Source organism: Apodemus sylvaticus, chromosome 8 (assembly GCF_947179515.1).
Source record: "Apodemus sylvaticus chromosome 8, mApoSyl1.1, whole genome shotgun sequence".
Taxonomy (NCBI): domain Eukaryota; kingdom Metazoa; phylum Chordata; class Mammalia; order Rodentia; family Muridae; genus Apodemus; species Apodemus sylvaticus.
The window spans coordinates 75,132,482-75,272,662 of record NC_067479.1 but is presented as its reverse complement, the minus strand read 5'-3'; the positions used below and the strand labels follow the sequence as shown (position 1 = coordinate 75,272,662).

General features: G+C 47.2%; 8 protein-coding genes and 1 pseudogene across 24 annotated transcripts in view; 6 read left to right on the top strand and 3 right to left on the bottom strand.

The window, feature by feature from the left end:
- Slc39a2 (solute carrier family 39 member 2) overlaps positions 1-1,757 on the top strand; it is a 2,134-nt gene extending 377 nt beyond the window's left edge. The window contains exons 2-4 of one of the 2 annotated variants that reach the window (XM_052190526.1): positions 65-195; positions 440-490; positions 871-1,757. In XM_052190526.1, coding sequence (XP_052046486.1) covers positions 65-195; positions 440-490; positions 871-1,503 — 815 coding nt within the window. In that variant the 3' untranslated portion in view covers positions 1,504-1,757. The remainder of the gene's footprint in view (positions 1-64; positions 196-439; positions 491-870) is intronic. The other variant, XM_052190527.1, reaches the window with a different exon arrangement.
- An 8,186-nt stretch (positions 1,758-9,943) lies between these two features.
- Ndrg2 (NDRG family member 2) lies at positions 9,944-18,610 on the bottom strand. Of its 6 annotated transcripts, none has more exons than XM_052191575.1 (16): positions 18,470-18,610; positions 16,030-16,110; positions 15,672-15,713; positions 15,267-15,372; positions 14,920-15,040; positions 14,637-14,699; positions 13,460-13,520; positions 13,150-13,236; positions 12,912-12,968; positions 12,651-12,754; positions 12,186-12,230; positions 11,876-11,927; positions 11,579-11,626; positions 11,312-11,347; positions 11,120-11,171; positions 9,944-10,913 (listed from the first exon to the last, which is right to left on the bottom strand). In XM_052191575.1, exons 2-16 carry the CDS (start codon positions 16,102-16,104, stop codon positions 10,747-10,749), a joined length of 1,116 nt encoding a protein of 371 aa, XP_052047535.1. In that variant the 5' UTR covers positions 16,105-16,110; positions 18,470-18,610; the 3' UTR covers positions 9,944-10,746. The 6 variants fall into 6 exon arrangements, with proteins under 6 accessions (XP_052047535.1, XP_052047537.1, XP_052047538.1 ...); XM_052191577.1 differs by having other exon boundaries at positions 18,474-18,567; XM_052191578.1 differs by lacking the exon at positions 18,470-18,610 and adding an exon at positions 17,878-17,965.
- Positions 18,611-23,351: 4,741 nt separating this feature from the next.
- Tppp2 (tubulin polymerization promoting protein family member 2) lies at positions 23,352-25,392 on the top strand. The gene is made up of 3 exons (XM_052190825.1): positions 23,352-23,524; positions 23,944-24,097; positions 25,207-25,392. Exons 1-3 carry the CDS (start codon positions 23,352-23,354, stop codon positions 25,390-25,392), a joined length of 513 nt encoding a protein of 170 aa, XP_052046785.1.
- A 1,265-nt stretch (positions 25,393-26,657) lies between these two features.
- Positions 26,658-27,474, bottom strand: Rnase13 (ribonuclease A family member 13 (inactive)). The gene has a single exon (XM_052190675.1). It carries the CDS (start codon positions 27,471-27,473, stop codon positions 27,012-27,014), a length of 462 nt encoding a protein of 153 aa, XP_052046635.1. The 5' UTR covers position 27,474; the 3' UTR covers positions 26,658-27,011.
- A 49,422-nt stretch (positions 27,475-76,896) lies between these two features.
- Positions 76,897-81,863, top strand: LOC127690741 (60S ribosomal protein L23-like; annotated as a pseudogene).
- A 123-nt stretch (positions 81,864-81,986) lies between these two features.
- Arhgef40 (Rho guanine nucleotide exchange factor 40) lies at positions 81,987-102,338 on the top strand. 4 transcript variants are annotated; one of them, XM_052191562.1, is made up of 24 exons: positions 81,987-82,229; positions 84,599-84,796; positions 85,808-87,044; positions 87,143-87,310; positions 87,962-88,088; positions 88,662-88,758; positions 88,872-88,952; positions 89,077-89,193; positions 91,184-91,279; positions 91,373-91,488; positions 91,812-91,938; positions 93,114-93,236; positions 93,313-93,456; positions 93,959-94,569; positions 94,687-94,921; positions 95,216-95,302; positions 96,867-97,085; positions 97,899-98,069; positions 98,966-99,143; positions 100,369-100,473; positions 100,676-100,819; positions 101,316-101,446; positions 101,714-101,760; positions 101,884-102,338. In XM_052191562.1, exons 1-23 carry the CDS (start codon positions 82,227-82,229, stop codon positions 101,753-101,755), a joined length of 4,557 nt encoding a protein of 1,518 aa, XP_052047522.1. In that variant the 5' UTR covers positions 81,987-82,226; the 3' UTR covers positions 101,756-101,760; positions 101,884-102,338. The 4 variants fall into 4 exon arrangements, with proteins under 4 accessions (XP_052047522.1, XP_052047524.1, XP_052047521.1 ...); XM_052191564.1 differs by lacking the exon at positions 100,676-100,819; XM_052191561.1 differs by lacking the exons at positions 101,714-101,760; positions 101,884-102,338 and adding an exon at positions 101,604-101,702.
- Positions 102,339-102,785: 447 nt separating this feature from the next.
- On the bottom strand, positions 102,786-116,863 carry Znf219 (zinc finger protein 219). Of its 8 annotated transcripts, none has more exons than XM_052191565.1 (5): positions 116,667-116,863; positions 106,260-106,336; positions 104,500-105,934; positions 104,082-104,213; positions 102,786-103,851 (listed from the first exon to the last, which is right to left on the bottom strand). In XM_052191565.1, exons 2-5 carry the CDS (start codon positions 106,263-106,265, stop codon positions 103,244-103,246), a joined length of 2,181 nt encoding a protein of 726 aa, XP_052047525.1. In that variant the 5' UTR covers positions 106,266-106,336; positions 116,667-116,863; the 3' UTR covers positions 102,786-103,243. The 8 variants fall into 8 exon arrangements, with proteins under 8 accessions (XP_052047525.1, XP_052047531.1, XP_052047528.1 ...); XM_052191571.1 differs by lacking the exon at positions 116,667-116,863 and adding an exon at positions 115,908-116,164; XM_052191568.1 differs by lacking the exon at positions 116,667-116,863 and adding an exon at positions 111,258-111,405.
- Positions 109,869-112,194, top strand: LOC127690740 (proline-rich protein 2-like). The gene is made up of 3 exons (XM_052190282.1): positions 109,869-109,876; positions 110,416-111,096; positions 112,191-112,194. The coding sequence occupies exons 1-3, from the start codon at positions 109,869-109,871 to the stop codon at positions 112,192-112,194; spliced, it is 693 nt and encodes a 230-aa protein (XP_052046242.1).
- Positions 113,356-115,929, top strand: Tmem253 (transmembrane protein 253). The gene is made up of 6 exons (XM_052191574.1): positions 113,356-113,488; positions 113,867-113,977; positions 114,071-114,127; positions 114,739-114,849; positions 114,929-115,075; positions 115,377-115,929. Exons 1-6 carry the CDS (start codon positions 113,381-113,383, stop codon positions 115,455-115,457), a joined length of 615 nt encoding a protein of 204 aa, XP_052047534.1. The 5' UTR covers positions 113,356-113,380; the 3' UTR covers positions 115,458-115,929.
- Positions 116,864-140,181: the final 23,318 nt, after the last annotated feature.

Below are 140,181 nucleotides of genomic sequence, written 5' to 3'. Positions count from 1 at the left end.
TGCTCTTCATGCATTCCCATTTACCTCATTGCTAACTGGAGAATAACCTCTGCTTTTTTATTAGGTTATCACCACAGGGTTCTCAGCCTCCTGGGCTGCACCACTGCTGGCATCTTCTTGGGAGCAGGGTTGATGCATATGACTGCCGAAGCCCTGGAGGGAATCGAGTCAGAAATTCAGAAATTCGTGGTGCAGGTGGGTAGCAGAGAAATCAAGCGGCAGGGTTATGGGGCCGGGATGACAGACGGAAGCTGGGAGACGTCAGAGCACAGCAGCGCACCGGTGGGACGGGACAGCAGCTGTTGAGTAGAAGCGGGGGTGGGGGAGGCGGGAGGGGGGGAGGGGGTCGAACATCCAAGGAAAGTTTATTGGCTGAAAGGGCAGGGCAAGAACTAGCGCTGCCTCGGACTCAGTCTAATTTCTGTTTCTGCCTTCCTAGAATAGTACAGGAAGCAAGGGAAATTCTTCTCGTGATGCTGCTTCCAGTTATGTAAGTATCTACTATTAGCCCCTGTCCGGAGAATGAGGAGAACCTTGCACTTGTGATATGTGAGGAATAGCAGGACTCTCTTTTCTCAGCTCAAATAATGTAGAGAAAGACAGTACCAAGCTAATCTTTTGTTTGTGGGCCCTCAGGAAAAGCTCTTGCTTCACTCCATCCTTCCTACCAGGACCCTCGGGCAGAGTTCACATTATTTCCCTTTATTTCTCATCTAAGCCATGTCCCTCATGCCCTCGGGGTCTCTCTGCGCGTCCATTGTCGGGGCCTTTTACCACATTTCCAGCTTCTGGCCTCTCTCCTGGTCCCGCGTCCACTAAATGTATTGTCTCCTTCCCGCCCCGGCTTATGGTCCCTGTCTGTGTCCCTAGGTGGAGTATCCCTACGGAGAGCTCGTCATCTCCCTGGGCTTTTTCTTTGTCTTCCTTTTGGAGTCGCTGGCACTGCAGTGCTGTCACGGGGCTGCTGGAGGATCAACAGTGCAGTTGGAGGAATGGGGAGGGACTCATGACCTCGGATTCCACAAGCATCCGCCGCTACCCTCACCCTCCCGGGGTCCCCTCCGCGCCCTGGTCCTTCTGCTCTCCTTGTCCTTTCATTCCGTGTTCGAAGGCCTAGCTGTGGGCCTGCAGGCCACAGTCGCGGCTGCTGTACAGCTCTGTGTTGCTGTGCTGGCTCATAAGGGGCTGGTGGCGTTCAGTGTGGGCCTGAGACTCGTGAAGATCGACATTGGACCACGATGGGCCACGTTCTGCATACTGTCACTAGCTCTCATGTCTCCCGTGGGCCTAGCCCTAGGGCTGACTGTGGCTGGAGGCGCCTCAGGACAAGCACAAGGATTAGCCCAGGCTGTATTAGAGGGCATAGCAGCTGGCACATTTTTATATGTCACCTTCCTAGAAATTTTGCCCCGGGAGCTGGCTTGTCCTGAGGCCCCTCTGGCCAAGTATGGCTGTGTGGCTGCTGGCTTTGCCTTCATGGCCCTGATTGCTTTGTGGGCTTGAGACATTCCTCACTGTTCTGACAGACCTAACTAGGATAACTTCTCCTGAGGACACTCCCTCAATAACTTCGGTCCTCAGACATTTTCAGTGAGACTAAACATTTACTAAACACGGACTGACTCAGATTTTATATACATGAGATCCCGTCCTTGCTCAGGACTTAGAAAGAATGTTTTGTTTGCATGCCTATTTAACTGGAAAATTGGTATCAAGACCATCACTCCAGATTTGTTATTGTGTGTAATAAAGGTCCCATTTTACCTGTTTTCTTCAACGTCATTGTAATTCTGTCTCCAATAAAGGAAAAGTGGATAGGGTGGAGTTGGGACCAGTAATCATTTTAGTGGCTATAGGCCATTTCCCCCCCCCCAAGACATAGACTGCTAAAAAAAAAAAAACAAAAAAACAAACAAAAAACCTTATTCCCTTATCCTTGACAGCTGAGAAACAGACCAGACCAGCATTTAGAGGAAGATAGACGTTTAGAAACAGAAACACCAGGGCATAGATATTTGTCCTTCACTACCTCACCCCACTCTCATTGCCTGCTGTCAGCCCCACCAAGTTCCTATTTTCACACTGAGTCTTGTGTAGCCCCCAGGACACTACTGCTATCCTCTGAGCTTCTCTCTTTCTGGCTACCACAGGCTAAAGGATTAAAAAACCAGTGTTTGCAGAAGGGGACCGGCGCCAGATAAATACCTAGTGTGATTATCTGAGGTGTAACCACCTGGAGACTTTTCTTCTGTCTCCCTGACCAACGCTACTAAAGATAGTGCAGAAGGCAGCTACCCCTGAATCAAGGACTGACAGGGTGACTCCTCCTCTGCCCCCCCCCCTACCCCGCCTGGTTGGAGTAGCTCACACTTAGTGAAGAACTGGGGAAGGACAAATGGGCTCTGCAGCTGGCTCACCCTCACCGGTTTGCCCTTTCTTGTGATTTTCAATGTGATAGCGGGGAAATAGCCTTAGCATGAAAAACCTCTCCTGAATTCATTCATTCGTGTCCCAGTCTTCTTTCCTCCATGAAAAAGTAAGAAATCTAAATCCACTCTCCACACAACCAGGGATCAATGAAAAAGCAATGGGTGGGCAATGATGGGAGAGGGAAGAGGGGGCTGTCTCCGTAGAGCACGACCCTGTTGAGCGTGCTCAGCATGAGCTGCACGGAGTAAGGTACTCAGGAGAACCCAGTGTGCGCCAATAGCACGGACTTGAGCAGGGAACACCTGTGATGTGACAGGTGCTACGCTGCTGTTTATACACAGATTGCCTCACTGGCACAACTCCAGCAGTGACATTATCCCCGTAGTAACCTAGGAAAACCGGCATCCAGAAAAGTTAAAGAACTTGATCTCTCAGCCAGTGGGGGCCTCAAAGCTCATTTTCCTGTAACTGTATAAAAAGCTCTGTATGGGGTCTCTGCTTCCTCTTCCAAACGCTCTAACGTATAGAATCTGGGATTCTATACGTTAGAATCCCAGAGCAGAGCACAGTGTGTGGGGCATAATTGAGGAAGCTGGATGGGAGGGTATTCGGTAAGATGTGTGTGGGCAGGGTTTAGACAAAGCAAGACACATGCAATACCCGAAGCTGAGTAATAAGCATGTGTTAGTAGAAACCAGAAAGGACCAGCCTGAGAGGTGTGTCCTTGATCTACAGAGACCCAACCGGGAAGGTGCTAGAATAATCCTTATTTTCCTGCTCTGATTTGCTAATGTCTTATTAAGTAAAAACCAAACAGAAGCCTGAGGATAAAAATGTAGTGCTCTATAGACTGGTCAACCTCTGGGGACACAGATCTGTCCTCCATGTCATCTGTTCCCTACTATGTTTACCTAAAATGATCTTGCCAGAACTCTGGCAGGATACATTGTATGGAATCTAGAGAACTATACCTATCACAGGAATATGTCTTAACTAAGAAAGAAACCTGGAGGGGAAGCGCCCGGTCCTGCTGGGGCTCTCTCCACGGTGGTTCTGCATCACTGGTGTCATCAGCATTGGAGACAGGTGAGGTAGAGTCTGTTCTCTCCACCCGCAGGTGAGTCGTGAACGCTTTGTGCCATCCCAGAAATTCTGGATTCCCTTTGGCCTCCTCTCCAAAGCCACCAATATTTTCTTTTCCTCCCCATATCTAGTTCCTTCTTTTCTCCCAAATTCTTACCAACCAGGGCCAGACATGTGTTTAGTTTGAAGAATATTGTGTCAAGAACAGACATAAAGCTAGAGGGTGGGTCCAGCTGGAGAACACCAGGGAGAGAGTGCCTGGACCAGGAGAAGGACCGGGTGCTCTGGGAAGGCACAGAGAAAAGCGACACTGGGAACAGGAGCAGCATAAGAACCATGATGGGAAAGAAGTGGGGCAGCTGCGGCTCTGCCCACCGCCCCCGGCCTTAGGGAGACTGTAATAGAGGATGACCAGGAAGAACAAAGAGAGAAGAGACATGTGTGTGTGTGTGTGTGTGTGTGTGAATTTTCATGTCTGCCTGTGATGGTGTAAAATACAGAGGGAGTTTTCTCTGGGACCACAAAGGAGTGGCCCAGAAAAGATTGCGGTTACCCTACATTCCATGTTCCACCCTGGTGACATCTGCATAAAGTTTGTTGCTTTGGGGTTGGTTGGTTGATGGGTTGGTTTGGTTTGGTTTTGGCTTTGGTTTTGACTAAGAGGCTCTTTATGTAACCTTGGCTATCCTGGAACTCACTATGTAGACTAAGCTAGGTTTAAATTCATAGAGATCCACCTGCCTGTGCCTCCCAAGTCCTGGGATCAGAGAGGTATACAAAACCATGCCAGGAATCAGTGTTTTTTAATAGTAACAGGACAGAGTCATAAATTAAAACTTCAAAGGCCTCAGATGCTGTCTGATGACATTAACTCTGTTGACATTCAGGGTTAGTGAAAGCTAATAGATGGTCTATTAATTCATCCCAGAAATTTTACCCGATGGTCAGAAAGATGTCAAGGTGAGTAATGAATGACTATCTGGGGGGCAGGGGGATAAAGATAGCCTAATATAAACTGTAATTAAGCACAAGACCTGCAACATTCCAACTTCTCCACAGTCATTTAAGTTCTCATCAATCAGTCAGCCTCATAGACTGTTCAGTGTGTGAATGTCTTTCCAGGAACTGTAGTTTATACCTGTCACCTTCCCCATCTCTCATGGCTATGCCCTCAAATATTTAGTACATTGCCGAGGACCAGCCACGTCTTGGAGAGGGGTTCTGAGAGAAGGGGTGTCTGGGAGCGGCAAGAACAAATCCCTTGAAGTCAGATCATGGGTCCAAGTTGGCGGCCTGTATTCTTTCTGCTTGATACAGCTCTCTCTGCTAGCAAAAATTCTAAAAGCTCTCTGGATAGCTCATGGGGTTTTTTTTGACCAAAGTCAGAAAAGCTGCTATAAGAAATTCTTAGATTTTCCAACCAAGTCAGAAATCCTGTTAGGAAAATCCTAAAAGTAATTTTAGGGTTTTCTGATCAACATCAGAAAGCTAGAGAAAGCTCTAAAAGAGCTGTGTTTGCTCTTCAGACAGCCTTTTCTGGATAGCTGCTAGAAAATATTCTAAAAGAATTGTGTCATCTTTCTAAGTAATTCTTGAGATCTCAGAAATCCTGTTTGAAAAAAATCCTAAAAGAGCTATGAAACATTCTAAAAGAGCTCTGTTCACTCTCCACATATGACTAAAATCAGAAATCCTGTTAGGAAAAAAATCCTTGAAGAGCTGTACTCGCTCTCCAGAGATCTCTAGACAGCTCAGGTCTTCCTAGAGAAAAAATTCTAAAAAACGAATTGCTATAACTTTCTGCTTCCTTATCTCATGCAGACCAAAAACCCATTTTTATTTACATATCAATCCAGTTATTTATTCCAGGTTCCCTCTTGACCATCCCACGAATCAGCATTCCATGATTTTAGCCCCTTGACTCTTAGAAAGAGACCCCAAACCCAAGCACAGTCCCAGGCTGACCTTGAACTCAGAAATCAGTTTGCATTTGTATCTGCCTGTCTTTGTATCTTTCTGACAAGCTGGCCCTTAGTATAGCTGCTTCTTTGTTCCTTTAGATCTGTGAAGTCCTTTCTACAATTCATATTGCATCTTGTATTTTATCATAGCTGAGAAATTATATATTTTTGAACTCATGTTTTTAGAGTTCTTTTCCACAGCCTTAAGGGCTGTCCTGAAGGTCCCAGTGTTTACCATTTTGCTGAGACATTAGTCACACTTTGCCTCCTGGACTCATACTGTCTCTGATTTTCATGGAGTCATTAATGTTAACGGGGAGAACATTCCTCAGAGGAACAAGAAATATGTACATTATTATACAAACAAGCCTTACCCCACATCAGCACCAACACTCTTGGAAGGCCCACGCCTGTTGACCCTGCCCCAGGTCAGAAACCAGTCATTGTGTCCCTACCAAGGTCATGCCAGACTCAGCAATATATGTTTAAGAAGAAAACTCAAGAATTAGGCTCCAACCAACCTTCAGAGGGCCAGCTTCCTATTAAGGTTACCAATGAGCTGTTGTCTGAAGTAACCTTTCTGGGGCCTTTCCTGCCTCTGCTTTAAGGCTGAGGGACTGGTTTCCTTTGGTTTCCACATTGCAATCACAAGAAGGCAGTTTGTGAGGAATGTAAGAGAAACTAGAGTTCAGAGAATTTACTGGAGCAGACAGAATGAGACCCCAAGCAGAGATAACATTTTACAGCTTAGGGTGTGTGAGGACTTGGGTTTGATCCCCAGGACCAAAGAGAGGGTTGAGCTGAAGCCCCAGGCTCACTCTGCTGTGGTAACCTGTGCCTCTGGGTCCTTTGCTGAAGAAGTTGAGGAGTGTCTTGCCTCCCTCACAATAGAAAATAGTCCCTGTTTTTTGATACAATGAACAGTGCTAGAGCTTAGAGATGTGGGGTATGTGCATAGACACCCTAGGAAACATGAGGAGATCCCATTGCCAGGAGCAAAGAGGAGGCAAAAATAGATTATGCCTTGGGGGCAATCTGTGGGGATGCTTACAAATTCCTGACCTACATAGAAGATGGTTTTGGATTTTTTTGTTTGTTTGTTTGGTTGGTTGGTTGGTTTAGTTTTGGGTTTTGGTTTTGTGTTCTTAGTGACTCTCTCTGGCTATATCAGATTGTACCCTATATTTTCTATGAATTCAACATTATGAGGGAGAGTCTGCTGGCACACAGATCTGGTAAAATAAGCTACATTGCTCTGGGCACCATATATCCTTGCTAAACTCTAAGCCTCAAGTCAGAAATCATTCCTCTTTTCAGGTTACTCCTGACTTACATTTCAAAAGTGCTGTTTCCCACGTCAACCTTTCTTCCGACCATGGTTTTACTTCTGCCTACTGAAAGTTCACTGTTCTTGGTACAGTCATATATTGCTTAAAGACAGGGATATGTTCTGAGAAACATATATTAGGTAATTTTTTTGTCATTGGGCAAACATTGGAGAATGTGCTACACAACCCAAGAAACCTTTGGTGTCCATAAGAGAATACTGTGGGTCTATTGTCACATATGTGGTGATATATATGTTGGGCTGGCCAACATGTTATTATGAAACAAATATGAACAATCCTTCATGATTTTCCATACTGAAACTCTAAGGCCCCTTTTTCACTCCATTCTGATTTCTCATTCTCTTGAGCTGTCTCTTACCTCACCTGCCCCTAATGTCTGGAAGAGACTCACATTCCTTAGGAACAAAACAAGATTCAAAACAGGTCTTGGTTTCAGGACTGCCTTGTGTTCAACTATGAAGAACAATAGGCCTGCAAGACTGGGAGCTGACCACAAGAGGGTACTGTGTCTCCACAAGTGAACTAGACTATGGAGAGCCAAAACCTAGGGTCAACCAGGGACAGCAAATGCCTTCCCCCCAAGTTCCTGCAAAACACCCTTTCTCCTGCCTTAGATTCTGGAGCAGAAGCACCTATAGCTGTATGTGCATATATGTACGCTTAAATAAAATTTGTTCCCAGTTGTGAAAATTACTCTAACAGTACAACCTTTGTAGGCAGATACTAAGCAAAGATCTGTCTTCCCTTCCATAATACACAACAATAGCTATACCAGTAAAGGCTGGTTGAAGTCTTAGGTCTTCACCTTTTCCTTATGTTCTGCTAAATGACCCCCAGTGATTAGACATTTTTTTGCTTTTCTTTCATGTAGCATTTCAGCAATCTTTGTTATCTGACCCAACACCCATCCAGCAGCTAACTCTAACCCACTAACACCCTCTTCTGACACTGGCCTACAACATCTAAATAGGCTTAGGGGTAGGGCTGTAGCTCAGTAGTAGAGCACTTGCCCAGCATGCACAAGGTCTTGGGTTCAATCCCCAGCACAAGAAAGGAAAAGGAAAAAGCCCCCAGCATCGAGGACATAGCTTGGCGCACTACCATGTTGGAATGAGAGCACTTGAGGCCAAAGGGCTCAGTCTTCCACTCACTGCCATGGAAGAACTGGTACAACTGGGATTTCCATAAAGCAAACTTTAATAACCGCAAATAATATTCTATCCACATAATTCATACAGTGCTTCCTCCTTTATACTTGTGTATTTGTACACGTGTATATGCGCATGTTCACATCTGTACACCTGCATGTGAAGGCAGAGGTGGACTTTGGATTGATTCCTCCTTCGTTCTATACCTAAGTTTTTGAGACTGGGTGTTGACCAGCACAACCCTCTAAACCAAACAGCCACATTGTCCTGCCCACTTGTAAAAGATCCGAATAACTGGGTTTGTTGACATATAGGAAGGAAGCAAGGTCACAGGATCCTCATCGGAGAACTCAAGTCCCATGAGGCCTGGAGTCTTAGGGAGGAGCTACAACATACAGCCCAGGGAACATTAGAAGGGAGATCTACCTGAACAGCAAATGGGGAGTCACCACCTATACTGGGTACAGACCTTCCAGTGTGCCTGCCTTAAAGTCACCCACAATCTCTAAGGAAGCATAATGAACTCATTAGCCCCCCATGGTAAACTTTGATAGAACTGAGTTTTGCCTTGTTATTGGGTCCTCATGAGGAGGAGAAACACAGTGCTCCATTCCATACCCTCAGAAGAAAGTTCCCTCATTACTAGGTCCCAACTGAAAGTGGTGTCCACTGATTGGCTTGACTGGCCGCTAGTGAGCGCCGGGGTCCTCCTGTCTCTGCCTCCCAGCCGTGTGTTGGTAAGTGCACAGCCAAACCCAGATTTTTCAGTGTGCTAGGAATCAGACCACAGGTCTTCATGGTTACATAAGGACTTTACATGCTGAGCCATCTCCCCAGCCCCTTCCTTTGCCTCAAGAGTCCAAGAAGGGACCTGCAACAGCTGCAGAACACCTGAATCCCCGTGTTTGTTATTCAGATTGGGTTAAAGGCCTCTTACAGAACCATAGTTTTGCTCCCAAATCCCCTGGAATCTATTAGTGAATAAAATCCTAAAAGGAAGTCCCTTTTGCTGTGCCCTTCTCGGATTACAAATGGGATGAACTTACAAGCAGCAAGTGTCCTGTAGTAAGTAGCATTCTGAGTCCGAACTTACTATCTCACTCAATGATCCATCTAAATCATTTAGGAAACTCCAAGGAAGACCCTGAAAGATGGGTCTTTAGGGAGTTTGGTTCTTTTTCTCTTCTTTTCTTTTCTTTAATTTTAGTTTATGTACATGTACGCTTTGTCTGCATGTTTGTCTGTGTACCACATCCATGCCTAGTAACCTCTAGGACTAGAACAAGGCATGGATCCCCTGGAACTAGAGTTGTGGATGACTGTGAGCTTCCATGTGGGTGCTGGGAATTGAACCCAGGTCCTCTAGAAATAACAATTGGGCCATCTTTTAGACTAGGCTGACCTGGAACTCAGAGATCCTCCTGCCTCTGCCTCCCAGATGCTGGAATTAAAGGCATGTGCCACCACCACCCAGTTCAGTCAGTTTTCTTTCTTTCTCTTAAGATTTATTTATTTAATGTATATAAGTACATTGTAGCTGTCTTCAGACACACCAGAAAAGGACATCATATTCCATTACAGATGGTTGTGAGCCACCATGTGGATGCTGGGATTTGAACTCAGGACCTCTGGAAGAGCAGTCAGTGTTCTTAACAGCTGAGCCATCTCTCCAGCCCCTCAAGTCAGTTTTCTTAAAGGGCATGATATCGATGCCATCTCTGAAATCCTACAGTCTTTCTCAATGACCCACAAACAATAAGGGAGTCTTCTAAGATCTACAACAGCTCCTCTTTCCCAAGCTTAAAAATGCTATTAATAAAAAGAATGACAGCACTTTCTTGGCTCCCGTCGCCACACTCTGCAGCTTTTGTACCCCACAAGCCCTCCCAGGTGCTTTAAAAGGAGCAAGGAAAGGGTAAGAAAGGCACAGTTCCAGGGTACAGGCACATTCAGACCCGGATTAACAATGGTGTTCAGTTTCCTCTATAGTTTATTGTCACAGCAGAAGTTGTGTGAGATAGGAGGTCACGCTCTACACATAATACGGTCAGAGCCTGAGGTAGCCCTTCCCACCCTGATGCCAAGCCCCAAGCAGTCAGACCTAAGCTCTTCCCCCTAGTCCCACTTTAGGTGCACACTGACGGCTATCAAAGTTAGTGCGGCCAAAGGACCCAGGCCCCTCCCTACTGTCCCAGCCTAATGTGTTCGCCACTGTTCCTCACTGGCCACTATCTCCCATGCTGACTTTCTTTTTACATGCTGGATATTTCTATCACGTTAAGGGTCACTGACCCACCAGCAAACCTTGCCTGACACATCAGAGCAAAGCCACTGTCAGCTTTGGGGAATTGAGCTCCTCACCTCCCACCACCAACCCTATACACACGCACGCACGCACACACACTCTCCTACCCTTGCAAATATGGGCTAAAGAGGGGTTTGATGGAGGCCCCGTGTGAGCTCGAACAGCTTATTGTTCCTCATCTATAGAACACAGGTCAGGGAGAGAACATACAAGCCTTCTCAACACCATAATGGGAGAGGGGATCATTTAGGGGGCCTGGATCTCTAAGAGATATTAGGACACCTCACCTAGGAGCTGGAGGATATCACAGGTTAAAGGTCAAGGTTAGGGTAGCAATTAAAGATCAAGATTGGCTCCCTGCACAATCTGCCCATTTTCCTTGCTTACTCTGGCCCAACGCCCTGATAAAACACCTCTTAAGTTAGTGCTGCGGTTAGGGCTGGGTTCCACACCAAGGCAATGCAGGTCATTTAACAGGAGACTTCCATGGTGTGCCCTGGGGGTCCAGAGGGCAGAGTCCCAGACTCGCTACTCTGCGACAGGGTGCGGGATCGGGACCGACTGCCATCAATGGATGCTGCACTGGTCAGAGATGCTGTGCGAGACCGAGACAGGCGAGTCATGCAGGAAGAGGCCACTGTGGACACATAATGATAAGCAAGCCATCAGAGATGAGAGGGGAAGACAGCCGGGAACTTCTAGTGGGGCCTAGGTGAAGACAAGCACTGCGGCTAGAGAATCGGCGAGCTTGCCTTGTAAGACAGCGAATCCAGGAATTAGCCCAGTTCTACCCTCACAAGGCTCCCCCTTCCCCTTCTTAATACCCTCTGTCCCAATACTCACTGTAGCCCATGCCTTGCAGGAAGTACTTGAAAGCCTCTGTCAGCTTGCCTGGCTGTGGGCACATTACAAGGAAACAGAAGAGAGAGACGGTTGGGCAACGTGAAAGTCACAGCAGTGGCAAAGGGCACAGTTCAGCCACCCTAATACCCCATCCTATTTCCACATGCATCCCAAGATTGTCAGGGTGCTCACCTGAGTCAGCTGCGGCTGACCCCCGGAGTCGGCCATCTGCTCAGGAAGGAGACACCCAGAGAAGAAGGGTACATGGAGATATCAGAGGACCCATGCCCAGGAAAGGGGCTCTCTCCTCCCAGCTCCCTCACTCGGTCCCTTTGTTCTTCTCTCCCTTGACCCATAATGAACCCACAAGGCTTAGATGCTGGAATTTAGAGTATGTATGCTCCTGGACCGGGGGCATGGGTTGGGGGAGCACGTGAGGCTTAGAGGAGGCCTGCTAACCTTGAGGAACGAGGTCTGTGTGGGGTCCAGTTTTGAGTTACATTCCACCTGGAACACGAAGGAGGCTGAATGAATCCGGTCACCCTCTCCACAGCCCTCCAAGGGACCCTGATCTTCTCCCTGATCACTATCAGCCCCGACCCAATTACATCTCAACGAAGTCAAATTCCTAAGACCCTAAAGTTGGTCCTCCTGTCCCAGACAGGACTTTGCAGCTTGGTAAGATCCACTGCTTGGGTGAACCCGGGGTCGGCACGGCCCCACCATTCCCTCACTACCCCAGAAGCCACTACTGACCACGGCATCTTCATGAGGTGCTTGGTCGCCAACCACCAGCATCACAGGGCACCTAGGGCACGGGGTCAGGGAGAAGTCAGAGAGCCTGGCACGTTCTCACCCACACTTCCCAGAAAAGCAGCTAACCAAGTGTTTGCCCCCTAGGAAGGACCAGTTGCCTTCTCAAGGAGGGAAGCCCCAAAGGGAGACAACTTGTTACACAGAATAAAACAAGGGAGACAGGTAACTTCTCTAGGTAGGTTAAAGGATGTTGGCACCAAGAGGCAGGACAGAGACAGGACAAAGCCGCCCACATCCACCAACGTCTTACTTGAGGGTCATCTCACCACCTCGTTCAAAGTTCAGGTCTCGGCGGCTGCAGAGGGTTCAAAGAGAAGTTGTTTTTGACAGGATTTGCTGTCTGCCTACCTAAGCTACCTCCTCCACAGGAAGCCATCTCCCTTGTCTATAGTCAGCTACTGGTGATTAGAAAGAAATACAACTTGGTGGTAGAGCACCTGCTCAGTGAGCATCTATAAGGTACCAGGTTTGAGCCCCACAGCAGTTAAAAAGGGAGGAGGGGCTACCATAAAAAATGGCAGGCAGAGGCCAAGAACACACCACCTGTGATCACCTGGGCCCTAGATCCCTGGTCAGAGTCAGTCCAGGGACAAGAAGGACCCGAGAACGAGAGATGCCCTTCCTCCTGTCCCGAGCAGGTGCAGCAAACCTGCTCACCACCTTTCTCCGCCTCCATTTCTGCTCCCATTTGTCCACACGCTCACAACCCACTCACTTGTTGTAGCTGTTCCAGTACAGTTCGATGTTCTCCAGGTTGGGCGCATGCGTGACAATACTTCTATACTTTTGTATCAATTCAGAATTTCCAGAAAGCTCTTCCTGAAGCACAGAAGAGATGAATCGGGGTTGGAAAGAGAAGGCAGCCATGATGGAGACTAGCTACTCCTTCAGATCCCGTGCCCAACTAAGGAAGTCACCCCAAAGCATTCAACTCCCCGCTGCTCACCTCTACTTCCCGCCTCCCACAACCTCTTACCTGGCTGAAAAGATGTCCAAGAATCATCTCCGGAATGGAAGACGTAAGGCCTGTTAACTACGAGGACAGGTGGACAAGTTCAGGACATTGTAAAGAGAGAGAGCCCGGCAAAGCAACACAACTTCATGTTTGTGCCCTACTCCGCCCTCTTTGAAGGTCCAAATCAATTCAGTTACACTGGTAGTGTCATCTGAGGAGAGTCCCCACCCTAGATGTCACTACACAAGGCCCTCCAAACCTTGTGGGCTGCCCAATCCATCCAGCCCTTGGCATTGGGATCAATGTTGATGAGGACAAGACCTTCAACGGTGTCCGGGTGGTTCAGCTAAGGGATAACAGGAAGAGATGAGAAAGGACCACGCCTTTGTGCCCGCCTCACGGAGCCCCACCCATCCCCCCCCCCCCAGACTCCTATATGGTCTACTGTCTACCCTGCTCCCTATTTCCTTCCAAAATTTGGGAATGACAGGAATGTGGACCATTCCTGCAATAGTCTATCTAATATGGGGGACCCGCCACTCCCCAGTCTAGCAGGTTTTGCTTCTTACAGCATATCGGGACAGAATGTAGGCTCCAGCTCCAACACCAACGCCAATTATTGTAGAGAAACTGTAAAAGGTAAATGTGTGTGTCACAGGCTCTGGCAGCCAAAAATCTGTAACAGCCCAATCTCTTCAAACTCATCATCCTTCCTGAGGGCACAGCCACAGACGAGGACGGGGTGTCATAAAAAAAAGACAGCAAGAATGCCTGATACTTGGTGAAGATGCCTGAAGTCTATTCTCAAGTTCTTCTCGGAGAACTAGTGTCTTGAAAAGAGGTCTCTTCCTACACACACAGCTTATCAATTCTCGGCTTTCTGAAACAAGTTTAACTTGTTCTGAGCCCTGGCTCTACAGAGGAACTGGAATTATGGACCTTAAAGCAAAATATGAGTCAGGTGTGGTGTTAGTCATTTGGAGAATGGAAGAGGCAGGAAATGAAGAAAACCAGAGTTGTTGAGAAGCCATGGTGCCCAGGAAAAGCTAAACCAAGAGAAGCTCCCAGAGCCGGGGCTGGCACAACGACTCAGCAGTCGAGAGCACTTGCTTCTTTTGCAGAGGACCCAGGTGGGGTTCCCAGCACCTCCTTGGTGGCTTTTAACCAACTATTATTCAAGTTCCAGAAGTTGCAATACCCTCTTCTGGCCCCCGTGGTCACCAGAAATATGTGTGGTGCCCATACATGCATGCAGCAAACACTCCGAGACATAAAACAAAAACAAATACATCTGAGGAAGAGAAAACACCCAAGAATCAGCATCTCCCTCCGCAGCCAGAGGCCCTTGGGCGGCTTATCTTCCTTCTCCCACTGCCTTGCACACCTGTCTCCCGGTGTACTAAATGTGACCATGGGAGACAGGAATGGGGACCAAGACAGGTCTATCTAGTTCCTCAGGGATGAGATCACCTGCACCTCCTCTTGCCTAACCTCTAGGTCAGAGACACTTCCCCTGAGCCCGAGACAGGGCCAAGGACAAGTCCTTTCCGTCTCTTTCTCCCGATCAGCAGTACGATTCCTCTGACCATTCCAGTCAATAGTCCAGGCCCACTGCCCTTCCTAATAATCAAGATGAAAAATCCATGGAAAAGGAAGATAGACTGAGACCAAAATTAGCCCGGAAATCATGGTGCCCGAATTCCAGGGGATTCCTAATGCTGAAAAGAGACTCCCTCAGCCTCTCACTTTAAGTACTGCAGGATGCAAGGAATCATGTCTGCAAGCTGGTCCAGAGACGGGTACTGGTACCTGGAAAAGAGAAAAATGTTAGTTATTGGTCTGTGCCCATGTACCTCTTCCCTGGAATAACCTCTGCGTTCTCTGACAGAGTCTTCTATGCCTCCTGGTACACTGTGCACTACCTCGTTCATGTGTGCATGCACGCACACACACACACACACACGCACACGCACACGCACACGCACACACACACACACACTCACACACTTAGAAAGGGACTAATTCTTACCCCAGAGGAAACACAGGTGCCCCTTCTTCCATCCCAGGGGCATCCACATGAACCCTCACGAAGTTCTGTATGATTTCTTGCATGTCCCCAAACTGAAACAGTGGCTGGAAGCAGGATTTATCTAAAGAGAACCCACATTCCCCACCCAAAATCAAAATCAGAAGGAAAGAGCATCCTTGTGTCAGGACCCACCCTCTGCTCTGATGCCACCACACTAGGGGAGAATCTCTCTGCAGTGTGCCACTGGGCTCCCGGTCTGACCATACTGACTATGCCCCCATTCACACTGGGGTTCCCCTCCCCTGTCTCTTCCCAGAAAGAGGTAGGAAAAGAAATGAAGGTCTTACAGTTGAGGCCTACATCATGGTAGGTGAATATGGCTGGGCGTTTGGGTTTAGGGGTGCCGTACACCGTAAAAGTGACCGAGCCATAAGGTGTCTCCACAGAGTGAGTCTGTAAAAAGAAAAAAAAAAAGCTTACCATCATGGAGGAAATATACTGAAAATTTTCCAAAGGGGTAAAGGCAAAAATAAGTGAACCATCTGTTAAAAACAGGATGAATGGATCTTTAGGGAAATATGACAGTAGAACTGGATCTGAGGGTAGAAAAATCATGAAAGACCAGAAATTAAGGAATTCAAAGAGAAAAAAAAGAAGGGAAGAGAGGAGAAATAGGGGGCCAGATTGGGGCCCTCTCAACTGGGGAAGAGAAGAGCTCCTCCTCCCACCCTGGCACAGTCCCCCACAGTTACCTGTCCCTGGTCCAGGAGGATGCGGGCAGCTAACTCGGCCTCCTGGAGAGACACACACAGACACACATACACACACGGACAGAGACACACAGCAAATGGAGAGATGGACACAAAGAGGTAGGTAAAGAGACCAACAGACACCAAATACAGAAAGAGTGACAAAAAACGAGACAGGAGAGGATGAAGGTTAGTGTAGTGAGGAGACAGGTCTGGGGGGCTCCCTTTTACGGTGTCTAGGCGAGAGAGGGAGGAGGCGGGTGGAGAGGGGTGTGCATTAGAGAGAGAGCCATGGGCCTGGAGAGGCCGGGAGAGACTGAGCATGGGACTGAGGCGGGGAAGTCAGAGAGTCTCTATAAACCTTGGCAGTCTCAGGCGTTTGTCCTGGCAACAGTGGCTTCTCCTCAGTGATCTGTACCTCCTGAAGCTCTGCCATGGTAGCCTGGCGGGGTAAAAAAAAAAAAAAAAAAAAAAAAAAAAAGTAAACCAGCCGGGCAGTGGTGGCACACGCCTTTGATCCCAGCACCAGAGAGGCAGAGGCAGGCGGATCTCTGAGTTGGAGGCCAGCCTGGTCTACAAAGTGAGTTCCTGGACAGCCGGGGCTACACAGAGAACCCCTATCCCTAAAATAGCAAGACAAAACAATAAGCCTTGGAGAGAGCCAGCTCAGCCTCTGGACTCTCAGCAACCAGTGGAATGCAAGGTGCAGAGGGACCCCAGAGCTGAAACCTCCAAGACACACGGAGGGCTTTTCTGGCTCTCCTACCCCACTTCCAGGGTAATACCAAGCAGGACAGCACATCTCTACAGACAGACAGCCCCACTACTGCCCCTCAATCCCAACACTCGCACCTCAGGACGTTTCTTCCTCTCCACCTCTGGAGGGAGACACAGTGTGGGGAAGCAATGTGGCTCCAGTTTCTTAAGCTATATTTAGGGGACATCCCACAGCCCCCGCCGTAGCTCACTGTGTACACAGGGTTAAGGTAGTAAGAGTTCACAATTGACTATGACCTTCAACTATAGCCCCAATGTCAGCATCTTGAGGGGCTAAAAAGGACTGAGGCAGTGACCATCGGCAAGTACTCAACAGGGAGACCAAGACATCCGATCCAACCAAGGTCTCCCTCTCTCTGGCTCCCAAGTACACAAATGAGCGTACATCAACACTGGTAGGGCTAGAGAGCAGCAGAGCGCCTGTGCAGCAGAGAAGAGAAGAGAAGAGAAGAGAAGAGAAGAGAAGAGAAGAGAAGAGAAGAGAAGAGAAGAGAAGAGAGAAGAGAAGAGGAGGCCAGTAGCATGGAGTGGGTGGGGTCAATTTACTGAGCTCCTATTGGTTGGGTACGGTGAGCGTGGAGGTCAGGGCTGACTCTGGGGTCTGAGAAAACACAGGAACAAGGTGAATGACATGGGAGATGGACTTGGGTCTTTTAGGGACATACGGCCACAGCCAAGACCCAGAATTCCAGGGTCACTAACCCTTCCTAATCTCCTGAGTCCAGAGAACGCGCCCTCTCTTGTATTCCAATCAATACAAGCTGGAGGGCCCTGCGGGGCAGCAGGAGCAGGTCCAGGCTGGGTGGGGTATGAAGAGTTAGGAGAGCTGACATGGCGATAGAGCATGACTGTGTCAAAACCTCTGAGTGTTACCCCACTGCCACCACGACGTGACCTTGTCGGGCTAGTTACTACTGGGTTTTGACAGTTCTCAATTGATGTGTAGGTAGCGCAGAATGACCTTTTCCTCCGCCATTTAAAAACAAATAAGCTTCAAGCCTTCATCTCTCCCCTCCACCCAGTCTAATTGTAGGTCGAGTGGAGAAAGGGGAGGGGGAACAGAGCGGCCTGTAACCTCCCCACTTCCCCGGAGTGCCAGCCAGAATGTGTCAGCCGGGAAAGGATGGGTAAGACTTGACTGGCCGCTCCCAGAACACGGAAACCTGACCCTACGAGTCCCTAGCTGCTAGTCCTCGTCCGGACCAACACCCTCTCACGGCGGACACGTAGCGCCCAAGACCCTGTACATCATCTCAAGAGCGCCCCAAACACGCCCTGCACTTTGCAGCGCCTCCGCCTTTGTGCGCAGCAGCGGAGCGGCTCGCTTAGCCAGCCCCTTCCCCAGAACTACAGCCCGGGGACCAGAACCACGATGCCCACCCTCCCGGCCCGCGCCTTCCCAGCCCAGAGGCGCGCTTGCCCCTCCCCCTACCTGCTGCAGCCGTCGCGGTCGCTGCCACCTTCACTTGCCTTTGACTTAGGTCCGCCCTAGCTCTGGCTCCCCACAGACCCGCCCTAGGCCCGCCCCTGGGCCATCTCCCTGCAGATCCGCCCCGACCCCCCATAAACACGCCCCGTAACTCGCCCGGGCTACCAGGGGAGGGGCGAGAGGGTGCGGCTTGGGAGCACACAGAAGTGATGCTCATAGGCTCTCCGAGTGCTCCCCACAACCCTGAGCCGCGTGAAGTGGGTGTGCGTGGGGACCCCTTAAACCTCCAGGTTATCCCCACGCCCACCAACGGCGCCCCCCACTGTGACCTGGCTCTGCCAGGCTCACTTTTGGCTCTTTAGCCCACCAGATTGAGTGGCGGCGACGGATAAAGTGGGGAGGCCAACCCAAGGTGCCCAAGTCCCAGGATTTCAGCTCCGCCCGTCCGGAAGTAGAGAGCTGGGTCAGGAAGGGGGAGGTGGGCGAGGGCCACCGCTCAGACCGGGTCTCGGGGCAGGTAGCAGTAGTGGTGCCAGCGTGTCTGGGGACGGGGCGTCGAGGGCGCAAGAATTCCGAACAATTGGGGTGCTGGTACCTACTCAGCCGAGTCCCGCCGCTTGCTCTCCGGCTGCTCCGTGAGAAGTTGGACAACAAGCAGGGGGTTGGGGGGGCGGGAAATGCTGGGGGCCGCTATAAATAGAGGATGAACGAAGGAGGGGAAAGATGCCGGCCAACAGCGACTCCCGGGTCAAGGCCCCAACGAGGGGGGGGAGAGTAGAGGAGGGGCTGGGGACCCCCAAGGGCTCTGACTCCTGAGTAAACAGGCGCGGAGGCGGAGCTAACTCTGAAAGGGTGGAGTAAAGGGTTTGAGGAGGACTCGGTGTCCTGGGCTGAGACCCAAGAGACCCTGTGGCTGAGGCGCTAACCCCTCCTAGTCCAACCCCGAAAAGGAGGGCGAGATCAGCTCTGAAAAGCTGAGTGGCAGCGCCCTTTTGCCGATGCCTCCTGAGCTGCTCTCTCCTGGGCACGACCCTCGGTGCCTGGTGGGTTTACCATCCTATCCTAGACTTCCACAAGATTCACATCTGAGACACGTCCTCCCTGTGCTCTTTAAAGAAGGCGTGCTGAAGTGGAATGGTTGATGGGCTGTGGGGACTGGAAGTTGCGTTAAGCAACCAGATTGTATTTCCCCACATGCCCTCGTTCTCGCACCCCTGCTCCCAGAACCAGCCCCGCCCCATCCCCCTTCAGCCCAGTTCCAGACTTGCCATTTAGGGGGCTGGGCGCCAGGCCAGTTGAAAACAATGTCCAATGGAACCAGAGCTGCCAACTGCAACACCAGAGCAGACTGCTCCCCCCCCCAAGACCCCCAGGTTGCCCTCCCCCCTGCCTGGGAACTACCCTCACCACCCACAACCCCCCTCCCCAAGGAACATCAATGCCCCTTTCATCCCCACTTGGCAGGTCTGTTGGAAAGGAGGAGCCGCCAAGAGGGAGGGGAGGAGACCTGGGTAGGCTCAAACCCAGCTTAAAAAAAAAAAAAACCAACACACACACACACACACACACACACACACGACCTAAAGAGTTTCCTATATCCCCCAAACAGAGCCCCAAGTTTTCCTCTGTTTTTTTCTCCTGCTCCCTTCATACGCACGGAGCCCTAGAAGCTGGCACAGAAACCTGGCATTCTAGCTTCCTGCCTAGCCCCTGGGTGCAGGGTTAACGCTCTCCTGGGCAAGAAGTTTGCTGGAATTAAGAACGGAGCTACAGATGAGTAAGATAAGAAAGCTCTTGACAGCCCCGCGGCTTGTAGAAAGCAAGAGAACCTGGACTGAACACTTCAGCCTGCAGACTTCTTTCACGAGTCTAAAGTAGACATACTTGCAGGGGGAGGGAGAGACTGGAAGGTTCCAGCATCTAAATTCGTCTCTGGGTCAGGATGACTCAGGGGGAACCTGATAAGGGGCAGACACAGGGGCTTGGGGAGGGCTGAAGGTGGGAAATTTCCACTGAGATCCACTGAGATCTGTTTACTTCCTAGACCTAGGGGGTCTCTAGACAGCTCCTGAGGACACACAAACACACACACACACAAACTAGTTGTGCTTCATTGTTCTTCACTATCTGGACAGGTTCTGGACTGACCTGAGTACAAGTGTCCCAATATGAACAATATCTAACCTACCTTCTCTGGGTCAAAAGCAATTTCAAACTATGCTTTAAGCTAAGTGACAGTTTCATGCACATTCAGTGTGCAAACTACTGGGTGGATGAAATTCAAAGAAGCAATAAGTTTTGGTCAGTCTTGTGATCAGTGATTGAAGACACATATAAATATAGAAAAGGCTAGGGAAAATAATCTTACAAGATCAACGTATAGAGAACAAGTCTTGGAGCAGGCTCCACAGCTCTCCAGAAGGGGAGAAGAGCTTTTCATTTCTCCAGGATGATTTTAATAACCCCTTATGAAGAAAGCACAAATAAGGAACCCAGAAATACCTAAAAGTAGTTTTTACAGTACTCTAGCCATCATATATGCATTTGCAAAGCATATTATTTAGCGTTCAGTTCTTGTTTGTACAGAAAGATTTCAGGGCCCCTAGCAATAGTTCTGAAGCCCCACTCCCAGAGGCTAAGAGCCATATGTTTCTATAATTCAGAGGAAAGGAGTTTTGTTTCTAGGGTGAACCGCCCAGATGAGAAGTGGAATATTTGAGTGGGAGAAGGGTTTGTTTCATCTCAGCAGAGAGCAGAAGAGAAGGTATAAGCAGAAATGCAAGAACTCCTTTGAAGAACTGAAAAGCAGGAAATATGTGCAATCCCCGAATCTGTATCATTGTCCCTAACTATACAGATGTGGACACTGAAGGCCATGAAAAGCAGGGACTTGCCCATGGTCACCAGCTGCTCGCACACACCTAGGCTGGGATTCCCCATCGGATCCATTCCCCTCCAGGGTCCATCCTCTGTCCACCAGGTAGCCTTCTGAATGTACAACTGTTATGCCATTAGGGCCCCAGCTAAGAGCAATGTTAGGGAGAGGTGATGGCTCTTGGCAAGACAGACTGGGTCCAAGTTGTGTCCTTGAATGCTAGGCAGGAAGATCTGGCAGTAAGAACCATAGGTGATACTTTTTATTTCGAAAAGATGTTTTATTTTTATTTATGGGTCTGAGTGTGAGTATATGCGTGTGAAAGCAATGCCTGTGAAGACATTAGATCTCTCTGGCCCTGAAGTTACTGGATGCCTGATGGAGGTATCAGGAGTTAAACCAGGTCCTCTGCAAGAGCATTATATATTCTTAACCACAGAGCCATCTCTCCAGTACGAGCTCTTCTTGAGTCGTAGCATAGTCATTCTGTGAGACAGGGTATCAGGTATTCCTCAAACTGGCCCTGATCTAAGACTGGCCTTGAACTCATCTTCCTGCCTTGGCCTCCAGAGTTCCATGATTACAGACCTGTGACGCTGTAGTCAGGTACCATAATCTATTCTCCAGCAGGAATAGTGGATAGAAAATCTTGGGAAGCATTACACTAATGAGGAAAGAGTAACAGAGTTGGTCTGTGGAATAGAAAGGAGTAAAGAACTGAACCTAGAAAAACAGGTTAATCGTAGAAATGTGAAGTACAAAAGACTTGGGCCTGGAGAGAGAGCTTAGTGGTTAGAAAGCCTAACTGCTCTTCCAGAGGACCTGGGGGTTCTATTCCCAGCACCCACGTGGCAGTTCTCAACTGTAACTCTGGTTCCAGGGGATCTGATGCTTTCTTGACACTTTCTTCTGGCCTCCGTGAGCATTAGGACCCACACATGATGCACAGACATGAATGCCGGCAACACAACCATACACATCAAAATGAATAAATTGGATGAAGACTTGAATAGGATGCAAGAATAGCAATGGAAAGAGGTTTTTGTTTTGGTTTTTTGTTTCTGTGTAGCTCTGGCCTTCCTGAAACTCAAGTCTGTAAATCAGGCTGGCCTTGAACTCAGAGATCTACCTGCCTCTGCCTCCTAATTGCTAGGAGTTAAGGAGTGTGCCACCACCACACAGCAGGAATGAACTAATAAAATTACCAGCTGCTTATAGGAATTAGGACTGATAAGACAGCTAAGACTAGAAAGTAACCAGTCTTCCGATGTGGGATCCCTGAAGCTCATCTCTCTTAGAGGGCGTTTGTCCAGAAAGAAACCGTTAAGGGACATTTGGAACTGCTCAGAATCGGCTCCGGGGGATTTTCAGAGTTTGAGACGTACTCTGACGCATTTCACTCTACTTTCTATGGATCTGTTACACTGCAAGTTCTCTGCTTTTTTCCTCCTGAGTCAACACTAGAAGCTCTTTAAAATCCTCTGCTGTCATTGGTTTCCCACAGTCAGAGGGATTCTCCATCTGGTGGTCACTCCACCTGGACTGGGAGGTCAGACAGGAGGGTAGTGTCCAACTCAACCTGTTCTCCTCAGTCCCAAACGCTTCAGTGGATGGGTCGCCCCAAAAGGAACATGCTACAAATCCCCCTCCCAACATAGTAGTATTAAGAAGCGGGATTTTGGGGAGTCATGGTGAGGTTTTGTGAAGATAAAAAGACTGGTAAATGGGGATGAAGTGATGGGGGGGGGGAGATTGATTGTCTGAAGATGCCACCAGACTAACAGCTTACTCAACTCAAAGGTCATGTGTTGCTATTCATGATTCCACAATCTTTTTTTTAAATATTTATTTATTTTATGTATATGAGTACACTGTAGCTGTCTTCAGACACACCTGAAGAGCACATCAGGTCCCATTACAGATAGTTGTGAGTCACCACGTGGTTGTTGGGAATTGAACTCGGGACCTTTGGAGGAGCAGTCAATACTCTTAACCACTGAGCCATCTCTCCAGTCCCATGATTCCCCAATCTTAACACAGTTCGAAGTTCTTGCTGGTTTCAATGCCTTGGCTGGACCACACTCGCCAAAGACTAGAAATTGGTGGATCCCTGCTTCCAATGCTGGAAGGGAAGACAGTAGAGAGACAGAGCAAGAGCCAGACATGATGTCACGTAACACTGTGACATCACAGTGTTTCTTTTCTGCTTTCTTCACCCATTTTTGTCTCCCTGTTGCCACACCTTCTCCCCAGTCATCTGACTCCCACATAGCTGCACACACTTGTATACAAAGGCACAGACACCGGCTGGGCTCCCAGGTATATGAAAGTGGTGGGTAAGGGGGATTCCTAATGCATAGCAGGTTAAGCCTGGCACAGTGACAGGAGGGAAAGCTCACACTATAGCTGCAGCCCTGGGTGGAAGGGTGGGGGAGGCAGGAGAGCAACAGGGAACAGAGCTGTGGTCCCTGGTGCTCCCTTACCCTTCCATCATCTCATCCTCCCTCCCTCCCTCCCCAGCCCCATTCCCCACTGCCCCTCCCCCACCCCGCTCCCACCCCTACCCCATCCCCCACCCCCACCCCCACCCCAGCAATTGACCATGGCCTCAGAAGCAGAAAAAACATTCCATCGATTTGCTGTCTTTGGAGAATCGTCCAGCAGTGGCAATGAAATTACCAACAAGAACTTCTCCAAACTCTGTAAAGACTGTGGCATCATGGATGGCAAGGCAGTGACCTCCACAGATGTAGACATTGTGTTCAGCAAAGTGAAGTAAGGGGACAAAGGTGGGGGCGGAAGTGAAGAGGTGATTGGTCACAGCACATTGTTTTGTTTTGTTTTGTTTTGTTTTGTTTTGTTTTGTTGAGACAGAGTTTCTCTGTGTAGCTTTGGCTATCCTGAAACTCTCTCTGTAGACCAGGCTGACCTAGAACTCACAGAGATCCCACCAGCTTCTGTCTCCCGAGTATAGGCACTAAAGGCATGCATCACCAGCCTGGCACCGCCTGGCATAGTTCTTAAGATGGAAGATTTATAAGGAGCATCTGTCAGGTGCTGGGAACTGTCCCAATCCCTATTCTCAGCCTTCATTGGCAGGATAAAATAGGCCATTCCTGACTAAGAAAAAGGTAGATGTTGGGAGGTGATGACTTCACACTCCACAGTTACTGGATTTCTGTCTGACTGGCCAGGGCCAAGAATGCCAGAACCATCAACTTTCAGCAGTTTAAAGAGGCAATGAAGGAACTGGGTCAAAAGCGCTTCAAGGGGAAGAACCCAGATGAGGCTTTGGAAGATGTCTTTAAACTCATGGAAGGCAAGGACCCTGCCACCACTGGGGTCACTGTGAGTAAAGCTCTTTTTGTCTGATCTTTTTCTTCCTTCCTTTGGATGTTTGTCCTTCCTTCCTTTCTTCCTGACTGTCTATCTGTCTATCTAGCAGGCCCTTACTCTGTTAGACTAGCCTGGAACTGGTTGTGTGACCCATGCTAGTTTTGAACTGAAGGTCTTGTACTATTGTCTCCCAAGTGCTGAGATTCTAGGTGTGTGTCACCACACTGACCTCAGTGATAATGTTCTTCTCAAGCCCAGAACCCTACGACTTCCCTACCCTCTTCTGCTCTAGTCCCTTCTCTGCTTCTGTGCCCCAAATCTTGTAGGCAGTGTAACTCAGGAGACAGGGTGGATCGCCTGTGGTACACAGCCTACACTGGAAGACTTTAGAGCCCTTGTAGTTGTTCCAGAGGTGAGAGATCTGTGGCCTAAACAGAGATGTTTGTTCCCAGTGCAGTTGAAGCTCCCAGCTACATCCTTACCCACAGAATAGCTGTTTCACTAGTGGAATTTAGACTTGTTCTCATGTCTCGTGTTCAAAACACCTCGGTCTTCTGTGGCTTTAGACACTAACATTGGAGGACTTGGAGCCTGCTTCCCCAGTCCTCCTCCTACATGTATTAAGGTTTAATCTCAGGCCTCCTGCCTCTCACTCCTTTCCTTCCTAAACTGGTCCCTTTCTAGAAACAGTGCTCTCAACTTTGCACATTGTCGGGGCGGCTTGGGACCGAAGCCTTCTACCAGTATCCTGTTCAGAATGATTTCTGGATATGGAAAAAAAAAATCCACTGTCCTTTCCCACAGCTGTGTCTGGACCTCAGGAAGCAGCCACGCCAGAGGCAGAATAAGTGCTCTCAGAGAGGGCTGTGAAGGCCCCGGGAAAGGACGGCTTCTAACTCACCCTCTGGTTTTTTGTTTTTGTTTTTGTTTTGCTTTTTTGTTGTTGTTTTGAGACAGAGTTTCTCTGTGTAGCCCTGACTGTCCTGGAACTCACTCTGTAGACCAGGCTGGCCTCGAACTCAGAAATCAGTCTGCCTCTGCCTCTGCCTCTGCCTCCCAAGTGCTGGGATTAAAGGCGTACGCCACCACTGCCCAGCTCAAACTCACCCTCTGACTTGCAGAAAGCGACGACGGTGGGTGGAGTAGACCGGCTGACAGACACCAGTAAGTACACCGGAACCCACAAGGAGCGCTTTGACGAGAGTGGCAAGGGAAAAGGTATTGAAGGAAGGGAAGAGACCACTGACAACTCAGGCTACGTGAGTGGCTACAAAGGGGCTGGGACCTATGACAAGAAAGGCCAGTAGAGAGGAACCATCTTCGCCTGCTAGGTTCCTGACCCTGTGTTTTTAACACCAGGGAATCTAGCAATAATAAACAATGTGTGTGCAGCATCTAGTGAGTTCCATCTCGTGAGTATGAGGAACAGATTGGCCCACAGAGAAAGAGCGAAGAGAAAGCCCAAAGAACCAGGGTTTTCAGTCATGGGCCCTTTACCCTGCTAAGCCTCATGCATACCAGCCATAGGGTAGCAGTCTTCTTGGCAACTGCTCCAGAGCCCAGGACTGGAGAATACATATGGAGATAAGAATTAAATCAGATGCAGAAGAAAAAATATTTACTTACTGTTTTCACACAGGAGTGGCTCCTTCCCTTCTACCTCCCCAAGGGAGTCACAGTTCTCAATCTGACATACTGTGACCCAGATAATCATTTATGTTCTTGAATGAATGTGTCACCCAACTTCCTCATCTGTTAGAATCCCAGTTTTGTTAGGAGATAAGTAGAAGCCAGGAAGGGGAAGCCTTACACCTACCACAAATCCCAAATGTATTTTCAGGCTGGGGAAAGATAGAATCTTTCTAGTTGGTTGCTTTTTGAGACAGGGGTTTCACTGTGCAGTCGTGGCTGGCCTGGAACTCTAGATCAGGCTGGCCTTGAACTCCCAGAGATCTGCCTGCCTCTGCCTCCCAGGCACCACCATTAAAGTCCCCCCATCTCCATCCTCATGCCCACAGAGCAGAAGACATTTGTGACTACTAAGAGGGTAGGTGGGTGGTCACCAGGACACCCAAAGCAGGGAATGGAATGCAATCATAATTGAATTTAATGAGTTTCTACTTTTTATTTTGAAATGATTATAGATTCACAAGAAGGCAATATAGAAAGGGGCTCATGAACCTCCTGCCCAATTTCCCCCAGTAGTTTTTACACCTTACATGACTGGGGTTGGGACTGCCTCTTCCTCTGCCACCGGAGTGAAACAGAGATAAGGGAGGGACAGGGGGACCAAGGGACCTAGGGAAGGACTGGAAAGATAACCTGAAACTCTGGTGGGCCAAGAGAGATGGAGAACAGGGGTTGGGAACAGGTTGGGAGAGTCTGGGGTGGGGGTTGGGGGGTATCACTAGGCTCCATGGTGATGGGTTATGTGAAGGGAAAGGGGAAATCACAGATGAGTGCAGGCTGGAGACTGAGGGGGCTGTGGGGAAGGGGGGCAAATGGAGGTTCTTATTGCCTGCGCGTGGCAGGAATTAGAAGGGAACTTGGGGTTGCGGGAGGTGTGGTGGGGGTGGAGGACTGACTGGCGCTAAAAACAGGCCTAGGGGGAGATACTGGAGCTGGGTGCCTGTTGCCATGGTGTGAGCTGGGGCCTGGGCCTCCCTCCAGGAGTCAGGATCTGGCCCAGCAGATATACAAGCAATGCCAGCTGGACACAGGCTGCTTCTTGGGTGGGTTTTACTGTCTCTGGGAGAGGAAGGCTCATGATGGGGGTGATGAGAAGGCAAAAGGGCCTGAAGGAAGGCTGGGCTCTGTCTCAGATGTCAGGAAGGAAGACTTGCAGACAAACTCAGAGTTTGGGAACGGGCCTCGGTGTAGCATGTAGAGGCCTGTAGTAGGTGGGACTGGTTTGGGAACTAAGTCCCTAGTAGAGGCCAATGATACCTATTGGCTCAGCGTCATGCTTGCGGGAGCAGAGTAAGTATAGCCTTTGGTTGGTCAGCGTGCTGTTGTAGCTACAGCTGGTTGGGGCCTGTTGATAGCCCAGGGTGCAGACTGTGATGGGGAAGGAGTTCTGAGTGAGGGTGCAGTACTCGTTGTAGTTTTCACAGAAGCTCTCGCTGTATTTACAGAACTTTTGGATGGCTTCCATGGGGGCATGGACCACATAGTGGATCTTAGGGCAGTACCAGTCCTGCAGTTTGCCTCTCACGTAGGCCATGAGGCCATTACAGTATCCATGGAAACCCTTCGGGTAGTTAACCATGGGGTAGTCAACGTGTAAGTTTCGGAAGTTCTTGATCGCTGTCTGCATGGTGATGCCCGTCACCAGAGTCGGCCGTAAGACAAGATGGAGTACAAGGATCCAGGCCACGTCTGGTGCCATGCCTTCTGCTGGCAGAGTTAAAGTCATTAGAAGTACAATAGGCTGAAGAGACTGTCCACCTTTCCCAGAGTCTCCCCAACCTCTAAGAACTGCTCAGTACCTTACAAATTCTGACACTCCAAAAGGGCAAAGCACTTGCTCAAGACCACCTCTCAGACCAGCCATCGACAGCCAACCCTCCTCCTGCAGTTCACCACCGAGACTGTCTCACCCAGTCCTTGGTCTGTACAGCACAGATTCAGAGGTCCAGCTGCTCCTTGGGGAAAGATGCTTCCGAATGCTCTGTTTCCTGGCACTCCTTATGGTGGCTACAGGAGGAATGGAGAGCAGGCTGTCTTGGTAGTCCCTGACAGCTCTGCAGGAAGAGACTGAAGACAGTCAGGGGAGTCGGGTGGGAGGCAGGAATACATCCTGCCTAAGGCCACTTTTACAGCCTAGAGGTGGGGTGAGACTGAAACGGTTTCTGGATACAGAGACAGTCTGGAAGGAGGGAGTGTCCCCTGGGTTTGAGGAGCATTGTGCTAAATGGGTTAGGTGGGTAGGAGGAAAGAGACGTCACTGTCTGGTCTCCATGCTGGTATCCTCAGGGCACTTAGATCTAAGCTCCCGGCCAGAAATCCCTAAGTTCCTGGGCCTTCTTTGAAGTTTGCTCTGGCTCACAGATCTTGCTTTTAGCAAAGTGGGAAGAAAGAACCATCTTCATGAAGAACACCGTGTTTACCTTTGATCGAGGGTCACCAATGTCCCATCCCACTTACAAGCCCCAGGGCCATGTGTAGCATCAGCACCTCCCACCAAAGTGGCAGGCTGAGAACAAAGAACCTCCAGGACTTCCCACAATTCCCGGCAGTCCGTCACCAATGCCCAGCTGAGCGTGCCCACACCTTGAACCCTTGACTCAGGGCCTGTCAGTTCAGAGCACTGCTAGGCATCTCTGCACGATGCCTCCGAAGGCCCAAACACGGCTGGCTGGCTGGCTGGCTCTTGAGAAAATGTGAACCCCCTGGCCTGATCAGATTCTTGGTACTGGCTGATGTGTGGTAGTTTGACCTGCTGAGGAAAGGGCTAAGTTACTCAGCTTTTTATCAAATATCTGGATCTTCATCAAAGTCAACAAGCTAGTTTCAAGGAACTTGCCAGCTCTAACCTTTGACCCACACAGGCCTTTCAGTCTTGTCTCCCTACCGGCAGTCTCCACATTTACACACTTTGGGGCTTTATTTGTGACAGGCTCTCTCTCACTGTGTGTGCCAGGCTGGCCTCAAACTGCTTATCAGCCTGTCTTCAGCCTCTTGAGTGCCAAAAACAGAGCTATGTATCACCCTGCCCAGGCCCCGGGCACCGAGGAGAACCTTTTCACCTTCCTCAGCAGAAGCCGGAGTCAGAAGGCAGACCCCTGGGTGCTCTGGGGTTCACTGTGGAGGCCACAGGAAGGAGGAATTGGTCTCAGGAGACATATTGGTATTCTCTCTGTGGTCTCTCATTTGCAGCCTGGACTGGTTCTTTCTGGCGACACAAACAAGAGCCCAAAATTAAATCTATTCTCCTCAGTCTCAATTCTCTTGTGTCTTTGTCTTTATTTTCCTGTTGTCGTATTAAAAAGCTTTGACAAGAGCAACTTAAGGGAAAGGGGTCTACTCTGGCTCACAGATCAAGGAGAGCCCCTCAGGGTGGGCAAGCCAAGGCCGCAGGATCCTGAAGCAGCTGGCCACGTTGAATCTCCAGTCAGGAAGCAGATACGATTGAACACACGTGTCTGTTCAGCTCCTTCTCTCCATCCATACAGTCCTGGGTCCCAGCCAGGAAACAGCCACTGCGTTTTGCCACCTTGGTTATTGCCATCAGAATCGTGCCCGAAAGGCGTGCGCAGATCTTATCTCCCAGGTGACTCTAGATTCTACTCTGTTGACATGAGCACTAGCCATCACGGCCGTGTGTCTGCTTCCTCAGCGTTCTGTAATAGGCTCCTCCATCTCCCTAACCATCAACCACAAGGCATGATAGTTAAAGCCAAGGCTTGAGTCTTGGGTTTATACGGCGTGTGCCGTCACTGCCTTTTCCAGCTCATGAGAATAGGACATTATTCCTCATAGTGGCATTAGGACTCATTACCACATCGATCAGAAGCTACTGCCTAGTGCCTGACCCGTGGTGACTACGCAGTAAGCAGCGTGTCCCTAAGTCATGCAGCCCTCCGAATCTTTTTTAAAACTCTCCCCAAATTAGTGCCTCCCTTGCCTACTTCTTTCCCAGCTCAGCCTCTCTCTTACCTGAGCACCATACACTCAATTCCACTAAGTCTCTGTTATTTTTCATTCGACTACCAGAAAGGAAATTAGTCCCCACGGGGCAGGAGAGACAGCTCAGTGGTTACAAGAACCAGCTGCTCTCCCAGAGGACTCAGTTCAGTTCTCAGCACTCACAACCACCTGTAACTCCAGTTCCAGGGGATCTCATCCACTCTTCTGGACTCTGTGGGTAGGAGGCATGCAGGTGTTATATACGTACATCCATGCCAGCAAAATACTTGTACATATTAAAAATAAAGTTCCCTGCTTTGTTTAATCCTTTGCAACAGTTTCGTGTTTCTTACAATATATAATCCAGTCAGCATGTCATAGGATCTGAGCCTGTCATGTTCTCGCTCTTCTCTGTGTCTGTATCTCCACCCCTGCTGGCTTCCCACCTTGTACTGCATCCCACACCATGCCCTCGAGCTCTCGCTCCTGGGGAAGCTGTGGAAGCCTCCCCTGGCCCTCTTGCCCCATCCATAACTAGTTTGTATGAGGACAGTCCTGAGATCTCATTACCGTCGTCTCTGCTTAGAAGACCTGACCTGAAGACTGTGCACAATTCAGACAACAATTCAGACCCACAGAGGCAAGTGGCTGTCCATCAGGCTGCAGGGTGGTGCCCTGGCCTGGCTGGTTGAATCTGTGCTTTGAGGACATCAACCCACAAAGTCTAGGATGTCCGTTTCAGTCTTCCCCTCAGCCCAGTCCCCTCAGGCTGCAGTTGGGGCTGCTTCTGGCTCTTCCCATCCCACGTCATGGGTCACCACTCTCTAGCCCCCCCTTCTGCTTACCCCTCACGTGCACACAAGACCCCAAGCCTTAAAGTGTGTTAGAGAGGGAAGGGTTCCCTCACTGGCTCCTGTCTCATCTTCTGCAAGATGATTTTAGTTATAAACGCCATGCCGATGGGTAGCTGCCCTACACCTTTCCTAGGTTCTACATTAATTCACTCGTCATCTTTAGAGCCGCGTTTATTCCCTATGCAGACCTGCTGACAAAGCTACATGCCTGTGCCACCAACCCAGAGGCTCCTCTAAACTCAGCCTCTGTCTGAGATTCATCTCCACAAAGCTTCCAATGATAATACTATGATGGAATGTTTTAAAATATGTTTTAATTTATCCTTTGAAGATTTTGTTAGGGTCCAAGAATCACCGAAGAATGGTATCCCAGACAGGATTAGTATGTAAAAGTAAAGAAGTGTTTATTTAGCTGAATTGTCTGCATGCAGCGGTCTTCCAGTCTGGGAATGGAGATCTCCAGTAGACTTGTGGGCCCAGCTTGTATTGTCAGTTAGAGGAATTTTAGGGAGGGATATGTGCCTTTTATCTTGATTGGTTAGCTCTATCTCTAGGGGTCTGACTGATTCTACAATTGGCTAGGGCTCTGGAGACTTCCCAGGGAGCCACTCACTCACTTTAGCTACCTATTCTTACTTCAGGCCAGATGACAAGGTATCCTCGGATTGGCTGCCTGCACCTGTGGTTGGTTAACCATGGGATTCTAGATCCAGGTTGTCATTTCTGGGAAATAGAAACTGAGGTCTGTGGGGGGAGTTGGAGAGATGGCTCAGCAGTTAAGAGTACCGACTGCTCTTCCGAACATCCTGAGTTCAAATCCCAGCAACAGTATGGTGGCTCACGACCATCCATAATGAAATCTGATGCCCTCTGGTGGAGTGTCTGATGACAACTATGGGTCTTACATATATTAAATAATCTTAAATATACTTACATATAATAAATAAATAAATCTTTAAAAAATAAAAAAGAAAGAAACTGATGTTTAGTCTCCCAAACTGCCAGTTTGCAACCTATCATGGAGTCAGCCTGGCTCTGGCTAACCCCGTCCTCTCAATTTCATTCGTGTGTTCAGACCATCTTTACCCCCATCTCCCCCTCCAACTCCTCCCAGACTGCCCTTGCCTTGCTCTCATCCCAACATCATATCCAACCCCCCCCCAAAAAAAAAGCAAAAAAAAAAAAACCCTATTGAGTCCAATTAGGACTCACCATTCACGCACAGGTGGGGAGGATTAGGGATGTGGGTACTCCACCAGGGACTACATTCCCGAAGAGAACCAACTCTCGCCCAGCAACCAGCGACTGCCAGTAGTTGTTTAGCGAGGGATGGGTCTTCAGAACTCTCTTCTCTGTCCATGCTGGAAGTTTGGCTGACTTGCTTTTGTGTAGGCAACCATAGCTGCTGTGAGTTCCTGAGAGCGACAGCCCTGTCCCATCAGAAGACTGTTTTACCACAGTCCTCCCTGGCCTCTAGCTCTTGCAATTTACCCATATTATAATAAACCCATATGGCATTCCCTGAGCCTTGCGGGGAGGAGGCTGTGATGTAGGTGAGAGATTTAAGGCCGAGCTTTTCAGCCTCACTGACTCCTTGCACTTGGATGAGTCGAGAGTCTGCATTAGCCATCATTCACTGCAAAGGGAAGATTCTCTGATGACATCTGAGAGCCACGCGGATATCATTATGGGTATAGAGATGTATGTTTGGAAGGCAGTCAGTTCATTTAGCAAAGTTAGTAGTAAGTTCTCCCCCAAGCTCTATGACCTCCCCAGACATGGGTTCTTGGTCAGGTTTACAGTACCAGGCATGAGTTCCATCACCTTGTGGAGTGGCCTTAACTACGGTCATTGTTGCACCGATGGGCACATCCTACCAGGCCGTGCATTGTTGCGGCTCATAGGGTCCACAGCTGGGGAAACCTGCTAATGATTATTATTATTATTTTTGTCTCCCAGCAGGCTTTGTAACACTTTCCAGCACTTTAAAAGCTAACCAACAGGAACAGCTCTTACAGGCCAGGGCCAGCTTGATTTCTCCACATCCTGTGATCCAAGCACGCAATACTTCACGCGACTAGGTCGTACCCCCAAGTTCCAGTGAGTAGCCAGCAGCAGGAGTGGTGTCCTCTGTTGTATGGAGGTTCTATCCCACAGCCCCGCCTCCCGAGTGCTAGACCTACACTGTACCACACACCGTGTTTATAGCTTTCTGTATGTGTTATGCAAGGTACAAAAGAACTATTGTTGACGGATAAATCTAGTCTTCTGATAACTGCCCATCTAAGTTAGAGGGAAGTTAATCATTATTTTTATTATTATAATCATCATCGTTATTATTATTGTTATTGTTATCATTGATCCTTTGAGACATCATCTCTCTACATGTCTCTATCATGTGACTCTGGCTAGACTGGAACTTGCTATGTAAACCAGGCTGGCCTCAAGCTCACAGAAATCTACTTGCCTCTGCCTCCCAAGTGTTGGTATAAAAAGCATATGCCCCGGAGCCAGGTATAATTTCTTCCTTCCTTTTTTTTTTGTTTAGGTTTATCTTATTTATTTAAATTATGTGTAGGTATGCGTGTGTGCACATGTAGGTACCTGCACATGTGCACAGGTCCCCTCCCCAGGTACAGGAGGCCCTGGAACTAGAGTTACAGACAGTCGTTAGTTCTCTAATATGGGTGCTAAGAACTAAACTCAGGCCCTCTTAGCCCCTAAGCCATTTCTAGCCCCCCAGGTACCCCCAAAATCATATTTCTTGAAGACAGAAAATAATATAGGAATGCAAATATAAGAAAGATGTCATCTCTGCTAGCTAGAGATATAGCTCATTTGGTAGAGTTTCCCCCTAGAAGAAGGATCCAAGGCTTGATCCTGAACACTGCCTGCAGTGGACACACCTGAAATCCCAGTCCCAGGGTGCTGGAAGCAGGAGAATCAGGAATTCAAGGGCCATCCTCAGCTACATAGCAAGTTCCAGGCCAGCCTGGGGACACAGGGACCAGTCTCACTGGGCAGTCAGAAGTTAAGTGGCATGAAAAAATATTATGAAAATCATATCTGCCTGTGGCTGAGACACTGAGTGGGAGGAAAGTCAGAGACAAAGTGAAAAGGCAGGTCTGGCCCATGATGGCAGGCCTGGAACTCACTCTGGATATAAATAAGGTGTACGGCGCTGCAAAGGGTTTAGATCACAGATCAACCTGGTAATCCCCTGACCCTAAGACCAGGTCCCTCTCTCGTATGTCCTAGCTTGTCTAAAGGTTGGAGCCAAGGATTCTAACCTTTGGTCAGGGCTGCCTCCTCCAAACTCACAGCTGTTCCAGGAAAGGTCATGGGAATTCAAAGACCTGAAGAGAGTCCCGCAGCCGATCCCAAGTTTGCAGTGTTTCACTTTCTCCAAATATAAAAATGAGCCTATGACCTTTATTTATCCAAGATCTACATTAGGCTGACAGAACTTGGATCGGCTCTAGTCTGAAGGGAAACACTCTCCCATGGGCTTCCCATTGGTATCTGGAGGCTGTGTGGAACTCCGGAAGAAAGGCTTGGCTCTGAACGGTAGGCACCAATCCAGGCCTAGCCTCTCTCTCCACCCCTGCTCCCTCCCACTGCAGGCTCCAGAAGCAACAGCAACAGCTGTTATGCTGTGGGGAACACAGGCAGGGATCCACCTGGCACTGGCAGAATTTCCACAACACCCACCCTGACTTTAATAACATACATACACACATAACACCCACCCCAACTTTCACAACACACACATACACACACAACACCCACCCCAACTTTCACAACATACACACACACACACAACACACACCACAACTTTCACAACATACACACACAACACCCACCCCAACTTTCACAGCACACACACACACAACACCCACCCCAACTTTCACAGCACACACACACACAACACCCACCCCAACTTTCACAGTACACACACACAAAACACCCACCCCAACTTTCACAGCACACACACACACAACACCCACCCCAACTTTCACAACACACACGCCCACACACACAACACCCACCCCCACTTCACAACATACACACACACAACACCCACCGCCACTTCACAACATACACACACAACACCCACACCAACTTTCACAACACACATACACACACACAACACACCCCAACTTTCACAACATACACATACACACACACAACACCCACCCCAACTTTCACAACACATACACACACACACACAACACCCACCCCAACTTTACAACATACACACACACACAACACCCACCCCAACTTTCACAACACACACACACACACACACACACATACACACACACCACCCATCCCAACTTCACAACATACACACACACACAACACCCACCCCAACTTTCACAACATACACACACACAACACCCACCCCAACTTTCACAACAAACACACACACACACACACAGAGAGCAGGGAAGAAAGTTGGGCCAACAGCAATGACTAGTGATAGAGAAAACAAGGAAGCCAGAGTGCGTGCTTCCCTCCTCCAGCCGACTTCTGGTCCCATCTTTTCTTTCCCAGCACTGTGCTCTTTCTCTCAGCGTTTCCTCCTTTTGCCGTGAAGGCCATGAATATACAATGTCAAACTTGTCCTAGCAAGTGCAAGCTGAGGCCCATTCGGCAAGCTGGACAGTTAAGCCGATGCAATCAGATGCAAATAACAGAGGCGAAGGCTTCAACCTGAACTGCACAGGCTGTAGATTTCAACTTTCCTGTTTCAATTTTTGTGTACAAACTTGAAGCTCCACTTCTTTTCCCTTTGACCAGAGAGAAAGGTAGAGCTTTGTTCATCTCACCTGCACGCAGTAGGCAGGCAGCTTCTAGAAAGCCCAGAGTAGTAGAGTGAGGAGCAAATAGGATAATAGGAGCAGGAAAATGCAACGCAGACCATGGCTTGGAGCATCACACTTTGGGGGAATGGGAATTGCCAAAGGACCCTAAGAACTTGAGTGAGTTTACAGCCCTCTGCCCACTCCTCCACCCTAACCTGCACTTCCAGGGGCAAGCCTGGACGGAGCTGATGTGAATTTGGTCCACTGCCTCCTTTAAAACATGGGTTCTGGGGCCAAGAGGATGGCTCAGTGAGTAAAGGCATTTGTCACCAAGCAAGGCAACCTGAGTTCAGTCTCTGACGCCCACATGGCATGCCAGAAGGAGAATACTGACTACAGCAACTTGTCCTCTGATCTCTCTTTCTCCTTCTCCCCCTCTCCCTCCTGCCTCTCTTTTTCCCTCTCTTTCCCCTTCCCTCTTTTTCAATAAATAAATAAGACGAGGATTCTACATGTGTGTGTGTGTGTGTGTGTGTGGTGTGTGCCTGTGAATCTACAGTAAGTTGGTATTATACTTCATCCAGATGTTCTGACACTTTAACCAAAAAGAAAACAGTGCTCCTCAGGGCCCAACGTCTCCAGGGAAAACACCCTGAGGAGAGAGACTGTGTGAACTTGTCCCTAGTGCTGTTTTGCCACCTAGTGGCCTTGTCCTTCTCCAACACCACTTGTTCTGACAGGAACCCATCTTTGCCCACAGTCTTGCTGTCTGTCTACCAAAGACCTCTCAAACATACTCTGTCTTTGCTCAAAACCCCATTTTCTGTGAGGAGGTAGACGGAGAGTGAACATGATTGAAACACACTGTATCCACGCATAACATTTGCCAAGGATGCATATTTTTAAAATATCCTAAATATATAAAAATAAAGTACATATATATATCCTAACTTCTGGACCAAACCACAAGCTTCATGATCAATGTGGCCTGTGTGATTTGACTCTGACTCTAATGCACATGGGCTAAGAGACCTTTTTAACGGGCCCTTTACTCCTCAGAGTGAAGTTGTAGCTCTTCTCGTGGTTCCTGAGGTTTCCTCTGCGTGGTTCTCTGACCCTATGCACATGTTCTAAAGGCACAGCTCACCCTGCCGTTCCTCAGCAGCACCCCAGGGCTCTGTGGCCCCTAATGGCGCCTCAGCGTTGTTCTCTCAGCTGGGAACATCCAGACAAGTACAAGTTTACCCTCTAATCTTTATGTCTCTGTCCTGAAGTCGCCTACTTCAATGACCTATTCAAAAATCTCTGCCCACCCTATCCTGTTCTACCTTTTTTTTCTCAGCAATTATCACTTTGAGCAAAATTATATGTGTTCTCATTCTTTCCCCAGGTAAGGTAAGCTCTGTAAAGATTGGGATTTTTGTCTTATTCATGCATACATATTGTACCCAACACTGCTTTTTTATAATGTGTCCATTGTGCCGGGGGACGGGAGGGAGCAAACAGACCTGAACCTAAGATTTTGAGATCACTTGTGTATATGTGAATTCTGAAAACATAAAAGAACATTCGCCTCCTTTCTGGGTGTTCCCATCCTGCTAGAGATGCCTCTTGATTCTGAGCACCCCTCTTCAAGTTCGCAGGAGCTTCCAAGGCAGCACAGACACAAGCTGTACCCACCACAGAAGCAGGAACTATAAAACGAAGGAAGGGCTGAGGCCAGACGGAGAGAGCATTTCAAATGTAAACACTTGGGTAATGTTTAAACTCTGCAACTCTCTATAAAACAGGGAAGGCCAGAGAAGACACGGGAGGGGCTAGGTACCATCTCTTGGTAAAGGAAGTGGCCTTGATCAGTACCCAGAACTAGGGAGGCTTGGAGAATGAGTCTTAGAATAGCTGAAGGAAGGCACTGGGCATGGTGACTGATGGTTTGTCCCTGTCCCTTGCCTCCTCCAAATCCTCCAGGAGACAAAATGACAAGAAGTTGTGTGAGCTAACTTTCTAGACTATACTGTCTGTACAAGCCAGAAAAAAAAAATCCTTAACACTACAGTGATTGGCTCTTCTCCAGATAACAAGCCGGAGGTCCATGCAGAAGAAGATTAATGTCATTTCTCTCTGAAATTCAGTTGAGTTGACACCTGTGCCAGATGTCTTAATAAGAGTCACTAACACCATGTGGCCAAGGGCCAAATACAGTATAGTTCTGAATGTGAGGATTAAAGATTCCTTATTGCTGAATATGTCTAGGCAGGCCCTTTAGCTCCATAGGCATCTACTTATTTGGCCCACATAAGTGGAGAGGCATGAGGCTGGTTATTTCCTGAAGTACAGCCTTCCCCAAGTCACATGCAGCATAGCTCATGCCTGCCTCTAAGGAATTAGGCCATGTGCAAAGGTCCTCAGAGGACTGCCAGCCCAGCTAAGTTGAAAGCATCTCCAGGACCCTGAACCAGACATGGCACAAGAACAGAAAGCAATGAAGGCCAGCAATGAGAGGACAGGGAAGGACAAGTCTGACCAGACAGGATGTGAGGAATAAGATGGGCAAAGGAGGGACAGCTTTAGGGCTTGAGGACACTTGTGAGCAGGGGAGGGTAGAAGAGAGGGCAGTGATGTTGGAGAGAGAAAAAGTAAAGACAAACTAGAGATGGGGAGGTGAAACACAGACTTAGGACACAGGGAGGCCAAGGGTGTCTCATCCTGACAACAGAAGATGAGAGAAGGAAGAAAGGACAGACACACGGTCCTGAAATCCAGGCTCAGGTGGGTTGTGTGTGCCCGGAAGGAATCACACCAACCCCGAACCCCAGCAAGTGTCTTATGCACAGCACAGGGGATGGGTGTCCTGTTACTTTTCTGTTGCTGTGATAAAACACAATGACCAAGGCAGCTTAATTTTTTTTAAGCGTTTGATTGGGCTTACTGTTTCAGATAAAGTCCTCAATGTCAGAGTGAAGGCCTGGCAACAGGAATGATTGAGCGCTCAAATCTTGATCCAAAAGCAGGAGGCAGACAGAGCCCTGCATGGTGGCCCATTAAGAGGATTAGCGAGGTCATTCTAATCTATAGTTAATACTAGGCTGTCTTGAAATATTTTCTAGCAATGGTAATCATCCAAATCTCTTCAATTTGGCTTCCTAATTTCTTTTGGACAAGGGCAGAAAGTAGCCATGTTCTTTACCAAAATACCATAAGAATGGTCTGTAGGCCACTGACTAATATTCTTGCCTCCTGAAACTTCTAAAGCTGAGCCTCCACAGACCAAATCTTCTGTCTTCTATGTTCCTTCTTGGATGGCCCATTAAACCTCACTTAAAGTGTTAACCCGTTTTCTAGTCCAAATTTCTTCAAACAGCAGTATGGTCAGGCCTGTCACAGGAATACCTCAGCCCCAAATACCAACTTCTGTCTGTATCATTGTTCTGTTGCTGAACACCATGACCAAGATAACTCTTAAACATTTCATTGGGAGCTTGCTTGCAGTTTTAGAGGGTTAGTCCATGATCATTATGGTCGGTAGCAGACGGCCATAGCTCTAGAGCAGGAGCTGGAAGGTTTACATTCTGATCCACAGGCAGCAGGCAATGAGAAAGACACTGTGTCTAACATGGCCTTTTGAGGCCTTAAAGATCACTCCCAGTGACACACCTACTCCATCAAGGCCACACCTCCTAATCCTTCCCAAACAGGCTTCTCTTTGACCTTTTCAAACTCTTTTAGCACAAGCCTTGACTTAAGCTGAAGAAATGGCTCAGTGGTTAAGAACACTGTCTGCTCTACCAGAGGTCCTGAGTTCAATTCCCAGCAACCACATGGTGGCTCACAAACATCTATAATGCGATCCGATGCCTTCTTCTTGCATGTAGATGTACATAGAGATAGAATGTGCATATACATAAAATAAATAAATAAATCTAAAAGAAATGGTCCAAGTATTCAAATACATGAGCTTATGGAGGCACTCCTCATTTAAAATAACACAGTCCATTGCCTGGCCACTGAGGCTCATGGCTATATTATGATATAAAATGCATTTAGTCCAATTTCAAAGCTCCCCATACATTTACTCAGTCTCAACACAGTTTAAAAGTCCAAAGTTTCTTCTGAGGCTCAAGGAAACCTCTCATTTGTAACCCTCTGTGAAATCAAAAATTAAATTACATGCTTCCAATACACAATGTCATAGAATATAAATGGCCATTCTAAAATGGAAATAAAATAGAGGTACAGTGAGGACATACTGAACCAAAGCAAAACAGAAACCCAACAGAGAAAATCCCAAATCCTACAACTCTACGTCTCGAATCAAACAGCTTAGATAGGTCAGTCCTTCCAGCCTTGTTTCCTGCAGCATACATCTCCCTTTTGGGCTGGTTCCACTCCCTGTCTGCAGTTCTCACAGACCTGGTATCTCCAACATCAGGGTCATTAACAAAACCTAGGCTTCACTCTCACAGATTCAGTCAATGCCCTCTGTTCAGGGATTCCCCTGCCATATGCCTCAACAGCTCTTCTTAAAAATAGAGGAATATTTTACGACCCCTTACTCGCCTATCCTTCATGACCAATGCCAGAACCACAAAAATGGTGCTGCCAAGTGTGGTTGCCCACTTGGATTGGAGCCTGGGCCCCTCCTTGAATCATATTTGCTTAAGCTTTGATTTGTTCTTGGGTTTGTTTTGTTTTGTTTAAAGCAGGAAATTCCTTAGGCCTTTGTATTTTAGGTCCATGGGGTCTTGCCCTGAGGACTCTGTCCCTTTTCCATTTTTCTTCAGGCCTCTCTTTACTCTTCTCATTTCTTTCAGCACAAGCCTTGGTTCCAATAATAAACTTCGTGGTGCTCTCTTCCTCCTCAGACTGTACTTTTGGCATTTCTGCTTCTCCTGCTTGCTAATTTTCATTGCAGACCTGCCTTGAAATGTCCTCCACCAAAGAGTCCATTGCTTTTCAATTTAGCCTCAGGCAAGTTCTTAGGGCAAGGGCAAAAAGTTGCTCCATCCTTGGCAAAAGATCACAAAAATGGCCTCTCTCCCAATTCCTAAATTGTACCTACCACTCTGGAAACTTAAGTTTGGCCTCCACAGACCATGTTCTCAGAACTACCATCTTCCAAGCTCCTCCTAGGCTAAATGTGTAAGTTCTACTTACACACTCAACTGTTTTATATTCATAAGTACCAATCTTCCGAATTCATCCAAACAACCACATGGTCAGGTCTGTCAGAGCGATACTCCATCCCTGCTACCAACTTCTGTGTCAGTCATTTTTCTATTGATATGACACTAAAACCAAGGTAGCTGATAAAAGAAAATATTTTACTGGGCTTATTGTTTGTGAAGGTTAGAATCCATGTTGGCAGGGTGAAGAAGGCACAGTTGCAGGAATGGCTGAGAGCTCACATCTTGATCTGCAAATAGGAGACAGACAGCAGATGGGGGGGAGGGGGTGTGGCATGGGGGGAGGACACAGAGAGAGAGGGGGGGGAGAGGGAGAGAGAGAGAGAGAGAACAGGAAATGCCACAGGCCTTTTGAAGCTTCAGAACCTTCTCTCAGCAACACACCTTCTCCAACAAGGCCATTCCTCTTAGTCCTTCCAAAAAAGTTCTACCAACTTGCAATCAAGTATTCAAGCCCATGAAGCATTCTCATTTAAACACCACAGGCAGGTTAGTTAGAGAGGAAGACCCAGTAGTCAGTCTTCTTAGGCTACGCTCAGAAGTGGAAGCTGCAGTTGCCAGTTTTTGCACATGTTGGTTGACCACGCCTACTCAGACCACCTAGGGAAGGCTTTGCCATCACACTGAACCTCCTGCAGAGAAGCCTTTCTCACGCCCACGTGGCTGAGGCATTGGGGCCTTTGTCACAGCCATGATCATGTCAACAATATTCATTCACTTGGGACTTCATTCTCTCAGAGCTTCCTCCATTCCCTACACAAGGAAATGGGGACCCAAAGAGAAGGGCAAAGAGCAAAAGGTAACAGAATTCTGCAAGGGATACAAGGTCAGGATACTGACTAGTGGATGGTATCATAGTAGCTGTGAGTACCTGGGTAATGGTGAGTTAAAACAGTGGCCAAAAATGGGAGACATGCAGTAAGAAGGTTAGCGGATTAGCTAGAATAAAGTACAGGAAAGAAGTCCCTTAACTGAGTAGTCTCTGTTCTCTGTCCCCAGTAGCCCCAGCCTCAATCCTGAGTCTTCCTCTGATGGTTTGTATATGCTCGGCCCAGGGAGTAGCACTATTAGAGGGTGTGGCCCTGATGGAGTAGGTGTGGCCTATTAGAGTGGGTGCATCACTGTGGGCGTGGGCTTTGCCTCAGCTTCCTGGAAGTCAATATTCTGCCAGCAGCCTTCAGATAAAGATAGAACTCCCAGCTCCTCCTGCACCATGCCTGTCTGGATGCTGCCATGCTCCCGCCCTGATGATAATGAACTGAACCTCTGAACCTGTAAGCCAGCCCCAATTAAATGTTGTCCTTTATAAGAGTTGCCTTGGTCATGGTGTCCACAGTAGTAAAACGCTAACTAAGACACCTCCCTCTCAGGGAGATGGTACCAACCAGAATAAGATTCTGTCTCCTCCAGACACAGTAGGTAACTGAAGTCCCAGTCAGCACTGCGCCTAGTCACATGACCTCATCTCAGAATTTAACTCAGAGTGTGAAGCTCAGCCCTCAAGCATACAACTCAGCCATGGATCACATCAACAAGGACACACACATACACACACACACACTGTAAAAAACCCCAACATCTTTGTGCTTCAGTCCTATCCTGGTGTGACCTGGACATCACCTGCAAGAATGGCCAGAAGAACTATCACCAAGTCAAGAGCACATGCCCCTGACCATGTGTGAACTCACCTCAGGCAAGTTCACAAACTACAGGCATCCTCTGAGCGCATCTTACACAGTAGCCTGCCCTCCTTTCCTCCTCAAGAAGGAACTCTGAAGAATCTTCTGGTTCCTGTGCACTTGGACCAACTTCTCTAGGTTTCCAGAATTCTTACTCTTTGGCCAAGTTCAAAAACCACGCACTGAGGCTGGAGAGATGGCTCAGCTGTTAAGAGCACTGACTGCTCTTCCAAAGGTCCTGAGTTCAAATCCCAGGAACCACATAGTGACTCACAACCATTTGTAACCAAGATCTGACACCCTCTTCTGGAGCATCTGAAGACAGCTACAGTGTTCTTATGTATAATAAATAAATAAATCTTTAAACACGCGCACACACACACAAAACCTCCTCACTGACTGCTGTGGCCCTTTTCTACCAATGCTTTCTTCCCCACCCCCAACCCCAAGTCATCTCTTGGGCTCTTTCTGCCTCAAGCTCTTCAGAGAGGAGCTGGGGCTGACACTGTGGTGACCTAACCTCTAAGGAGAGTGTCTTCATTTTTTGTTGTTGTTTGTTTTGTTTTTTGTTTGTTTGTTTATGTTTAGATAATTTCCCAGAACTTTCCAGTTCTACTCTAGAGGGAGAAATAATGTCTTCATCTGTCCAGATGACCAGGAGATAGATGACAAGCCCCTACCTCAACCCTGCAGGCCCAGGCAAAGTGCCAGTGTAGAGAGCCAGGGGCTTATCTCCAAGAGAGAGAGAGGAGCACCCTCCAGGGCCAGGCTTCCTGGCCCGTGCCTCTGACCACCTCTCTCCTGCTTTGTCTAATGAAAATATGACAGGAGGTAGGAGGAGATGGAGAAGGGGGGTGTGCAACTCAAAAGCAGTGCTTTTTCCATTCCTAAGTTAGAACTCTGGTCTTGTGAAGTGACTTCGTGGGGACAGATAGCTGGAAGGAAAGAAGACAAAGAAATTCCACATCATATTTATCCAGCACTTAGGTGTCTTGCAAGAGCCGTCCAGACAAATCGTCTAATCCCTGCGAATCTGAATTTGACAGGGATCACTTGCCTCCTTTATGGATGAGGAAACAGATTCCAGGAAGCACAATTTAGGGTTGGAGGTGGCTCAGTGGTTAAGAGCACCAGCTGCTTTTCCAGAGGACCCAGGTTCAATTCCCAGCACCCACATGGCAGCTCACCACTGTCTGTAACTCCAGTTTCGGAGGATCCAACACCCTCACACAGACATACATGCAGGCAAGACCATGATGCGCATGAAATAAAAATAAAAACAAAAATTAAGGGGGGAAAAGCATATTTTAAATAGAGTTTGTCTAATTGGCAGAACTTTGCTGTGAAAGTAGGTGTCTTTAATCTCTGTGCTACCATACCAGTTGGGCAAGAAAGGAAAACATCACAGACAGGAGAAATAGGTAAAAGTTCGCTCATGAAATGGATCCTGAAGCCGGGCAGTGGTGGCGCACGCCTTTAATCCCAGCACTTGGGAGGCAGAGGCAGGCAGATTTCTGAGTTGGAGGCCAGCCTGGTCTACAAAGTGAGTCCCAGGACAGCCAGGGCTACACAGAGAAACCCTGTCTCGAAAAAACAAAACAAAATAAAAATTAAAAAATGAAATGGATCCTGAGAGTTCCGTAGAGCTGGGTACCTGTGCCTGCCACTGCTATCTATGTAGCCAAGATTGTGAGGTGAGCTGGGATCTTAATTCATTCTTTCTCCCTCTCCTCACTGCCCCTCCCTCTTCCTAGCCCAGAGAGCTATGCCCCCTCCCCCGTGCCCCCCCTCCAGGCTGGCTGTGGCTGGATCTATCCACTTGGCCCGTTGGCTAAGGGGCGTGTCCCAGTTCCATTACCTTTCTCCAGATCGCATTTCCCTTGACCTTAAGGAACTTCCTTGGCCCACCGCCCGCTTGTCAGAAACCGACGAGCCAAGCTGACAGAGCTTCCTTCCTTGCCTTCGCTCTCCCTTACTTCTCTACACTGGCAGTTTGCCTGAGCCTGGGGCGTTGAGCTAGGGACATATCTTCTCGCTGTCGTCTAAACTGCAGGCATTATTTCTCTCCCTCAGCCGGGTAGAAAAGTCTTGGGCAATTATCTGACCGTTGCCACGCCTTCTCTCTGCCTTTGTCTCCGTCCCAAGTGCACTGTGCCCCACGGCCACCACGTCAAACCTGCCCTGTTGTAGACCTTCCCCACCTCGCTGAGTGGTTTACTCTACTCCTCCCGCCTGCCCCCACCCTGATAGTGTACCCCTAGCTGGAGTGTGGTGAGTTTTAGAGCTTTGGAGCCAGGCAGAATTTCATAATCCTGGCCCTGGATCAGTTGTTTAGTGACCTTGAACACTGTTTCTGTACCGTTCTGCAGGTCAATTCCTTAAAGCAAAATAAGAATAATCCTACCTACAAACAGGATAGTAGGAAATCTTCGAAATAAAAATTAAAGGCTGGAAATCTACCTTTAATCCCAGCACACGAGAGGCAGAGGCAGGTGGATCTCCAAGCTTGAGGCCAGTCTGGTCTACGGAGTGAGTTCCTGGACAGCTAGAGTTACACAGACAAAATTTGTCTCCAAACAAAACAAAGTCAAACAAGAAAAAGAAACAAAATGATAAAATTTAGGAAACTCCAGCCAGCTTCAGGTACCAGAAGGCACCAGATGTTGGCGAATGGTGGTGGGGCGCAGCAGATCACCTTAAGCTCCCCACCAAGTTTCCCTGGGACATTTTTCCCGCTCCTGTGGCTCTCCTGGGTTCCCCCTGAGGCATACTTCAGGCACAGTCCTGTTGAATAGAACAGGATTTGAGAGGACAGAGGGGAAAGGCAGGGGCCAGATGCTCTGAGGATATAGCTCAGTGGCACAGTAGTCGAAACCGGGTTCAATCCCGGGTTACTGTCTGGAGAGAGAGAAAAAAAGCAACCGTATTAAAAAGGAAGCTACAGCAGGGAAAGTGACAACTCAAACCGGATGTGACCGGCAAGTAGATGAGTTGGCCCTTACGAGGCTGGAAAGGAAACACACTAAACACACACGGTCCCAACACAAAACAATGGAGCAAAATCACTGCTTCAGAGCATTGCCATCATACTGGGACTAACAGAATCCTCAAAAAATAGAAACTTTTACCCAAAATCTTAATTCATAGTTTAATTCTCCTATGGTCGTCATACTTGGCATTTATGCATTTCTTTATTCATGCACATGTGTACATGTGTATGTTGCCCCTGGGAACTGAACCTAGAGATTCATACATATTAGGCATAGCATGTATTGCTGAGTTACATGCATTCCTCAGCCCATTCCATACTTATTCCAAATAAACGGTTTTTAACTAAGATGCACAGGAAGGCAAACACTTAGAGGCACATAAATTTATTTATTTATTCATAATTCTTTGTAATTTTTATTTGCGAAGTGTTTTAAAAGGTTCTTGAGCAGAGTGGTGTGGGCGTGTCGTACATGCACATGTGGAGGTTAGAAGTCAAGTTGCAGAAGGCTCTCCCCTACTCTCCTCTTTCCCATGGCGTATGTCTGTGTGTGTGTGTGTGTGTGTGTGTGTATGTGGGGGGGGGCAGGTGTGTGAACTCAGGTCGTCAGGCTTAGCCATTTCTGCCCCACTGCTGGTGAGTTCTGATGGCTGTTGGAGTTTTGGAGATAAACATCTTCCCCACAAAAATTTAAAGTGACTAAAATTACACTGTAGCAGTAAATACTTGAGAGGTTCATGCCAGAGAAGTAAGGCACAAGATGTCATAGACGCATGCCCAAATTCATACAGGTAGTTTAGGCAAGAACCCAGATTTTCTTTCTTTTTTAAACCAGTCCAGTGATGTTTCAAGCTAGCACTCTAATTAGTAAATCTTTGTTTTGCTTTGTTTTTTTTTGTTTTTGTTTTTGTTTTTTCGAGACAGGGTTTCTCTATGTAGCCCTGGCTGTCCTGGAACTCACTCTGTAGACCAGGCTGGCCTCCAACTCAGAAATCTCCTGCCTCTGCCTCCCAAGTGCTGGGATTAAAGGCGTGTGCCACCACCACCCAGTCTAATTAGTAATTCTAAGTGTATCTCAAGCATTTTCCAGTGTCTAATTCACAATATGTAGGCTTGGCAAAAAAAAATAATAATAACCTTTAGATAGATAGACTCTTGGATTTGAGACAAAGACATATTTATCCCAAAGGGTATTTAATGCCCATGATGCTGACGTGTGTACATCCCCGACATGTTGTTATTCTGTTAGGGGAGTTGTTACTCAAGGACTTACCAGTCAATTGGTCAAACATGCCCCTGGCCATACCACTGGCTGTTGGAGACATAAGGACACTCAGCCAGAGTAAAGACCTGTACCTCCATTAGCTGTTCAAAGATAGGGGCTACATCACAAAGGTCCTGTCTGGTGACCCTCCAGGTGAGCCTGTGACATCCTGAGGTATCTAACTTTTAGTGTCTGCCTAATTTTTGGTTGAATACGTAGTTATTTATTGTTTGGGTGGTGGTAGGTGTGCACAAGTGTGGAAATGAGAAGACAAGCTGTAGCCATCTTACCGCCCAGCATCTACATTCTTCAGGTTGACAGATCCAAAGTTGAATTTTCAGTCAACTAGAGCCTGCAAAACAAAGATTCCCAGGCTTTCCCTAAAATTTCAAACTCCTGACAAGCGGGCCTTGACAAGCCCCAGCTTTTTCCAAAGTGCCCTTCTTACTGAATACTCAGAGATAGGAATTATGTGGATACCACTTATATTGTCTTAAAATTTGCTTATTATACAGTATATATATATATTATAAATATAACAATTGCTCATTTCCCAGTCTTGTTGGCTAAAGGCAAAGGTAGTTTTCATTAGCAGATAGTCACTAAAGTTTTAAGAGATAGTGGGCTTTATTTATTTATTTATTTATTTATTTATTACATGTGAGTACACTGTAGCTGTCTTCAGACACCGCAGAAGAGGGCATCAGATCTCATTACGGATGGTTGTGAGTCACCGAGTGGTTGCAGAGATTTGAACTCTGGACCTTTGGAAGAGCAGTCAGTGCTCTTTACCACTGAACCGTCTCTCCAGCCCTGGGTCTTCTTTTTGAATAACTAGGATATGTTAACGACAATAGGGAAAATCTGAGTGAGGCATGGAGGGGAGCTTGTACACCACTTCTGTGACTCTGTATTTAAATTTGAAATTATTCCAAACTAAAAGTATTTAAAGTAAAAAAAATTAAATTTATTATATCCCCCCCCACACATGCAGCTTTATTCTCCATGAAAATAATACTTTAAGGGATTTCCTTCGAGCTGAGCATACAGCTGACTCAGTAACTCAGTTAGGTGCTTGCCTAACGTGTGCAAGTTCCTGAATTTAGATACCCAACACAATAAATTTTAAAAACTTATTTCTATTAGTATACTGATAAAAAAAATAGTTGTGGTAAATATGGACTGAAGTCATTTACCTTGACACCCTCTGCACATCCGAGTTCTCCCTGGAGTACCTAACTAAGGATGCGTGAGTAGGGGTGAGGCTTCCGGAGAGTGCCGATACTGAACTTGGTCCACTGCGCTCTGAGACTCAGAGCCTCCAAATGAGAGCCCAAGGTATTCCTGCAGACCGTCAGAGCCGCCATCTCATTTTAGAAGAAAGTCTTCATAAAGAGATTTGTAACTTTTAGAAGCTTCAGACTAAGCCCTCACCTCAATCTGAAACGAACCCAACTTCCCTGCCCTCATTACCCTTTACCAAGGTCTGAGATCCCCAAAATTCAACGAAGAATTGCATTCAGAAAAGTTGGGACATCCCAGCTCTGCTGTGCTACTGAGTCAGTGTGGGGGTGGGGGCAGCAAACTGCCCTACCGTCTCCTCCTTGTCCTTCCCTCTTGGCTTTCCCAGGCTTTGCCCAGCAACATTCCTACTATTTGTATACCTTCCCCCCTCCTCCTCCCCCTTCTCTTTCCCCCTCTCAGATATATTGTTATATATCCTCACAAAGCTATCACAGGACTTGTGAATTTGAAGACAACCGGCTGGTTAAATGCCAGGACTTCAAAGCAGCCCACAGTTAGGAGTGTTCTTACTTCTGGCCTGGCCCAAGACAGCTCACCATGAACAAGTAAGCTATTAGATAGAAATCTACCTGAATAAAATCTCTCCACCATGTCTAGAGAGGTACAGCTGACATCCAGCTGTGCCTGAGACCTGTACTTGGAGGTTTCTCACCCCGAACTGTTTCAGTCTTAAGTTTGACAATGTTTTACATTTCCTTACATAAAGATTTTATCTAAGCAACGCTGTTTCCAACCTGCTAGCCCTTCATGCCTTCCCTAGTACGCAGCCACCATTTAACAGACCCCACTGTGCTCTCAGCCCTGTACAAGCTCCCAGACACCAAGGAGATCAGAAAGTGTCTGCTCCCCTTCGCCCCACCCTGCTGGCCATTGAGTGGGACCTGCTCCACTGCCCTAGTCTTCCCTTCCCTTCTGAACAGTTAGTCTGTCATAACCTGGAGGCTATTTGAAGAATGAATCCTAAAGAACACTACCAGGAGATCATGAGATGGCTCAGGGGTAAAGGTGCCTGCTTACCTACTATCAAAGCTTACGGACTTGGGTTGGATCCCTAGAACCTGAATTGTGTGTGAAAAGAGAGGTAAGACTCCCACAAGTTGTTTGTGGTGGCACACGCACACTCAGTGGGCACACATAATAAAATAAAAAAATTTAATTTTCATTTTTTGTTTGTTTGTTTGTTTTGAAACGGTGTGTGTGTGTGTGTGTGTGTGTGTGTGTGTGTGTGTGTGTACCCCTGGCTGTCCTGGAGCTCTATCTATCTATCTATCTATCTATCTATCTATCTATCTATATCTCTCTCTCTCTCTTTCTCTCTCTGTAGACCAGACTGGCCTCAAAATCACAGATATCTGCCTGCCTCTGCCTCTGAAATTCTGGGATTAAAGGTGTGCACCTTCGCAACCGCCAGCTGCCACTACCACCGTCACTGCCGCCAGGCAAGAATTTAATTTTTAAAAACAGAAGAATCCTCCTGGGTGACTCTTGTATTTGATAGACTAGCCTCACAGGGCATGCTATTGTTCAGGCTAGCAACCAGCAGAGTTAGGAAGTTCTTTTTTTTTTTTTTTTTTTTTTTTTTTTTTTTTTTTTTTGGTGTGTTTGTTTGTCTGTTTGGTTTTCTTTTGGCTTGAAACAGTCTCACTTTTTGTCCCTGGCTAGTCTGCTAGTCTGGCTCTCAGTACAGTAGATCAGGCTGGCCTTGAACCCATTAAAAATCCACTTGCCTCTGCCTCCAGGAACTGAGATTGAAAGTGTGCACCACCATATCCAGCTCAAACAGGATTTTGTCATAGCCCACCTACCAGAAGTATCAAGAAAAATAAGGGATGTAACTCAGTTGGGAGAGTGCTTCGTATGCATGAACCTCTGAGTTTTAATCCCAGCATCATATAAAAACCACCTATAATCCCAGTACTCAGTAGGGACAATCAGAAGTTAGAGAGCATGCTGGGAGCTTGGGCTAGCCTGGGGTATCCTCATGTGCTGCCTTGTCTTGGGATGTAGCTGCTTATTTTCCATTCCTCTTCTTTTAAGCAAATCATGGTCTCACACTTGCTCTCTTTCCTCTCCCTTCTGGCTATCAGCACTTTCACTTTTTTTTCTTTAAACCAAGGGCCATTTTAGAAATTATTCAACTAAACTGGGTAAAGTAGTTCAATGCTCATCTCAGCACTTGGAAGGGAATTGCTGGGAGAAAACTAGTCAAGGCAGGGAAAGGGGGACAACAGCAAGTTCAGAGACAAGCTGTCTTGTAGGAAACAGGAACACAATCATTTAGAATAAGCTTCTTTAGAACAGTTCATATGTGAAGAAAAGTGAGAGACCACTGGCACAGTGGACTAGTCATCAAAAGAGAGGTTTGATTCTAAGCTAGGGAAAGCCGATGTCAGGATGCAGGAGGATGACTGGAGATTTTCTAACTGAAAAAAAGTTGCAGGGAAATGAACATAAAACCAAGATCTTTTTTTTAATTGATATATTTTTTATTTACATTTCAAATGATTTCCCCTTTTCTGGGTCCCCACTCCCTGCAAGTCCCATAAGCCCTCTTCCCTCCCCCTGTTCCTCTATCTCCCCCTTCCCACTTCTCTGTTCTGGAATTCCCCTATACTCTTGCACTGAGTCTTTCTAGAACCAGGGGCCACTCCTCCATTCTTTTTGGACATCATTTAATTTGTGGATTATGTCTTGGGTATTCAAAGTTTCTAGGCTAATATCCACTTATCAGTGAGTGCATACCATGATTGATCTTTTGAGACTGGGTTACCTCACTTAGGATGATGTTCTCCAGCTCCATCCATTTGTTTGAGAATTTCATGAATTCGTTGTTTCTAATGGCTGAATAGTACTCCATTGTGTAAATATACCACATTTTTTGTATCCATTCCTCCGTTGAAGGACACCTAGGTTCTTTCCAGCTTCTGGCTACTACAAATAGGGCTGCTATGAACACAGTGGAGCATGTGTCCTTATTGCATGCTGAAGAATCCTCTGGATATAGGCCCAGGAGTGGTATAACAGGGTCCTCAGGAAGTGTCATGCCCAGTTTTCTGAGGAACCGCCAGATCTTTTTTTTTTTTTTTTAATTTATTTATTAAATGTGAGTACACTGTAGCTGTCTTTAGATACCAGAAGAGGGTATCAGATCCCATTACAGATGGTTGTGAGCCACCATGGGGTTGTTGGGAATTGAACTCAGTTCTCTGGAAGAGCAGTCAGTGCTCTTAACCACTAAGCCATCTCTCCAGCCCAAAACCAAGATCTTATAAGCAGCATTATGTATGATCATAAGGCTCAGGAGAGAGTGTGGGTAAAGAAGCGCACAGTGGTAACGACCATCTAGACCAGAGGGAGAAAGGGAAAGGGACCAGCAAAAGCAATTTCAAAGTGTAGCACTGTCCCTGCCTGTGCTTGGACACATCAAATGTTCAGCATAGTAGCTATAAAAGAGAGAAGTCAGAGAAAACGTCAAAGACTAATATTTTCAGCTACAAGTACTGTAAAAGAAGAAAGAGGAGGAAAAGAGGAAGAGGAAGGGAAAGAAGGAGAAGAAAAAGGGAGAAAAAAAGGAAAGGAGGAAGAAGAGGAGGGAGAAGGAGGATGAGGAAGAAGAAGGAGGAGGAAGAGGAGGAGGAGAAGAAATAGAAAAGAAAGAAATGGAGATCTTACACACAGAAAGGTAGGCAACAGAACTCACTGCAGGGCAGAAAGTATCGATCCTGCTGCCAGAGACAATCATCCCAAAAATGTTGCTGGGAACAATAAAGAGTAGACCTCCAGTCCATCCAAGAGTTAAGATTAGCTGGACTCCCCACTCTGTACAGCTTTTGTGTTGATAAAGGTGGGTTCCTGTAAATTAGTCATGGGCCTGACTTGAGAGCAGGCCACTAGCTGGTTGCCAGAATTTGGGACTGTCATTGTCTGGTTCCGTATTCTCACCGCCCAACTCTTTCAGCTTTGCATCTTGACTCATCTCAGGAAGGAATTTAAATTGAAATTTGGGTTCTGTCCAGTAATACTCCCATAAAAACAAAATCAATAAGAATTGTGGGGGGTGGGATGGGGAGATTACTCACTGCTTGAGAGCACTAGCTATTGTTCCAAAAGATCAGGCTTCAATTTCTAGCATCCACGTGGTAGCTCAAAATGGTCTATAATTCCATTTCCAGGGAATCTGACACCTTCTTCTGGGTTCTGTGGGCACCAGGCCTGCATGTGATGCACAGACATATTTGCAGGCAAAGCATCCATATAAATACATTTCTTAAAAATAAACAAATAAAAATAAAGAATTGGTCCTGAAATGAAGCAGAGTGCCGTTTGATTCTGTAACGATGCAACCTGAACAGCAGATGAATTTGGGAATGTGACTGAATTGTCAGTCACAGACAATCCCATTGCTTTATATGTTCTTCAAGTCCCCACATGTGGACATTGTTTCCTTAGGAGCCAACAAAAGCAAATGTTTTTACCTGGCAAGGATGCTACAAGGTAAGTGAGCTCTGGTCTTCAGGCAGGATGGTGTGGGAGGAATCTCTTATGTCTCTGTCATCTATGTCTCTATCGATCTTATGTCAAATAAAGCTGATTGGCCTATAGCTGAGTCAGGAAATAGAAGGCAGGAGTTCCGGTAGGAAGAAAGGATGCTGGGATAGAGAGAAGCGCTGGAGGAATGACCCTGAGGACCCGAAGGGAGACAGACATACGGAGCCTGAGCAGAGGTAACTCTGAGTCATGTGTCAGAACTAGATTAAACATGTTATTAATTTATAAGCTAGTCAGGAAACATGCCTGGCAGGCTATACAGCCTAGGTATTTGTAAATATATTTGAGTTTCAGTGTCGTTATTTTGGGAAACATATAGACCATGTAGAAAACAACCTACAACAGGGTGGTTAACAACAAATAGATTGATAGACACATGGGCAGTGCTTAGATTGGTCTCAAGACCGGAACAGCTGAGGGGAGTAGCATTCATTTAACTTACGATCTGATGTGACCCAGATTCCAGGCTTGTGCCCACAGGGAGACTCTCCGCACAAAAGATCAATGAACTGAAAAATTAATGTGGCAAAGCGCCATAAGAAGAAAACATAGCGTCCTCCCACTTCCGTGTGTGAGGTATGCATGTGTGCAAATGTGTGGGTGGGTGTGTGCGCGTACACATGGTACTTGTGTATGTAGAAGTCCAAAAGTGGCGTGGGGAATTATCCTCAAGTGTCCTTCCACCTATTCAGGGAATCCGGCTTTCCCAAACGAGGATGACCTTGAGTTTCTGGTTGTCTTGCTGGCACCCCGCCCCCCCCCCCATGCTGGGATCACAGGGCGTGTGCCACACTTCTTATCTGTGTTGTGTCTCACCCATGGCAGGAAAGCACTCTCCCCCTGAGCTACATCCCCTGGCCGTTGAGAGAGCACCTAGTAGTCACCTCTAGACCACCACAGTGGGTCAGGTTCACACTTAATGGATTAAACAGACGAAGATATCAAACTTTAGTCCCTAACAGCTGAAACTGCCCTAAACTGTGGCAGTCGGAAGGGATGAATGAAGATGAATGACTGGAATCAAAACACACACAAGACACAACTCCAGAGGGAGCCTGGCCAGAGCCACTTGAGCACCCACTTGAGGGGAAGCACATTTGCAACTTAATTGGACTCAGAGTTTACAAAGTCTGTGCTCAGTCATCTTGGTCCTTGGGAAAATGTTCAGATTCCCCAGACACTGCCACCATCTCACTCCAAAGCCTGTTACTGAGGAATCACTTGGGGATCTTCCCATCCTGATGGGAGAGGCTCCGATGATGAGGGTCTGCTAGACAGAAAGGACCTCCTGAAGAGAAAAAATAAGTAAAAAAGAGCTGCTCCCTGGTGTTCCTAGCAACCACCTGCTGGCTAGGGAGAGATTCCTGTTAAGAAGAGGTGAGTGAGATCTGTTAGTGACACAGGTGCCACTTTGGAGCAGAGAGACCAGTACCTCAGAACATCACATCCAGAAACAAAGAAACTGGGGATCTCAGTGACTTGGGATATATTGAAGAGCTCTCTCTCTCTCTCTCTCTCTATCTCCCTCTCTCCAGCTCGCTCTCTCTCTCTCTCTCTCTCTCTCTCTATCTCTCTATCTCTCTATCTCCCTCTCTCCAGCTCTCTCTCTCTCTCTCTCTCTCTCTGTCTCCCCCTCTCTCTCTCTCTGTCTCCCTCTCTCTCTGTTTCTCTGTCTCCTCCTCTGTCTCTTTCTCTCTGTGTCTCCCTCTCTGTCTCTTTCTCTCTGTGTCTCTTTCTCTGTCTCCCTCTCTGTCTCTTTCTCTCTCTGTCTCTGTTTCTCTGTCTCTCTCTCCCTGTCTCTCTCTCTCTCTCTCTCTCTCTCTCTCTCTCTCTCTCTCTCTCTCTCTCTCTCTCTGTCAGAGAGAAAGTCACACAAATCTTGATCTTTAGAAGACTAGGTGTGTCCAAGACACCACACAGACCCAAGAAGCTGTTATATTCAATGTGCTGTAGTGATCTGCTTTTTCTCTTGACAATTTTTGCAGTTTGACTCATTCTGGGGTTAGAGTTGATCAATATTATTTGCTCACTTGATTTAAATAATTATTGGAAAATGCAACACTCACAGGCTGATGGTAGTACATACTTAATGCCAGCACTTGGAGGCAGAGGCAGAGGCAAGCAGATCTCACCATTCGAGGCCAGCCTGGTCTACACAGAGAGTACCAGTACAGCCAGGACTACACAGAGAGACCCTGCTCAAGTACAAAAACAAAAGAAAAAGAAAAAGAACCGAAACACTCAAGTGAGTGTTAACTATTTTTAACTTAATTTAACTTTAATGTTAATGTTAGTTAATAATTAGAAGTGAAAATAAAGATGGTGAATGTCATCTGATTATTTTTAAATTCCTTCCAAATATTTGTTTTTAGCTTCAGACTCTAAGTGTAGTTGTTGCTATTGCAAAGGACACTCACTAGAGAGTGAAACAGGATTTATCCTGGTGCTGAGAGGAGACTTCCTCCTTGATATCATCAGGAGGCTTAGAAGCAGGTCTTTCAGGCAATTTCCACTACGGCCTAAAACCACAGAGAGTCCTACTCACTTCGCTCTGCAGCTCTGGGAGACACATTCTTCCTCCTTTTGAAGCTGGCCTTAGACCAGAAGTTCTCTACCTGGGGGTCCCAAGTCCAACGTGGGTCACATATCAGATATATACATTACATTCTTAACAGTAGCAAAATTACAGTTATGAAATAGCAACAAAATTAATCTTGTGTTTGGAGGTCAGCCAGAACACGAGGAACATTATTAAGAGTCACAGCATCAGGAAGGCCAAGAACCACTGCTCTAGACCAAAGAAATAGTTCAAAGTCGGGCAACTTGGGGCCAGACCCGAGCAGCTACAGTCAGGCCCAACACTCACTCAGTGGCCTGAGAGTGACACTCACTGTTTAAGACATGCAAGCTCCGTTCTCTGTGAAGCAAGGTGTCTTTCAGCTCTGTCCCTGAACTATTCTAAGACTTTCTCCAACCGTGCAAAACGGTAAGCAGGGAAAGGACCCAACCTGCCAGGCTGAACCACCAGGTGGAGCAGGGCTTCCCCGACTCCAACCTCAGTGAGAAGGGTGGCCCCAGAAATGAGAAAAGAGCTTGCCTGAGAGCGCAGTCTTCCAGGAACAGCCAACCTGGCAGCAGTCTGGCTTATGTTTCTTCAAAGATTACTTTTCCTCTGCAGCACTTCTCAGACATTCAAGACAGAAACATGATAATATGGCAAGAGCAGGACTCAGTTCTAGGGGATCTAGCGCCCCTTCTGGCCTCCAAGAGCACTGCACACACATATGGTGTACATACATGCATGCAGGAAAAATACTTATAAATTAATTAATTAATTAATTAATAAAAGTACACAAAATTTAAACTCATATTTGCCATTCTGGATGTGTGATGGAGAGAAATTCCCTTAAGTTCCTTAAGTCTCAAGTGTGCCCACCTCTTTGTTAAGGGTAAGTATAGGCATCTTATAAAGCTACAGTTTCAAGAGCTATTATGAAAGCTATGTGATGTGACTGAACCATAATAAAACGCACTAAATTGCTTGTACTGCAAGAATCCTGAAGTAGCCACTAGGTGGGCAACCAGAGTCCAGTGACCAGTACTCACCCACCACCCCTCTCTTGTTCCTCTGCCCATGTAGGAAAGATGATACCCACCTAGACATGGTTTTAATCCTGCTTCTGGGCTGGATGTGGCTGAGGTCCCAGTCTGTAGCCGTGAGTTTAGTGAGTTACACTGCTTAATGCTCCCAGCAGGTCACCTACCCTGGAACTCTGGATCCTCAAATGGAACACACACACACACACACACACACACACACAAACACACACACATTAGCTTACTTTTGAATGCCTTGGCTAGCTTAAAGGCTGGGCAGTTCTCATCCTCTGGCCTGCTCTCATAGATTTCCCTCCGGTACTCCTGACTCAACACCCTCTAAATCTGTGTTCTGTCTTTGCTGCCCTGTTCCTTCTGGGTGGCCCCTTCGTCTCTGCTGCCCAAGAAGCTCTGGGCAGGCCTACTGGGGCCCGCATTCCTTCTCAGCTACATTTCGGATGATTTTCCTTCTGAAGCTCAAATCCTATCCATCTTCCTCTGAAACATGGCAACTCTCTGCCCTGCTCTCTCCCGCATCCTAGCGCATGCAAATCGAAGGGTTCTGCCTCATCTCCCTTTGCCTAGTCATTGGCCAATGGCATCTTCATTGATCAATCAAAAACCAAGTGGGGACAAGGGCCTTCAGTGTTTGGACACACAGATTCCTGATTAAATCAAAGACATTAGAACTAAATCCCCAACATCAGTCAGTGCCAAACCCAGCCATGCATGGTAATTAGAATAAGAATGGACCCCAGGTGGCTGGAGAGATGATCCAGTGGTTAAGAGCACTGACTGCTCAAGTTCAAATCCCAGCAACCACATGGTGGCTCACAACCATTTGTAATGAGATCTGACGCCCTCTTCTGGTGTGTCTGAAGACAGCTACAGTGTATTTATATATAATAATAAATAAATCCTTGGGCCAGAGCGGGCAGAGGTCCTGAACTCAATTCCCAGCAACCACATGATGGATCACAACCATCTGTACAGCTACAGTGTACTCATATACATAAAATAAATAAATAAATCTTTTTAAAAATTATTTTAAAAAAAAGAATGGACCCCAAAAGCTCACACATTTTAATACTTGGTCCTCAGTAGGTAAAACTGTTTGGGAAGGATTAGAGGTGTGACCTTATTGGGGGAGGTGTGTCATCAAGGGTGGGCTTTGAGGTTTCAATAGACTCCTGCTATTTCCTCTCTCTGTCTCTGACTCTGTCTCTGTCATTCTCTCTCTCTCTCTCTCTCTCTCTCTCTCTCTCTTTCTCTCTCGCTCTCTCTTCCCCCACCCCTTACTTTTGAATCGAGATGTGAGCTCTCAGCTGTTTCTGCCACCCTGCCTTCACTCTGCCACCATGGACTTGAGCTCCTGAAACTATAAGTCCCATTAAACCCTTTCTTTTATAAGTTACCTTAATCATGTGACCTCCTCCTCAGCACATATAGTCCAACCCTCAACCATTTAACATGACCATGGTAACAAGCACACACACAGAAATGCAAAACCACACCTGCCAGACCCTGGCACAGCCTGCAAGAATGGCCAGAACTGCCACCAAAATCAAGAACACATGTCTCCGACTGTGTGAGAACTCATCTTAAGGAAGTACCCAGGCAGGACATATACTTCATTGTGGCCTGTGACCCTCTACAACAGAGGCGTGATTGGCTGCATTTGCACAATGTCCTCTGAAGCCTGGAGCCTCCCCACAGGCTCTGCAGGCTCCACACCACTGCTAGTTTCTGCCTTCAGTTCTTTACTAATTCTCATCATTATAAAAGCAGCTCGCTCCCACAAACCCAGCTTCATACACTCTCAATTCCTTGCACACACCCGATGATGTGGGGCAAGGTGTCTTTCTTTAGTCCTCCAGTGTGAGCTCCTTTGCGTTTTTAGTGTTTGGTACTTCATGACCCTGCCAGACTCAGGCGCTTCAGATCTAAGAAGAATTGTTCCAGGTTACGTGGGAGGATTAGTTTAAGAAGTTTTTGGAATAGAAAGTACAAATGCAACTAAATTGGAGCCTTGGAAGGATTGTAGCTGGGGAACTTGGAGGAGCCCCAGGCAGGTAGATTGTCTAAGGGAGCTCAGTTTCAGGCCTGCTGCATCAGACAAAGGAGTATGTGCTGCTTTTGCTGAAATGAAAGATGTCTGCTCCTGACTGACTGTCTTAGTTTTCTACTGGCGTGAAGAGACACTATGGCCGTAACGACTCTTATAAAAGAAAAAAACATTTATCTGGGGCGTGTCTGCAGCTTCAGGAATTTAGTTCGCTTTCACCATGGTGGGGAACATGGCCGCAGGCAGGCAAACAAGGAGCTGGAGAAGTAGCACAGGCAGCAGAAAAAGAACTACTGGGTTTGGCGTGGGCTTCTGAAACCTCAGAGCCCACCCCCCAGTGACACACTTCCTCCAAGAAGGCCACGCCTCCTCGTCCTTTCAAGTAACGGCGCTCTGGTGGCAAAGCATTCAAATCAATGAGCCTTGGGGTTGTTCTCATCCAAACCACGCCACCAGCTGTGCGTTATTGTTCTGTTCTCAGCTGTCCTTGCTCACACAGCCCTCCCTCCGCCTTGCTGCCTTGATAAGCAGCCACGGCTTTAACTGCCACTTTCTCCCAAAGCTTTTCTTCTTATTGTTTCTAAACCCCTTAGTGCCCTCAAGTCATTCCTGATGGAAATAGTAAGAACTAAGCTCACAAGGGTGGCCAAGATGGTCCAACAAGTAAAAGTACTGGCTTCAGTCTCCAGAACTAAAGCAAGGAAAAAAGAACCGACTACACAAAGTTGTGCTCTCCTTAGTTAAGAGTTGGGCAGGTCAATCACCTGGCTGTGGGACCAGCCCTCAGAAAGCTAGGTCCACCTTATGACGAAGAGGTCAGAGGAATACTTGGCCCTTTAGTGAGCTAATGTGCCTTTCCTTCCCAGAATTCCCACCCTCTGTGTACCTGTTCTCTGTTCACCACGAGGTCCTGTTAGATTTGCCCATCTTTCTGAATTCTGACTAAAAAAGGTGTAGCTTTTTCTCTCTCTTCTCTGTCTTCCAGATGCTGGCCAGAGCCCAGGCGTGCTTTTCCTGGTCCTTTGGGCTTGCTCACTCTTTCTCCAAAGCTTCCTGTTTTAGTCACTGTTCCATTGCTGAGAAGAGACACAGTGACTCATAAAAAGAAAACATTTAATTGGGGACTTAGTTACTGTTTCCGAGGTTTAACTCATTATCCTCCTAACAATGAGCATCTGGAATGAATAGCACTGGAGCAATAAGCTGAGAACAATATCCTGATCCACAGGCAGAGAGAGAGAGAGAGAGAGAGAGAGAGAGAGAGAGAGAGAGAGAGAGAGAGAGAGAGAGAGACTGGGTTTGGCTTGGGTTTTTGAAACTTCAAAGACCATTTCCAGTGACACACTTCTTTCTCCAACAAGGCCACACCCCTTAATACTTCTAATCCTTTCAAACAGTTCCAATCCCTCATGACTAAGCATATGAGCCCCTTGGGGCCATTATTCAAACCACCATAGTCAGCTTGGAGGACATTTTGAGGCTTCAGAAGCAATCAGAAAACTTGCCTTGGGGGGGGGGGGCTGAAGAGATGGATCAGCAGTTAAGAGCACTAGCTCTCTTCCAGAGGACTCAGGTTCAACTCCCAGCAACCACAAGGCAACTCATACCTGTCTAACTCCAGTTCCAGGGCTTCTGACACCCTTAGACAGACAGACATGCAGACAAGACCAATGAACATTAAAAAAAAAAATTAAAAAGAAAAGAAAAAACTTGTCTCAGTGAGGTAGAAGTTAAAGCTGATTTTCCAAAATCGTCCTCTGACTTCCACACATATGCAGAGCACATACTACATAAAAATACTGCACACATGCAATAATAAAAATTTAAAAACAAGTTAGAGGCTGAAGAGGTGACTCAGCAGTTAAGACCACTTTCTATTCTTGCAGAGGGCCCAGATCCAGGTACCAGCACCTGCAAGGCTGCTCACAAGTGTCTGTAACTGCAGTTGCAGGGCATCAGGTGCTGTCTTCTGGCTCGGCAGGCACTATGTGCCTGTGGTACATTAACATACGTGCAGGCTAATACTCACACTCAGAATAAAATAAACACATTTGAAAATAGAAGTTGGAACGGTGGCTCAACAGTTAACACTTGCTGGGACATCTGTATGCTTGCGGGAGCAACTGTCTGCTTGGGCCATGCTGGAACATCTGTATGCTTGTGAGAACATCTGTCTGCTTGGGCCATGTTGGAACATCTGTATGCTTGGGCCATGCTGGAACATCTGTATGCTTGGGCCATGCTGGAACATCTGTATGCTTGGGCCATGCTGGAACATCTGTATGCTTGCGGGAGCAACTGTCTGCTTGGGCCATGCTGGAACATCTGTATGCTTGTGAGAACATCTGTATGCTTGGGCCATGTTGGAACATCTGTCTGCTTGGGCCATGTTGGAACATCTGTATGCTTGGGCCATGCTGGAACATCTGTAGGCTTGCGGGAGCATCTGTCTGCTTGGGCCATGCTGGAACATCTGTATGCTTGCAGGAGCATCTGTCTGCTTGGGCCATGCTGGAACATCTGTATGCTTGCGGGAACATCTGTATGCTTGGGCCATGTTGGAACATCTGTATGCTTGGGCCATGCTGGAACATCTGTCTGCTTGGGCCATGCTGGAACATCTGTATGCTTGTGGGAACATCTGTCTGCTTGGGCCATGCTGAAACATCTGTATGCTTGGGCCATGCTTACTCAGAATGGCTCCAGAATAAACTACCCCTTTTTCTCTTAAAAACGAAAATTGTGGTCTTTGCATCAACAGCTGTGGCATCATGACACGGGACTTTGAGAATGACCCACATTCCACTGGAAGAACCAGCTGCATGAAAGGAACCCAGGCAGCTCATGGACCTACTGAGTCCAGGCCCACCTAAGGTTATCTCCTCAGTCTGACTGTTGGTGAGTTCTGTTCAGAGCTCTGGACCTCCCTTAAGTTAGTTGGTCCATGTTCCATTTTGTTTATTCTGAGATGGTTAACAAGAATCCTCCTTTGTTAAATACTATTTTGGTCTACTTTCAGAGTAGTGGGTTTAAAATATCTTATTTGTTTGCTCTGAAAGCATTTTGGTCTAGACATTGGGTTTGATTCTTTCCTTGCTTTTGGACCTCTAACAGTATTTTGGATTTCAACTGTCTAGCTTGTTTTCAGTATTTTTTTCACTTCTGGAACTTTGAGTGCATTTTTATTTTTGTTCTATTTGTCTTGGTTTTCATTGTCTTTGAAAAGTTTTCATTTGGGGCTGGAGAGATGGCTCAGCAATGAAGAGCACTGACTGCTCTTCCAGAGGCCCTGAGTTCAATTCTCAGCAACCACATGGTGACTCACAACCATCTTTCATGGGATCTGATTCCCTCTTCTAAGTGTGTGTCTGAAAACAGCTGCAGTATACTCATATAAATAAAATAAATGAGCTGGAGAGATAGCTCAGCAGTTAAGAGCACTGACTGCTCTTCCAGAGGTCCTGAGTTCAAATCCCAGAACATGGTGACTTGCAACCATCTTTCACGGGATCTGATACACTCTTTTGGTGTGTGTCTGAAGATAGCTGCAGTGTACTCATAAAAATAAAAAAATAAAATAAATACTTAAAAAATAAAAAATAAATAAAATTAATAATAATAATAAAAAGAAAGAAAAGTTTTGATTCATTATCATTTGGTCTTTGTCTCCTGACCCTCCTCCTCAAATGCACAATCCTGCATCTTTCTGCTGCTTCTCCTGTGACCTTGCCAAGATTTTAGCTTAGGAATTTTATGAGCGCCTGGTGATAAGACAAGAGGCACTTGTTTCTCCTGATGATAAAAGCACTGAAGAAAAGAGGCACTTGTTCCCTCCCACACTAAATGTGGAGGGGTCTGGGGGAGCAACCCAACAAACCCTGATCCTGGGTCAGAAGAAATTTTATTGACTCCCTCAGAAAGACTCACTTGAATCAGTTCACCCAGTGTCCTAAACCCCTTCAAATTTAAGTGAGACACAAGATAACCCCAAGATCCAGTTGCAAAAGATGGTCTCAGAGGAAATACAGAGGAAATTGATCCGTGTACGTGTGCGTGCACGTGTGCATGTGTGTGTCTATATATGTGTGTGTATATACATGCAAGCGTGTGTATGTATGTTTGTATGTATGTGTATATATGTGTATATGTGTTTGCATTTATATATGCATATGTGTGTGTGTATACTTGTAAACATGGGAACAAGGTTTCCAAAAGAAGGAAATGTTTGGAGATGAACTGCCATCAGGTACTCTAACTGACTTTATGTATGATAATTACTAACTTCCAAATATTTGGAAAATTGAAGAGAAACATTTCCTACCTCCAAACTGCTTTATATTGTGTACTTAACTAAGTCCTAGACAATGAAGTTAAAACACACACACACACACACACACACACACACAAAAGCAGGCTGCTTTAACTAAAATGTGAAATGATCTGGGAAAAACAATAGAAGTGATAAATAATAATAATAATAATAATAATAATAATAATAACAATTAATAATAATAATAACAAGTGCCAGGCAGTGATGGTGCACACTTTTATTTTTAAGGTTTATTTATTTATTTATTTATTTATTTATTTAACGTGTATAAGTACACTGTAGCTGTACAGATGGTTGTGAACCTTCATGTGATCGCTGGGAATTGCATTGAGGACCTCTGCTTTCTCTGGTCAACCGCGCTCACTTCGGTTAACCTTGCTCGCTCAGTCCCTGCTCACTCCAGCCCAAAGATTTATTTAGTGTTATAAATAAGTACGCTGTCTTCAGACACCCCACAAGAGGGCATCAGATCTCATCACAGATGGTTGTGAGCTACCATGAGGTTGCTGGGATTTGAACTCAGAACCTTCAGAAGAGCAGTCAGTGCTCTCAACCGCTGAGCCATCTCTCCAGCCCTGGTGCACAACTTTAATCGCTGCACTCCAGAGGCAGAGGTGGGAGGATCTCTGTGAGTTCAAGCCCAGCCTGGTTTATAGAGCAAGTCCCAGGACAACCAAAGCTGTTAACAGAGAACTCTGTTTCAAAAAAACCAAGCAAACAAGCCCCCCACCCCTCAGATTAATAATAAAGAGCTCTTCAAAGAAAACTCTGCACCTGTGGGCTAAATTAGATGCTAAAATAATGAATTAATAAATCTTTTTTTGGTTTTTTTTTTTTTTTTTTTTTTTGACACAGGGTTTCTCTGTACAGCCCTGGCTGTCCTGGAACTCACTGTGTAGACCAGGCTGCCCTTAAACTCAGAAATCCACCTGCCTCTGCCTCCTAGAGTGCTGGGATTACAGGCGTGCGCCACCACCGCGGCTAATAAATCTTTTGATTGGGCTGGAGAGATGGCTCAGAGGTTAAGAGCACTGGTTGCTCTTCCAGAGGTTCCAAGTTCAATTCCCAGCAACCACATGGTGGCTCACAACTATCTGTTATGAGATCTGGCGCCCTCTTCTGGTCTGCAAACCGACATGCAGGCAGAATTCTGTATGTGTAACAAATACACAATTTAAAAAAAAAAAAACTTTTTATTACAATCACAGGTAAATTCTAAAGTAACTCTATCTTCTCTGACCTTGTTTCTTTATCACTGATTTTTTTAGTTTTCCTTGTTCTTTTAGCTCTCATGCTTATTATACAAACCAGCCCTAAGCTTCCTTTCAGCCTTCAAACCAAAAATATCAAGTGCACCCCCCCCAGTCTCCCCACCCCTGCACATGCCCCTGGGAGGTCCCTACAGCTTAGGGGAATTCAGGTTAATGACAGTTAAATTAAGCCATGTCTGTGCCACCTCTGTGGCCGACATTCCTGGGGATTTTTGCTGACACCATCTTCAAGCATCTTGGGGAGTTTCCTTGTCTGTCATTGGACTGATCCGTCCTATTATACACAGGCTCTGGTGTCCCTTTGCTTCTGTGTTTCTCACAAGAAGCCCACTAAATATTTGAGTGAGCTAACATCAAAAGTGGCCATTTCCCAGACCCATGCATACTCTACTTCAGGGTCTTATGTAATGACACATGGCTTTTTGTGGGGGGCATCTTTGAAAACCTGATTCCCCTCACGTCGTGGGTCTGGTAGATAAAAGTTATTCTAAACAGACACTTATGTCTCTCAGTCTAATCATCAGACAGCTGCAAGAATGGACCCTAAGGGTATAGGCGCTTCCATGGAAATCTCATGCCTTGAGAGGGAAAGGCTCCAGGCAGAACTGGAACTTGTCTCTCTGAAAGAGATGTCAGTTTGAATAACTTGTCAAACAACTTTATAGGATGAAACTAAAACCTGGATAATGAAAGGTCAGTGGTGGGTATAGCAGTACCTTAGCCAAGACTGCTTAGAGGTGCATATCCTTGGCTGTGTGTGTGTGTACCTATACATAACACACGCATACATACACACCTATACATAGCACACACATATACATACACACATACATACATGCTTACTAACTACTTCAGGATGCTAAAGATAGGCTTGAGGGGTTTGCAGGATCTCTGTCCCTCTTTCCCATGTAACTACATTAAATAAATCTGCCTTTTCTGCTTTCCATTTTTTAAGTTTGCTCTTTTAATTCTATTGCTGTGGTTACATGGCTTTGACCTGACTTGACTTGTGACCACCAGCAGTCTGGGACACAATTAGAAAACACACCCTTCAGCAAAGAGGAGGGAGAGAGAGAGAGAGAGAGAGAGAGAGAGAGAGAGAGAGAGAGAGACAGAGACAGAGACAGAGAGACAGAGAGAGACAGAGAGACAGAGAGATATTACCTTAAGTATACATAACAAACATCATCTATGACCTTCATGTTACCAAACCTTCCTCCTGTCTTAAAGAAATACAGTAAACTTACTTCTTTTTTTCTCAACTGAGTGAACCTAATGTCATATAATTGTGGTGTCTATAATAGTTGTGTTGGTATATTTTTGGTTGTTTTCTTATTTTTTTTAAGATTTTTATTTATTTTATGTAAGTACACTGAGGCTGTCTTCAGACACACCAGAAGAGGGCATCAGATCCCATTATAGATGGCAGTGAGCTACCATGTGGTTGCTGGGAATTGAACTCAGGACCTTCAGAAGAGCAGCCAGTGCTCTTAACTGCTGAACGATCTCCCCAGCCCTTATTTGTATCAAAGGTTTTTAGTTTAGTTTTGTTTTAATAAACTGTGGTCACATCAGTTCTCTTTTTAAATTCATTTTTAAACTTTTTGTTAATTCTTTGTTTTACGTCATGCTCCCCAATCCCACTCATCTCCCCATGCCCTCCATATCCACCCTCCACCCTTGCAACCTCCCCACGAAAAGAAAATAAACAAACCAAAACCTTTCACTATGGAAGATGTGTTGTGTCTTGTGTGTCACACAGTCTACCCTTTTGCCCGGACAGTTTTTCTGGCAAATGTTTGTTGCAGTGAGTCATTGGTGTGGTTTGGGTCCTCTGGCTTCTGCTGCACTATCAACACTGGATCCTCAGTGGGACTCCTCTGGGATAGCCTGTTGTTGCCCTGTGTCATGGAGATCCTGCAGCTTTGATTTTGGAGGACCAGCTCTATCACATGCTCCACACGTTCATAGACGAGGTAGATCTTGAGGTAGACCTAGATCTAGGCCTAGGCGGTAGCTGAGCTGGTCAACCTGACAGCTCTCCCATGCTCACCACCAGAGACTTGGGGGATGAGTGGGGTGCAGCTCGCCTGAGCACCACAACCAGTGAGGGGGTAGAGCCAGCTCTACACAGCCCTCAGAAATAACATAGCCATAGACATCCACCCAGACCCCCACGGCTGCATGGCCGTGAATCCAGACGTGGTCCCAGGTGGCACCGCAGGCTCCTCGCATCTGGCCGTCCCTCACGACCCTTGAGTCTCCAGCTCCCCTGTCTTCATTGTGCTCACATCTTTCTGTTTCTCTTTCTCTTCTGACTCTCCATCATTCACTTGTTCAACTTACTGGTACCCAAGACCTGCAGAAATGTCATCTTTGGGAATACTGAATGTTTCGAAAACCATCAGTGTTGTATACATAGATTTTTTTATAATATTTCATTCCAAACAGATTGTCGCCAGGCGGTGGTGCTGCATGCCTTTAATCCCAGCACTTTGGGAAGCAGAGGCAGGTGGATTTCTGAGTTCGAGGCCAGCCTGGTCTACAGAGTGAGTTCCAGGACAGCCAGGGCTACACAGAGAAACCCTGTCTCGGAAAAAAAAAAAAACAGAAAGAAAGAAAGCAAAACAGATTGTCCTTTATATAATATAAATATTTAACAATAAAACTCATATGATTTCTTCAAAATATTCCTAATATAAAACTGTTGAATGTAAACCTTTTTATTCATGTTGGAACATACATATATTAATAGATATTTTTACTGAAGGTGCCAATGCTCTCTCTCTTGTAGAATTATTATGAATTGTACTTATCCCTGTCTAGCTTCAAATGAATGAGACTCAAACTATGATATTTATCTATTAATTACCATGTGCAATTACTGGGGAACTGCCCCAATCTAAATCTCTAAGCCTAGTCTAGCTACTGCCTCAACTGTGCTCCCTAAATACTTGCTGTTTGATTCTCTGGTTCATTTCTGCTCGCGCAGTCTGGTGTCCTGGAGAGGCATTTCACGGTGGTACATGCTGCTGGTCCATAATGATTCATGAACACCTCCTCTTCTCTTACCTTCCCCTCCTACCTGCAGCCCGCATCTCAGTAACTCAGACTCCACCTCTCTCTATTCCCCCCACTGGTTTTATCTAATTAGTAGTTTTAAATCGGAGAGCAATGTCACACAACAAAGACTGGTATACATGAGGATCCTCTCGTCTTGGAGCAACCGGATCATGGGGCACAGAATTTAGCGTTTGCATACAAGCAGCACCAGACCAACCCCCACATCTTTCCTTTTCATAATGAGGATTAAAAAATATATAATCCTTGGACAGGCAGTGGTGCCACATGCCTTTAATACCAGCACTTGGGAGGCAGAAGCAGGTGGGTCTCTGTGAGTTCTAGGCTAGCCTGGTGTACAGAGTGAGTTCTAGGTCAGCTAAAGCTACAAAACAAAACAAACAAACAAACACACACACACACATATATATATATGTTTGAATGTGTACACTTTATATGTGTATGTACGTATGAATGTATATATTTATAATCCTAACAAGGTCTTGCTTTATTAAAATGTCCTGGGATAGAGAGATGGCTCAGTAGTTAAGAGTACTGGCTGTTCTTCCAGAGGAATACAGGAATTGAATTCTTGTATTCAATTCCCAGGATTCACATGCCAGCTCAGAACTGTCTGTGGTTCCAGTTGCAGGGGATCTAACACCCTCAGACAGACAGACACGCAGGCAAAACATCAATGCACATGAAGTAAAAACAAATCATTAAAATATATCTCATGCATGATTATGTATATAAACTTTCTGTCCTCATGTGGTTATGTTTTATTTTTACATGATGTACTTATTGCCAAATTGGCTCAGAAGTGAGTGCTTTGTAAACTGAAGTTGTTAACTTGGCTCCACTTCATTTCAGCTCATGGTGAAATTAAAATTTTAACAAGTAAAGTTATAATAAAAGACAAAAAAAAAAAGGTAGGCGGATTTCTGAGTTCGAGGCCAGCCTGGTCTACAGAGTGAGTTCCAGGACAGCCAGGGCTACACAGAGAAACCCTGTCTCAAAAAAACAAAAAACAAAAACAAAAACAAAAAAAACAAAAATAAAATAAAATAAAAAATAATCTAATAAATGTGACCACATAGGCAAAACAGAGATGGGTAGTGGTCCTAAATCTTTCTTGAGGCAATTTACTAAATTTGTCTGCTTTTACAGACAAGATATACATAATCATGTAATTCTGGTAAGTCTTTCTCTTTTTTTTAAAGATATATTTATTTATTTTATGTATATGTGTACACTGTACCTGTCTTGAGAAACACTAGAAGAGGGCATTAGATACAATTACAGATGGTTGTGAGCCACCATGTGTTTGCTGGGACTTGAACTCATGACTTCTGGAAGAGCACTCAGCTTTTAACCTCGGAGCCATCTCTCCAGCTACAGGCTCTTATCTCCTCACTCTTTATCCCAACTAAGTTCTATAACATGCTCCCTATCGACGAACTTTAGACAAGATCACTCCTACTGAATGTTTTTCTTAATAGATAATTTTGCCCTTTCTTGAGATACTAAACTCTTTACTCCGAAAATAAAGAAGGCAGCTCATGTCTTTTTTGGATGTATGTTTTTAGACATATACATCTGTATACATATAAACATTTTAAGGATACTTTTGACCATTGATTCTTTAAAAACAATCACTCAAGTTTTTCAAGATCTTTGTTTTAGCCAGGCCTATGTAGAAGAAAATCCTAAGTATTTTTAAATTGTCATTTTGAAAACCTACCTTGAGGCTTACACATATATCTTAGAATTTTACAGATCAACCTAATGCGTTATATTATATTGATATATTTTAAATTATTTATTTTTAGCTATAAATAAATAAAATAATAATATGCTGGGTGGTGATGGCCCATGCCTTTAATCCAAGCAATTGGGAGGCAGAAGCAGGTAGATATCTATGAGTCTGAGGCCAGCCTAGACTACAAAGCAAGTTCCAGAACAGCCAAGATTGTTACAAAGAGACACCTTGTCTCAAAAACCATCATCGTTGTCATCATCATCATCATCGGTCATCATCAATGCCAAACTTTAACCTTTTTTGGATGTTTTATCCTACTTTGGAAGAAAAGCAAATGTTTTTTCTAAGCAAAGAACCATTTCAAGGTACCGGTTATGTTAACTTAAATCTGTAAAAAGTATTTAATTTAAACTTGGTTAAGAAAACAAATTATTAACACAGTATCAATTAACTATCAAATATCTAAGATACATATATTTTTGTGGCTTAGAGCCTTCCAAGCTTTCATTTTTACCTCATTAAAATTGTTTCCTTCATTTTGTATTGACAATAACAATGTTAAGATTAAAGTATGTTGTAAATGTTGTTAAAAATATGGTTATAGCTAAGTTAAGATACTATAAAGATTATACTCTTTTGAGAAAGAGTTTCTCTGTAATAGCCCTGGATGTTATAGAACTTGCTCTGTAGACCAGGATAACCTCAAATTCACAGAGATCCACCTGCCTCTGGCCCCCAAGTGCTAGGATTAAAGGAGTACATCACCGGGCGGTGGTGGCTCATGCCTGTAATCCCAACACTCTGGGAGGCAAAGGCAGGTGGATCTCTGAGTTCGAGGCCAGCCTGGTCTACAGAGTGAGTTCCAGGACAGCCAGGGCTACACAGAGAAACACTGTCTCGAAAAAAAACCAAATCCAAAAAACCAAAATAATAATAATAATAATAATAAAGGAGTACATCACTACTGCCTGCTGGTTGTAAATTGTTTTTTGTTGAATATTGTTGTCATTTACATTGGCAATGGTAAAATCTTTCCCGATTTCCCCCCTGCCCAAAGACCCCCAACCCCTCCTCCCACCCCCTGCCTCCACATATATGCCCCTCCACCTGACACACTCCCACCTCACCCCCCTCGGTTTCCCTTTGTTGAGGCCTCTATTGAGCCTTTACTTGACCAAGGACCGCTCCTCCCACTGATGCCCACAACAAGGCCTTCCTCTGCCACATTTTTGGCTAGAACCTTGTGTACCCCTTAGTTGATGGTTCAGTCCCTGGGAATCTTGGGACATCTGCATGGCCAAAATCATTGTTCTTCCCATGGGGCAGTTATAAATATTTTTAAGGTTAATTCTATACCCTGACATAAAATTAATGCTTCTTTTTCTACAGTTTTGTTGTTGTTTTGTTTTGGTTTTTTGAGACAGTGTTTCTTGTGTAGTCCTAGCTGTCCTGGAACTTACTTTGTAAACCAGACTGGCCTCAAACTCAGAGATGTGCCTGCCTCTGCCTTTTGAGTGCTGGAATTAAAGGGGTGCATCACCGCTATCCAGCTTCCTGCAATATTTTATTAAGTATTGATCTGTTCTAAGTACCCTTTTACAAAATAAACATTTAAAATCTATGATTGGGTGTTTTTGTTGTTGTTTTCCCATTGGACAAAGCATTTGCTTTTTGGATTGTCAGTATTGCTTTAACCATTAAAACAACAACAACAACAAAAAAAAAAGTCTGCTTAGATAGTGATGCTGGTGTCGGGGTGGTTCTGATGCTAAGGTCCCATTCCCATTCCCCAATTGGTTCTTGATCAATCAGCAAAGAAGCTGTGGGCTAATTGCTGGGTGAAAGGAATAGGCAGGACTTCTGGGTCCCTGGCAGGCAGGAGACAGATGCAGGAGAGAGAGGAAGAAAGAGTTCACCATGCTTCAGAGAGAGAAAAGCCAAGCAGCTACGTGAGATCTCAGGTGAAGTGGCCACATGCTACTCGATGGAACTGAGCATCTAGAGTTGAGGGCAGGTGGGGAGGTGTGGGGCTAAGAGTATTGACAAGGGCATGCTTCCCCAGGAGGGAGATAAGCTGCACCCAGCAATTGTGTCTATAATGCAAGTTGAAATTGAGCAACATATGTGTCTGTGTCTTTTCTCCGTGGATTCGGGGGAATCTGGGTGGGGGCTGGCAGCACGGCCTGTTCCCGGAGCTTAGTCAGGGCAGCGAAAGCGACACACACTATGCTTGCTTAGACCTTTCCACTGAATTAAATAATGATACACAATGTGTTTTCATGGAGAAATATTGAAATCTGTTTATAAAGTTTTGTCCACTAGATAAATAAATAACGCACTATATTGTAAAAAGACTTTTAACTGTATGTTCAAAATTAGCTACACAGTCTTCTTCAAAAGATAAACATCAGATGATTACACTAAAAGAAAGAAAGATATTACATCAGTGACTTCATTCTGATTTAAAGATGAGAATTGTTTCCAGGTACTTCTGACTCACTAGGAGGTGCTGAACTTTCTTCTGTCATCTGAGAGCACATTCGTTCGGACTCAGACAATGCTGGCAAATGGTCATTGTCAACTCCACCAACAATAAAGTTCCCCAAATAAACAAATGTTCCTCTCACTGCTTGTGTCTATTAAATATTTTTGTGATTGGAATTTAAAAATTATTTATGATATGTAGTAATCTACCTCATATATTTTTAAATGATAATTTTTTTTCAAGATAAGGTTTCTCCATACAATGCTGGCTGTCCTGGAACTCACAGTGCAGACCAGGCTGGCTTTGAACTCACTGCCAGCCCCTGCCTTCCAAGTACTGAAGTTAAAAACATGCACCGCCACTGACCAAGATAAAATAATATTAATCTTGGTCTTACGAAGTTACAAATGAGGGCTGGAGAGATGGCCCAGTGGTTAGAGCACTGACTGCTCTTCCAGAGGTCCTGAGTTCAAATCCCAGCAACCACATGGTGGCTCATCTGTAATGGGATCGGATGCCCTCTTCTGGTGTGTTTGAAGACAACTATAGTGTACTCATATAAATAAAATAAATAAATCTTTTGAAAAAATCTAAAATAACCACAATTCACATATTTTTAAATGAATTCAACTACATGGTTCCTCCTTATATATAGTTATCTGTGCTTGATGGACTATTTTATATTTTATATTTAAACAGTTAGAAATGAAAGAGTCTAAAATACCATCACTCTTTTTCAAAATACAAGTGCTGCTTAACTTTTTTTATTCCCTGCCAATTGTACTATAGGATCTTTCAGATACTAATTATATCAGGAAACATAAATACTTAATGTATAAGTCATTATTGATGTTGTTGTTAGATACTGACGTCTGTTGTAAACTCTGGATAAGAAGAATTAGCCCAAATCTCTAGCTAGAGTAAATGGAGCTACATTTACTTTAAAAACAAGATATTTTTTTGTTTTATCCAAATTATACTAAGATAATATATATGTGTTATATATATGTATATATGTATATATGTGTTAATAAAGAAAATAAAAAACTTGAATATTTCAAATATTAATTTTGAATAAGGTAGGGACTTAGGGTAAGCAAACCATCATAACAGAAGGGTATGGCCAAGAGAAAGGACACAAAATGTTCATTTGTAACTTCTTTTTTTAAAAAGATTTATTTATTTATTTTATGTATATGAGTACACTGTAGCTGTACAGATGGTTGAACTCAGGACCTCTGTTCTCTCCAGCCCAAAGATTTATCTATTATTATATGTAAGTACACTATTGCTCTCTTGAGGCATACCAGAAGAGGGCATCAGATTCCATTACAGATGGTTGTGAGCCACCATGTGGTTGCTGGGATTTGAACTCAGCACCTCTGGAAGAGCAGTCAGTGCTCTAACCACTGAGCCATCTCTCCAGCCCCAGATATGTTTATTTCATCTGTAATCTTTACTCCATTAAACAAACTATGTTCTTAATTTCTTAATTGTAGGTATAGCAATCTATATTGCAAGTAAATGTTATGGCAGATACAGAGAATGATTAAAAAAAAATTAAAAAAAAAAAAAGAGGGCTGGAGAGATGGCTCAGAGGTTAAGAGCACTGACTGCTCTCCCAAAGGTCCTGAGTTCAAATCCCAGCAACCACATGGTGGCTCACAACCATCCGTAATGAGATCTGATGCCCTCTTCTGGTGTGTCTGAAGACAGCTACAGTGTACTTACATATAATAAATAAATAAATAAATCTTAAAAAAAAAAAAAAAAAGAGAGAGAGAGAGAGAGAGAGGCAGTGGTGGTGCATGCCTTTAGTCCCAGAACTTGGGAGGGAGAGGTAGGCGTGTTTCTGAGTTCGAGGTCAGCCTGGTCTACAGAGTGAGTTCCAGGACAGCCAGGGCTACAGAGAAACCCTGTCTCGAAAAACCAAAAGAAAGAAAGATCAGGCCCAGACCATGATGGCCAGTAGTTTTGCTATGATCCAGGAGTTTCTTTCATAATCATCTTTGCCAGGTATTCCTCTCCCCTGAAGAATGATCACCTGCCCCTACACAGCCTTATGTACCTCAGACCCTAGGAATGAGCTTCCTAGCTATGGGGGACCTTAAAGTGTTTAATAAATAATATGTGCCCCCATATGGAAGCATCATGATTGGCCATCAGAGGGAACCATGAACAAGAACTCCTAGAGAAAGCTGTGTCTGGCTATGAACACAACTTCTTGAAATGAAACCATGTCTGCAGAGACTGATTGGTTACAATTTCATTACTGTGGAGATACTGTAATTTTGTAGGTTTAGAAGCTAATTACCTTATCTTAGGCTAGTCCTAACCTTCTGGAACAGCATTTCTTGTCCACCTCTGTGTCAGAACTAACACTTTGTAACTCAATTCAATAGATGGAAACATTTTTGGAATCTATTAACTTAACAGATGACTAGAGTTCCCCAACCCAAAGACTAAGAATGCCATCAGATACATCTTGAGCTTCTAGGAAGGCTTCACCATCTCTCTGCACCTGTCTCTCTCTGTCCCACTAATGTGTTTTAAATTTGCCTTGATCTATGACTTTCTTTGATCTGTGAAACTATAACACTTCGTGAAACTGTTTTCATATTGGAACCTGGAATTTTTGGGTAACCTAAATCTGTGTTCCCAGGCCACAGTCAACCAGATTAAGCTATCTCTTACTCAAGAAGGAGAAGGAAGTGGGGAAGGAGGGAGAAAAGCAGAAGGGGAGGAGGGGAGGAGGAGGGGAGGAAGAGGAGGAAGAAGAGGAGGAGTGAAAGACAACAACCACTGGCTGTACCTCCCTCCATGAACTGAAATTCACATCTGGAGGCCCAGAAACCCCTGTAACTCCAGATCCAGGGTTTCTGATGCTTTTTTTCTGGCTTCCAAGGGTACCAGGCACACATACTCACAATTAAAATAAAATACATCATTAGAAATTTTTGCTCAAGAATCCATTGGGCTCACTTTTACTTGTGACCATATCGCCATCCGTATATATAAGAGGAGCTCCCCCTTCCCCTCTTCTCTTTCCACTGTCACCTTTGCCCTTTCCCTTTTCAATAAACCTCACATGGAACTATTATAAAAAATATATACTTTTAATCCTTTATTATTTAAGCTCTCATTAACTATTTCATAAATAGGAAAAATAAATGGTCACCAAACACTTTTCTTTAGGATGACTTTTAGAATTAATCTGAAAGTTAAACATAAATACAGAAAGAAAAACCAGACTTATTATAAGTCTCAGTATCAGTCTTAGTATTAGCATTATTAGTGTGTGTGTGTGTGTGTGTGTGTGTGTGTGTAGCACAGGTGCATGCATGCCGTAGCAAGTGTGTGGAGGTGAGACAACTTTCAGGATTTGGTTCTTTCTACACACAATGGTAGCTAGGACTTGAACTCAGGTAATTAGGTTAACTTAGCAAGCTTCTTTGCACCCTGAACCATCTTGCCATCCTAGCATGGACTTTTTTTTTTCTGAGACAAGTTTTACTATGTTGTCCTGCCTGGCCTGGAACTCACTATGTAGACCAGGCTGGTCTCAGACTCATGGAAGTTCACTGGTTTCTGCCTCTCAAATGCTGAGATTAAAGGTGTATACCACCACACCCAGCCTTTATTTATTAATTATATTTTCACATTTATTTACTTATTTTTGTGTATGCATGTGGCTACACACGTGGTATAATACTGGTGTAAAGGTCAGAGGGAGGTCAGAGGACAACTGGCCACATTCAGTGCTTGCTCTCTCTCTCTCTCTCTCTCTCTCTCTCTCTCTCTCTCTCTCTCTCTCCTCCCCTAACCCTATGTGGGTGGGCTCTGGGGATTAAACTCAAATTACCAGGTTTGGCAGCAAAAGCCTTTGCTCAATGAGCTGTTTCACTGAGGCCTAAGAACATACTTTTTTTTTTAAAAAAGAGAAAACTTTTCTTACATTTTATTTATTTATTGTATGTGTGCATGTGTGCATGTGTGCATGTGTGTCATAGCATGTGTGAAGAGGTCAGAGGAAAGCAGTCTCCTTCCACTGTGTGAGTCCTGGTGATAGAACTCTGTCATCACGCCTGGGGACAGGCACTTTTACCCACTGAAGCATCTCCAAAACTCAGAGGACTTCATTTAAAAAAAAAAAAAAATCAAGTGGTTCTCTGAATAGTCGTTGCTAGGCAAAAAAAGGGACATTTTAAATGTTTTCTGTTTTTGTGTTGGGAGCACAGCATGAAGGTCCTTGTACCCACAGATCTCCAGAGAAACTAGGTATGTTAAACACACAGGATTGACTTTCCAATGGAAAAGATGAAAAACCTCTTCTTCCATCCCCCAAAAGGGACATTTTAAGAACTCACAAAACTGATGGGTTAAAAAAAAAAAAACTGATAGGATTAAAGGTGGTGTACACCTTTAATCCCAGTACTTGGGAGGCAGAAGAAGGTGGATCTCTGCGAGTTAAAAGCCAGCCTGGTCCACAGAGTGAGTTCTAGGACAACCCAGGCTACACAAAGAAACCCTGTCTTCAAAACCAAAACAAAACCAAAACCAAACAAACAAAAGTCACAAAATCAGTCTATCTCATGAGTTGTTTTCAGCTGTACTCTACAGTTGGCTTTGCTGACTGTATTCTCTATCCTCACAGTTCTTGTTTTCTCTGGACACTTCGAAGGGGGGTAGAGTGGTTGGAATGAAAATTGGCCCCCATGGATTCATAAGGAGTAGCATTGTTTAAAAGGATTGGGACAGGTCTTGTTGAAGTAGGTATGGCCCGACTGGAGGAAATGTGTCACTGGGGTGGCTTTGAAGTCTCAGAATCTCAAGCCAGGCCCAGTGGGTCACCCTCTCTTCCTGCTGCCTGCCAATCCAGATGTAGAACTCTCTGCTCCTTCTCTAGCAGTGTCTCCCTGCGTGACCGTACTTCCCATCATGACATCCCCAGTCAAATGTTTTCCTTTATGAGAGGTGCCGTGAGCATGATGCTTCTTCACAGCGATAGATCGCTGATTAAGACAGGAGCACTACCACTGGTGATACAGGAGCACTACCACTGGTGATTCAGGAGCACTACCACTGGTGATACAGGAGCAACAGCTGAAGGGTATACAGTGGATAATGAGGAGACCAGCAGTGAAGCCTGGCTTGTCCTAAGAACTCTTCTTTCTCCTCTCTGTGCTGTCTCTGGTGAGTTATTTTGAGTCAAAGACAAGTCTCCAATTGAGAGAGAAGAACTGGGAAAAGGAATCAGGCCTTCCTTGAGGCCTCTGGAGGTGGAGGTAGAAGTGAAAAACAAAACAAAACAAAGCAAAGCAAAGCAAAGCAAGCAAGCAAGCAAACAAACAAAACCACTCCAAGAAAAGTTAGAACTCAGGGTCTGATGGAGTTGCCATCTTCAATAGTGGGTTTTTCTTCTTGGCCAAATTGAAGTTGTTTTTTGTTTTAGAGGTCTGTAGGTTTGAACTTTGTACCTAAGGATGATCTTAAACATCTGGCCATCCTGCCTCAACCTCCTAAGTGTATGTGGCTTTATGTGATCCTGGGAATGAAATTCACAACCAGACAAATACTCTACCCACTGAGCTATACCTCTACTGAATTTGAGGTTTTGTTGGGTGGCAGAAACAGACAAAAACCACAACTGATTATTAAGCAATTCATTCTTTCTACAAATCAGAATGTCTACCCAGAGCTCGCTCTCTCTCTCCCTCTCTCTCTCTCACTCTGTGTGTGTATATGTGTGAAAGCAAATTTATATTAATGAAAGTAAGTGTATAATACTTTACCAAATACAGGTTCCTTAGAGTTCAGACTCTCACTGGATGCCTTTTGACAGAAAAAAATCAACAGCATAATGTAATAGTGCTTGGAATTAACCACTTATTTGCTAGTGTTAGCTTTGGGGCAACTGGCAACATGGTTTATAACTGGCAACAAGCTTTATAATAAAAAGAATAGAGCTTTCCGGACAGTCAAGATGTCAAAGCAAGGACGTGGTGGGATTCCGGATTTCCCTGGGTCTTCCGGTAGGAGCTTGATCAACTGTGCTGACAACACAGGAGCCAAAAACTTGTCTATCATCTCTGTGAAGGGAGTCAAGGGACGGCTGAACAGACTTCCTGCTACTGGTGTGGGGGACATGGTGATGGCCACAGTTAAGAAAGGCAAACCAGGACTGAGGGAAAAGGTACATCCAGCAGTGGTAATTTGACAACAAAAGTCATATTGAAGAAAAGATGGGGTGTTTCTTTATTTTGAAGATAATGCAGCGGTCATAGTAAACAATAAAGGTGAAAGGTTCTGCTATCACAGGTCCAGTTGCAATGGAGTGTGCGGACTTCTGGCCCAGGATAGTATCCAATGTGGGAAGCATTGCATGGTTCTCTGGTGTATTTGTAAAATATATTCATTAAAAAGTCAATAAATAAATAAATAGAATAGAATAGAATAATTTTAATATATCTTATTATAATAATATATAATAATAAAACAACAATGTGTAATTATACATAATATAATTATAAATAAAAAATATAATATAAATACAATATAAATGAAATTAACATAATAAAAGATCCTTATAATAAAGGTCTGGTGAGTAAGTTCAACATGGCAGAGACTTTGTAGGGGGTTGAGTGAGAATGGCCCCCATGAGCTTATATACTTGCATGCTTGGTTTCCAGTTGATGGAACTATTTGGGAAGGATCAGGGGGCATGGCCTTATTGGAGGAGGTGTGTCACAGCCCTTAGCATTCCCGGTTACCCTCCCCCATCTCCTGCATGTGGATCACATGTAAGCTTTCAGCTACTGACCTAGCACCATGCCTATCTGCTGCCATACTCCCCGCACGACCGTCATGGACTTGAAGGTTCTGGGACCTCAAGCCTCCAAATTAACTGTTTTCTTTTATAAGCTGCCTTGGTCACGGTGTTTTGTCACAGTGATAGAAAAGTAACTGAGACAGAGCTAGAGGAAGGCATTGAACATAGGAAAGGAACTCTCAGGGAGCTGGAGGATCCCAGCGCTGGGGAAGCTGAGGCAGGCAGACTGCTATAAGCCTTGTCTACCCTAGGTTATACAGTGACTGCCAAGCAGACAGGGACACAGCGAAACATCCTGTCTCCATCAAAATAGCAGCAAATTAGCATCTTCAGAGGAATAAACACCTTCTCCCATCTTTACCATGTACAGCTGGACACTACTGTAATGCCAAGATTTTGGAAGTAAAGGCAAGACCAAGATTTAGAAACCATTTGGAGCTATGTATTCAGATTCTAGATTGTGTCACGAAAAAGAAAGAAAAAGATAAAAAGAAAAAAGTAACTAAAGTAAACTTGTGCCTACCTGCTTGGTAGTTCTGCAGATGGGGGTGCGTTGCAAGACATACTCTAGTTTGCAGTGAAGACTCAGGAATGCTGCTACCACCAAGGTCTATTTACCTGGCCTGGAACTATGTAGACCTTGAACTCACAGAGATCTGCCTGCCTCTGCCTCCCTAGTTCTGGGATTAAAGGTATTTGTGCCCATGCCTAGCCATATTTTCTATTTTAATATATGTTCCTTTAACAAAACTTATTCTTGGAACAGAAGAATCAGACAAGGAAAAATACACAGATCACAAATCTGGAAAGCTTGTGATACAGTTTCTCTAAAAATTCTTTCACTGTGCTTAAAAGAGTTCATTAAAGGGAAATTACCACTTAAGGACACACTTAAGGCATTTCTAAATGTTAATAGCTCCTCTAAATGGAACCTAACTAGTTTTTCTGCTTAACTGCAACAATTGACGGATGCACTACCACTTGGGGCCACTCAGAATAAATCTTGATCCTCACAGCCAACCTTTTAATATTTGAAGCATTCTCATGACCCCTGACCTCCAAATGTTGCCTTATCTGGCAGTAAAACAGGGTTCTCCAGAGGAAGAGACTCGCTAGAATGAACACACATATTACAAGGGGAGTTACTAGGCTGTCTTACAGGACATGGTTCACATAGTCCAGCAATGGCTGTCTCACACTGGAGAGGATGAGAATCCCGGAGCTGCTTAGTTACAGAGGCGTCAAGTCTCAGCTTTTCCAGTCTGGCACTGAAGACCCCAGGAATTCCTGAGGAGCCACTGGTCTTCAGTCTATGTTGGAAGCCTGAAGAAGATGGTTCTAACATCACCAAAGGGACACCACAGCAACAAAATAGGATTATCCAGAAGTGGACGCAAACACGCAAAAAGCCGTCTCCTTCTTCTACACCTTTTTATCTGGACTGGCACCATGAGGTGCCACCCACATCTAGAGCAGGCATCTGATCCCTTCTGATCCAATTAAAGATGATTGTGAGTCACCTTGTGGTTGCTGGGAATTGAACTCAGGACCTCTGGAAGAGAAGTGTTCTTAACCACTGAGCCATATCTCCAGCCCCATGAGTTATAAACTTTTGAAGAAATGTTATCAATCAAATAAAACTAAAAGTAATGGAAAATCACACCAAACAGCAGCTATAATATTTACTTAGTTTTATCCTAAAACAACTAGCATTTGATACCCAGTTTCCTTGGGAGGTGATGCTAACAAACCAAAACACATTTGTCCATATCTGATCCTGACATTTCTCTTTATGGTCCTTCAATTTCCTCTTGACTGAGACACAGAACTGAAGCAGGACCCTTACCACAGCTTCTCTCCAGGTGGTTAAGGATTAGTTCGTGGCCTAAAGCACCAATCCTCTACGCATGGCTGTTGTGTTGCAGCTCATTAACTAGGCAATACACATTACACGCACAGCCACTTCTTCTGCCTCCCCCACGTTAGGGTAACACAATGCACAGCTTCTCCATTGCAACCATACAGAACACTTCTTAGGAATCGATTTAACTATTACCCTATACCAAGTCTAGATAGAAGTGGACTTTCTTTCTCCTTTGGCCCACAGAGACACACTTACCACTTTTAGACACTCAGCACTGACTATTACAAAGCAACGTTAATATACTAATGGAAGAGTGACGTGGTAGAAAAGGTGGTATAATAAAGTTCTTTTATGTACTTTGACAGCTAAAGTACTATAACTTACGACTTGGTTACGAGTGAAAACCCTGGGGTCAGACAACTGGGCACAAGCCCTGGCTTTCCCATTTACTGTACAGCATATGGAAAGTTACATAACTTAATAAAATAAAATTTCTTCTTCTATGAAATAGGTAGAAATTTGCTAGGCTCCAAAGAACTCGAAATACATAAACCACATTGAAAAGTATCTGTAATGCAGGAAAGGGCCTGTTAGCCTGGCATCTTCTCTAGCTCTGACTTTATGTTTATGTCTGTACATCGCCTATCAAAGAGCACACACCAACTCAGATTGCATTGTATGCACACCAGAAGGTAAGGGATATGGAGAAAGGGCTATTAACCACTGTAAGCATGCACCATGTACTGAAACTCCTAGAAAAAAAGGGATAACTTGTATCCCAGAACCTTAATCCAAACTCCTTCATGTCACCAGTTCAAAACCTTTGGATGGATCTTTTTTCCGTAGTGGATGTTTATATCCCACTGCCTAGCTGTGGGTAACCCTGGATTCCATCACATGATTTGAGCATAAGGAATGTTAAGTTTCAATAAGGGAAGGTTCAGTCGTTCCGGAAGAGAATGTGTGAACTAAATCTGATGAGAAAGGTTCATGGAACAGCCTCTGAAAAAGCTCCCCTAGAAGGCAGTCTGCTAGTGGGCAGTATTTACCGGGCAGACACCAGGGGGTAGTAAAATCTCACTCTCTTGACTTCTGGTCGTTAATGACAAGGAGACTGAAGAGTCTACCTTAACTGGAAGATTGGAAATAGCTCCACAGTTCTTGTGGTCGGTCACAGGGTTTCCCTGATTGTCATTCTTTTTTGACCCTATGAACCAGAGGGCTCGTCTCATCCCTGTGAATTAAAATTCTCCCTTCTCCAGACCCACAGGTCAAAGGGCAGAATGTAGCATCCTAAGGTGAAACACCCCACCCCCCCACCCCCCACCCCCGGTACCGAGGCCCTTCCCTCTCCTTCTCCTGCTGCAAGCCTCATCCGACTGTATGCACTAACACAAGTCAGTCTTCTAAATAAACTTCACCCTCTAACTGCAATGCCGACACCTTCACGACCTCTCTGGGAAATGAGGACCTTTCAGATCGCCTCCCAAATGTTCACCGTTTAGACCAGTCTGTGACTCAGAGGCGGGCAGGGCAACCTCTTGCTGTGCTGAGGTTCCTCAAGCCCTTCTGAGAGACCTCACCCGGCCTTCATTTTCCTTGTAGGAGCGATATTCGCAGTTTGTCGGCTGGGCAAAAGAGGTGAGGCTTAAAAAAAAAAAAAAAGGAACCTAGTCCCCTTTGTCTCAAGCGAAAGATAATAGTCACCGCCAAAAGCCCTAGTATATGGGCCACTATCGCCCTGCAACAAGAAGGAAAGATCTGGCATCAGTACCAAAGTGTGGGTTCTAATCCGGGAACTGCTGCCTCCCCTCTACCGGAAGAGCAACAAGGGTATAAGGTACAGAAAAAGGTAGAGGGAACGTGGAGCAACTCCGCCAACGTCCCCAGACCACAGAGGGATCCTGATCCCAGGGCCCTGGCCTCTCAGCCATGACACATACCCCCATGCCAAGCCTATACTTCGTAATTCCCCCCATCCCCCGCCCTCCCCAGGCTGCACACAGGAGCCCATTGTAGTCGCCGGGAGCCTTGAGACCCAAGAAGGTGGAAGGGGAAGAAGGGCGGGCAAACGCCCAAGGCTTGGGGGAATACCCTAATTTCCAAGCCTTCAGCTCTACCTAAAGGGAGCCTGTGGGTCGCTCTTGGGCCCCAGGACTTTGCCAAGCCCGGGCACGGACCGGTCGGTCCTTCCATCTCATGGACCCTAGAGATGGAAGAAGGCTTTTGGCCGCCGGGCAACCTGGTCCCGAGTTGAGGCTGAACTGATCCCGCAGAGCGAAGAACGCGGGAAACCCGGGGCGTCCTCAGCTGGGCGGTCCTCGGAGGGGGCGGGGCGGGCTGGCCGCAGACAGCTAGGGGAGCGGAGGCGAGGCTTGTGGCCGGGGTTGGGGGGGGGCGCGTCTCGGCTGGGGTCCCGGGCTGGGCGGGGCGGTGTAGGCGGCCGTCTCGGCCCTCCCTGGCGGGGCCCCGCGGCCTGGGCTCCCGAGTGAGCTGGGAGAGCCGCGGTCGCGGCGCGAGCTGTCCTGCAGCTAGACCCGGCGAGACTGAGCGCCCGGAGGGAGGCGGTGGCTCACCCGCCCCGCCCGCCCGAGAGTGGGACACCTCCCGACGCCGAGCCATGGTGAGTCCCGCGAAGCACCCCGGTGTCCCCTCGGCCTTCGCGCAGCCCGCTCCGGGGCCCCCAGCCCTGAGCCTCCAGTGCCCGCCTAGCGCAGACTCTCCACCCTCCCATCCCCCCTTCTTCTCTCCGATCTGCCGTCCTGCTGCCTCCCCAGTCCCCACCGAGTATTGCCGTGACCCTTTCTTTCTTCTGTGCCACCTCCCCATCCTTCGATGGTCTTTGCACACATCCCACCTCGGATCTTCTTGGTCCTGCCCAGTCTTCTTTTGCGGAGTTTTCCCTCCCCCTCCCTATCCAGTTTTTCACGCCTGAACACCCTCTGCGAGTTGGTCTGGCGGCAGCCCTGGAAAGGGCACTGTCCCGGGTCATGAGAACTGACCTGCCTGGAACCACCATTTTCCATCCTTGTCCCCAAACCCGGTGAGATGGGCCCACCCATCCGGCCCTGAGGGACTAGCCACAGCTGTGGCTGGGCCAGGGCCAAAGGGCATGTCCAAAGGGAAATTCCCTCACAGAAAGGGGGCTGTTTGAGGATGGGTAGGGGGTGTTCCGCAGTACCAATGGGCGTGACGTTTCGAGAGCCAAAACCATAGTTTTTTGGGACAAAGTTCCCCAAGGCTTACGCAGCTGCAGGGAACTGAAGCCTGCCTCAGAGCACTGCCGCCTCAGGGAGAGAGCTGGATGGATTCCTGTGCATGAAGTAGAGGCTCCGAGAGCAGCCACTCAGGGTACCAGAAGCCCTTGTCAGCGGGAGTGACCGCTAAGCCGGGAACTTTCCGGCCAGAAGTACTCTGAAGTACTACGGGGAGGGTGCCCACTGCCCAGGCGGGTGCAGCCGATAATGCTCATTGCAGACTGGAGGAGGGGGAGAGGCCCTGGCAGGGCAATGTCTGTGGAGAGCCTGGGAAGCATCACCCCCCTCAGAGGGTTGGAGCAAGACAGGAACTAGGCCAGTGAGCGCTGACTCAGTCTCGCTGTCTTTTGGTCCCAGCCGACCAGAGGCCTGGTGTCTTGGTCTCCTGCCCACCTCCGCCTGCTCCAGACCCCTCCTCCCCTCCTGCCGAGGCCGCTTCCTGTGGCTGCGACTCTAGTTCAGCCATGAGCTCACCGCCCCTAATGGGTTGCAGCTGCTTCGCTGCTCAAGCAGTAGCTCCCCGATCCTAACTTCAGAGCTCGGGCCCACTCGACCTCACCCCTACCCTTCTTCCCACCCACGTACACAGTCCTGAGAACACTGAGGGTCTGTCTGCTCGCCCACACCTTGGAGCCAAGTTTGTGGTCTGATAAAACAGAATGCTGGTCTCTGGGGTGTCTGAATACCCTAATCTTCCCAAACAGCTGGGATTAAGCAACTCTGGCTGGAGAGATTTCAGAATAAAATAAGTATTTTTTTGTCTTGGGGTGGAAACAGAACCGGCGACAATGGGTAGAGAGCTAATAAATGCAAAGAAAGGTCGAGAGATAACTACTGCAGAATACTTTCCTACAACAAAGATATCTGATGAAAGGAGCTAAAAGAGAACATCTTGAGAGAGATACGGACTTTCGAAGAAATAGACCCAGAGCTGTTGTTTAGGAAATGGGATGAAGAAAGGTTGCCCAATGAATGATTCATTTAGGGAGGTGGTCAGAATGGGAGGGGCACGGCTTAGACTTTGAGACACTGGGTCCAGATTATCAGACAGAACCGTCTGGAATTAGAAAAAAAATCAACTGGAATACATAGCATCAGACCACCCCCCTCTCTTCTCCAAGAATTTGGGGTATGTGTTAATCTTCTTTCAAATGGCTCCACCCAATTCACTGTGGCCAATCCCACAGGCTCTGGGAATGGAAGAAAGGTATGCTATAAAGACCTGACATAGCCACCATCTTCTCGTCTTCTCTCTTCCCGCCTATCAACCAACCGTCTCTAGGATGCAGTAGTTTGTGAGTGGGCATACCTCCACTTACAATAAAGGTCTCTAGATGGTGAGCTTGGAAGCATCTATTGGCAAGATGGCTGTGTAGAAACCCCATACTCCCCATCCACCCGAATTCTTAAGCATCAGATGGGTCCAGTGGCCCATCCTGTCTCTTTTCTCGTGGGGTGCAGTCAACTCAATTTACAAGTGTCTGGAACATCTAACCAAAGTCATTTATAACAAGGTCTCCCTGGGTCACTAAAGCCAAAGTCTCACAGCTTAGCTGTGAAGCCATGGTGAGCCTGGCCAGGCCTCTCCTATCCTTTGGTTCATTGAGTCAGCGTTTTCTGATTACTCACTGTGCCCATGCGATATGAGGCACGGCTGTATCTGCAGACCGGCCAACTCCCAAGGAGCCATGCTTACAAGGTCTAGGTGTCTACAGTTTGGTGTTGTCTCTTCCAGGAGCCTGAACCAGTGGAGGACTGTGTGCAGAGCACACTTGCTGCCTTGTACCCACCCTTTGAAGCCACAGCCCCGACCCTGTTGGGCCAGGTGTTCCAGGTGGTGGAGAGGACGTACCAGGAGGATGCGCTGAGGTACACGCTGGACTTCCTGGTACCTGCTAAACACCTGCTTGCCAAGGTCCAACAGGAAGCCTGTGTGAGTGGTTGTCAACCCTTTTCTGCCAGGCTAATTTCCTCCCTCTTAGAGACATAGTCTTCCCAATACTGTTCTTCACATGAGCCCTTAGGTCTCTTTGGCTGACCCCCCCCCCCCCAATGATTGTGACTACTCAAAAACTAACAATATGCAGGGACATTCATTTTCTTTTAATATCAGCTCTCTTAACAACTATTGACTTCCCCCTAAGAGACCCTGACTTTTCCAGGACAAGTTTCAAATAGTGCCTCCTTGTGGATATCTTAAAACACTCCCTCAGACTTCAGAATATTCAGAAAATATTCTCCAGCCGGGCAGTAGTGGCACACGCCTGTAATCCCAGCACTCTGGGAGGCAAAGGCAAGCGGATTTCTGAGTTCGAGGCCAGCCTGGTCTACAGAGTGAGTTCCAGGACAGCCAGGGCTATACAGAGAAACCCTGTCTCGAAAAAAAACCATATCCAAAAAAAAACAAAAAACAAACAAACAAACAAACAAAGAAAATATTCTCCATTCCTGTAGATACAAAAGCTAGCATAACTGTCTTTGATTCCTCCAAGATGGCGGCAGATGTTGATCTCTGTGATGAGTGATGACTGGGTCCTTACCTTCCCACATAGACAACTAGCTTTCTAGGAAAGCTTCCACCAAAGCAGCAACAGTTGGGGGGGGGGCATGTCTCTCTTCTGCCACGTGACCTCCTTTCCTGTCCCCTAGGGTTTTTTTTTTAATCTTTTTTTTAATTAGATTATTACATTTATTTACTTGGGGAGGGGCATAAGAGGGTGTCAGATCTCTCTATAGATGGTTGTGAGCCACCATATGGTTGCTGGGATTTGAACTCAGGACCTTTGGAAAAGCAGTCGGTGCTCTTAACCACTGAGCCATCTCTCCAGCCCCCCCTAGGGGTTTTAACCCACCAACATAAGGCCAGTCCTGCCTGGTGTGGAATTATTCTCGCATCCCTGTCCTGCTGGTTTCTTCAGCAGAGGCCTTTTCCTTCTCTCTGCAGGCCCAGTACAGTGGCTTCCTCTTCTTCCATGAGGGCTGGCCGCTCTGCTTGCACGAGCAGGTGGTAGTGCAACTGGCAGCCCTTCCCTGGCAGCTGCTGCGCCCTGGAGACTTCTACCTGCAAGTAGTGCCTTCGGCGGCCCAAGCACCCCGTCTGGCGCTGAAATGTCTGGCCCCAGGAGGCGGGCGGGTACAGGAGCTCCCAGTGCCCAATGAAGCCTGTGCCTACCTCTTCACACCTGAGTGGCTACAAGGCATTAACAAGGACCGGCCAACAGGGCGCCTCAGCACCTGCCTTCTGTCTGCACCCTCCGGAATTCAGCGGCTGCCCTGGGCTGAGCTCGTCTGCCCAAGATTTGTGCACAAAGAGGGCCTCATGGTGGGACATCAGCCGAGCACATTGCCTCCAGAACTTCCCTCCGGACCTCCAGGGCTTCCTAGCTCTCCAGTCCCTGAGGAGGTACTTGGTACCCGGAGTCCTGGGGATGGACACAATGCTCCTGCAGAAGGTCCAGAGGGTGAATATGTGGAGCTGTTGGAGGTGACACTGCCCGTGAGGGGAAGTCCCATAGATGCTGAGGCCTCAGGCCTCTCCAGGACCCGCACAGTACCCGCCCGTAAGACCACTGGAGGGAAGGGCCGGCACAGGAGACACAGGGCATGGATGAATCAGAAAGGCCCGGGGTCTCGGGATCAGGATGGGGCACGCCCGCCTGGTGAGGGCAGTAGCACCGGAGCTTCTTCCGACTCACCTTCAGGGGCTGAGGCAGACCCGGATGCCACAGCCCTCGAGCCCCCTGAACCCCCAGCAGAGGCTGTGGGGGAAGCCTCTGAATCCTGCCTCCTGTCAGGGGAGGCTGTGGGAGGAGTGGGCCAGGGGGCTGAAGGACCACCTGGCACCCCTCGAAGAACCGGCAAAGGAAACAGAAGAAAGAAGCGAGCCGCGGGCAGAGGAGCTGGAAGCCGCAGCGGGGAGAGTACCCCAGTCAGCCCCAGGGACAAAGAAGAGACTAGACAGCCAGAAGTCCTTGTCAGTCCGCCCTTAACCAGTGAACAGGAACCTGCAGAATGCAGCCTGGTGAAGGAGAAAGAGGATTCTGGGAAGCCAGAGTCTGAATCAAAAGAGGAACTCAAGCCAGTGGATGGAGAAGAACCTGCACCCGGAGAAGATTATGAGCCTCCAGAGGAAGGGATCAAAGAGAGTGAGAAAGAGGGCGTGACCCCAGAGTGTGTGGCAGGTGAGATGACAGTGAGGTCCAGGGGAAGGGCCAAGGCGGGCTGGGCCAAGGGAGGGGACTGGGAACAGAACAGAGTGACCCTGCATCTGTCTGCACAGGATCCACAGGTCCAGAGCGGTCCCCATCCGAGCCCCCAACACAGCCCCTGGAGACAGTGCAGGATGTAAAAGGAGACAGCGTCCCAGAAGAAACTCCCCCAGTTTCTGTTTTGGATGACCCAGTTGTAGCCTGGGACTTGATGGCATCTGGATTCTTCGTTCTGACTGGTCAGTAAACATCCATGAATAGGAGGGGCCGGGGAGATGGCGCTGTCTGCAAAGTGCCTGCTTTGCAAGCACGAGGGCTGAGTTCATATCCCTAGCATCCACGGAAGAGCTGGGCATAGCATGGGTGTTTAACCACGGAAACATCTGGAAAGAAAGGGAAGGTTGAGACAGGAGGATTTCTTGTACTCATTGGCCAGCCAGTGAGCTGAACCAGAGCGAATCTGGATCCAGTGAGAGGCCCTGTCATTAAAAAAAGGTGGTAGAGCCGGGTGGTGGTGGCACACGCCTGTAATCCCACCATTTGGGAGGCAGAGGCAGGCAGATTTCTGCGGTTGGTCTACAGAGTGAGTTTCAGGACAGCCAAAGCTACACAGTAAAATCCTGTCTCAAAAAAAGACCCAAAAACCAAAAAAGGGTGGGTGGGTGGGGTGTGTTTGAAAAGACACTTCACATACACCTCTGGCCTCCATATACTGTGTATGCGTGCATGCACGCACAAACAAGGACCTGTTAAACACGCACTCAGGGTAGGTGGGAAGAGGCTTTGGGAAAGTGAAGGAATTGAAGTGGACTTGGGAGGGAAGGAAGGCAGAAGGGAGGTAGTCAAAGATTGATCCCAGCCAGGACAGCCTGGCCGATTTCTGTCTTCAGGAGGAGTAGATCAGACTGGGAGAGCTCTGCTGACGATCACACCTCCACCCCCGTGCCTTCCTGAGGAGCCCTCACCCTCCCAAGAGACACTGAGCACTGCTCTTCGATATCTCCACTCACTCCTTAGGTAAGCATCACAGACTTCAGAGCCCTGGGCATTACATGCAGGGTCAGGGAGGGCTGCTTCCCCTCACGAGACACTGGCCTACTATTTCAATCATTGACCTTGACTTTGAGCTCTGACTTTTAGCTTATCTTTCATGACCTTCAGAGTCAGCCCTGCTGACTCTATCTGCACTTTATGACAGCACCCGGATTATTGGTGCACACATCTATCCATCCAACAAACACTTTGTATGCTCTGAGTACCTGTTGACAAATGCGATGGCCTTAAATTTATACCATTATAGCACATAGAGTTCTAGTCCTCTGACCAAAAAATAGCCTGATCAATAACGTAGGCTCTTGATCGTTAGGTTGCCTATTGGGCACATGACCCACATTGACTATTTGCTCATTGCTTCCCAAATATAGTAGTACTAACTTCTGAAGACTGTTAGTGTTAAACCAGAAGATCTGTATCCTTCTTTGGCCTCTCTTTTCTGTCTTCCCAACACACTGTCTACCCAACACTCACACATTACACATGCGCGCGCGCGCACACACACACACACACCTTTGGCTCTCCTTGCCTCCACAGGCCTGATCTGCAATTATTGGGGCTGACCATCCTCCTCGACCTTCGCAAGGCCCCCCCACTGCCTCCAGCGCTTCTTCCTGCCTTGAGTCAGCTTCAGGTAATCAACTACCTGAGGTAGGCTCGTCCCCTAGATCCTCACTTTTTCCCAGTGGCAGCCATTCCAGGTCATTCAACTGTCCAAAGTGTAGGGTTATTCTTCTTTGCCCTTAGGACTCGGGCGAGCCTCCGCTCATTCAGCGGCTGGTGATCCTCGGTCACGAAGACCCTCCAGCTGAACTCTGTGGATTTCAGGTTGGCTGTCTCCCACCTGCTACCCTATCAGTAATAGAGAGGGGAGGAAAGCTTGTTCATCTCCCAGACCGGTCTGAATCACCAGGGGCCTGTGCAGAAAACTCCTGTTTTTGTATGTCTACAGGGAGCTGAGTTGCTGTCGGAGAAGGATCTGAAAAGAGTGGCCAAGCCAGAGGAGCTACAGTGGGACTTAGGAGGTGCCAGGGACCTCTCCCCCAACCACTGGGCAGAGATCCACCAGGTAAACTCTTCCAGCTCCCAGCATCCCGGGAGCTGGAAAGACCCAGCTAAGGACAGTCCCGGAGAAAAGACAGACACGAACATCACTGTAGGGCTGGGAAAGATGCAGTCCACTCAGTTCAGAAAACAGCTCGGACTCATAAACTGTGAACAAATGTTGCCAGCCATTGTGAAGAAGGAAGGGAGTTGTTAAATTCTTTTTTTTTTAACTTATTTTATGTGTATGCATGTCTTTTCTGCATGTCTGTATGTCCGTTGCCCTGGAGGGCATCAGATCTCCTGGAACTACAGAAGGTTGTAAACCAACAACACGTGAGGCTGGGAACTGGACCCCAGTCCTCTGCAAGAGCAACAAGGCAACCCCTTCCTCCTCCTTCTTTTGAGAAAGGGTTTCTCTGTGCAGACCTGGCTGTCTCATAGAACTAACTCTGTAGAGCAGGCTGGTCTCAAATTCACAAAGATCTACCTGCCTCTGCCTCCTGAGCTGAGCACTGCAATTAAAGCTGTGTGCCACCACCACCCAGTGACAACAAAGGCCCTTAACCTGTGAACCATCTTTCCAGCTACCACACACATTTTTAAATTCTTTGTAACCTTTTTTTAAAGATTTATTTTATTTTTAAGCATGTATATACACATGTGCACACACACACATATATGTATCTGTGTGTCTGTGTAAGTGAATGCCATGCTTGTGGGTGTCCTTAGAGGCCAGAGGCATCAGAACCCCTCAATTTGGAACTATAGGCAACTGTGAGCTACTTGTGGGTGCTGGGAATCAAACCTTGGTGCTCTGGTAGAGCAATACATGCTCTTACCCACCGAACCATCTCTCCAGCTCCCTGCCCCCCCCCAAGTATGTCAAATTCTTAATTTGATATTAAGTAATGTATGCTTTCTAGTGGGGGATATCAAGATATCATGAAACAAGTAGAAAGATGTTTGTGATAGTTACGTAGGTTTCTAGAAAGTTCTGGGAGTGGAGAAATTGGTTCCATGTGGCTTGGCAAGTCACTTGCCCCCACTTCCGGAGATGGTGCCCCTTTCTGTACATGCTCCCTGTACCAGTATCCACAACGTACAAGATCTTTTACCATCAAATGATGTACCAGTTGTTCATGGTCTCTAGGTAGCGCCATCTGTTACCTTCATACTCCTATGAGCCTAAGTGTTGGGAGTATCTCAGAAGAGTCAACACAATCACAGATGAATACAAGCAGGACTTCTTAGCACGGTTGTGTATTGGAGGGAAAGCAGATGAAGGGAGACAGGACTCACCAGAGGGAAGAGCAGAGGCAAAAGAGGCAAAGGAAACCCACACACTAAGGCTGTACCACCACAGCCATGCCTGGCATCATTTCCTTTAAAAAAAATTTTAAAGAATTTTTTAAAGATTTATTTATTTATTTTATGTTTGTGAGTACACTGTTGCTGTCTACAGACATACCAGAAGAGGGCGTCAGATCCCATTACAGATGGTTGTGAGCCACCATGTGATAGCCAGGAATTGAACTCAGGACCTTTGGAAGAGCAGTCAGTGTTCTTAACCGCTGAGCCATCTCTCCAGCCCCATTTCCTTAAATTTTATACAATCTACTTTTATTCTAACTTTATTATTGAGTAAAGTGAGTTTCAGGGTTTGTAAGCTTGCTCAGTATTATAGAACTTAAAAGCAACAAAGCCAGCAACTGAACCCAGCATTATATTCGCAAAATCCTCCAGGGCTCCTATCTTCATCCTGTAACTTGTTTGCATCCTTGCTTGCTTGCATTTTCTTTCTTGTTTGTTTGTTTGTTTGTTTGTTTGTTTGTTTTTGAAACAGGGTCTAGCTGTCCTGGACATCACTTTGTAGACCAGGCTAGCATCAAATTCACAGAGATCCACCTGCCTCTGCCTTCTGACTGCTGGGATTAAAGCCTGTCCCACCACACTCAGCATATTTCTTATTCTAAACCCTATCCCTTAACTCTCTCTCTGTATGTGGGTTTCAGGAAGTGGCAAGGCTGTGCACCTTGTGCCAAGGCGTGCTGACCTCTGTACGGCAGGCCATTGAGGAGCTAGAGGGAACAGCAGAACCCAAAGAAGAGGTATGGAGTGATGTGGAATAACGGCAGATGTAAAAGGGATGGGACTGGTGTGGGCACTCTCTAGCGGAACTCAAAATGTTTCATTGTCCCAAGGAGGCGGTGGGAATGCCTGAGCCTCTGCAAAAGGTGCTGGCAGATCCTCGGCTGACGGCACTACAGAGGAACGGAGGAGCCATCCTGATGCGCCTGCGCTCCACCCATAGCAGCAAGTAAGCGAGGCAAGTGGGAGGGAGATAGCAGAGAGCCATCTTCAACCTTAAGTGGTCGATAATCCTTACTCCACATTTATCTGGACAAGGTGCAATGTCTTTACACTCATAACCTCCACAACATCCCCCTGTGCTGGTTATGATAACAAATGAGGACGTGGAGGATGAGAGATGCTAAATATCTCAGCCAGGCTATCTCAGCAAGGGAGGCTACAGGACAAGTCTGATTCCCAGTGCCATGACACCTCTGATGTTTGCATCCCTGAGGGCACAAAGGTAGAACGGACCGGGGGCCGAGACTCAGCATCGCCTCTCTTTCCCAGGCTAGAGGGCCCAGGCCCAGCTGTGCTGTACCAGGAGGTGGATGAGGCCATTCACCAACTTGTGCGTCTGTCCAACCTACGAGTGCAGCAGCAGGAACAACGTCTGCGCGTGCACCGAGTCCAGCAGGTGAGGAGCTCCCCATTACCCTTGCTCGGCCTGGGAGCCTAGCCTCTGCTTATTAGCATCTCTGTTAGTCCTGAGCATGGTCCGTGTTCTCCCAGCTTCCCTCCTCCCTCTCCTAGAGCCAGAAGGTCATCTCAAAGTCGGTGCTAAAGGGGAGCCAGGGCTTTGTGTTTCAGAGAAGCTGCCTCTCGGTTCCTGCTGTTCTATTGGGGGCTGTCTCTATTAGTTAGCTGTCCCCCCCCCCCATTTAAAAATGTATTTTAAGAACAGAATTTGGACTTTAAAGTGCTTAGCTTCGAGATCTAGCTCTGCTAGGCATGAGATGCTGTTGCTGAGTAGCCCATTCTTACACTATTAGTACAACACACAGATGGGCAGGATGAGAAGTGAATTCAGCACAGAACTTGGAAGTGGCTACTGATGCTGGAGAGACGGCTCAGCAGCTAAGAGCACTGGCTGCTCTTCCAGAGGTCCTGAGTTCAATTCCCAGCAACCACATGGTGGCTCACAATCATCTGTAATGGGCTCTGATGCCCTCTTCTGGTGCATGAAGACAGCTACAGTGTACTGAAGTGGCTGTTGTTGGCACCAGCCTTTAGGGATGTACTGAGACTTCTCATTTTCTAGCTGCTCCACCCAGCTTCCAGACTTTCTTCAGAGGAAAAAATTAGTCAAACGTTTCAGAACAAGTAGGAGATTCCATCTAGCTCTACACTAGAAGAAGAACTGTATACTCACACACACACACACACACACACACACACAAACACACACACATCTCCTGGGCTGTCCCTCAGGCTTGATACCTAGGTCTCCTGCCCACTGCTTAGCAGGGCTCGGAGGCTGTGGAATTCCTCTTAGTTCTGTTATCCAAGTCACTTTCATCCTCCTGCCTTTCATTCATACCGGTTTATCTGTCTCCTCGTCCTGGCCTTGCCCTGGCACACTAACCTGTGTCTCCTGCCAGCTCTGCCTCATGTGGAATGCTACCAAAGATGACGCACCCGGTTTCTCATTTAATCCTGTGGGAACAGTTATCATTCATTATTATCAATCCCACAGCACCAGTGAGACAAAGATGATCAAGGTTCTGTACATTGGGGCGATGGTGGCTGAGTGGACCTTAGCCTGGCCACCATACAAACTCCCCATCCTCACAGACGGTTACTCTGTCTCAGGTGTTGCAGTGGCTGTCTGGCCCAGGGGAAGAGCAGCTGGCTAGCTTCACCATGCCTGGGAACTCACTGTCAGTCTTGCAAGAGACAGAACTTCGATTCAGGGCTTTTAGCACCGAGGTGCAGGTAAGGACAGAGAGGAGATGGGGGTGGAGGTGTCACTGGGGAAAACTCAAGTCTGAGCACAGACCCCATTCTCCAGGAGCGCCTAGTCCAAGCCCGGGAAGCTTTGGCTCTGGAGGAGGACATTACCTCCCAGAAAGTTCTAGATCTCTTTGAACAGCGGTTGGAGCAGGTTGAAAGTGGTCTCCACCGGGCCCTGCGGCTACAGCGCTTCTTCCAGCAGGTGAGCGTAGCATCCTTCTGAGCTGATTTTCTCTCTTCAGCCTGGAGCAGCTGGTCAGGCAGCAAGAGTGATACCTTGGGACCGCAGAGATGGTTCAGAGGTTAAGAGTTCTAGCTACTCTTCCTGAGGTCCTGGATTCAATTCCCAGCAACCACAAGGTGGCTCACAGCCATCTATAATAAGATCTAGTGCCCTCTTCTGGGCTGCAGGCATACATGCAGGCAGAACACTGTATTCATAAAAATAAATCTTAAAAAAAAAAAAAAAAAGCTAGCATGCCCAGGCTGAATGACTTGAGCTCGCAGGAAGACATTGCACATGTGTCCTCTGTAGACTTTACACATCTGTACACATCTGCACACATCTGTGAAAGTTAGGTGAAGCGCTATGTGAAAAGTCTTAGTTGTGCTTCCCAGTGTGCCATTGCGAGTGGGGTATGTGATTGGGAGTGGTGTGTCTCCTCACCTTTTTTCTCTAACTCCAACCTGTTCGGCTTTTGTAGGCACACGAATGGGTAGATGAGGGCTCTGCCCGGCTGGCAGGAGCTGGGCCTGGTCGTGAAGCTGTGCTGGCAGCCCTAGCCCTGCGGAGGGCCCCAGAGCCCAGTGCAGGCACCTTCCAAGAGATGCGAGCCCTGGCCCTGGACTTGGGCAGCCCCGCAGCCCTTCGAGAGTGGGGCCGATGCCGGGCACGCTGCCAAGAGCTGGAAAGAAGGATTCAGCAGCAGCTGGGAGAGGAGGCCAGTCCTAGAAGCCACCGACGACGTCGGGCAGACAGTGCAAGCAGCGCAGGGGCACAGCACGGAGCCCACAGCCCTTCACCCAGCCTCAGTTCCCTGCTGCTTCCCAGCAGCCCTGGGCCACGGGCAGCCCCATCACATTGTTCTCTGACCCCATGTGGGGAGGATTATGAGGAAGAAGGCCTTGAGCTAGCTCCAGAAGCAGATGGAAGACCTCCAAGGACTGTGCTGATCCGAGGACTGGAGGTCACCAGTACCGAAGTGGTAGACAGGACATGTTCACCCCGAGAACATGTGCTCTTGGGCCGGGCCGGAGGGCCAGATGGACCCTGGGGAATAGGTACCCCTCGAATGGAACGCAAACGAAGCATCAGGTGAGAGTTCAGACCAGTTGTGTCTAATAAGCAAGCGGAAAGGACCTTATACTGTGGAGGGTGGTGACTCCTTTCCATGCCAGAGTGACACCTCTCCTACTCTGCTTGTACCCACAGTGCCCAGCAGCGTCTAGTGTCTGAACTGATTGCCTGTGAGCAGGAATATGTAACCACCCTGAATGAGCCAGCGCCACCGCCCGGGCCTGAGCTAACTCCTGAGCTTCGATGCACCTGGGCTGCAGCCCTGAGTGTCCGAGAGAGGCTTCGCAGCTTCCACGGGATACACTTTCTACAAGAGCTTCAGGGCTGCACCGCCCACCCTCTGCGCATTGGGGCCTGCTTCCTCCGCCATGTGAGCAATCCACTCCCAAGTCTTCTCCCTTCCCATGTCCTGCCCTATCCACCATCCCACAACTACTGCTGCTGTCCCCTCCCCTCCCCCACCTGAGAAGTCCCTGGGGGCCTTGTACCTCACCTTGGTCCTTGTGCCGTGTGTTGTGGACTTCACTGTCTCTTCAAAGAGCCTTTATGATCTTTGGCAGGCAGAGTGGCCTTCTGCTTGTCCCTCCTTGGTTGGTGGGGATAGGAGAAGGCCTTTAGATCCCTCACCAGCCAGGGACACTCACTATCTTCCTTACTGGCACAGGGGGACCAGTTCAACCTCTATGCACAGTTCGTGAAGCACAGGCATAAACTGGAGAGTGGTCTGGCTGCGCTCACCCCCTCCATCAAGGTAAATTTTCCTTCATTAACTCTTAGAAAAGTTGGTCAATGGAATGTTTTAGTGTAGGTAAGGACACTTGCCACCAAGACCAGCAATTGAGTTCCATCCCAGAAACAACACGCTAAAGTGAGAACTGACTCCTGCCAATTAGTTGTCTTCTGACTCACTGCAAACACACACACACACACACACACACACACTCACTCACGCGGGCACACACACAAAATAAGTTAGAATGAGAAAATGTTTTCAGGAGAAAGGATCAAGAAGACCTAAGAACTCACTCACCCCACCTTGAACTCTCTGGGGAAACAATCTTTCATGGATGTACCCAGAAACATTCCCCAGGAATCTCAGGTAATCTCCTAGACTATTGTCTGGGAACCAGGAGGGTCGCCTAGCATTGCACTGAGAGACAGAAGAGGCTGGGCTCTTATCCAGATCCCCCCTGGAAGGAATCTGGGCAAAACTCTTGATTCCTTGGGCTTCTGTTTTTGTTTTGTTTTGTTGCGTTTTTTGTTGGTTGATTGGTTGGTTTACTTGCCTGCTTTGTTTTAAGATTTATTTATTTTTATTTCGTGTGTGTGTGTGTGTGTGTGTGTGTGTGTGTGTGGTGACTATTCACCTGCATGTATGTCTGTGTGTTACGACTGAGCCTAGTGCACAAGGAGGCCAGAGGAGGATGTCAGGTCACCTGAAACTGGAGTTACAGATACTCGTGAGCCTCTGCATTGGTGCTGGGAACTGAACCAGGTCCTCTGCAAGAGCAGTAAGCACTCTTGACTGCTGAGCCATCTCTTAGCCCCTAGGCCTGTTTGGGTCAACAGGTGATAAGCAAGGACAGTATGCACCATGTCCAACTGGGAGCATAAGGATCAAAGGAATTCATATAAAAAGATGTGAGTGTGGCTATAAAAGCCAGAGGCCTTACATTGCTATGAGCCGGGTTCTCCTCCAGTACAGGACAGCTGCAAGTCATGTGTGGGGAAGTCACAGGAGCTGGTTCTCTTTCCACCACCTGGAGCGCAGGGATGGAACTCGATTCCCAAGCTTGGTGGCAAGTTCCTTTAGGTTCTGGGATATCTCTTACCTCTACTTTTTTTTTCTCTTTATTTAAAAAAAAAAAGGAAAAGGAAAAAACTTTTTTTCACACTTTTATTATTGAGGCGTGTGTATACACACATGCATTCACACACGCACACATACACATATATACCTATACCTATACCTACACCTACACCTACACCTACACCTACACCTACACCTACACCTACACCTATACCTATACCTGTACAATGTCTATGCACTGCTGTGCCCATGTGGAGGTCAGAGGACAACCTGCATGAGTCAATTCTTTCTGAAACATGGATCCCGGGAATGAAACTCAGGTTATCAGACTTACTAGAAAGCACCATTATCCACTGCGTCTTGCAGGCCCCTTTCTTTGCCTTTAAGAGTATTTGCTCCTCTGTTTCCCAAAGCCTGCACCCAGCCGCTCACATTCTTGTCCTCAGATTTTGGCTTCTAGCAGTCCCAACCCCTCTTCTCACCCCCTGCGATGGTTTCACCCTAGGGTTCCGTGGAGAGCAGCGGCCCTTGCTTGCCCCGGGCCCTGCAGCAGCCTCTGGAACAGCTGGCTCGGTATGGACAGCTCCTGGAGGAGCTCCTGAGGGAAGCTGGGCCTGAGCTAAGCTCTGAACGCCAGGCCCTCAGGGCTGCTATACAGCTGCTCCAGGAACAAGAGGCCCGAGGCAGAGACCTGCTGGCTGTGGAAGCTGTGCGAGGCTGCGAGGTAAGGCCCTGGGCTCCTCTTCTGCTTGCTCAAACTCTAACTCTGTAGCCTTAGAAAGTGTGGGCTGGTGACTGTAGAACCAGAGCCAAGGTCAGTGGCCCTAGGCTCTGTCTAGCCCTCTGTTGGCTCATCTATTAAATAACAAGTTCTGTCCAACATCCTCTGCTCTTCCTCCATCTGCCAGCTCTCTTCTGTTCTGTCTGAGTCTTCTCATCCCCTGTCTGCTCTACTTCTCTGATCTACCATATTTTCCCCCAACTTATCGTTCCAGATTCCAGATCCAGAGCTCCCGCTAGATCACCAGTTCTCAACCTTTGGGTCTCGACACTTTGGAGGGTCAAAAGACTTTTGCCTAAGACCATCAGAAAACATAGATATTTACATTACGACGTATATAACTTTAGCAAAATTACAGTTAGGAAGTAACAACAAAAATAATGTTATTGTTGGAGGGAGCGGGGTCAGCACAACATGAGGAACTGTATTAAAGGGTCGAAGTGCTAGAAGGTTGAGAACTGCTGTCTAGATGATCCTACCCATGATCTTTGCTGATTCTCCTCCTGCATCTCCAGTATGCACAGACTTCCCCGTGAGGCTGGGTACCAACTCTGCGGGGCATCTTTTTAATCATTGTAGCAGTAACTGTGCTGCTAGATATGTGTGTATGAGAGACAATGGATAGGGTCTAGAGGCTCTTCCTGATTTCCTGACCACGCCAACAGCCAGCCCATTAGGCTCCTTTCCCTCTATATCCCTTATGTCCCATAACTTCACACAAAGGCCTCCTAGACTGGCCTTTCCTTCTCTCTCCAGATAGATCTAAAGGAACAGGGACAGCTCTTGCATCGGGACCCTTTCACTGTCATCTGTGGCCGGAAAAAGTGCCTCCGCCATGTCTTTCTCTTTGAGGACCTGCTCTTATTCAGCAAGTTCAAGGGTTCTGAAGGAGGATCCGAGACCTTCGTCTACAAGCAGGCTTTCAAGGTATACCACATGGAGTGGGGGATATTGAGTCATGTTCTTCTTGAGAACTCAGAGTGCTCTAGAACTTCAACCTCAAACCAGGTTCGGAATCGTTGTCACCTAAAATAGGTTTTGGCCTCTAATCAGCACTTTTTAGGGTGGTCGAAGGTGAAAGAAGTCCCTGTCATTGGTGAATCCCTTTGGGTTTTCCATATAATTCATGCAGAAGACTAAGGAGGCATTTTAAAACAGAACAGAAAAAGAGCTTCCCAATAAGAAGACACATGTCTGCTGGGTGGTGATGGTGCACACCTTTAATCCCAGCATCTGGAAGGTGGATCTCTGAGTCTGAGGCCAGCCTGGTCTACAGAGTGAGTTCCAGGCTAGCTAGGGCTACACAGAGAAACCTTGTCTAGGAAAAAAGAATACACATGTCTTTTAAGTTGGTCCCTGGTATATAAGGAAAAAGGACACCACACACACACACACACACACACACACACACACCTCTTAATTTCACTGAACTAAATAAACCTCAAGAGGCAGGCTTAGCTTCAGGCATCTAGCTAAATATAAACATCCATAGCAACCCAGGGCCCTGGGTCAGGCCAGGGAACGATGAAAGGTTTCCAAGGGTCCTTGTATTAGTTTCATCTCTTATGAGGGAGGACAGAGAAGAAGGTCGTGTTTGGAATGGCATGGACATGTTAATGCTCCATTCTGGAGGATGTTGCTTCCTGTCTCTGAGTGAGCCTCACTTTCCCTTCTGTAAATCAGGCCTGTAAGCAGTGTAGCGTGCCTGGTGTCTGACAAATGTTGAGCAAGTGAACAAGCTAAACATAGCGCTTGTCGGTGTGGTGCCACCTCATGAAGGACACCTCCATCTTCACAGCCCAGTCTTTTCTGCCCTTCCTCAGACCGCTGACATGGGGCTGACGGAAAACATCGGGGACAGTGGACTCTGTTTCGAACTATGGTTCCGGCGACGGCGTGCACGAGAAGCGTACACTTTGCAGGCTACTTCACCAGAGACCAAACTCAAGTGGACAAGTTCTATTGCCCAGCTGCTGTGGAGACAGGCAGCCCACAACAAGGGTAACGGGCAGGTCATAGGGGTGTTCTGCTCGGAATCAGAGTTACAGGAGAAGGTTTTCTGGAGAATGTGGAGATGGCTTGGGAAACTGTATAGGAGGTAGAAAAGATACCTTAAGAAAAGATTCAACCAGGAGGTGATGGCGCACGCCTTTAATCCCAACACTTGAGAGGCAGAAGTAGGTGGACCTCTGCGTTTGGTGCCAAGCCTGGTCTACACAAAGAAACTCTGTCTTTAAAAATCAAATAGAGAAGGGGGCAGATTCAAAGTTTGGTTTAAAAGATATTGCTAAGAAGGACATTATCTATGTGGAAAGAGAAAACTAGAAATTTCCAAGGAACAAGAGCAAATATCTCCACAAAAGAGGTGCAGAACTGCACAGTAGACTGGGGCCTAAGAACTGCTGTTCCTTGCTTTCTGTGTGACCTGGACTAATTATGTTTTCTTTGTTGTTGGTTAGTACCGGGTTTCAATTTGGGGTTTTTTGTTGTGATTCTCTGAATCATTCTATTCATCTGAAAAATGCATACATAATTCTTTCATTAGCTTAAAGTGATAAGAACTGCTGAGTAGGCTGAGACACTTGGAAGCACTTTATAAACCACAAAGATGTGCAAAAACACAACTTTTGCTCTTAATGTCCATGATAAAGGGAAGCTGAGTGTTACATGTAAAGTCGGGGGGCCGGGAAGATGGCTCCCGGAGTAAAAGTGCTTGTCATGCAAGTGTGAAGACTTGGGTTCAAATCCCCAGAGCCCACATAAAAATCAACAGTACTGCAGATGTAGTACGTAACAGGAACATCTGTAATCTCATCACTCCTACAGGGACGGGAGGCTCCGATGGGAATTTCCTCCAGAAGCTTGCTAGACAGCCAGCTTGGCATGCACACCAAAATGACTAAGGGTCGGCCATAAAACCATGTGGAAAGTGGGGATCAACTAACATCTAATGGATCCTCTAACCACACACACACACACACAAAATCAGGTGGTTAGGAGACCAAATGGGCAAGAGGAAACATACAGGAGAGAGCGGATGTGGGTCTAGAAGAGGTGAAAGGATACTATCACAGTCCACGCCTTGATAATCAAGGAAGGGGAGACAGCAAAAGGGAGAAGAGAGGCATGGTGAGAGTTGGGGAGAGACGGGAGAGTGAAGAGGGTTGTGCTAACACTGAGGCAGGAGAGCCAAGAGAAAGTAACAAACAGGGTCTCTGTTCCCTAGAACTCCGAGTGCAGCAGATGGTCTCCATGGGCATTGGGAATAAACCTTTCTTGGACATTAAAGCCCTTGGGGAACGGACACTGAGTGCCCTGCTCACTGGAAGAGGTGAGGTCCAGGGTGCTGGGGGTGTTCCCAGACGTCAGACCTTGGTACGAAAGCAATGGGGACATATCAGGAAGGGGACTGAGGTGCTGAATGGGCCTCTCTTCCCAAACTGTGGGACTCCCTGGGAAGCCCTCCGTGCGCTTGCCCAGGGAGCCAGGAGGACTTTCCCACACCAGCACCCCACCACCCCAACTCTCTGCAGCCGCCCGCACCCGGGCCTCCGTAGCCGTGTCATCCTTTGAGCATGCTGGCCCGTCCCTTCCCGGCCTCTCACCGGGAGCCTGCTCCCTGCCTGCCCGCGTCGAGGAGGAGGCCTGGGATCTGGACGTCAAGCAGATTTCCCTGGGTGAGGCGCCTCTCAAGGGGTGGCCCCCAAGCGCTGGGTCGTGCTGATGTTCAGGCTGCTTATTGCTGAGCGATTCCTTTTTCTAGCCAAGTAGCCTGGTTGCCATGACAACTACATACAGCTTCCCCATTGCTAAAAGAGCCCTCCGTCTGGTTGCTAGGGAGATGCTTACAGCAGCCTTTTGCTAAGAAGCATTTCTTCGGTACCTTTCTCTCTAGCTCTCCTTGAGTTTCTATGGAAACTGCCTCAGCTTCCTGTTGTAGCCTCCTGGTTCACCGCGGCAATTCTTAGTTTCCTGTCGCTTCTTCCCTGGTTGCTCTAATGATGCTGCTGACAATTTCCTGCCTCGTGGTAGGGGGTTATCTTGCAACTGGGTTGCTATGGTGACTCACAGCCTCCTGTTGCTATGGAGCAGCTTCTTCCTCGGCAGAGGAGCTCGGTTTTAAGGGAAGATGGAAGGGTGTTAAACCTCTTCTCACCCTGGCTTCCCCTCCAGCCGCAGAAACACTTGACTCTTCTGGAGATGTGTCCCCAGGACCAAGAAACAGCCCCAGCCTGCAGCCCCCCAACCCTGGGAGCAGTACTCCCGCTCTGACCAGTGGAGGGATCTTAGGGCTATCCCGGCAGGTGAGTCCCAGCCATCGGCCTGGGAACAGGTGGTCTCTGTCTGGACGGGCTTTTCTGATCATCTGACAAACGGGGTAGTAGAGGAAGCAGATAGGAAACTCTCGGCTGATGCTCAGATTGGATTTGTTATCCAGTCTGCCTTTCTCCTCTCCCCTAGGCCTGGCTGAGAGGCTTGAAGGTCAGAGATCAAAAAGAATCTTGAGGAGCAGGGAGAGACACACACAATAGAGACCATATCTAAACACACTGCAATTTCTGTGTCCTCAGAGTCATTCCCGAGCCCTGAGTGACCCCACCACGCCTCTGTGAGCTAGGTGAGTCGACACCCTTTTCCCCCACATCCCCTATGGTAAGGACCTTCCTTCCTGACCTCTGGTGCTTGGAAGTCAGCTTCTTGCCTCTCCCAACCCATCTCCCTCTTCTCTCCTGGCTTCCAGAGAAGATCCAGATCTGCAGCCCCTTCTCGGCTAGGATGCCAATGGGACATCATGGAAGGCCTAAGCTCTCTGTCCCCTCTCTCTGCTTCCTGGACAGAGGAGGGCAGGGACCAGAGCATCCCCTGCCACTGCGTCTAGCTCTCCCCTGCCTGGTGCCTTTTGCTGCAGGAACCAGAGTGGCCCTGTTCGCTTGCCTTTATGCCCTGGGGACAGGGAAATGTCCCTCTCGCTGTGCTACTGCACATCCCAGGACACTGCTCTGCTGACAGTGTCAGTTCTCACCCCAACTCTCCAAGAAGATTCATCTCTGCCGGCTCGAATGGAATTCCATTCTGGGGTATCATGGGAAATGAAGTGTTCTAAGCCATTGAAGGAGATGGGGTAGGCGCTGCAGACTTTATATGTAATTACTGTTATTATACGATTGTTACATTAAATGTATTTACTCCCAGTGACTCCCAGGAGCCAGTACAGGCCTCTGAATTAAGGTATTTGAGCTGACTTCACTACTTCCCTATAACCACTAAGTAAGACTCAGAAGATAAAACCAAGGCCAGAAAGTAGCTGTTCCTCCCCGTGCTGGCCCAACACTGGCAGTCTGTGAGCGTGGGAGAACGCCTCCCCTCACAGGCTCGAAGAAGCCCAATGAACTCTGAAGTTCCTCCTCCGTTTTGCACCCACGTCTTGAGGCTGAGATGGTCAGATGGGTCCAGTACAATGCCACAGTTATCTAGTGATGTCCTCTGGCCTCAGCGCAAGAGAACCTGAGGCTATTTATTACAAGTGCTAATTCTTAGGGCCTCGTATCCAGAGTTACTGAGTCAAAGTTTTGCATCCTTATCGAGCTTGCTGATAAAGAAGTGCCCGGGAAGAGTGAAACACAGGCAGACAGACACACAGGGCCTTGTGCCTCAAGACACCTGTTTATTGGGGACATGACTCTTCAACAGGGATGACAGGAATCGTACCAAAAATAGCAACGTCTACAGGGCCCCTGATAGGGCTAGAAGGGTACAGTGCCCCCACCCCCACCCCTTATACAAAAATAAACTCTCGTGCCTATGGACCAGCAGAAACTGGCAGAGTGGCTCCTCAACAGGAGCACATCCTCCACCAGCCCTAGGACCCCGTTCTCTGACCCTCACCTCTGCCACTTCTAAGGCACTGTGACTCCTCCGGGCTGGGGGGGCATTGCCTGCCCACTCTCCCTCACCCACTGCCCATTTACCTCTTGGTCCACCTTGGGCTGGGATACGGGTCCCACACTGCTCCCTGCTGGCTGCTCTACCCAACTACCTCTAGCACTTACCCGCTCCCGCGGGGTAAGCTTACTAAGCTAATCGCTCCTAAGAGGGCTTCCCTACCGTTCTTGCCCCCCAAGACCTGCCTCTCCAGATCTAGACAGCCCTGGGCTGCCCTCCTCTTCCAGTGGAGGACTGGGAGGGGTCTCTCCTGATGGTGCCCGGACATAGGGTGGAGACGTGTCAGCTCGGGGCTGCCGGCGGCCCCGAGCACGACGGCTGTGGTGTACTTGCAGATGCAAGGCCATGAGCTCAGGAGCTCCAGTGGCAAAGGGGCAGAAGAGGCAGCGGTGGAGGGCACCCCCTGCCCCGGCCTCACCTCCCGGGCCTGCCCGCAGGGACAGGTCCAGGGGTTCGGCCTCACCACCTCGCCCGTTGCGCAGGGTCCTCCCAGGGCTGACGGGCTTCCTACGCGACCCTGGTCCCGTGCTGCTCGAAGGAGGCCGGGTACTCGCAGTGCCCTCTACCCAGCTGGCAGAGGCCTGAGTTGGCTTGGCTCCTGACTGCGGCTGCAGCGAGCTGCGCTGGGAAGGTGGCGGGGGTTCTGGGGGAGGCCCAGGGCCCGCACTGCTCCTCTGCTCTCGGTGGTGTCGCTGAAGGTGATACTTGAGAGAGCCCGACTGGGTACCTGCATAGTCGCAGTGTGGACACTTGTAGGGACGCTCACCTGGGAAGAATGGGTTAGAGTAGGTCACGGGGTCACTACCAGTCGCACACCCCACACTGGTATTTTGTTCAATTTACAAACTTCACCCCAAGGACCAGGAGCAAATGCTGACTCCCCACAAGGTGACTGAGATGACATGGCCAATCTGAAAGGACCCCCAGCCTTCTGGTTGCTCTTACGTTTGTTTCTTCCTCTCCTAGACCCTCCCCTAGGCAGAAAGCCTCCCTCACCTGTGTGCACTCGAAGATGCACTTTTAGGTGATGTGCCGAGCGGAAAGATTTCCCACAGAAGGGGCAGTCCTTGCCAGTGGCCCCACGGCCCGCTTCAGATCGCGTCCCTCCAACCAGCAGCCCGTTTTCTTCTGCAACACGTTAAGAGAAAGTTATAGGGTCTCGCTGCCTTGTCCCGGTCAGGTACCCATTACACCCACCATCCCTTCGGGCCCAAGAGGAAAAAGGTTTGGGGGAACACAGATTTGTTAAAGAGTTAATAAATACCCTTAGGAAACCACAAAGCTTCCAGTAAGAAAAAGGAAGTGCGGGGACAGAAGACCCGGCGAAATCAAAGCAGGTCTTCTAAAAAGGAGTGTTGGACAAATTTTCGAGAATCAAACGCCACAACCCCCAGAGAAAATTGTGAGTCCATACCTTGGGTGGCCGTAGATCTTGCCTGGGCCCCCGCGGCAGGGGCAGGCTGTCCTGACCCCTCACCTGGGTTGGGGTGCAGGGAAGCCAGAGAGCCCAGCGACCTGCCTCGGGCCCAGCTCTCCTCTTCCGCCTCCACCACTTCTTCTTCCTCTTCTGCTTCGTCTGTACGGGGTCGCCGAGCCCGGCTGGGAAGAGCTGAAGGCAGCGGGCGGAACCCTCCATAGCTTCGGCCACCTCCAGGGTCAGCACCCTCACCATTGGGTCGCACTTCCCCAGCTCGCACGCTCAGGTAGCCTAAGAGGCTCGGGGGCTCTCGGCGCTCAGCAGGAGTGGGTGCTGGGGCCAGGAGGAGCGCAGGGCCCAGTGGCTCATAAGCCAGAAGGCTCAGGTCAGGAGGCTGAGGAGCCCTGGCGGGGGCAGAGCCAGGGCCTGGAGCACGCAGAGGACCCAGCTTGCTGGTGTGCACCTTCATGTGGTTCTTAAGGAACCAGGGCTCCTTGAAGCAGCGACCACATACGGGGCACGCATGATCAAAGGAGGCCTTGTGCTTGCGCATGTGACCCTTGAGAAACCAGGACTGGGTAAAGCTCTGGCCGCACACCTGGCAACGGAACTCAGGTGGCGCAGGGGGCTCCTCCGGAGGTGCAGGAGTTGGGGCAGGGTTTGCCTCACGTTCAGGCTCTGGCCTAGGTTCAGGCTCAGGCTCAGGCTCAAGGGCAGATCTGGGTTCTTGCTGGGGTGGAGGCTGGGGTTCAGGCGTAGAAGTAGCCGCCAGGGGGCGCTCGGACGCCCCGTGGGCCGTTAGACTGTGGTGCAACAACTCCTCCTCCTGGCTGGAGCCAAAACTGCACAAGCTGCACTTCCAGGGCCTGTGCAGGATATGCAGGTGGCGTTCCCGCTCCGCTGAGGTACGAAACTTGCCTTTGCAGAAAGGGCAACGGAAGGCAGATGAGGAAGGAACCTGAGGGCGAGCCAGGCCCTCTGCAGCAGGGCTGGACTGCATGCCCCCCGAGCTTCTGGCTCTCCCGAGTCGGGCTTCACGAAGCAGGGCGCGTTCCTCCAACTCCAGCAACAGCCGTGCGGCAGGGCTGCGTGGACGCTCCGGCTGGTGCGTTCGGAGGTGTGAACGCAGCAGAGCCCTCTGCGCTGCACGGTGGCCGCAGTGTGGGCACTGGAAGGCTTGGGCGCCCGGGTGGGCTCTCAGGTGCAAAGCCAGGATGGAATTGAATCGGAAGCGCTTTCCGCACACAGGACAAGGGAAGCGCCTTTCGCCTGCACGACTCTCAGACCAGCCCACTGTTCCCATCCCAGGCGACCCGGGTCCTGGAGTCCCGCTGACACCTGGTCCGTTGGAGTAGTGCTGCAGATCCAGCTCGCCGTCGAAGGCTGGTGGGGAAGGCTCCAGGTGGCCGACCAGGAGGCGGGGACGTGAGCCCTGTGGGAAAAGACGCACATAGAGGACAGGGTGGAAAAGACCAATTTGTAGAAAACGCAAAGGCATCACGAAGAACAGTAAAAAGAGTGTGTGTGTAGGTTGGGAGGTTGGGACCTAAGCTAGGTACACTGATGCCTCTCACCTCCGGAAATTGTGGGACGAGTGGAAGTTGGACACTGGGGCCAAGTTAATAACGTATGTTACTGTAATAGGGAGTTGTTTTTTTTTTAAGAAAAAAGAGAGAGAGAGAGAGAGAGAGAGAGAGAGAGAGGAGGCAAGAGAGGGTGTGGGGGATGCTGTTGAAGGCACTTTGCAGGTCACTCACCTCCATGGGCCCCCTTCACATTCTTTGGTTCTGAGGATTGGAAGAAGCTGCTAATGAAGGCAACAGGTGCGGAGACGCTAAAACAAGACAGAGTGATTGGAGGAGATGAGCGCCGGCTTTCAGCAGTGAAGTCACCCCACTTAGCAGCCTGCGTTCTTGAAACCCATCCCTTCTTCCTACTGTGGTCTTGAGTTATCACATGCTTCCTATCTGCTGTCCTCAAAACTTGCATCCCTTGATCTGCCAACTTGTATGATAAATCCAGACTTCCTCCCCGAAATGGTGTTTTAAACCCCTGTCCAGAACCGCCATCACTACACACACACACACACACACACACACACACACACACACACACGGGTGGCCATCATAATATACCCCTCTTCCACTCGCGTTGGGCTGTGCCCCTGAATAAGCACATGTGGAGGGCTAGCCATACTCCTGTTATCCAAATGGTACTCGCGCCTCTCAGACCCAGGGCCAGCAGATTCCCTCCAGGTTCCTCCCCCTGGCTTCTGCCGGCACCCAGTCTTCTGGTCTTTCCTTCTCCCCCTCCCCCTTCCTGGATTCCTGATCCATTCATTTCCATTCATTACAGAGACTCATTCATGCATGGGAGAGAAACACCTCCCAGCAGCAGAGTCTGGAGACAGAGGGGGAGGGGCATGAAGGGAGAGCCAGCTACAGAGGGAATGAAGAGAGTTGGGGGAGGCCTGGAAGTTAAGGGGCACTACCAGCCTAGGGAAGGGGTTAAAAACTGCAAATCCCATTTAGGTTTCACCCCGTTTCAAACCTTGGAGCCTGTGGTTTGACGGGGCATCTCAGCCCCTTTGTCCAGAGCTGTTCCGAAGCAGGCTTTCCTCCTCTCTGCAGGGGAGAGGCTTCCTCACACAAGAGGAGGATTACACTGGCTCTGAGCTCAAGAGGCTGGAGTGAGGGATGGGGGGCGGGGCCTTGCCATCTGCACAGATAGGGGATCCACACAAGCTCTGAGCAGGAAGGGGTTAAAATTCTCCATCTAACATTCCCTATCCCTGACAAGTGCTGCACAGGGCTGGGAAGGAGAGTCGAGGAAGAAGGTGGTAATGGGAGGCTTTCCTGCTATTTAACTGCTGACAAGGTTATGGAATTTAGGCTTCAGTGCACGACCAGAAGTCATCCAATCTACCTTCCTCCTTCCATATAGAATATCTTGTTCAGGCTACATGAACTTAGGCCTAGCTTCTTTTTTTAAGCCTCAGACATAATACTCGATAAAGAACTTCCTTACAATGAGAATTATGGAACTGAAATGGGTTACTAAGAAAAAAGAGGAGTACATTAAAGAAAAAACATTACTACATTACTTTACTTACAAATTTTTAACTGAAGAGAAGTGGGCCAGGAGTTAGCCCTGCTTTATCAGCAAAGAAAACACTGGGGTCCAAAGCTTCTTTAATTTTCAACATTTAGTGGATGTGGCAAGACTTTATGAAAGGGCAAACACCTGTCACATACAAAATCTGACTTTTGAGAGCCAAAATTAACAAGATGTCCTGCTCAAACAACCGTAGAAAATAACTGCCACTTAATGTGTATGTTTCTATATGTACAAATTCAGGCATCCTTTCCTGGCCTGTGGTGCCTCCAAATGAGACTGTTACTGGGACCAACACCTGAGCAGGCTCACTGACAGTTGCATAAAGGAGTTAGACTAGAACTAAGAGTACAGGCTATTGCAAGCCTGGGCCTTACAACCTCCAGTAATCAGTTATCCTCTCTGTTTACCCTCTGTGAAACAAGTTATACTGAATTTACATGTATAGTCCCTGCCAACTTGAAAGGTGTGTGATTTTAAGTCACAGGACTCTTCCAGCCCCCAAGAGATGCTAAAACAAATGGCCATTCCTTCAGTACCATGGAGAGTGCAGTGGGCTACTAGAGATGGTCCTTTGGCTACCTCAATACCACAGATGGAGCGAGGAAGTGCTAGAGAGGCCAGATTGGCCATTTTAGAACCAGAGAGGACATAGAAACTAGTGAGTTACAGTGTGTGTGTGTGTGTGTGTGTGTGTGTGTGTGTGTGTGTGTGTGTGTGTGTCCTATGCAGGGGTTTCAGAGAAACTATGGAGGGCTATCTACCAAAGGAATTACTGTGGCCTTTTGGATGTTATTGAAAATAGAAAATATGTACACCTAGAAAATTTTTAATTATCTATACAGAATGTCATAACAGTTACAGTTTGTACATCCTGGAATGAGTTACTGAGGCATCGTATTGGAGTCCATCACATTCTGTTGCTTTCCTGGGGATTCCCGGAACATCCTGGTGTACAGCCAATCTGGTATATTCAGAGGAAGCAGATGGCTGGGAGGGGTGTGTGTGTGTGTGTGTGTGTGTGTGTGTGTGTGTGAATACTGCATGGTCATAGCTGACTAACCTATGGGCACATATTCTGATTCTGAGAAGATTCTAGGGCCTCTAAAATTGCCTGTAAAACACTAAGCAAAATGTGCCCTAGGAAAATGGCCTAATATCTGAGGCAAAAAGAAGAGAAAAAAGGCAGGGCTTCCTCACCCGAACAAGAACCCCCACACTTCTGCAAGTAGCAGCTTCCAGGATGGAAAGCAGAGACGCATAAGAACGCACAAATGTTAGATGAATTTCTCCTCAGGGGATGTTCCCCAGAAGGTGGCCTAAAACCAGTGAAATCCACAGAGACCTCCTAGGCCCAGTCAAGATGGCTTCCGTCATCTCTACATCAAACCAGGTCTCAGGGACCAGAGCTCATAAATTGCTCTCAATAAGGGAGTACCAACAGAGACAGAATCTGTGACCTGGTTTGGAACCTAAGTCAGACATGTATCGTCTATGGACAATCCTCACATTTTTCTATACTCAAAAGCTTAAACACCACCTCTGAGCCTTGGCCAGAGAGTGGCACTGACCTACTTTCCACACACAGTGGGAATCAGGGGTTATCTTGTTCCTGTTTGCATTTTGCAGGGATGCAGGACCAGTGTTACAAATTAGAAATATTTCCAAAGCAACAGGCCAATTACTTTTACATACTATGAGAGCCGAAACAGACGTAGTGTGGACCACCAAATCTCACCGAGGATGAATGGGGTGGTGAAAAGCCTCACAGAAGAATCTGCTAAATAAAGGACCAAGAAGACTGCCCCTCCCTACCCCAAATCTTGTGATTTGAAGATTTTTTAAGGTCAAGTATTCAGTAGCAAAAGATCAGGGTCTCTGGGGCCTAGCAGTAATTAGGCCTCTGTCTCTGGTCATCCCCAACACATGATTTTTTTCCCCTCTTGTTGGCAATCTTCCCTCTCCTAAATCAGCTAACAAATATGAACCACAGCGTTAGATGGGAGTACATGGAAGTACATAGAAAGGGGGCTTATTAGATAGCCCAGAGTCAAGGACCACCTGGAGAACACACACAAGAGAACAACTCACTTGTAAGTCTCCCCGGGGCTCTCTGAACATCCATGCTCTGAGCTGTTTCAAATCCACAGTACACTGAACCTGAACACCATTTAAAATGAGTTCTTGGGAAAAGGACGGGGGGGGGGGGGGGGGGGCAGCATGGAATTTCAGTCATTGGCTCCCGTATAACTATGAAGAGGTGAGAGGGACATACAATACACACACACACACAATCTTATCCTAGACCAATGTTCTAGCATGTCCTAACTTGACCCCATTCTTAAAGTTCTGAGGCGCCTGGGATTGGGGGGTAAAGAGGACATATATACAGCCTCAAGTCTCTTTAACTAGAGCTGGCCCTAAAAAAGTCAGTATTAGTGCCTGTCTGAGCCTCAGGTCTCAAGCTGGGAGGTGGGTAAGAGATCTGGGAAAACTCCCCTCTCAAAAACTGGTAGGCAAGCAGAGCAGGACCTGTGTGATCTCACACGAGGGACTCCACCAGCACACCTCACACTCCACCCGTGGAAAATAATCCAGGAGGATAATGGGGGCAGGGTTGGGAGATAGGGAGGCCAGAGCTCAGCTACCCCGGGCCAGGAGAACAAAAGCGGAGTTACAGCCGCCTCCGCGGCTGCCGCGGGCCGAGCTCTTTGTGACACTTTGTTTGGGACACAGAGAGAAGCACCCCCATCCTCTCCCCTCCCCCCTACACCCCCCCCCTTGCCCTGCCGGTCCCAGAGTTAGGGCTCCTTCGCCCGCCCCCCACCCGCTGCACCTGGCCTGGGGCGCACCTCCACTGTGCTCACGGCTCTCCCACCGCGCACCCCCAGGCCCCCTGCACCCCAGGCCGCGGCGCCCGGCCTCACGGCCCCTACAAAGCCGCGCGCCCCCGCCCCGCGCCGCGGCCCTCCCCTCCGTGCGGGGCTCCCGGCTTCCCCACCTGGCCCCCTCCCCCGGACCCCCCCAACTCTCACGCCAGCCCCGCCGCCCCCACCCCGCCCCCCGAAGCGGCGGGCGAAGTTTGCCGGGGCCGCGCGGCGCCCCTCCCCCGCCCCCGCCCCCTGCACCTGCTCCGCGCGCGCCCCCTCCGGGAGGGGCGGGGAGGGCGGCGGCGGGGGGGGGCGCGGGGGGAGCGGCTACTCACGAGCCCCGGCGGGCGGCGGCGCGGGCGGCGGCGGCGGCGGGCCGGCGGCGCGGGCGTCAGCGTTACGTGGGGCCGGGGGAGATGCGCCGGGCCCCGGCCCCCCCGCCCCCGGCCCGGCCCCCGCCCCTCCCCGGCCCTCCGCCCCCGGCCCGGCCCGCATTGTGTGCGGCGGGAGGCGGCCCGGCCATTAGCATGCGGGGGGCGGCGCGGCGGGCAGCGCGCTCGGGCTCCGGGGCCGGGGGACCCCCGGAGCGGCAAGAGGCGGCCGCCAGGGGGTGCGGGCCTTGGGGGGCCGGGGGCGTCGCGCGAGGAGGAGGGGGCGGGGTGGGGCGCGCAGACCGTTCCTGGAGGGGACTGGAGGAGATTGTGAAAGGTCATCTTGTCCTTCCCCCAGCCTCCAAGCAGGCTGCCCCTCCCACCCTAGACCCGGACATACCAGGGAAGGAGTTGGCTCTGCCGCTGCTTCTGCCCCAACATGCACAGGCTCGGGAAGTTCTTCCTGGGGTTTTATCTCAAAGCCTCTCCCTTACAATTTGTCTCTCTTTTGGGAGAGGAGGAGGGGCGATTATAGAGATAGTTAATGTCTGCCGTACAAGAAACATTATTAAAGTTACTCTTCCGCCTTTGCCGTTCTTGATAAACACTTCTCGCTCCTGCTTCACGAATACTATTTTCCGTTCTTTAAGACACTTTAATGGCTCTTCAATGCAACAATATTTACTGAGTTCTTACCAAGCACCCGGCGCTGTGCTCAACACTGGGGGTATGCAGAGGGAAGGGGGATGTGTTACTTTCTCCCGACACTATAGCCCAAACAGTAGTTGCACACTCCTAAGTGGCATACTCAGATTTAGTCAATATTTACTCGATGAGTGTTCACGTATTTAGCATGAGATCTTTCCAGTAATCCTCTAATATAGGCTCCGTTTACAGAAAAAGTAGGTTCAACGTCTCTCCTTCCACTGACCTGCAAATTCAGGGACATCACAAGGCCTATATCTCAACCTTGCCATTAAATAAAGTCAGCTCTCTTGGTGATTGAAATGAGAGGAACTAGGCACAATTTGTCTGGTTCCCTTTAAACTTCGAGTCCCGGTGCCCAGGAAATCAGCATGGATACAGTGCTCCAGTGGTGTTGGCTCAGCAGAGAGTAGGGCAGAAGTGGTTCATGAGGAAAGCTACTTCCCTTCCCTTCCTCCTGGGCCTCAACTCCCAAGGATCTTCTGGCTCAGTATCTTTTATTTACGGTGGTTATAAATAATAGCCACCTCCTTATGTGGTGTGTGCTGGGCTAAGCTAATTCGTATGCATTTTCTCTTCATGCTCAAGGCAACCCCTTGAGATTGGTATTGTTAATTTCTCTTTACAGATAAGGGAACAGATTAAGCAACTTGACTGAGGTCAGCCAGATAGATCAGGGACACGGGCACAGGTAGTATCATCTCGAGACCTCAGGCTCTCTTCTATACTTGCTGTGTAAAGTATACATTCAGGCCAGCTGGCTCTCCTTCTTAAATGTGGAAATAAAGGTTCTCACCTTTGCTTCAGAGCAAGCCCTGTGATAATACGGACAGTGAGCACGTCTGTGTACCACCTTCTCAGCACCTTTCTTGACTGCCCTATCCACCCTGGAATCAACTTCCCTTGGGGGCATACACATTGTTGTTAGTTCTGTTTATCAGAGAATGAAGTGGAGTTCAATTAGGTAAAATAATGTCACAATAACGTAGCCAAGGTCACCGACCTGAAGAGGTGACAGAACTGAGATACTAGCCCAGGCCTTAGGAGACCTTTGTAACGCAAAACTATTGTTGGTATAGTGGCCTATTCCAGACCAGCACCTAGGTATCAGTCTTCATTGGGTCAGAAACAATCCCAGTGCACAAGGCTTTCCCTCCCTTTAATCAACTAGTCAAAGCCCTGGGGTGGATTCCTAGTGCCACCCATAGAAAAAGGTGAGGAAAAGAAACTGTCCAGAGAAGCCAGGGGCGGGGGCATGAAAACCCGGCGGGGGCAATCCAGACAGTAACACAGAATCTCACTAGGGCAGAATCAGTAATTTGAGGAGGAAGCCAAAGAACAAAGACTGAATGGAAATAAGGGGAGATCGAGGTCTAGAATGATTTTGTTCATAGTGATGAAGTAAGCAAACCCTGAAGAGGGGTAGAAATAGGGAAATAGGAAGTGGAAATACGGAGACAGGCCGGGTGGCTAGTGGAAGGAGCTGAGGTTCATGTCTACGTAAGGCCACTCCCTGGATCTTTAGGCCCTCATAGTGACCTTTGCCCCACCACACCTCAGCCCTCTGACAGACTAAGTGCCAGGAAAAGACTGTCTGCTCTGAGCTACCAGGCCCCTAAGGAGTACTGTGACCAGCTGAGTTCCAACCCATTGGAGTGACCCCTTCAGAGTAGGTAGGTATAAGGCTTCTGGGCCTAACCCTGAATTAGGAGTGGGCAGAGGGGTTAATGAAAGAGATGTTGTGTGTCCCATTTCTTGAAAAAACCCATAATGAACTTTTCCAACCCAGGAAATCCCACTCTTACAGTGGAGCAAGCAATGGATCAGAATGTTGATCAGCCAAGGCAGGAGAGACCCAGCCTTCGCCTGGAAAAGCTACAGCACTGGGCAAGACACAGGCAAAGCGGACGCCTCCTGGGGCTGGCGGTAAGGCCAGGGTGCCCCGCTTCAGGTTTTAGCTGACAGTACATAGTTCCATTCCACTCGTGGTCAGTGAGCACACACCGTGCCCTGGAAACTGTGCTGGGGATTGGGGGTAGTGGGAGAAGAGATGTACAAATTAACAAAGCAAAGCCCTTCCAAATAGCTTGTCTTTACCTTTGGGGAAAACATGAAGGTAAGTGGACATGACAGAAAGGAAAACAGTGGCATCTAATTTTTGAATTTCACTTTTTAAACTGCCCCAGCACGGGGACTTTCCTCTACTGTGCATTTATCCCAATGAATGATATCTAAAGGATGAAAACATTGGGTGGAGGAAAAAGCCCCTGACAGTCCCCTCTAATGCCGGGCTCTGGCCTCCAGGTGAGCCAACTATGGCTGGCAATAGCTGCGGTCCCCTTTACAATCTCGCTTTCCTGCTTGACCTCTGCCTGTCACCTGGCCACAGCACTGCCACTTTGGCCTGGAGCCTCGGTAAGACCCACCATAAGGGAGGGGGAAAGGAAGGTCCTGGGGACCCCTCTCTAACAAAGCTAGAGTTCACATTTCGCCCTTCTAACCATTCAGGGGGTCCTCACTGGCGTTGTCACGCTTGAACTTCGAAGAGCACCTTGCATCTGGAAGGTGAGAGAATATAGGCCTCCTCCCATTCTCCCAGTACACAGGCAAGCGCGCACGCACACACACACACAGACACACACAGACACACACAGACACACACACACACACACACACACACACACACACACGCACACGCACACGCGCACGCACGCACGCACGCATATACCCCTCAACCCAAAAACTGATGTATCCTCTCAGCTATCTGTCGCTGACTGAAGCAAGAAAGTGAGAAATGTTAGAAAGCTAATGATCCTGCTTGAAGGTAGGGAAATAGGAGCAGAAATCTGAGAGCGGCCTGTTTATCTTTTGTGTGTGTGTGGAGGGGGGGTGCAGGGGATTGAACCCAGAGACACATGCACAATAGGTAAACACTAGCCCTGGGCTAAAGCCTCAGCCCAACCCCCATAAGTTACTCAGGATGGTCTTGAACATATTCTGTAGCCCAATCAGGCCTTGAACTTTTTGATCCTCCTGCCTCAGCCTCCCCAAGTGTCAGAGATTACAGGCCTACACTAGTCCCGTGTCTGAGTTTTGTTTTCAGCTAGGTTGTAGGTGGAGTTTGAGTTTGCAGTGTGACTCCCAAGCTGGTCAGGGCTGAGCTGGCTCACTGGTAGGTGCGGGCCATGATGATATCCAACACCCTCAACCTGATCTTGGGCTTCGTGGCGGTGGTGATAGAGGTGATGAAGACAGCCTTGGGGACGGCCTCTACTGACTCCTCCCAGGTACTGGTAAATGAAGGCAGAAGGGCAGAAAAAAATTGGGGCTGTCTCCACAAAAGCGTTCTCACCCTGCTACCTGCAGTTGACAGGGTTGCTGGTGCTAGAACTCAGCGCCGAGGCCTTCACCCTAGGGGGAGTGCTGGTCTCCACATATGCCCTATTCTTGCTGAGCCAGAGGAAGCCCGGATCCTTCAAGAAGTCAAGGCTGCAGTACCAGGAGCTACAGGAGGTAGGAGGTGCTACCAGCTAACCTTTCATCTGGCAGTCCTAGTCTGTGCACTTAAGGGCAAACAGTGGGGCATAGGGAAGGGAACGGCTGGAACTGATTGGCTTTCTGGCATTGGACGTTCGTTCCCTAATGACGTTTGTGAAGAAACTGGGTATTTAATGACTGGAGCAGCACGTGTGCATAAACATTAGGAAGGAGCCGTAATGTATTATTGGAAAGACTGGAATAACGGGAAGGGGTTTGATTCTGCCCCTGGGTTTCCCCTTTGCTGACCCTAAAATTTGCTCACATCTGTTTTCAGGGGCTCTCGGAGGTGGAGGAGGTGTCTGGTTTAGATAATGGTCCCGTGGTGGCTAGCACAGGAACTAGAACGGATGAGTGAGTGGGCAAGATGGGTGTCACCGTCCTCCTACGCCAAGGGGGCATCTCCAGGCACTTCTGCATCGTGCACCTCCCTTGGACTATAACTGGATCCCCCAGGATGTGAATGAAGCCCAGAGTGCCCTCAGTTTCCCCTCAAGCCAGGCCCATTTCTCTTCTCTTTCCCCACTAGAGGGAGATAACTGGACTAGAGACCTCCCTCACCTCACCCTTCTCGAGCAGCTTCCTCCCTTGCGTTCTTGGCCTTCTTCCTCCCTGCCTCTCCATCCAGCTTCACACCTGCCTCATCTCACTGTTCACCTTTCACAATCCCATCCACTCCAAGCCCGGTTGCTGCAGCAGCCAAGCCAGAATCCGTGTCGGTTGTGCTCCGGGTTTCCCTTGGATCCGGGTCCTGCCTAATTTACCAGAGACTACAAATCCCAGGATGCCCCGCTACCCCGTGACCTACTGCAAAATAAAGAGCCTTCCCTCGGCGGCGGGGGCGCTGTGCATCTGCTGAATGACGCCAGGAGCTGGGAGCAGGGCCTAGCCGAGTTTCCTCGGACGCGACCACTGGCCCCGCGTGCGGGGAGGTGCCGGGAGGGCCGTGGCGCACAGAGGCGCCGCCACCGCGGCCAGGCTACCGCCACCGGCTGCGGGTCTCTAGCCCTCTTGCCTGCAGCTGCCGGTACTAGCAGAGGCTGGGGGTCGGCGCCGGGCCAAGCCGCGCTTCCCCAGGTGCTGCCGCCGCGCCCCTCGCGCGAGTGCCCAGGTTCAAAGTCCTGAGACTTGGAGCGCGCGCGAGAAGGGGGTTGGAGATGATGAGTCAGAGGCGCCGGCCCTCCTCGCCCCCTCCCCCCGGGCCGGGCGCTGTGAGGACAGGCTGGCTGGGCAGGCGGGGGCTACCGACCTAAGGCTTTCCCGCCTCTAGCGAGCACGCTGGTGGACCGAGCCCGCGTGGCCGCCACCCTTTCCAAGGCGGGAGCAGGACTGCGCAGGCTCAGCCTTTCGGCCACCCCCGGCGGGCCTTTGATCCCTGCAGCGGTACGGTCGCTGAAGCTCTTTTTGTACTGTGCCCACACCACTTATGACCTCTGCAAGTGTACAAAGATGATAGACTCGGTTGGTTTGGGGGGAAAGCCCAGGAAAATGGTGGGTCCCAATAGCACCAGGGGGCAGCTTAGTAGCTGCTGAAAAGTAGAGATTGACTAGGCCTAAGAGAACTCACCCCAAATTCACATAGTGCCCGGGATGGGTGTTCGCCTCACATCATTTTTGTTCCCACTTGAGAAGGCTTCTTTTCCCTAGAGAATGCTGCTTCTCCGGGCTCAGGCAAGCCCAGGTACCAGTGAGGCTAGAGCGCAGCCTGGCTGGCTTGCCTTGACATTGCAGTGGCGCCAGCTGCAGATCCTTTCTGTTTGTGACACCTTGGGAGTGGTAATAGTCGCCCTATGACAAAGTTACGTGTGAGTATTAGTGGGTGGAGACAGTTCTGGGATCAGGCTCTGGAATGGAGAGAACGCAATCTGGGCCTCCTCCATTTCTTCTCTCCCCCAATCAAACTGCAGGAATAGTGAAGGGCTCATGTGTGAAGGGCTCTGAGAAAAGAATATTTTTCTTCAAAGTCAGGACGTAGTGGCTAAAGAAACTATAGGGGGGAAACAGCAATTAGCTGTCTTCCAGCTTTTACCGCTGTAATCGGAAACCTGGATATTTCATTCTGCATCTTAAAAGAAACTCAACGACCGTATAAATGGGCCTCTTAACAATGCTGAACATGAAGGGCCAAAACCTCTGGTTTTATTTTTCATTACTTTGTGTCCAGAATAACCGGCAAGGGCCTTTGTTCATTGTAAATTATTAAGACCCCTAAGATACCGAGGCTTAATTTTTTTTTTTTTTCGTTTTCTGAAAGACAGGGTATCACAATGTATCTTTGCCTGCCTGGAACTTGTCATGTAGACCAGACCCATTTGTTCCACATGCGTGTGAGTGCTGGAATTAAAGGCGTACGCCACCCACCATGCTTGACCAAACCTTACTGTGTGAAGACCCTATTGTGTCACCATGAGGTTTGCCTCCCACCCAACATCGAGAACTAAGCGTGAAGAATATTCTGTAGTGCTCTTCCCAAAATGGATACATATTAACTTCCATCACAATTCATTGGTCAAATTAAGTCATAAAGCCGCACTCAGTTTCATGGGGACGATAATATGAAAGGAGGGGAAACAGAAACAATTTAAGGAAAAGGTTAGAAATGTATGTTGAATCATAGTTGGAATTTGTCTATTAGTGACCATGCCCATTTCTACTTGTTTAGTTCAGTGAACTTCCATGTGAGTTTTTTTTTCATGTGAAATTTTCAATGGGAGAAAAACAAGACAGGGTCGGGGGCTATCAGGAAACCTAGATTCTGGTTCTGTTGCTTGAGCACATAAAATATGTCAGAACTACACTTCATTCACATAGCCATTACACCGTTTCTCCTGATACCTTACTGCATCATGAGGCTAAAACAGAATCACTCGAAAGCACTCTAAAATTATGAGGTGCTTGAGAGGTCGAAAATAAATGATCTCAAAATGCAGATAATGGCATAAATGAGTGAAGTAGATCACCTGTGAGGTAACAGGACTGCTGGGAACTCAGCAGTCCACACTGGTAAATGGGTGTCTGTCCTCAACTCTTACCTACTGCCATGTGTGGCTCTGGCTCAGGCAGTGCCATCGTTTCCATATTTGAATAAAGTCAGAAATTTAGAAAACTCTGATTTTAAAAGTATTGATAGTAATTTTTTTTAATTCAAGGGTCAGATTCAGCCTATAGTTCAGTAGACTGAAGTGTGAAGTTCTGCATTATGTAAATATATGGCAAATGTTTGGGTTGAATCCCAGCTCTCAGGAGGCAGAGGCAGGAGGATCTCTGTGAGTTCAAGGCCAGCCTAGTTTACAGAGCTCATTCTAGGACCACGGACGCTATACAGGAAAACTCTGTTTTGAAACCCCAACAAAACAACTAGAAGAATTTGGGGTGTACCATATGGTTTATGTGGCTCTTTATAAAACACACCTTTGTTGGAGGGGTTAAACATGAAGTTACCCCTCTAGACATTGCTTTCCAGGAAAGGGTCAGTTTGCCTGCTGAGGATATTTCACAATACCAGAAGAGAGTTATGATGGTCAGCTGGGAGTGGGGTTGGTAGGGGAATGTGGAAAGGCAGGTGCATCCGCATATAAATCAGGAGATTGCTGTGAGGGCTCCTCCTCTGGACGTTACCTTTTGCCTGCTACAAGCCAAAACTGAGTCTTCCCTGTTTCTCATGACAACCCTGTCCACACTGGCTGGCCAGAGGCCTTGGCTGCTCTAGAATTCTGCATTGCTACCATGCTTCTAGTGACCACTCCATCTGACCCATTCTGTACCAGTCTGGCAGCCGCTATGGAGGTCACCCATTTTATTTCAATTAGAACTTAACAAAAAGAGATTGTGACAAGGCTCCCGCTGACGTCAGCTCTTAAAGGTCACGACCCCCTCTATTCTCTCGGAGGAGACAGTTCACGTTGGGTGGCTTCCTATGCAGCTTACGCCTGTGAGAGTTGGGGCGTGGAAAACCCATTCTGATGAATGTTACTCTCGTTTCTTTGAAATTCGGTCATTTATTCTGACTTTGAATACAACTGACGATATTTCCCAAGTGAATTCTCTTCCGTTTCTCGACCTGCTTTTTTAGCTCCGGGGTTTAAGTCTCAGGCTGAGTCCTCTGCTGCCACCTCGTGGCCTCTTGTCCGGGTTGAGGTATCACAAAAGTCTGCCTTCTAGAAATGGCACTAGCAAGTTGCTTGGTGAGAGCAAAGAATCTCCTCTCCACTTTGTGAAACCTCATCAGACTTCCCCATCCCCACCCCCCATCGCATGCGTCAGTGAGCATCCGGGAAACCTGGCCTTGGCAGAGGGCGGTACAGGAGGCACTAGATTCCATTGGGCCTCCAGTCTGTTATACATTCCTGGCCAGGAGCCACCGGATCAGTAAACCCGTGTTCCCAGCAGCAGCGGGAGCTGGAGCTGCCTGTTTGGCCTAATTAATTCGCCTAGAACTAGGATTCTCCCCATCTTAGTGAGAGATCATCCGTGTGGTGCCATTTTCTTGTCTAGGCCTGCTTCCTGTTGACCTCTTATCTGGACTGGCCCAGCTACTACAGATTCCACATCCAGTTGATGAATGGTGTGGTCCATAGTGCCAGTTAATACAAAGGGGTCTGCAAACCCCCAGAGGGCGGGGAGACTACCCCACGCTGGACTGCAGGATGAGTGTGCAGTGACTCGGTTCCTGGAGGTGGGAAAGCCTTTTCAGTTGGTGCTGTTTTTCAGTATAACGATATTTGTATAACATCTGTACTTTAAAAACCAGTTGCTGGCCCAACACTTAAATCTAAAGGCCAGGCTATCCTCAAGTTTACAGTGATCATCCTATTTCCCTCTCCTGAGTGCCGGGATTATAGGTGTGCACCATCACATGTAGTGAGTCATCTTTTTCAAGATGTGGTTTCACTGTGTAATACTGGCTGACCTGGAACTCTGTATTTAGGCCAAGCTGGCCTCAAACTCACAGAAATCCACCTGTCTGTGCCTCAGGATCTTCTGTAAGAGCAGCAGGTACTCTTAACCTCCAACCAGCTCTCCAGTTCCTCGTAATATATACGTATACATAAAATACATACACATATACACGGCGGCGGCGGCAGCGCACGCCTTTAATCCCAGCACTTGGGAGGCAGAAGCAGGCAGATTTCTGAGTTTGAGGCCAGCCTGGTCTACAGAGTGAGTTCCAGGACAGCCAAGGCTACACAGAGAAACCCTGTCTCAACAAAAGAAAAAAAAAAAAAAAAAGAAAAGAAAAAAAAAGAAACATCATGACCAAGGCAACTGTTATAAAAGAAAACATGTAATTGGAGCTGGTTTATGGATGCAGAGGTTTAATCTATTATCATCATAGTGAGAAGCATGGCAGCGTCCAGGCAAACATGATACTGGAGAAAGAGCTGAGAGTTAGTTCTACATCTTGATCAGAAGGCAGCAGCAGGAGACTTGATGTTTTTATTTCACACTGGGCATAGCTTGAGCATTTAAGACCTTAAAGCCCCACCTCCACAGTGACACACTTCCTCTAACAAGGCTACACCTCCTCCAATAAGGTAGCACCTCCTAATAGTGCCGCTTCCTATGGCCAAGCCTTCAAACACATGCATCTATAGGCATGATACCTATTCAGATGACCACACTCATTTTGACATTATTGGTATTTGGATCATACAGGTTTGTGTTGTGGAAGACTGCTCTGTCCTGCCCTTCATTACTGACCAATGTCTACTTGACCTCCCCACTACTATGACAACCAACTATGCTTTCCACACTTTGCTGGATAGCCCCCAAAGGGGCAAAACCACTCTGCCCTGCCTTGGAATGCAATGTCCTAGAAAGACATAGGAAGATGTGAACATGCTCAGATTCTTGTATTTAAGAGACAAACAGAAGACCTAGGACAACAAAGGCTCATCCAGATGTCTGCACTTCTCCCCTGCATTGCTGCTGTCCCTCCTTTGCCTCTTTTGGGTTTTTTTTTTTTATTTTTACTTGTTTTTATGTGTATGAATGTTTTGTATGCATGTTTGAAAGTACACCACATGTTTGAAAGTACACCACTGAAATGCACATAGAGGGCAGAAGACAGAATCAGGTCCCCTGGAACTGGAGTTACAGACAGTACATATCTATCATTTGGATGATGGGAATTGAACCTGGGTCCTCTAGAAGAACAGCCAGTGCTAAACCACTCTCCAGCTCTTCTGTCCCCCCACCTTGAAGATATATATGTATGGATGGGTTTTGTCTACATATATGAATCTCTGCTTCATGCCCACCTGCTGCACTTAGAAGAGGTAGTCTCCTGGAACTCGAGTTATCAACCATTCAGTCCTCCATGTGGGTGCTGGAAATCAAACCCAGCTCCTCTGCAAGAGCAGCAAGTGCTTTTAACTGCTGAGCCATCTCTCCAGTCCCTCCTCCTGAGTTTTTTCCCCATGAAGATGAGTGGCAACTTAGTTACACAGCTCAGTGTTACACTCCATGCCTTCATTTACAATAGCCAAGCACGACCATATTTTGTAGTGTTTCCCTCTTGTTATTGAAGCTGTCCTTTTCTCTCCAACAGCATTACAAATTCTGAACCAGTTTCTATGCTTTTGTGTCACCAAATAAGTGTGGCCATGCTTAAAAGCCCTTTAGTCCCTCTCTCGTCCAAAAGATCAAGTTGGAGCCTTTGAAAATGGGGCATTGCCTTTTGTGATCCGGCCCCCACCTAACTTCCACTGGTATCGCTCACGACCCTTTCCTTGCACGTCACAATCTGGTCACTTGAAGAAGGTAGCATTAATGTAGAACCTTAAATCATTTTTTAAAAAAGTGTTTTGGGTGCTATAGAGATAACTTGGTGGCTAAGAGGATGGAATTCTCTTACAGAGGACCCTATTCTGTACCCAGCACCCACATAGTAGCTCACTGATACTCCCTATAACTCCAGCTCCAGGGGATCTAACAATCTCTGTGGTTTCCTCACTCATCGCTCACACAAACACACAAATGGGCACATAATTAAAAATAAAATTAAAATGTTAAAAAATTACACACACACACACACACACACACACACACACACACACACACACACACACGATACCCCTACCTTATCCCCCACTTTTGATTAGCCCAGTGATAATGATGACGACAGCAATGACTTAGCCATGGCTGAGGAAGGGTCAGAACTGTTTGTTGCACATGTTACTAAGATGTTAAAACAAATTGCTGGTAGGAAGTCAAATCATGTCAAAATAGCTGACTCAAAAATTCTCACTTTGCATATATGTTTACTTTCAAGTCTTACTCAAGCTGTTGTATCCAGTTCTAGCCAGTTAGCAGTTGCTGTTTTCTATCCTTCAAGGTTCCATCTGTTCAGCCCTCGTCCTCTTTGGGAAACTCCCTTGGCCTCTTGTGCCACCATGACTGTGTTGCTCAACTCTCCTTGCTGTTCCGTATACGGTTCTAAACCTACATTTTATGAAAATTACCGGTTATGTACTAACAGAAAGAAAGAACTGTGTGTTTATTTTGAGACAGAAGCTTTATGACTAGCTCAAGCTGGCTTGATGGTGCTATCTTTACCTTTTGAAAAAAAAATTTTTTAGTTTCAGTTTTATGGGAGACAGGATTTTTCTGCATAGCACTAGCTGTCTTGGAACCCTCTCTGTAGACCAGGCTAGACCATAGATCTACCTGCTCCTGCTTCCCGAGTGCTGAGAGTAAAGGCATGAACACACCAACCTTAAGAGTTCAAGGCTAGGGGCTGGAGAGATGGATCAGCAGTTAAGAGCACTGACTACTCTTCCAGAGGTTCTGAGTTCAAATCCCAGCAACCACATGGTGACTCACAACCATCTGTAATGAGATTTGATGCCCTCTTCTGGTGTGTCTGAAGACAGCTACAGTGTACTTATAATAAATAAATAAATAAATAAATAAATAAATAAATAAATAAATAAATAAACAAATAAAAAGTCTTTAAGAAAATAGTAAAGGCCAGAGAGACAGAGAGATGGTTCAGTGACTCGGAAGACGTGATGCCCTTCCAGAGGACTTAGGTTTGATCCCCAGCACCCACATGGCGGTACTGTGCACCATCATGCCTGCCTTACCTTTCACTTCTTCTTTCTCTTAGTTCTTTGAGAGTTTCACACACATTTGGATGGCATTCACCCCCCTTCCCCGGTCCACCTACTTCGCTGTCCACCTACATTTGTATGCTCTTTCTTTCCTTACCCATCGAGACCAATTGGACGGCCTAATGTTCCTGCATGTGTGCTCTCTCACTAGACAGTGATCAACTTACCAGAGGCTGGATGCTTGGAGAAAGCTATCCCTCCCTCTCCCAGGAGCTAATCATTGTTAATAGCCCCCTAGTTAGGGTGGTATGTGTGGCCAGCTACATCTCTTCATGCTGGGATTTGTTTTAGTTTGGGCTTGCATGGGCTTTGTACATGCTGTCAAAACCACTGTGTGTTTATGTGTATGGCTGCCCTGCTGTATTGAGAAAATTATGCACCCTTGTTGTTATATACCAACTCTGGCTCTTACACTCTTTCTGCCCTCTCTTCTTCAATGATTCCTGCACCTTGGGAGGAGGGAATGAAGTATATATGTTCCATTTAGGGCTAAGGATTCTGCAGTCTCTGAGTTCTGCACCTTGAACACTGTGCATCTCTGAGATAATTACTGTATACTGTAAGTCGAAGCTTCTCAGATGAGAGAGGCATTCATCTAGGGGTGCAATGATGAGTCGTTTGGAGTCAGTTAAATACTTTGTCCATTTAGCACTATAATAATAATAGGTCCTCCCCTAAGGTCTATGATCTGTCTAGCCATGGGTTCTTGGCCCTTATAGTGGTACCACATATGGGTTTCATCTTATGGAGTAGGATTTAAATCTGATCAGAAAGGGGATGGTTACTCTCCTGATGTTCATGCCACTATGACATCAGTGAGTATGTTTTCCCAGGCCAGCCATTATTGTATAGGGTTCACGTCCGGGTATGACTGACAATTACTTCCTTCCTTCAGTGGGTGTTAGCACCTTCTGGTGCTGTGAACACTAACCCATAGCAACAAAGCTTTGAGGTCAGTACCAGCTCGAGTTCTCTGCAAGGACTCCAGTATGTGGTACTTTCAGCAATAGGGTCGACATTCTGGAGGATAACCAAGAGTGACAATAATGCTGGTGTATATGAGTGCTTTGTTTGTGCATGTGTGAGTGTGTGAGTGTGTGTGTGTGTGTGTGTGTGTGTGTGTGTGTGTGTGTGTGTCTACTGCCCAAAGAGGCCAGAAGAGGGTGTCAGTTTCCCTGGAACAATTTACAAAGGGTAACAGGGAGCCTCCATGTGGGTGCTTAACCACTGAGCTGTCTCTGCAGCCATATCTCCCTTCTCTTTGCTTCTGCCATGTGAGGACTCAGTGTCTGTCCTCTTTGCAGAACACACTGAAAGGATGTCATTTTGGAAGCAGAGCGCAAAGCCACACCAGACACCCAGCCTGCCAGCTACTTGATCTTGGATCCTCCAGCTTCCAGAGCAATGAGAAATTAATATCTGTTAGTTATAAATTACTCAGCATTTGGGTGTTCTATTATAGTAAAACAAACTCAGACAGAACCATAGAAGACATATATAGCTTAGGTAGTCAGGCATAGTGGTGCACTCCTTTAATACCAGACTTGGCAGTAGGCCTCTGTGAGTCTGAGGCCAGCATGGTCTACATATAATAAGTTCCAGGACAGCCAGGAAGGAATAAAGAGACTCTGTCTTACAAAACAAAAACAAATGAAAATTCTTGTATAAAATTCCATTATCAAGAATATGACTAAACATTGGTAATAGTGACACCACTGGGGGAAAAAATATTCAAGCAGCAGCTGGTTGTATCAGAAGGGGAAAGCTTCCCTAGAATGGATGTTGCCAGCTCTCTGTTTCCCTAACAGTCACTTCAAGATTTACCTTGTTCTCAACAGTTAATCAAAAACAAATGAATCAAACAAAGCAACCCTGTAGTAGGTCAGGGCAGGAACTCAGGCAGGAACCTGGATCTTGGAGGCAGGAACTGAAGCAGAGGTCATGGCAGAATGCTGCTCCCAGGCCTTCCTCTGCCTGTGTTCTTATGTAACGCAGGACTACCTACCTTTCTAGGGGTGGCACCGTCCACAGTGGACCCTCCCACATACTCATTCAAGACAAGACCCCCAGTTTTGCTAATGACTGATCTCATTCAGGCATTTTCTCAACTGAGGTTTCCTCTCAAATGATTCTCTAGCTTGCATCAAGTTCACCCAAATCTAACAAAATCTGTCTATATGATATAGATATATGTCATAGCTGCAGAACAAGTTACAGGACAGCAGGATAGCCAGGCCTACACAAAGAGAAATCCTGTCTTAAAAATCAAAAACCAAAAAAACCAAGAGAGAGAGAGAGAGAGAGAGAGAGAGAGAGAGAGAGGGAGGGAGGGAGGGAGGAAGGGGAGAGAGAGAGAGATCAAGACCGGTCCAGTCTACTTAGCAAGTCCTAGGCCAAAGTTATAGAGTGAGACCCTGTCTCAAAAACTGAAAAAAAAAAAAAAAAAAAAAACAAAGAAGAAAACAACCAGAATCCAACAGGAAGCTCTGGTACATTCAATGGCACTATTTCCCACTAGTTAATGATAGGTTCATTTTTTTTTTCTTTTTCTTTTTCTTTTTTTTTTTTTGTTCGTTTTCTTTTTTGTTTGTTTTTTGGATTTGTTTTTTTTTTTGAGACAGGGTTTCTCTGTATAGCCCTGGCTGTCCTGGAACTCACTCTGTAGACCAGGCTGGCCTCAAACTCAGAAATCCGCCTGCCTCTGCCTCCCAGAGTGCTGGGATTACAGGCGTGCGCCACCACTGCCCGGCTTTTTTTTTTTTTTCTTTTTAAAGTAATAAGTAGCATGGGAATAGCCAGATAACTAGGTATAAATCAAATAAGCTATGGCACTCTCATAAATCTTGCACTAGAAAGTTCTAGTTCTAGATGTTTAAATAAAAAAAAATCAAAACCACAAGATATAAGAGGTGTTGATAAGCTATGTAATCTGGAGGTGGATGAGGGCTTTCTAAGGATTTCGGTAGTGGTGAACAGTGGCGATTCCACACTAAAATCTTCATGCTGACACAGGCCCTGGAAAGGCTAATATAAGAGGCCCTTGAGTTCATGACCAGCCCAGCCAACGGACTGAGTCTGTGTCTCACAATAAGCAAGCAAATAGTTTTCATTTGATTCCCTGCACCCAAAGATTTAAAGTTCACAAAGACGAAATGTGTGGCTCATGCCTGTAATCTTAGCAGTTGTGAGGCAGAGGCGGGAGGATCAACATGCATTGAAGGCCAGCCTAGTCAACACACTTTCCAGGCTAGCCAAGGCTACATACTGAGACATTCTTTAAAAAGACAACAACACAAACAAAAGACTTATACTTAAGTGCTTGTGACGCACACATAGAATGTAAGGCAGGGTGACAAAGGCTAGGAGGAGATAGCTAATGCTCTACTGAGGAGAATGGGAGCAGGGTGAAACAGCTGGAGCTGAAGAGCTGCCTCAGAGTTCAGTCAGCTCTTCTCACACACAGCCTGGGGCTAATTCCCAGCGCCCACCTGGTGGCTCACAATCTCTCATAGCTGCAGTTCTGAGGAATCCAATGATCTCTTCAGGTCTCCTCTGGCACTGGGCATTAACATGGTGTACATATAAGCAGACAAAACACTCTCTTCAGGTCTCCCTGGCACCGGGCATCTCTATGCATACAATAAATATAAAAATTTTAAAGAAACAATCGATTTATCAAAAAAGAAATTAGAATACCCAGTAACCTATAAAAAGTATATCTACAATATTAAGTGTTAAGTTTCAAACCCACGACAAATGGTTGAGGTCCTACTTAACATATTAAAGTGGACCTGGCCTCCTGGTCCCCCCAGTGTCCCTTAGTCCCTACCTGTTGGGTATGGGATGGCTGGGGCAACCCAAATCCCTAACCTGAACTCTCCAGCCAGGGGCTGGGCTGCCCTTCCCCTGGAGCCTTTCTGCTGTGTAATCAGGACCTTCTTGGTTCCCCACCCCGTTTGTACCTTTGGCCTCTTGGCTGCTGCACAGGAGTCCCTCTCTACCCTCTCCCTGTGCCCCTCTCTACCCTCTCCCTGTGCTTCACCTCGCTCTATGTGGCTCAGGCTCCCAACAGCTCTGGACTCTCCCAGATGTGTCTGCCTCTCGCTGTACTTACTATTTATCAACAGTAAACTTTCTCCTCCACCATACCTAGGAGCCATCTCCTTTTTCTTTTTTCTTTTTCATTTATTAAGTACAATTTCAAACAATAAGATGCCATTTTGTACTAGTCAGATTGTTAAACTTTCAAACACATAAAACTCATGTTGATAAGTGTTTGAGAAAGTAGGCTCTGATCTTGTTGTTTGTTTCAAGACAGGATTTCTCTGTGTAGCCCTGGCTATCCTGGAACTCTCTCACTTCTCTCTCTCTCTCTCTCTCTCTCTCTCTCTCTCTCTCTCTCTCTCTCTCTCTCTCTCTCTCTCTCTGCCAGGTTGGACTGGAACTCACAGAAATCCACCTGCCTCTGCCTCAGGTGTGCTGGGATGAAAGGCGGGCATCATAACTGCTCAGATTTTTTTTTTTTTTGATACTTCTAGCAGCACAAGTTCATCAGCTCCAACTGGGCTTGAACTCACAGACATCCGCCTGCCTCTGCCTCCCTAGTACTGGGATTTAAGGAATGTGCCACTACCCTTGACCCTTTTATACTTCTTACCTAGAACCTTCTGTAAGTTTAACAATCTCTAAAGCCCATTCTACCTCAAATTTTTTCTTTCCAATATTAATATAATAAAGAATCCTTTTCTTTACCAACTCTACATCTGTCCTGCTTTTAATTTTATGAGCTTAAATTGGATTATGATCCATAGTTGTTTAATACATGGGTGCATCCATAATAAAATGTAATTTCACAAAGTATGTCTACAGTTTAAGAAATGCATTCTGTTCCTAGGCATGGAAGTTCAAACTTATAATCTAGCATCAGGGAGGCTGTAAGAAAAGAGTCTGAGAACAGTCTAGGTTAAATAGCGAATTATCGAGCAGCCTTAGCTACATGCAGAACCTTGTCTCAAAAACAAAACCCAGGGCTGAGGAGATGGCTCAGTTAATAAAGTGCTTGCCACACAAGCCACCATGTTCTGCTAGCCCTCTTTGTTCACTTTCAAATTGGATGGAAGTGCTTCTTCAAATTAAAATCTTTTGGAATGTATGACGTGTGTGTACAAGCAGGCTTGTAACGTGTGAGGTGTATGCATACAGAGGTGACTACATGAAAGAATGTCCTTGGTGCTGGCCCTTGCCTTCCAGCTTGTTTACGGCAGAATCCATTTGTTATTTTTCTGGTCTCTGCACCAGGTTAGTTGCATGCACCAGGTTAGATGCATGTATTAGGTTAGCTACATGCACCACATTAGTTGCATGCACCGGGTCAGTTGCATGCTCCAGGAGTTACCCCCAAGTTTCTGGTGATTCTTCTGTATCTGCCTATCTTACTGCAGGCACTGGGGTTGCATGTTTGCTACCACACTCAGTTTTACTTGGGATCATGGGGCTCCAGCTCTTATGTTTGTACATCAAGTTCATTAGCCACCAAGCATCTCCCTAGCCGCTTCCTCCTTCTTTAACATAAAAACACATCTTACTCTATTATTTTTATCCCAGTATATTTTATATATTTTCTAAGCATATTATACATTCCTACAAAAAATGTCTTAAAAAACAAAACCAAACCAAACCAACATTACACACACACACACACACACAAAATAATCCAACAGGTGCTGGTGCACTTGGGATGCAAGGGCAGGTGGAGGATCTCTATGAGTATGAGGCCAGCCTGGTCTCCACAGTGAGTTTCCAGTACAACTAAAGCTATTACTCAGAGAAACCCTGTCTTGAAAAACAAAACAAAACAAAACAATAAAATAAAACAAATTTCTTGACTACTGGATATTTATTTTGCACTTTTATAAATTTAAAATTAATGTTCTGGGGGGTGGGGGCGCTGGAGAGATGGCTCAATGGTTAAGAACACTGACTGCTTTTCCAGAGGACCTGAGTTCAATTCCCAACAACCATACGGTGGCTCACAACTGTCCGTAATGGGATCCAATGCCCTCTTCTGGTGTGTGTAAAGACAGCTACAGTGTACTCATATACATAAAATAAATAAATCTAAAAACAAAATTAATGTTATACTTTTCAGTAAGTGACTTCATGTATAGGTTTAAGAATACTTCTGAAAAAAATTCCTAAAAAGTAGAATTGCTAGGTATAGTAGTAGCTAATATGTGTGCTGTGTTTGTTTATGTGTTCTAGTGTATATATGTGCATGTGTTTGTATGAGTATGAAGACCAGAGGTACATCAGGTGTCTCCTTCAATTTCCCCCCACTTAATTGTGTCAGGCAGGGCCTCTCTCTGAGACTGGAACTCGCCAGTTAGGTGAGGCTGGCTGGGTAGGGGTCTCAGGAGTTCTGTGCTCACCTTTCCAACAGAGTTATAGCCTGTGCAGCTGTGTTCAGTCTTGATGTGGCTGCTGGGGATCTGAACTCAAGTCCTTCTGCTGGTGTGGCAAGCGCTTTATCAAGGGAGCCATCTCCTCAGCCCTGGGTTTTGTTTTTGAGACAAGGTTTTGCTATGTAGCTAAGGCTGCCCTATTATTCACTATGTAACCTAGACTGTCCTCAAATTTTTTTTGTTACAGCCTCCCTGATGCTGAAATGCAAGTTTGTAGATGCTAGATTGTAAGTTTGTACTTCCATGGTAAGAACAGAATACATTTCTTAAACTGTAGATACATTGTTAATTACTTAACACTCATGTGTTGCCTTGCTGGAAGTATCAAAAAAACAAAAACAAAAAAAACCTGGGCAGTGGTAACATGTGCCTTTAATCCCAGCACTCATGAGGCAAAGGCAGGAGGAATTCTGTGCCAACCTTGTCTATAAAGTGAATCCCAGGACAGCCAGAGCTACACAGAGAAACCCTGTCTTAAACCCTAACCCCAAGGTCTGGAAAGATGGCTCAGTGGTTAAGATCACTCACTGACTGCTCTCCCGGAGGTCCTGAGATCAAATCCCAGCAACCACATGGTGGCTCACAACCATCTGTAATGAGATCTGATGCTCTCTTCTGGAGTGTCTGAAGACAGCTACAGAGTACTTACATATAATAAATAAATAAATCTTTAAAAAAAAAAAAAACTAAGCCCAACCTCCCCATCAAAAAAAAAAAGTGAACAAATGGTCTAATAAGACATTTCTATGAAGCAAACATAAAAATGGTCAAAAAGCTCAGGAAACATAAAGGTTCTTCTTTGACTGTATCTTTGCGTGTTTGTGTCAGCAGTTCAAACTAGTGCATGGTAGGCAGTTGCTGTTTCTTTTCTCTTTTAATTAACTTTTTCTTTTAATTTTTTCTTTATTTTTTATTTTCTTTTGTTTTTTCCAGGCTGGGTTTCTCTCTGTAGTCCTGGCTGTCCTAGAATTCACTCTGTAGATCAGGCTGGCCTCAAACTCACAGAGATCTGCCTGCCTCTGCCTCTGCCTCTGCCTCCCGAGTGCAGAATTAAAGGCGTGTGCCACCACCGCCCAGCTTCAGTTAATTTGTTTGTGTATGAGCGTACGGCTCTGCACTATGTGTGCAGTGTTCAATGAAGTTACAAGAGGGTGTCGGGTTCCCTGGAACTGGAGATACGGATGCTTGTGAGCTACTACACGAGTGCTGGGAATTGAACCTGGGTCTTCTGCGATTGCTCTTTGCAGCTGAGCCATCATCTCTCAGCCCCACTGTTTGTTTTCTTAATGTTAGCAATTCTTACTAGGAAGAGATAGAATTTTAGAACAGTTTTGGCCTGCATTTCCCTGACAGAGGTAGCAGGGTTTTTGGTTTTTTTTTCAAGAATTTATATGGAAATTCCTGTCTTATTCCTCCTCCTTGCTATTCTCTTGGGTTTTTGTTTGTTCTGTTTTTTTGTTTTTTGGTTGGTTTGTATTGTTTTTTGAAACTAGGCTGCCTCACACTTGGCGGGCTGTCTTCTGTCTGCAATTGCTTTCTTTATTACAAGAAGCTTTTAAATTTGAGGTAATACCCTCTGTCAATTCTCGTGCTATTTCAGAAACTATTGGGGCTCCAGTCACAGCCCTGCCTATGGCTAGCTCTTGAATTCTCCTCCAGCAGTCCAAAGTCCCAGTTCCTACATTAAGGGCTTTGATAAGTATTCAATTTGGTTTTGTACAGGACAAGAAGGACCTATTTTAGCTATTTTGTATGTAAATATCCAGTTTCCTCTGAGTCGTTTGTTAAAGACTTGACCTTTTTCCAGTGTATATTTCTTGCTCTTTTGTCAAGAATTGGATGATTGAGTTGGGCTTGGCAGGACACACCCACAGCCCAGTTCTTGCTGGAGAGATCTGGCTGTGCCTCCCTTACTCCTCACTGGCTGTACTGGAAAAGGCCCAGTGGGAGAATCCTAAGGAGTTACCAGGAAAGAACTTGCTGCCTCCTCTCCCCCACAGGCCACAACTCTGCAGGGACAGGGTCCCTTGGGAAGCTTGCTGGAGCCAAAGTGACTGAGAACTTCACCTTTCAACTCTGAGAAGCTGTGCCAGTGACCCACTCCAGAAGAATTCTTCTACTTTCTTCTTGTCGGTTATTTGCTTTCCACATCTGCCCACGTCTGTGTCTTGGGTTGCTTTTGCTTTTGTCTGTCTACTGCTCCCTTCGGTTTAGGAACGCTGTGCATGTGTCTTTACCTCAACAAATCATGCTCTGCAGCACCTTCCACACATGCATTCGAATGCTTTTTATACTTCATGTACTTCACATACTTTTCTTATTACTGTATCTTTTCCTCGTTTACCCTTAATGCTTCCTCGCTTTTTATGTTTTAAAGATTTTTTTTGTAACTTTAATTTTTTTCAAAACCTAACTTTTTAATGATGGCTCTTAAACACTTTAGCCTTCCTTTTAGGCCATCATCTACCAGAGGTACAGGGAAAGTAAGGATGCCGGTAATGAGGGAGGCGAGGGAAGTGGACCTGTTTAGAAAGGTTCTTCAGAGTATAAGACCCCCCAAAACTAAGGGTGCCCCAGCACCCCACGCCTCGGAAGGCAATATCCAAATCACTCGTGAGAAATGGTCTCGATGCAATAACATGAGGATTTCTTTATTCCAGAATTCTGGGTCCCACAGCTATACACCATGCAGGGCTAGAGGACTATGGAACACAAGTGCCAAATTGCGACAGCTTTTATAAGTTTACAGCAAAACCCGCGAATCACAAACCAATCATTTCTTAGCATGGAGAGTCCGCAAAATGCGAGCCAATCAATTTGTACCACTCCATAGTTTTTAGGCCAATGAGTTTAAATTATCGGAGCCTGCGCTCAGTGGACCAATTAGTTTCCTATTTTCTTGAATGTCTATAGCTGCGTGAACTCCTGCATAGGGATAATGGTGTAAGTTTACAGAAGCAAGATAAGCTTAGCCCATTTCCAGTTACTTTATGGGGCCAGGATCACCTATTCAAGACCTTTCTGCTAGCTCTAAACAAAGGGCAGGCTCTGGAATGTGACCTTTTATTTAGTTTCTAAGAAAGCGAGATAGCATTTTAAACTTCTGACTTCTTGGGGTCATTAGAGTTAGGCTGTATTATTTTCTATCCTTTCATTCCCCACTTCTTCTCTTGTTAATAGTTCTAATCTTAGAACTATAGAGCTAAATCTCTGACTCTATATATTCTGGATTGTCCTGCCCTAAATCTCAGATATTGTTGGCATAGCATAAGAATCTGCACAGCACTTATTCATTCTCTAATAAAAACTATTAACCGGTTAATCACACAGGTTCCAATTGTAAGCAAAAGGAGTAAAATTACAAGGGGTCTCATCAAAGCAGAAAGCAGGGTGGTCAAGAGTACAAGATAAGGCCCTTTCCATCAAGTCTCAAGGTATTCTGTGCAGTAGTGTCTAACATAGACCCAACCTCCAACTTGGAAACGAATTGCAAGTCTCTTTCTCCTGAGTAGGCCTTCCACACTTGCTGCCTCACCCACTCGAGGGTCTTGAGCCTAGAGAAAAAAGGCCTAAGAGCACAAAGAGTAGGAGAACTCTTTAATCATTAACACCAGTCTCTGTGGTCAATTTGGTGAGGGTTTCTTTCATCAGGGTTTCAGCAACAGTTCTTGAAGCCTTCTTATACAGATCCAGTGCCCATCTGGACGCAGTGAGGAGTTTCTGGCATGCCTGGAGCATTTAAGGCAAATCTCATATTGTGGGACACCTCCTGGGAAGGCCCAGTGGACACCAAAGGAGTTGGGGTATCAAAGAGTATCTCTAGGGGGATCATGTTAAAATGGTAGGGGCTCTTCAGAAACAAGGGGAGAGGCACCACCCAGCCTGAGCCAGTCTCTAAGGTCAATTTAGTTAAGGTCTCTCATAGCGTTTTGTTTATTCTCTCTACCTGCCTTGAGCCCTGGGGAAAGTACATCCAATAATGTTTCCAATTAGTCCCCAATATCTCTGTCAATTTCTGACTTACCTTAGAAACAAAAACAGAACCATTATCTGATCCAATTACCTTGGGCACTCTGAAACTCAGGAAATTTTCTTCTAACCTTGGTAGCTGTTTCCTGCTTCAACACATCTAGAGAAAAGTATCTATAAATGCTGGAAGATATTTTATAACCATAGTCTCCTTCCTTAGCTTTTATAAAATCTCTTAATATATTCTAAGCTGTTCTCTTCTAGGTCTTTTGCCCTGTTTACTCTTTACTACATAATCATTTACTTGCTGGCATATCTTACACTGTTCTACTATCTCTCTAGCCTAAAACCTGAGTCATAAATATATACATTTGGTCCCTTAACTGCCAGGACAAAGTTGTTTTTATTTTAATCTCCTAAATGAGTCCATCTGTGCATTTGGCCTAGTGAGTCTTTGTCTTACTTTCTGGGGAGTATAGTTCTCCCTTCTTGTGTGCACCCTCTCTTGGTAATAGTTGGTAGGGTGGTTAGCAATCTCAGTCCTTTTTTTAAGTGAGGCTGTTCCTTAATTTTGTCCCATTTCCCAATGGGTGTCTCTTACAAACCCATAATCAGTATAGGCTCCTGCATATCCATTCCTGGAGCCACTTGCTCTGACTGGTTATTGTCCATTGAGTCTTTTCCCTTTGCACATCCTGGGCAGTGAATACTCACAGTGGCTGACTTCATTAGGACATCTAAGAGGTCCAAGATTTCCTGTTGGTTTCCTCTGATGTGAGCAGTCCTCTTGGCATATATCCCTGTGGACGTGGGCTGTGGCAAAGGCATACCTGTTATCCATGTGGATGTTGATTTTCTTGCTGATTACAAGTTCCAAGGTCTTGGTGAGGGCAACAAGCTCCACTTTCTGTGCATACCAGGGGTAAAGATTCTTCTACCCAGATGACATTTGTGTCGTCCACCATAGCAGCACCTGCTTATCTCTGTCCATCATGGAGAAAACTGCTCCTGTCTGTACCAACTTTCAGCAGGGGTCAGTCTCTCTTTTTGGGCCAGTTAGCTGCAGCCCATTGGGCAGGAAGCATATCTGCCCCCCTCCCCCGTTTTTAGAGTATGTCTTACTCCAACAGAGAGTAGGAACAGTCTGGGGTGACCCTAAATGAATGGGCTACCCATCCCATTCCTAGGTCCACTGTTCTTCGGGTAGTCCGTGAATACATTTTGGTGCCAGGGGCTTCTTGAATCCAAGATCTTTTCTTGGAAACAGCGCCATTGGCTTGGAAGACCGAGTGTTGAGCCCCTGTGTCCACCAGGAACTGAGTGGATTTCTCTTTCACTCCCACAGTTATCCTGGGTTGGGGGAGGTGGTCAGAAAACCCATCTCCCCTAGTTGCTGTCTTCACCCAGGGCTAACACCTGGGTTTGCCATTTGGGGGCACTTTTCCCAAGACCTGGGAATTCCTGCTCCCGGCTTCTATTTCTTAGGGCATATTCTGGCTCAGTGGCCTCTTTCCTTATAGTGTGCACACTGGTCCTTTTCTGTCTCCCTTTTCTGCTTTTTCTAACTATTAGAGCCAGGATTCTCTGTAGTTTCCTTCCTTCTCTGTCATTTTCTTTCTTTTTCTCTGTTTCTTCTCCTCCTCTGTCTCCCTGTCTCAGCAAACTGTACTAAATCTCTTTACAGACTTTCTCAACAACCTATATTAAATCTTCTACAGACCTTCTCAGCAACCTGCACCAAATCCCTCTAGCCTCTGAAGCTTTTTCCTGATATCTCTACTAGCCCTGTCTATAAGAGCCATTGTCATAGTAGCTTTATATTCCAAGCCCCTGGATTCATAGCATGTATATTGGCAGAATGCCTCTATGAGCTGCTCTAGAAAAGCTGCAGGTGACTCATCTGGTCCCTGCTTAACCTTACATACCTTGGTCAAATTTGTGGGCTGCCATGCCCTCAAGACCTGCCAGTCGAGTCTGGTGTTGGTCTGTCAGATGCCTCTTACCTTTTGTCTGAGGGGGTAATCTTTTTGGCTTCCTGTATTACAAATAAAACAGTCTCAAAGAGATTAATTAGTCTCTTGGGAAATATACCCTTAGTGAGAGAGCTACCATGGTATCAGGATAGGTGGTCTCAGGTCCTCTCCTGCTCCATTCTGTGGTCCTCTCTAAATATCAATTGAGCATAATTATTACCATTTTGTAAAGTATAAACTATAAGATAGACATAATGCCTAGTTTATCATCCCTGTCGATTAAACAGAACCCTTTTCATCTGTATTATCTTAAAAGACTGTCAGAATTAACACTTAATGTTGCATTCCATAGCTGCCTGCCACTACTACGAACTGGGTTGCTGGAACTTTAATGTCAGTCAAACCTTTTAACAGTTTGGGCAAGCCCTTCCCCCCAGACCCCAGGCTGAGTTCCAGCGAAGTCATCTGGTGGTTCTTGACTCTACTGCTGGGTGGGTCACCTACTTAATTCAGGAATTCATAGACCTGGAAGAACAATGAGCTCAACCTTCACTCTGAGCTTCTCTACCCTAGGATAAAAATTCCTGCTGTAACCTACTTTCCTATTATGCCCTAACTTCAGATTCCTGCCCGAAGCCAGGGATTGTCCTTGGCCAATGTCAAGTTCCTACCATGTGGTATGACTCCCCAATATAACTCTGTACAACTTAAGAATTAACATTGTAAGAATTGACTCATGTCCTGGCTTTAAATTTTATGTCACCTGAAAATCATTTATTTAAATCTATATCAGCTTTCTCAGGATTAAACAGCTTGGCTGTCTGTGAGACTAACAGTCTTCAATACCATCAGAAATATAAGAGTGACCAATATTAACTGAAAATATATAGAAAGCTTTACATAGCTTTTAAGACATAAACATTATATACCATGGATTTTTGACATTTTTTGAAAACCAACTATCTATGTAAAGTAATGTGGACTGTTGTCTGTTAAACTATCTTCAGCTATTTCTGATTAAAACCTAGAAAACACCCTAAAAATAAACTCAGAGCCTTATATTTCTATTTAGCCCTAAACTCATAGGTTTAAACATCTCAAGATGGGTAATAATAACAAAGAACTGGGCATAAATCCTGTACTTTTAGATTTAGTATTTATACCAATGAAAGCCTTGATTTTCTATCAAAATAAACCCTGTATCAAATAAGAATGTATGCCTTGAACTTAATACCAATTATAAAGATTTTAGTATCACAAAGACAGATTTTTTTTTCACTTAATATTTTAGAACCTAGTCTTCTGGAGGTCTCCCTTATTTTGACCTCTCTCCCAGAGGAACAATATAACCACAAAGTTTAACATCACATCGATCATAGCAGTTTAAACAAGTTAAAATAAAAGAAATAAACCATTTGTACCAATTTAAACCCAAAATTCTCGCACCTGCCACATTGAGCGTCTTGTTAAGACTTGTTTTCCTTTTCAGGGGGCGTCAGAGCCCAAGTATTTTGTCTCTTCTTTTGTTCTAAGTTGGCGCGCTTGAGGCACGCTTGAGTCATGTGTCCTGATTTTGGCGCCACAGAGTTGCTTTTCAGTCAAAGTCAAAATAATATCGTTCATCTAAGTCCACGAACACAAAACACGATACAAAACAACACCACATAGACAGCCTGACCCTGCCACCATCAGGCCTCTAGATTCAAAAAGACAAAGCAAGCAAAATCACACAATTTTCCCCTAGAGGGGCCCAGTTTCAGACACCAGGCGTCCCTGCACACATAGCAGGGATCAGATAAAACAGATTTCAGCAAAGCATGGCTTCCACCATTACTGACTTGCTGTTTACAGATGGAGGAGAGCCTTATTCAGCTCTCTCCTGGGTCTAAAGCTTTCTCCAGACCCTCACGGTCTCGACTCTAGCAGCTGCCAGTCGAGCGCACCACACCAGACAAGCTCTCTGAGCCCCAGAAGCTTGCAAGCAAAACTGAAACTTTCAGAAAGGCTTATAGACTCAGACTTTGACACACAGTGAGACAGTCATAAAACAAATCGCAGTACCCGTCTAGTGGTCAAATTGTAGACAAAGACACACAAAACTGACAAGTATTCGCCTCCACTGAGATGGACAGAACCAGATCAGAAAACCAGACGGCGGGAGGGCATATAAGTTCTCCAATTCAGTAGAACTACCATGTCCTCTCCGACATTTAGTCAGGAATCATCCAGGGTCTCTGAAGTTCCCCCAAAATACCCAGGAACGTCTTTCCGGGTCGCAGCCTGTGGCACAGTGCACGTCTGCTCACCACGGTCCTCTGGTTCTCACGAACCCGAGAGGACAGCTGTCCACCGAAAACGTGCGTCTCCTCAGATACAGAAAACAGATCAGCACAGACATTCAGGACACAGACACCAGCTGGCACACACAGATTCCAGAGGGGATCCCCTTTACCTCCGAGTTGGTTCTCGCATGTGAAGGAAAGTCGCACTTCCCGGCCAATGCACCAAGAAAATGTAAGACCCCCAAATACCGAGGGTGCCCCAGCACCCCACACCTCGGAAGGCAACACCCAAATCACTTGCAAGAAACGGTCTTGATGCAATAACATGAGGATTTCTTTATTTCAGAATTCTGGGTCACACAGCTGTACACCATGCAGGGCTAGAGGACTGTGGACCACAAGTGCTGAATTGCAACAGCTTTTATAAGTTTACAACAAAGCCCGCAAATCACAAACCAATCATTTCTTAGCATGGAGAGCCCGCGAATCACAAACCAATCATTTCTTAGCATGGAGAGCCTGTGAAATGCGAGCCAATCGGTTTGTACCACTCCATAGTTTTTAGGCCAATCAGTTTAAATTATTGGAGCCTGCACTCAGTGGACCAATTAGTTTCCTATTTTCTTGAATGTCTATAGCTGCATGAACTCCTGCATAGGAGTAATGGTGTAAGTTTACAGAAGCAAGATAAGATTAGCCCATTTCCTGTTACTTTATGGGGTCAGGATCACCTATTCAAGGCCTTTCTGCTAGCTCTAAACAAAAGGCAGGCTCTGGAATGTGACCTTTTACCTAGTTTCTAACAAAGCGAGATAGCATTTTAAACTTCTGACTTCTTGGGGTCATTAGAGTTAGGCTGTATTATTTTCTATACTTTCAAGAGTAACTCCCATCTGAGTTGTCTGGAAATCGGCAGTTCAGTTCACAGGTTGGCAATGGTGAGCTCAATCCACTCTCAAACACCTCACGGATACACTAGCAGTCCAGTTCAGTGGTGTCTGGGATAGCAAACATGAATCAGCAGTGGTGACAGGACCTAGCAGAGACAGCCAGGCCTCAGCCTTGGCTTGAGTCAGCAGGAGGGACCATGAGGAACACCAGAAGTTCTAGGCTATACCTCTCTGGGGAATGGAGGATCAGCAAAGATGTGAGACCCATAAGCGTTGCACAGCCAGCTCTATAAGCAAGCCAAGCTCAGTGTCTGTCTCAGCGGACACTACTCTGCTGAAAGGGTCAACTCAGGAACTCAGGAAAGGTCATGGAACACTTGCCCCTCCCAGAAAGGCTCCCCCTCCCAGAAGGGAGAGAGACTAAATTATATTCCTCAGGCCACAGGTCCCTGTGGCTAGGGGAGGCCCAGAGTCCATTGTCCACCTACCTCATCCCCAACAACCAATTAGGTTAAAGGTAACACTGTTGTGCCTAATGGTGGCTGCCCTGAGAACTGCATAAAAGGCCTGCGCTGCCCGGCATGCGTGGTCTTTCTGTCTCCATGTGCAGGGCGGCCCCAGCATGCTGGATATTAAATAAAAATCCCCTTGCTTTTTGCATCGATTCCCGTCTCCATGTGGTTCACTCAGGGGTTCTCTCCGGTAAGTTAAGACTCCCTCGAGTCTCACACTGCCAATCAGCTGCTTAGGCAGCAAGAAACTGCAGCATACCACCAGAAGTTTTTTGTGCATTGTTCTCTATGGAGTCCCAAAAAATTCAACTCACTTTACAGTATAAGGCAGACTGATAACATGCATGTTGTTAGCAAAGAATCCTTCATCACATGTCCTTTTACACCCTTGCTTTAGTAGAAAAATCCTTTCACCTGTGTCTCTCTGCTTCAGCTAAAAACATTCCTTCACAGTCTGCCTTAGTCTTTCACCTGTGTCCACTTCAGGAAAACACTCCTTCACGTGTCTGCCTCAGCAAAGCACCATCTAACGACTTTCCAAGGAACCCTTATGATGGACCCATTCTAGCACAGGCCCAGGTACCTGTAGAGAAATCCCGGCCAGGCGGGGAGTCCTTAGTCCAGTCTGGCAGCTGGAAGTGCTGCGAGGTCTGTTCATTGCTCCAGCATGGCGGGTTTTCATGAGAAGCGGCAGTCCATGATTTTAAAGCTTTATTATAGAAAAGTAGGGGGGAAAAGAGATAGGAAAGTAAAGAGAGAAAGAAAAGATAGAGGGGAAAGAGCTGGCCATGACCACATAGAAAGAGGGGAAAAAGAATGGGGAGAGAGGAGGAACAGGGGGGCAAGAGACAAGAAGAGAGGACAAGAGAGAAGGGCAAGAG

Excerpts from the sequence above, each read along its gene's own strand:
- Ndrg2 (XM_052191575.1), bottom strand. The coding sequence starts at position 16,104 with ATGGCAGAGCTTCAGGAGGTACAGATCACTGAGGAGAAGCCACTGTTG. Across the intron at positions 14,700-14,919 it reads GCACCTGTGTTTCCTCTGGG|GTACCAGTACCCGTCTCTGG; the intron begins GTAAGAATTAGT and ends TCTCTTTTCCAG. Across the intron at positions 13,521-14,636 it reads TGCATCCTGCAGTACTTAAA|TTTCTCTACAATAATTGGCG; the intron begins GTGAGAGGCTGA and ends TACCTTTTACAG.
- Tppp2 (XM_052190825.1), top strand. The coding sequence starts at position 23,352 with ATGGCCTCAGAAGCAGAAAAAACATTCCATCGATTTGCTGTCTTTGGA. Across the intron at positions 23,525-23,943 it reads ATTGTGTTCAGCAAAGTGAA|GGCCAAGAATGCCAGAACCA; the intron begins GTAAGGGGACAA and ends CTGACTGGCCAG. Across the intron at positions 24,098-25,206 it reads CTGCCACCACTGGGGTCACT|AAAGCGACGACGGTGGGTGG; the intron begins GTGAGTAAAGCT and ends TCTGACTTGCAG.
- Rnase13 (XM_052190675.1), bottom strand. The coding sequence starts at position 27,473 with ATGGCACCAGACGTGGCCTGGATCCTTGTACTCCATCTTGTCTTACGG.
- Arhgef40 (XM_052191561.1), top strand. Across the intron at positions 94,922-95,215 it reads GGGCCTGCTTCCTCCGCCAT|GGGGACCAGTTCAACCTCTA; the intron begins GTGAGCAATCCA and ends TTACTGGCACAG. Across the intron at positions 101,447-101,603 it reads TCTTAGGGCTATCCCGGCAG|GCCTGGCTGAGAGGCTTGAA; the intron begins GTGAGTCCCAGC and ends CCTCTCCCCTAG.
- Znf219 (XM_052191565.1), bottom strand. Across the intron at positions 104,214-104,499 it reads AAGATCTACGGCCACCCAAG|AAGAAAACGGGCTGCTGGTT; the intron begins GTATGGACTCAC and ends AACGTGTTGCAG. Across the intron at positions 103,852-104,081 it reads GCATCTTCGAGTGCACACAG|GTGAGCGTCCCTACAAGTGT; the intron begins GTGAGGGAGGCT and ends CATTCTTCCCAG.
- Tmem253 (XM_052191574.1), top strand. The coding sequence starts at position 113,381 with ATGGATCAGAATGTTGATCAGCCAAGGCAGGAGAGACCCAGCCTTCGC. Across the intron at positions 113,489-113,866 it reads GACGCCTCCTGGGGCTGGCG|GTGAGCCAACTATGGCTGGC; the intron begins GTAAGGCCAGGG and ends TCTGGCCTCCAG. Across the intron at positions 113,978-114,070 it reads CACTTTGGCCTGGAGCCTCG|GGGGTCCTCACTGGCGTTGT; the intron begins GTAAGACCCACC and ends CTAACCATTCAG.